At 41.0% G+C, this 144179-nt stretch overlaps 5 protein-coding genes and 2 long non-coding RNA genes across 22 annotated transcripts in view; 5 read left to right on the top strand and 2 right to left on the bottom strand.

The window, feature by feature from the left end:
• The window catches only part of LOC117594399, a 6006-nt gene extending 1728 nt beyond the window's left edge, over nt 1-4278 (bottom strand). Inside the window, exons 1-2 of one of the 3 annotated variants that reach the window (XR_004575696.1) lie at nt 2585-4278; nt 631-767 (exon numbers count right to left, since the gene is read on the bottom strand). This is a non-coding gene — a long non-coding RNA (uncharacterized LOC117594399). Of the gene's footprint in view, nt 1-630; nt 822-2584 lie in introns of those variants that run through there. The other 2 variants (XR_004575697.1, XR_004575695.1) reach the window with 2 other exon arrangements.
• aifm4 (apoptosis inducing factor mitochondria associated 4) overlaps nt 1-17089 on the top strand; it is a 22578-nt gene extending 5489 nt beyond the window's left edge. For 2 of the 4 annotated variants that reach the window (XM_029120581.2, XM_029120583.2), the window contains exons 2-19: nt 7169-7262; nt 7607-7716; nt 8358-8467; nt 8613-8657; nt 8777-8858; nt 9353-9465; nt 10170-10256; nt 11516-11607; nt 12209-12339; nt 12560-12675; nt 12782-12853; nt 13007-13070; nt 13315-13391; nt 15118-15235; nt 15338-15436; nt 15529-15604; nt 15839-15943; nt 16049-17089. In XM_029120581.2, coding sequence (XP_028976414.2) covers nt 7171-7262; nt 7607-7716; nt 8358-8467; nt 8613-8657; nt 8777-8858; nt 9353-9465; nt 10170-10256; nt 11516-11607; nt 12209-12339; nt 12560-12675; nt 12782-12853; nt 13007-13070; nt 13315-13391; nt 15118-15235; nt 15338-15436; nt 15529-15604; nt 15839-15943; nt 16049-16079 — 1620 coding nt within the window. In that variant the 5' untranslated portion in view covers nt 7169-7170 and the 3' untranslated portion in view covers nt 16080-17089. Of the gene's footprint in view, nt 1-4596; nt 4798-6371; nt 6397-7168; nt 7263-7606; nt 7717-8357; nt 8468-8612; nt 8658-8776; nt 8859-9352; nt 9466-10169; nt 10257-11515; nt 11608-12208; nt 12340-12559; nt 12676-12781; nt 12854-13006; nt 13071-13314; nt 13392-15117; nt 15236-15337; nt 15437-15528; nt 15605-15838; nt 15944-16048 lie in introns of those variants that run through there. The other 2 variants (XM_029120577.2, XM_029120578.2) reach the window with 2 other exon arrangements.
• A 7755-nt stretch (nt 17090-24844) lies between these two features.
• vps53 (VPS53 subunit of GARP complex) lies at nt 24845-58169 on the top strand. The gene is made up of 22 exons (XM_010865217.3): nt 24845-24969; nt 26887-26967; nt 27890-27939; nt 28026-28092; nt 37914-38000; nt 38394-38509; nt 39068-39187; nt 41297-41375; nt 44101-44244; nt 44367-44509; nt 45389-45530; nt 45749-45844; nt 45949-46043; nt 47063-47305; nt 50051-50198; nt 52467-52549; nt 52652-52730; nt 52927-53075; nt 53239-53308; nt 53448-53585; nt 56743-56847; nt 56991-58169. Exons 1-22 carry the CDS (start codon nt 24883-24885, stop codon nt 57159-57161), a joined length of 2493 nt encoding a protein of 830 aa, XP_010863519.1. The 5' UTR covers nt 24845-24882; the 3' UTR covers nt 57162-58169.
• A 671-nt stretch (nt 58170-58840) lies between these two features.
• Nucleotides 58841-63641, top strand: rflnb (refilin B). Its single transcript, XM_010865321.3, has 3 exons — nt 58841-59416; nt 59742-59836; nt 60124-63641. Exons 1-3 carry the CDS (start codon nt 59228-59230, stop codon nt 60440-60442), a joined length of 603 nt encoding a protein of 200 aa, XP_010863623.1. The 5' UTR covers nt 58841-59227; the 3' UTR covers nt 60443-63641.
• A 2262-nt stretch (nt 63642-65903) lies between these two features.
• Nucleotides 65904-71393, top strand: exo5 (exonuclease 5). Of its 10 annotated transcripts, none has more exons than XM_034291749.1 (7): nt 66790-67087; nt 67136-67183; nt 67259-67407; nt 68005-68240; nt 68469-68576; nt 70051-70223; nt 70480-71393. In XM_034291749.1, exons 1-7 carry the CDS (start codon nt 66827-66829, stop codon nt 71029-71031), a joined length of 1527 nt encoding a protein of 508 aa, XP_034147640.1. In that variant the 5' UTR covers nt 66790-66826; the 3' UTR covers nt 71032-71393. The 10 variants fall into 10 exon arrangements, with proteins under 10 accessions (XP_028969603.2, XP_028969614.2, XP_034147640.1 ...); XM_034291745.1 differs by having other exon boundaries at nt 67136-67191; nt 67267-67407; XM_029113770.2 differs by adding an exon at nt 65904-66172 and having other exon boundaries at nt 66900-67407.
• Nucleotides 71394-79316: 7923 nt separating this feature from the next.
• LOC109615780 lies at nt 79317-92307 on the bottom strand. Its single transcript, XR_002196770.3, has 3 exons — nt 91905-92307; nt 79637-80162; nt 79317-79391 (listed from the first exon to the last, which is right to left on the bottom strand). It is a non-coding gene; the product is annotated as an uncharacterized LOC109615780 (long non-coding RNA).
• Nucleotides 92308-115059: 22752 nt separating this feature from the next.
• On the top strand, nt 115060-129131 carry abhd15a (abhydrolase domain containing 15a). Of its 2 annotated transcripts, XR_003782690.2 has the most exons (4): nt 115060-115788; nt 125792-126144; nt 127069-127823; nt 127875-129131. XR_003782690.2 is itself a non-coding variant. In XM_013131235.4 (3 exons), the coding sequence occupies exons 1-3, from the start codon at nt 115534-115536 to the stop codon at nt 127670-127672; spliced, it is 1212 nt and encodes a 403-aa protein (XP_012986689.2). In that variant the 5' UTR covers nt 115060-115533; the 3' UTR covers nt 127673-129131. The 2 variants fall into 2 exon arrangements, 1 of the variants encoding a protein (XP_012986689.2); XM_013131235.4 differs by having other exon boundaries at nt 127069-129131.
• The last annotated feature ends 15048 nt before the right edge of the window (nt 129132-144179 follow it).

Raw genomic sequence — 144179 nt, 5'->3', positions numbered from 1 at the left:
CACCAGTTTGTATTAGAACGAGGACAAGGACATAATGACCAGCATATACTGTGAAAAAGGCTGTGTTTCCATATTAATGCCCATGGTTTTGGAACAGGATGTCCAACAAGCTCACATAGGTGTGATGGTCAGGTGTCCACATACTTTTGGCTATATAGTGCATGTGGACTGGATTTTGTGAATTTGGCTAGTTCAGCCACAACCATTGATTACAGGTGAATTTAATTGAGCACACAGCTATGAAATCTCCATTTACAGTTCATCAGTATCCCACCCTGCTAAAGGGTGCTAATACCAATCAACTTTCAGTGCTGTTTTAGTGAAGCTGAAATGTCTAGGAGAAAACACAGCAGAGCCATGTTTTTAATGCCATATTGCCCAGCCCTACCTCACTGTGCCAAAAATAGAGCGTGTTTGACATTTCAGATAACTATTTTGAGATTACCCAAATATAAACTGTTCTTGTTGAAATGTAAATGTCAATAAACAGGTTTTTAGAACACAATTTTATCCCTGCATTTTAATGCAGAATCCTGTGTTACCGAGACCTCTGCCCCCTATACATTTCAGTGTTTTGTTCAGATGTAGTAAGCATGGTCATAAGTCAAAATGAAAGACTGTAAAACTCACCTTTGAAGGGGTTAATGAACTTCTTTAGAAAACCAACTTTGTCCAGTGAATTGGAAATATAATATAGTGCATCTTGTTCAGGATTTCTGCCCCTTCCTCCTCTCCTTTCTTTGAGGCTCATTGTTGTTTATATGTTCCTAATCAATGAAAAGCAAATGCTACCATTAATTATGGATTCAAAAACATATACATTCAAACATATAAACAAGAGAATATTAGAGATATGACCAATCAACATCACATACAATGCTTAGGCTGCCACCGTTTAAACTACATTTACAAAATACCCAACCTCACATGGCTAACAAATAAAAAAAAATAAAAAACACACCATACTAGACAGTCAGCCAGAATTGCTAACGTTACAGCACTCTCCATTCTGACCGGAAGATGTTGCAAACTCGTATGGCTCAAGTAAAAAGATCCTGTCAGAATTCTGTGCCTCAGTGTATGCATGCCTCCTATTCTAATCTTGCAGAATTGATGACGTGCTGCCGCAAAATGCAAGTTGGGTTTATCAGAGTTACTTGAATCGTGAGAGCCCTAATTTCATATTGAATAAACGTATTCATGTTATCAATCAACGGGATTAACCTCCAAAAAGATGAATACGTAGACGCTAAATATTTTAACCATAGTCACTGTATGATGCTGGTTAGCTGCATAATTGCATAATGCAAAGCACCAATCTGCTCGCGTATATGTTATTGTACTTGCTGCGTTATGAGGGGTGGATAATGCATTTAACAGGCCTAGGGAAGCTACTGATATGACTTTCAAAGTCACTTAATGCCTGAACAGTGCCTCAAAATAACACCCATAGGCAAATGATCATTACCACAACAATGCTTTCTGTTGTCGAGCGCTGATATTAAAGACCTATTCACCAATATTGCAGTGTCATGGATAGATCACCTAATGTTTGTCAAGGGTTATGATAATGTAAGTCTTCCTTAAGTTATCCCACATTTAATTTAATAGTTGCTATTACTACAATATATTAATGTACGTATCAAATGTATTATTTTATTTCCTTTTGCTGAAATGCCTGCATAAACACAAATACTTTGGGATTGCAATAGTTAACTTAAGGTCCATAAACTTACACTGCATTAAATATATTAGAACCCCGACATTCAGACTTATAGACGTATTTATAGGCATTCAGACATATTCAACTATGTAAATCTGTCTTAAGTTCACATTCCTAGCAGTATCATACAAGCAAAAAAGGATACAAAATATCCTCTTTAAACAGCAAATCTCATAATAGATTTATAGCTTATTTATATCATGTTAAACTCATGCGCTACACTGTACTGGATGCATAATAGTTTTTAGCCTCAAAATCATAATACCTTTCTTAACAAAACAAAGTAAATTATTTTTACTATATACATAACCATTTGAAAGGGAAATGTGGAGATTAAATGGAAATTACTTAATTCTAGTCTAATTGAAGCATTAAATGTAACATTTTCATCCTTAGTAATGCCAAGATCTGATGTCTCCCATGGTAGGTTCATCTCTTTTTCTCTACTTCTGATCACCAGCTTTCAAATTCAAAACAATTTTAACAATATGTTGACCTGGGACCTCAAACTTACTGCCCAGATAGAAAACATTACTTAGCTAATCATAGTCCAAACTAGTAATCACTAGAAGTGTGAAACTGGTCTAGTATATAAACTAGTCATATTTTAATGCAATGTGTCATGAGACAGGCATCACAAAAATGTTACACCTTTTATTTTTCTAAATTTCAGACAATAGTATAAAACAAAAATTGCAAGATTTAAAGCGAGCAAAAAGATAAACCCTCATGATGTACTGACATTGAGAGCACCCGATGTTCACAAATTCATGAAACTATTAGCATTTCTTTCAAACAAAAACTGCACAAGCTTGTGAAAACACAAAACAAGTGAAAGACCTTATGTATTGCATAACATACCTTAACAAGGGTCTCTAAATCAGCTCCAGAGCAACTGTCCTGGTTGTTGTCATTCCAACCCCATGTATATGCAGCCACATTCAGTTACTAACCGTATAAATATTTCTTCACTTGTGAAATACAAAGTCTAAATATTTCTTCACTTATGAAATACCAAGTCAATCATCTGACCAAATGTGCTGCGTTTACATCACAACCCAACATACAGGGTTATTTGAACCCAACTGTAATAGTGAACTATGAGTGATGAAAGACAGTTCTCCAACTCAATATCAATTGTGGCTTTAGTATGGGGCTACTCAGCCACAACAGGTAGACCTATCAATGTACTTGCCACTCGTTCCCCTTGTTCTTACTATTAGACCGCACAGGACCCCCGCAGTTGAGCAACAACGCCTGAATGCCTTTTTAACATGTGTTAAAAAGGCCTTCACTATTTAACACAGAGTCAAACTTACCCAGCCACTATGCCTAAATAAAATTACAAAATACATCGGCCAAGTGTTTTGACAATACACTATATTCATATTATATTACTATTACTCACCTATTTGGGTGAATGAGGGATACATCAGTCAAATTATCAGATCATGACAAGAGGAACACTTGTCATTCCTCAAACACGGCCAAACACAAAGCCATGTATTGGCTTTTTATACAGTTTCTAAACAACACTAAAAGCGAAATCATTTTGAGAGAAGAAACTGCTGGCACTTCAGAGCCCATTGAATGTCCATCATTACATTCGCTAACGTTAGCTTGAAACAATTACTTAACTTACCGCTAACAAGCAGACGACAACAATTAACTCACGTTTCGGACAGAAATACGATATTAACAAATGTTTTAAGCACATGCAAAAAAAAAAAAAATTAGCCAGACTACAAAAACACTCAGGACTGACTATAAAACTGCGAGACACTCCAACAATAACATCAACGCAAGTTTAATCTCAGTAGTATTAACCCATTAGCCTGCTTGAACAACAGAACAGGAGAAGTACAGTACATAATTACCAAGCTACAAGTACTATAGCAGTCATTACTCTACCCTGTTCACGTTTGTGTTTAAACTGCACATTTTATATATTTTAGCTATAAAATTGTAAACTAAATAATACATTTGATCAATTGTGTGAATAGAAAAATTACTTACCTATTTAGTAGTGAAGATAACCATTAGAAAAGTCCTCTTCGCGTCGCGGTTTCTTTCAGGTGATGTCTTCTGAGGTAAAATAAACTTCAGCATAACTTGGCGGGGTTTCACTAGCTATAGGCTCGCGACATAGAAAGTTGATAGTTTGCCGCCAGAATGCGGTGACTCACAGCCGCAACCGCGAATCAACGATCGTCCCCGTTATTGACAGAAGCAGTAGCCAATCGGTGATCAGACATGCATACAACCCATGAGCCAATGAAAAAAAATCGTATCAAGCTGCACTACCAACAACCAGACATAGGGGGAGTATGGGCTGTGTGTGATACACAACAAAACCAGGTCTTTATGGTATATTAGGACATGAGTTAAAAAAGCAGGACATAGTTAATAACAATGAAATAAGTACTTCTACAGTGCCCGACTTATGGGGACATTGAAAATGTCCTCATAAACCAAAATGTCCTCATAGTGCTGGTGAGATTTCAGGTCAAATGTCCCCCTATACCATATAAACAAGAACACACACACACACACACACACATATATATATATATATATATATATATATATATATATATATATATATATATATATATATATATATAGTACCAGTCAAATGGACACATCCACTCATTCAAGGGTATTTCTTTAGTTTATTACATTTCATACTGTAGAAACTTCAAAGCACCCATCGACACTTATGACAGCTGTACGCACTTTGTATTCTGTCAACCAGCTTCATGATGTAGTCAGCAAAGGATTTCAGTTTGAATCGTCAGGCATGATATGTGTATGGATATTGAGGAGGAGTCAAATTTATGCTGTGTCACTACTGCATTTTTAGTTGTACTTGTAATGTGATCGCAATCAGCCTACACCCGATTGATACCAGATCAGATCTGTTTGGTGCTTCGTTCGATAGCAAAGGCGGTCTCCGGTGGACTGTACCGGTGGTACTGCAGCACTGTCATCTGGACGAGGACGACGTTTTTCTTCAACTGTGACCAGCGGTTTCTTACAGAAAGAAGTTCATTTTTCGCGGACCACACTGTCAGGTGATAAAGTGGTTGATTTAGCAAATGAATAGTCGGTCTAAAACTGAGCTATTGGGCTTACGTTTATTGTAACTATTCATATTCCTGTATGTGTGTTAAACTCTAGAATAGAACATTATGCAAGAACATCCTATTTAATCTTTTTTTTATTTGACCATTTATTTAGGAAGTCCTTTGAGATCTATGGTATCTAAATAACTTTACCAGATGAGCCCTGCATAGCAACAGAGTATAAATATAAGTCAATACAATTTAAACTAAAACAATGCAACACATTAAAGTACTCAAGAAAAAAACAGTTAGCCCTCCTATATTGTTTGGAGAAGGTCAACATCTAAAACCAATGGAGCAGTACTTACCACAAAGGACACCTGTAACAAAAAGGGTTTGGTAACTCGGGGTTCTATACTTCAACAGCGTTATTAGCCTATAGTTAAACCTGCGCTAGGTTACTGAAAATTAGATGTCACATCAGTTTGTGAATATCAATATTCTATGACTATGTAGTTGGTTTACTACTAGCAGCACAACACTGATATACAGTGGATATAAAAATTATACACACCCCTGTCAAAATTCCATGTTTATGTGATGTAAAAGAATGAGACAAAGATAAATCATGTCAGAACTTTTTCCACTTTTAATGTGACCTATAAATTGAACAATTCAAACAAACTGAAATCCTCGAGTTTAACAAACTGAAATCCTTGGAAAAATTACAAATAAAAACCTTACAATAACCTGGTTGCGTAAGTGTGCACACCCTCTTATAACCAGGGATGTAGCTGTGTTCAGAATTAACCGATCACATTCAAACTCATGTTAAATAGAAGCCTGCCATCATTTAAAGTGACTGATTAATACACTTCAGCTGTTCTAGTAGGGTTTTCCTGACATTTTCTTAGTTGCATCTCAGAGCAATAGCCATGGTTCGCAGAGAGCTTCCAAAGCATCAGAGGGATGTCATTTTTATTTTGTACCCTTCAGGAGAATTATGAACAGTTCCAAATACCAGGCAATTTTGGCACAAAACCTTCAGGCGTCCGTTAGAAAGCTAAAGATTAAGTTCACCTTTCAGCACGACAATGACACAAAGCACACATCCAAATTCACAAAAGCATGGCTTCACCAGAAGAAGATTAACGTTTTGGAAAGGCCCAGCCAGAGCCCAGACCTGAATCCAATTGAACATATGTGGGGTGATCTGAAGAGGGCTGTGCACAGGAGATGTCCTCGCAATCTGACAGTTTTGGAGCACTTTTGCAAAGAAGTGTGGGCAAATATTGCCACGTCAAGATGTGCCTTGGTAATAGACTCCTACCCAATAATAAAATCAAAAGGTGCTTCAACAAAGAATTTGTTTAAGGGTGTGCACACTTATGCAACCAGGTTATTGTGAGTTTTTTTATTTTTCCCCCTCGAAGATTTCAGTTTGTTTTTCAATTGAATTGTTCACATTATAGGTCAGAGCTGGCAAATGTGTCTCAAGAAAGGGAAGTTTGGGGTCCCCTGCTGGAGCTGCTGTCCCCGCGACCCGATACCGGATAAGTGGATGAAGATGAGATGAGACATTATAGGTCACACTAAAGGTGGAAAAAGGTCTGACATGATTTATCTTTGTCTCATTCTTTTACATCACAAGAACCTGGCATTTTAACAGGGGTGTGTAGACTTTTTATATCCACTGTAACACCAAGTAGCCTATTCTGAGTATGTAGGATAGAAGGTGATTCTGTAGTAAAAACAGTAACGATTCAATCTAATTCTCTTTAAGGACGTCACCTTTTGATAAGGGTACACGGAGTTTTGAAATTTGTAACTGGCGCTTACTAACAAATCGAAGGGTGGTATGGTATAGCCTCCATACACTACAACTACTACTATTAATAATAGTAGACTAAACAGGGGTAGTTGATCGATGATGTTGCCTGCAATGAAGAGCCAGTATTTACTGAATCAATTGGTTAGCCCAAGTGTGTGGCTGTAACCAACTGGTTGGTGCGGTAAGTTAATATGTTTCAATAGGCCATATGGTTGGGGTGTTGCGTCATTGCACACGCACATTTTACTGTTGCCTTGTTTGGTTGTGTAGCATGTTTTCCTTTTTTTCTCGTCTTCATTATACCAACATGTTTACATGACATCGTCTGACCAGTGGGCTGTTTGAAATTTTGACAGCACACAGTTTGTTATATTGGTTTCAGTTTGAAAGCACCTAGTAAGCTTCTCTGGCTCTGTGAAACATTCACCCTTAAACATGATTTACTTATTTTGTAAATAAAGAGTTCCTCTATCTCATTCTGTTTGCTATAGACACATTGTAGTTTTATGGGGAAAAGTGAGAATATGCTTTTGTGTTCCATTCTTGCAGAAATGAGTCAAGGCCAGAGTCAAGTTCCTACTGGTCAGGACCAGGATGAGGTCACTGGGATGGTGTGCCTGGAGTCTGACCTACAAGATGGACAGTAATATTTCTTTATTACATACCCATCAAACTTATTCATATGGAACTTTTGCTGCCAGTAGAAAATATATTTCACGTAGGCAGTTGTGTCATGTACCCATTATTCTGGCGTGTACCTAGGATATTAAATGGAATATGTCAGATCACTTATCCTCAGGCCCATGCTATTATCATTAGGTGTCAAATTACATTTCAGTTAAACAAAATATGCATCTCTGTATCTCTGCTAAAATGTAAGTTAAAGATTGAAAATGCCCCCCCCCCCCTGTTATTACAGCTTACCAATGTGTTTATGAATAGTTATAGTTAAACACGTGCTTGAAAAGTGACTGTTCCTCTCTATAGGATGAAAGAAGTGGAGGTAGAGGAGCAGAAGATTCTTTTGATCCGTACCCAGGGACAGTACAGTGCAGTGGGGAGCAAATGTTCCCATTATGGTGCTCCTCTCATCAAAGGTTAGACATCCAAACATAAACAAGAGACAACATGCCCATGAGGGTGGGTATATCATGACAAGGTTGGGGCGTGAGCTACTAGTTATTATTTGTTTGACAATGCTTTTTTTGAACACTGCATACACATTTGTATTCAAAACTGTCAGTTAAAATGCCACCTGACAGGCTTGACAGCTCCCTTGATGCAAATCTGTGATAAAGCCATTGTCCTGTTGTCTCATTCACTACGTTCTGTGGTTATTCAACTGATGTTCTTTCCGAATGTCTAATGTCAATCTGAATGGGTGTAAAAACACTGGTTGCTGCTGTCATCAGTCACATTTGAGAGTGAAAGTGGACAGTGCTGTCTGGTAAAATGTCCAATAGTGGGCAGAAAACACAGTTGTTAGTTTTCTTTTCTTGTTACTAAGGGGTTCAGATAATATAAAAAAATTCAAAAACCAAATTATTCCATTAAAAGGTAAAATATCAAACAAACATTATAAATGAGCTAATAAAATAATGTTTATTCACACAAACACACATATACACACACGTTTGCTATTCTATCCTCGTGGGAACCTGAAACCTAATCCATGTTCCCTATCCCCTAATCCTAAACCTAATACCTAACCCAATCTGCTGCTGTGTTGTCTTATAAGGAGCCTTGTTCGGGGACAGAGTGAGGTGTCCCTTTCATGGCGCCTGCTATAACGTCAAGACTGGAGATATTGAGGAGTATCCTGGCCTGGACTGTTTGCCCACTTATAAGGTATCAACCTGCCACCTAGCCTTTAATGTAATTAAAAAAGTAATACACCTACCGTAGTACAGCGCAGTAACTGTGAAACAAGGCATAATGGAGGAATGTGGTTAATCTGAGGATTGGACTAATTTATCTTTATTTATTTTTGAAGGTCAAAGTTGAAGATGGTGAAGTTTATGTGTCAGTTAATAAAAAGGTACGGGAGAATGCATGATTATCATGAAATAGTTTTTGTCCTGTAATGATGATGTAGCTCACTGAGTCAATTTGGTGCATAGATGGACGTTGTGATTTAAGTATCCATTTTCTCCTCAGTCTCTGAATGTGTACAAGCGGGTAAAGGAGATGAGCTGCAGAGTGCCTGGGGTCAACCACATCATCCTGCTGATAGGAGGAGGTAATGACCGGGTCCAAAACATCACAATATGTTGAGGCTTCTTTTGGGAGCAGGTGCCATGTTTTATCTCAGTACTAAAATTGTGTGTGTGTGTCTGATCTTGGATTTACCATAGAAGTGAGGGACAAAATTCTGTACATAGATATTGCAGCCCCGTTTCTAAAAAATGTGGGACGTTGTGTAAAATGCAGATAAAAACATAATGCCATTATGTGCAAATCATTTATTTGTAGGAAGTGAATTATTTTATAATTGAGGAAAAGAATGATTGTTAATAATAATTTTATTATTAACATAATCAGCTTGTGCCATGATTACATGTAGTACTAATGATCTTCATGCCCCAACAAATATGATTTGATTGGTGCATGTTTTTAAATGTAAACATTTTGAAAGTATGTAAAAGGTAGACTGGAGAAATGATCTATTGATATCAGAGGGGATACATTACTGATTTTATTTAACTGAATCTGCCCGTGTTTGTGTATGTACAGGACCTGCCTCTTTGCTGTGTGCTGAAACTCTGCGACAAAACCACTATGAAGGTCGAATCATCATAGTGACCAAGGACACCCTGCCACCTATTGACAAACCCAAGCTAAGCAAGGTGAGGGTCAGTCATAAAGGGTCAACAACCATGTGTAAGCTGAAAGCTAACCACTTCACCATTTTGAAGATGGCCATAGTGGGAGGGAGTGTTTCATTCTGTGGAAGTCAACTTTCTGACTAAAATATTTGTAATCTTCTGATTTTAATTAATAAAGACATTGTGAATAGTGGCTTCAAATGGAGTTGCACTTCTAAAGATGGATAAATTAAACAAACACTTGTCTGTTACATGCAGGCTAGTCTGAGCCAGCCACTCCATAATACAGAAGAGAACATAACCAGCTATTAGCCTGCAACACTAAGTGCAATGTTTATTCTGATAGCAAGCTGCTGTAGGAACATATTTTTCAACAGAAACACGTTTTAAAGTAGCAATATAAATATGCATGTTCTGAAAGGTCATTTGACCAAAAGCTCAACTATTTGATTAAGTTTGCATCGTACTGAAAGTGTGCAGAGACACTTCCAGTCTCCAAAGCAAGAACTGCCTTATCTTTTTATACAGCTCTACAACAATGTTACAACTTAGAGATAAAATAACTTGGCCACACGATGTAGTAGATAGGATACAACAACTTTTGGTGCGCATGTGGAGAATTTGTTGTAGGAGATAATTGGTTGGTAGACAAAGCCGATTTTACCAATTCCTATCATGATGGGAATTTCTGACATCATACTTCTTCTTTGGCTGCTTCTTATCAGGCAATGCATCTGGATAGTGCTAGCCTCCTCCTTCGACCAATGGACTTCTTCCAGCAGCATGACATAGAGCTGTGGACACAAAAGAAGGTGAAACCAAGTGGACAAATAATGTTGATGTAATTAAACCTGTTGACATGACCTATTGGAAGATCCCATTAAGAGTAGTGTTGTGGAAATTTCACAAACTTCTCAGGAGCCCAGTAGAAACACAGATTATCTTTTAGTTCTCAAAACAGTTGCCTTGGAGTACACAGCATTAAGATACAGTACATGTACACTGAATTGTAGATCATTTGCATACAGTTTTATCGGTAAGCTAAGCATAGGTGGCATCTGCCCTTTTAATACCATAATCAACACAATACGTTATGAAATATGAAACAAACGTTTTCAATACATAGTCTTTAGCCTGGAATATGTCAGTGACTTTACACACGTTTGCTGGACATGATCCCATTCTTATACAGAGACTGGAAACAGACTTTAAGCCCAAATAACAGTGCAGTTCACTTAAAAGACAGGATGTTCATATAAAGGAGGAATGTATTGACAGTAGCTCTATGTGATAAAAATTGTGAAATAAAGCCCTGGCATTATTTATGTGTGTGCCTGTGTGTTGTTGTGTCTGTGATCAAGGTTGTGATCTAAGCCCTGGCAGTGTTTGTGTGTGGCTGTGTGTTGGTAGAATCTGTGATCTAAGTTGTGATCTAAGCCCTGGCAGTGTTTGTGTGTGCCTGTGTGTTGGTAGAATCTGTGATCTAAGTTGTGATCTAAGCCCTGGCAGTGTTTGTGTGTGCCTGTGTGTTGGTAGAATCTGTGATCTAAGTTGTGATCTAAGCCCTGGCGGTGTTTGTGTGTGCCTGTGTGTTGGTAGAATCTGTGATCTAAGTTGTGATCTAAGCCCTGGCAGTGTTTGTTGGTAGAATCTGTGATCTAAGTTGTGATCTAAGCCCTGGCAGTGTTTGTGTGTGGCTGTGTGTTGGTAGAATCTGTGATCTAAGTTGTGATCTAAGCCCTGGCGGTGTTTGTGTGTGCCTGTGTGTTGGTAGAATCTGTGATCTAAGTTGTGATCTAAGCCCTGGCAGTGTTTGTTGGTAGAATCTGTGATCTAAGTTGTGATCTAAGCCCTGGCAGTGTTTGTGTGTGGCTGTGTGTTGGTAGAATCTGTGATCTAAGTTGTGATCTAAGCCCTGGCGGTGTTTGTGTGTGCCTGTGTGTTGGTAGAATCTGTGATCTAAGTTATGATCTAAGCCCTGGCAGTGTTTGTGTGTGGCTGTGTGTTGGTAGAATCTGTGATCTAAGTTGTGATCTAAGCCCTGGCGGTGTTTGTGTGTGCCTGTGTGTAGGTTGTATCTGTGAACCCCGTGGAGAAGACAGTGAAAATGAATGACTGCTCAGTGCAGCAATATAACCAGCTGCTCATATCAACAGGCTGCCGGTCAGTGGCTACTTTCTTCATCCAGTGCCGTTTGTGTTTGTTGCCTTGGTAATTGTGGGATGTAGGGGCGCTTGGGGGGGGGGGGGGCTGATGGCTTGGGCTGATGGCGGGCGTCATCCCTCTGCAGGTGGGTTTGACACACATCACTATACGTTGTCTGTCCTTATTCTGTATCGGTACAATACCCCCACACGCTCATCCAGGATTGGCACCCCCTGACCAAAACATTACATGCTTTTTTTTTTTAATCACTTTTAAATGAATGTATACATGTCAATCTCTTTGTCAGAGCTTTTTTTGACTGTTTGTATTTTGCTCCCATACTTTGAAATTACTCCACCCGCATCTGTTCAGTGTGTTTAATATTGTTGTAGCCCAAATAAAATGTGATTTCCAAATGTTGGATGCATGAAAACACATTAAAACAGTACGACATTTGAATTGGTGTTTATTTAAATAAAGTATTTTAAATCTATATGCCTATCTATGGCTCTGGATGATGATAGCATCTTAGCTGTCATTTGATTTTCTTCCAATAACTTAGTTGCAAACACAGTTTCTCTTTCACATTCTCTCTCACACTCTCTCTCTCTCTGTGTAGGGCAAGGCCTTTGAGCTGTCCGGGCTCTGAACTGGAAGGAGTTAGGATCCTGCAGAACTACCAGGATGCCAAACAGATTCACCAATCCTGTGTAGGACAGAAAGCCCTGGTTGTTGGAGCATCCTTCATAGGTAAACTATACAAAGCTCACTTCCTGCTGTTTGCTGAAGAACTCTTATTTTAAATTCATGGATCTGATTAATTAGTTTATGAATGAATGATATGTGACTAATAGTATGGTTAAGGGATGCTAACAGATGCTAACAGGGAGGTTGTTATATTTCATAATACTTTCATTTGATTTTTGGTTGCTCTCAAAACCAAGTTTCCCGTCCTCCATTTATGTCAAAGGTATGGAAGTGGCATCCTACTTGGCAGACAAAGCAGCTAGTGTGATGTTGATTGGCAACAGCTCATATCCTTTCCAGAGGTCCTTGGGTTCTGAAATTGGGAAGATGACAATGCAGGTCTGAGACAAGTTAGAATGTCTAATGTACTCTACCTGATACACCCACCAATAGGCTACAAATATGTTTATCTAACTATATTCTTCATATTTTTCTCCTGTGACAGATGTTGGAAGAAAACAAAGTTACGTTTTACATGAATGATGAAGTAGTTGAGATCCGTGGCCAGAATGGCAAGGTAAATTGAACAAATTCTCACCAAGCAGCAAATGTCATCAACACAACTGCGTTTTTAGGCATTCTTGTATCTCTCTAATACTGTACATGTATTGGACATTTTGAAGACCTATGGAGAGGAGATGATTATGATGAGAAATTTTGATTTCAATAGGTTAAAGAGGTTGTTTTGAAGAGTGGTGCAGTTTTGAAAACAGATGTGGTGATAGCAGGGATTGGTAGGTAATCTGACATTTCTACCTATTGTTAAGCATTCATTTGAATTTCAATCTCCCCTATGGTTTCAGTGGAACTTTTCCTAACTATTATTTTAACCACTACTTGTTTACCAGACCTTTGTTAAAGTATAGTATAATATTTGAACAAAGAGAATCAGCTCAGTTCAAGTAGAGAATCAGCACAGTTCAAATGTAAGTTATTTAGATTAAAATACGTATTTTAACCGTCATGGTTTCTCTTCAGGTGTCATCCCTAACTCAGACTTCTTAAAGGGAAGTTCGGTCGAGGTGGATTCTAGAAAGGCTGTCATCATTGATAAGGTAGCTATGGAGACTGTCATCATTAACCAATGATAGCTATTTTTATTTAATTTATTTTTCAATGTATATTTTCTCACAAAAGTGAGTACAACACTGAAGAAATGACACTTTGCTACAATGTAAAGTAGTGTGTACAGCTTGTATAACTGTGTAATAACTCAACTCAACACACAGCCATTAATGTCTAAACCGCTGGCAACAAAAGTGAGTACACCCCTAAGTGAAAATGTCCAAATTGGGCCCAATTAGTAATTTTCCCTCCCCGGTGACATGTGACTCGTTAGTGATAAAAGGTCTCAGGTGTGAATGGGGAGCAGGTGTGTTAAATCTGGTGTCATCGCTCTCACACTCCCTCATACTGGTCACTGGAAGTTCAACATTGCAAAGAACCCTCTGAGGATCTGAAAAAAAGAATTGTTGTTTTACATAAAGATGGCTTTGGCTATAAGAAGATTGCCAAGACCCTGAAACTGAGCTGCAACACGGTGGTCAAGACCATACAGCAGTTTAACAGGACCGGTTCCACTCAGAACAGGCCTCGCCGTGGTCGACCAAAGAAGTTGAGTGCAGCGTCATATCCAGAGGTTGTCTTTGGGAAATAGACGTATGAGTGCTGCCAGCATTGCAGCAGGGGTTGAAGGGGTGGGGGTTCAGCCTGTCAGTGCATCAAATTGGTCTGCATGGCTGTCATCTCAGAAGGAAGCCTCTTCTACAGATGATGCACAAGAAAGGCCACAAACAGTCTAAGGACATGGATGTTGTCTCTCTGTTGTGCACTTGTGCAATTGGGCTGTACTCTGCTGGCTGGTTGCGGTCGCGGTTGCTGGGTGTCCCTTTGGTTGATGCTTGGCAATGTGGGTGGATTGATTTCCTGCCTGTTGGGCCCTGGTCTGGGGCTGCATGAGTGCTGCCGGCACTGGGGAGCTACAGTTCGTTGAGGGAACCATGAATGCCAATGTACTGTGACATACTGAAGCAGAGCATGATCCCATCCCTTCGGAGACTGGGCTGCAGGGCAGTATTCCAACATGATAACAACCCCAAACACAGCTCTAAGACCAACACTGCCTTGCTAAAGAAGCTGAAGGTAAAGGTGATGGACTGGCCAAGCATGTTTCCAGACCTAAACCCTATTGAGCATCTGTGGGGCATCCTCAAACAGAAGGTGGAGGAGTGCAAGGTCTCTAACATCCACCAGCTCCTTGATGTCGTCATGGAGGAGTGGAAGAGGACTCCAGTGGTAACCTGTGAAACTCTGGTGAACTCCATGCCCAAGAGGGTTAAGGCAGTGCTGGAAAATAATGGTGGCCACATAAAATATTGACACTTTGGGCATTTTCCCTTAGGGGTGTACTTTTGTTGCTAGCGGTTTTGACATTAATGGCTGTGTGTTGTGTCATTTTGAGTTATATAAGCTGTACACTCACTGCTTTACATTGTAGCAAAGTGTCGTTTCTTCAGTGTTGTTACATGAAAAGATATACTGAAATATTTACTAAACTGTGAGGGGTGTACTCCCTGCTGTGAGATACTGTATACTTTTAGTGATAGAGATGATGGGGAAACATGGGTGAGAGTTGTTGAGAGTTTTTGGGGCAGAGTCAGACTCATGCAGCTCCAGAGGCAGTCACTTCGACCGCTGGACACCCTAGGCCACAAGTAACCGCTGCATTGTTTCAAGCTGTGATACTAATGGTTTTCCCCCAACATTGCTGGTTCTCCGAAGTTCATGAGGACCAACATTCCAGATGTGTTTGGAGCAGGAGACGTGACATCCTTCCCCCTCGCCCTGCGGAAAGACCAGCGGGTCAACATTGGTCACTGGCAGCTGGCATCTGCCCACGGTACACCGGTCAACTTCCATGGCTGGGATTTTCATTCCTTGTCCTTAAGTGTAGTGAATGGCATTTTAAAGGTGTTTGTTGTTGTTTCTGTTTACTTTTCAGGAAGAGTTGCAGCCCTAAATATGTTGCAGAAGCAGACAGAAATAGTTTCTGTGCCTTTCTTCTGGACAGTGCTTTTAGGAAAGAGTATCCGCTACACAGGTGATGATCTGATTTGAGATGAGTGATACCCTTTGAGGAAAACAAGTAACTGTTCTATTCATTTATGTTGTCATTTTTCTTCTGTTTCCAAGGGTATGCCGAAGGATACACAGAGATTATATACAAAGGCAAAGTTGAGGAGAGGAAGTTCCTAGCATTTTATATAAAGTAATTGGGAATTAATTGCTTTAAATTATATGTTTTGGTTGCTTTTGTAACTGCAGTTTATGCCAAAGCTATTGTGTGTAGTTGGGCATAACAGAGCAAAACGTTTTGCAGTGGAAAATTTAAAGGAGTCATTTCTGCCAGACAGCACTAGTTGTGTTTCCTGAAGCAGTCTTCCTAAATGCAACGCTGACAGCATACATATCTGACGGCAAACATTGTTTTTGTGATAACCAGAGATGATCAGGTGGTGGCAGCAGCCAGCTTGATGTTCGATCCTGCTGTCGCCCGAGTGGCAGAGATTATGTCCAATGGACAGGTCATAACCAAGGCACAGGCACAGTGAGTTTTCCAACGTCTTCTACCGGAGTGTCTTCAAGCCATATGTTGGAGTTTAATGAAAAGTTTGTATTTCCCACATAACCTTGGTTTACGTCTCTTTTGTAGATCTGATGACCTTAGTTGGTTGCAAATGTAAACCTTCCTGTGAGACTTGACCGTCAACGCCTGGTGTAACGGGGCGCACTTTAACCCCCAGATTAAGAGTCATTTGTGTGTTTTCTGTATTGTTACTAAAATGATTATTGCCTTTATCTGCACACTCCTAGAATCTCAAATATTCTTACTGTTCTTAATACTAGCCTTTTTCTGTGGGATTTTATTGAATCAAAAGATTTATTTGTTTTATTTAAATCAAACCTGATGTCTTGAGCTCTGATGTTTCTCAGGTAGTCCTGATATATTTGGTGTTATTGTTTTTTAGACAAATGCTAGGACTGTTTCAAAACTTTTGATCTCTAGCATACTCTTTGTTGAATGAAATCGTTAGGGTTTTCATTACATCTCTCTGCATCTGTTTTTCTGTTTTCATATCTAAAACAAGAAAGTTAGTTATAACATTTTTTTATTACCTATTCATGTTTGCACTGGCATAGAATCGATTATCATGCGTTTTCTATCAAGAGTTTGAGGGAAGTCTGAAAATATATTTGCTGAAATATATCCTGAAAGAAAATATTTGTTGACTTGGGCTTACTTGACTACCATTGTGTTCTGTGTTATCATACAACAGTAGAAAGCAGCAAATCAACTGATTATTACCCAGAAGTTAAAATGTTTGTGTGTATCTTGGAGTGTTAAGTTCAGGTAACATGTAGCAAGAATAACATGCATAGGTAAAATTCAAGGAAGTTCATATGTATCCTAGAGGAAATCATGAATGAAAGCTATTCAATAGATTTTGGTTGTTCCTTCTTTCTCCAACCAATATTTTATCACTGAATTCGCCACTGTACATTGGTAGGCTGATTCAGAATTAGTACTAATTTCATGGATCCAAGATCCAAAGGCAAAACTGATGGAAGTTGATTATATTGGGTCTTTACTTTTTTCAGTTTTTTTTGTTTTTTTGTTATTTTATTTTTTATTTATGGAAATAATACAGAGAAAACACTACGTGATCATAGTAAAAGTTACTGTGTGATTGATTTGGCCTTTGTTCAATAAAATATATTTGAAACATACTTCACATCTCTGTAGTATTGGCTAATTCTCATAATAAGCAATATAATCAACATGCTGATCAAGTTGATCAGTATGGTCAGTGACAAACAGAAGGAACAGAAGGGTTAAAATTAAGAGACTACTGCAAATTTAACCCTTCTGTTCCTCACTCAAAACATTTCTTTTCAACTTTTTTGGAAAGGAAAGAATAAGGTCCAGTCATCTCTTAATTATTTCCGGGGCTGTAAATACCCGCAAAATAAATAGAATTTCCATCCTCTGCTGAAGTACACAATCCAGAAGAAGGACCAGCATGTTGGAGCTTAGGAAAGTTAACCAAGGTTTTATCATAATTTTTTTTTTATGAAATAGGACAAACTATAATTAGATAATTGCATTAATGATAAATTTAACAGGTGTTCCTACTAATCCTTTAGGTGAGTGTATATATAAAGATCCCTGAGATATTCCATTGAAACATACACTCACCTAAAGGATTATTAGGAACACCTGTTAAATTTCTCATTAATGCAATTATCTAATCAACCAATCACATGGCAGTTGCTTCAATGCATTTAGGGGTGTGGTCCTGGTCAAGACAATCTCCTGAACTCCAAACTGAATGTCAGAATGGGAAAGAAAGGTGATTTAAGCAATTTTGAGCTTGGCATGGTTGTTGGTGCCAGACGGGCCGGTCTGAGTATTTCACAATCTGCTCAGTTACTGGGATTTTCACGCACAACCATTTCTAGGGTTTACAAATAATGGTGTGAAAAGGGAAAAACATCCAGTATGCGGCAGTCCTGTGGGCGAAAATGCCTTGTTGATGCTAAAGGTCAGAGGAGAATGGGCCGACTGATTCAAGCTGATAGAAAAGCAACTTTGACTGAAATAACCACTGGTTACAACCGAGGTATGCAGCAAAGCATTTGTGAAGCCACAACACCCACAACCTTGAGGCGGATGGGCTACAACAGCAGAAGACCCCAACGGGTACCACTCATCTCCACTACAAATAGGAAAAAGAGGCTACAATTTGCACGAGCTCACCAAAATTGGACAGTTTAAGACTGGAAGAATGTTGCCTGGTCTGATGAGTCTCGATTTCTGTTGAGACATTCAGATGGTGGAGTCAGAATTTGGCGTAAACAGAATCAGAACATGGATCCATCATGCCTTGTTACCACTGTGCAGGCTAGTGGTGGTGTAATGGTGTGGGGGATGTTTTCTTGGCACACTTTAGGCCCCTTAGTGCCAATTGGGCATCATTTAAATGCCACGGCCTACCTGAGCATTGTTTCTGACCATGTCCATCCCTTTATGACCACCATGTACCCATCCTCTGATGGCTACTTCCAGCAGGATAATGCACCATGTCACAAAGCTCGAATCATTTCAAATTGGTTTCTTGAACATGACAATGAGTTCACTGTACTGAAATGGCCCCCACTGTCACCAGATCTCAACCCAATAGAGCATCTTTGGGATGTGGTGGAACGGGAGCTTCATGCCCTGGATGTGCATCCCACAAATCTCCATCAACTGCAAGATGCTATCCTATCAATATGGGCCAACATTTCTAAAGAATGCTTTCAGCACCTTGTTGAATCAATGCCACATAGAATTAAGGCAGTTCTGAAGGCGAAAGGGGGTCAAACACAGTATTAGTATGGTGTTCCTAATAATCCTTTAGGTGAGTGTATATTGTTTTCTATTCAATGAATGTCAGGGATTAGGGCTTTACATGAATGGAATACTTGTTTTACACATAGTAACAATGATACTTTAATAGTCCATAACATTTGATTTTTCTTATAACTGATCATACTTTGTTACAGTGCCAAACTGACAACATTTCATATAACTGATGACATTGATGAACCGACAATATTTCATATAACTGACAACAGAGCGATGAACAGACAACATTTCATATGACAGACGACAGTGATGAACAGACCACTTTTCATATGAGTGATGACATTGATGAACAGACATTTCATATGAGTGACAACAGTGATGAAGAGACAACATTTCATATGCAGATACAGTATCTCACAAAAGTGAGTATAACCCTCACATTTCTGTAAATATTTTATTATATATTTTCATGCGGCAACATTGAAGAAATGACACTTGGCTAAATTTGCTGTCCCCTCAAAATAGCACAACACACAGCCATTAATGACTGAAAACAAAAGTAAGTACACCCCTAAGTGAAAATATCCAAATTGGGCCCAAAGTGTCAATATTTTGTGTGGCCACCATCATTTTCCAGCACTGCCTTAACCCTCTTGGGCAAAGAGTTCACCAGAGCTTCACAGGTTGCCACTGGAGTTCTCTTCCACTCCTCCATGACGACATCACGGAGCTGGTGGATGTTAGAGAGCTTGCGCTCCTCTGAGGATGCCCCACAGATGCTCAATAGGGTCTGGGGACATGCTTGGCCAGTCCATCACCTTTACCTTCAGCTTCTTTAGCAAGGCAGTGGGCGTCTTGGAAGTGTGTTTGGGGTCGTTATCATGTTGGAATACTGTTCTGCTCTGCTTCAGTATGTCACAGTACATGTTGGCATTCATGGTTCCCTCACTGAACTGTAGCTCCTCAGTGCCAGCAGCACTCATGCAGACCCAGAGCATGACACTCCCACCACCATGCTTGACTGTATGCAAAACACATTTGTCTTTGTACTCCTCACCTGGTTGCCGCCACACTCGCTTGACACCATCTGAATCAAATAAGTTTATCTTGGTCTCATCAGACCACAGGACATGGTTCGAGTAATCCATGTCCTTAGTCTGTTTGTCTTTAGCAAACTGTTTGCGGGCTTTTTTGTGCATCATCTCTAGAAGAGGTTTCCTTCTGGGACGACAGCCATGCAGACCAATTTGATGCAGTATGAGGCATATGGTCTGAGCACTGACAGGCTGACCCCCCACCCCTTCAACCTCTGCAGCAATGCTGGCAGCACTCATACGTCTATTTCCCAAAGACAACCTCTGGATATGATGCTGAGCATGTGCACTCAACATCTTCGATCGACAATGGCGAGGCTTGTTCTGAATGGAACCTGTCCTGTTAAACTGCTGTATGGTCTTGGCCACCTTGCTGCAGATCAGTTTCAGGGTCTTGGCAAACTTCTTATAGTTTAGGCCATCTTTATGTAGAGCAACAATTATTCCCTCAGTGGCCTCAGGCTTTTAGTGGATATTGGTCCTGAAGAGGTCTGCAATGTCCTTTAGGTGGAGTAACCTAAACAAATGAAGTTCACGCGTCTTCACACAGTGGAAACAGTAAACAAAGCAAGTATATATATGTACGCGTGTGAATATATATATATATATATATTCTACAGAGATATATTCTATATATGTACGCGTGTGTGTGTGTGTATATATATATACACACACACACACACACACACAGCTCCGGAAAAAATGAAGAGACCACTACACCTTTTTCTTTATTTTTCCAAAAAAGTTGAAAAGTTTAGTTTTGAGTGAGGAACAGAAGCGTTCAATTTGCAGTGGTTCAATTTTAACCCTTCTGTCCCCCACTCAATACTTTTTTTTGGAAAGGAAAGAAAAATGTGCAGTGGCCTCCTAATTTTTTCCGGAGCTGTGTATATATATATATATATATATTACATGCAAGTCATGTACAATCAGAGCATGCCTGACATAACATTTTGGAGGATTACACACCCAGTTTGGAAATAGTTTAATTTCTCCAACAAATATGTGTGTGTTGTTACAGGAGTTGTAACTGTTTAACCAGGGACCTACAGACCATGCACAAAGCCCTTCAAAACATCAATACATGTGGCTTATTTTAAGTCTCATACCTTTGTCAGTGAACAAAATACAAAAGCTGGCAAAAATTGATGTTTTCTGTTTTGATTGGATGACAGAGCTTACATTGATTTCTTACTGACTATTGTTAAATGTACTGATGTAGATGTTTCTTTAAATTTGTTCCATGTAAAGCCTACAATTTCCACTAGTGTGTAATAATGTCACAAAACACACTGACATTAGAATTGTACCTTTTAACATCCAAGACCAGGCTTAATCCGTGTCCAGGGGCCTGTTGCACAAAACCAGGATAAGGGATTAAGTTGGGATATCCAAGTTATCCTGGATTAATTTAGCTTTGACTTGGTTGCACAAAAGCAGGCTGAATTAAACCCAGCCAAGTAACCATGGAGATTTATTCTTTGCAGCTAGCCTGCTCCAGAGCAGGCTAACAGCCAGGCTAAGATTAATCCTGGAGTCTTGTGTTAAATCAGCTGCCGCTCTGATCCGAAATAAACGTCTTTAACAGTCGTTCCGTTGTCTTCTGAATGTGTTCTGCTTTATTGTTATTAACACGCATTACTTGTCACTATTGCTGTGACGAGTTTGATTTAAATCCTACTATTGCTGTTAATATGGTTTGAAATGGTTGATGAATTTGCAACAGGGATTTCAATGAAGTCAGTGATGAGGGCAATATATGAAGTCCCATTCACCTGTGTTTCTCCCTGCACCATGGCATGCCCATTTCTGAATGACATTTTGGATGAAGAAGCGCTGATATTCAGACGTGCTTTCAAACGTGAGAGGGTGTTTCGGGACAGATCAGACCCTTTAGCTTTTCCCGACGAGTACCTGCATGAGAGGTATCGATTTACTGGAGATGGAATCCGTTATTGTGTGGCACTGCAATTTTTTAGAAGCGGCATGTTTTTATATGCCGTGGGACATGCCGAAATTCTAAATAAAGGCACTATTTGCCGTTGTGTCAGAAGTGTGTTTGGCACTGAAATCCTTGGCACACATCTTTATTACCTTCGCTGGCCACAGAAGAATGTGCTTCATCAAAGAGATTTCTACAAGATTGCAGGTAACATGAATTACAGATTACAAAAATGTGTTACATTACAACAGTCACAGGATATACTCAGACTATTTTGTGTTACAGCTTTCCCTAATGTCATTGGTGCGCTGGACTGCACACAGATCCACATTAAACGCCCCTAAGGGGCCCACGAGGGAGATTGTGTCAACAGAAAATCCTTCCACAGTATCAATATTTCATGTAAAAATTTGCCCAAATGTATTCTGTGCATGACATGTATACTGAATAGGAAACATTGCATTGTTTCAGATGATCTGTGATGCTGCCTGCATCTTTACCAATGTGGAGGCAAAGTGGCCTGGGTCCGTCCATGACTCCCGGGTTTTAAGGTCCAGTACCATTTCCCAGCGACTATCACAAGGTAGGCCACACACATTTCACTGATAAACACAATTGCGTCAAAGGTTTTACTTGTGTAGTTGTAATGATTACATTTTGTATTCTCAGGTGAATTATCTGGCGTTCTGCTGGGAGACAAGGGTTATGCCTGTGAGACATAACTTCTCACTCCCCTTGCAGACCCTCAGACAGCAGCACAGCAAGGATACAATCTTGCCCATGCAAGAACAAGGGCCTGAATTGAGATGGCATTTGGCCTTCTCAAGCCACGATTTCAGTGTCTCCACCACCTGAAGGTCACCCCAGACAGGGCCTGTGACATTACTGTAGTCTGCACGGTCCAACACAATATTGCCTGTCTGAGAAAGGAAAGGGGTCCAGCAGTGGAACCGGAGATTGAGTGGGACAATGCAGCTATATTCCCAGATGACATTAATGGCAGGCTGGTCAGAGACAAATACATTATTTCAGATGAGTGATTTCATTGTCTTGTCCTTCTCCAATAAAGGATTGTTTGTGTTACTCCTTCATTAGGCCTAATGTTTTGTTCGATATTATAGTAGCTTACTTTGGTTTCATAACCTCAATTTTTATCTCACCTCACTGAACTAATAACTTTGCATAGTGTAGTGTACATTCATCACACAGGGAACACCACAACGCTTCTCAAGCTTTTTATTTTAGTGCTGTCACTTGCCAGTTTGGAGCTTGGGAGAGAGAAAGAAAAACATGATTAATACATTGTTTTACAGATGAGCTAACAGTGTGGATTGAAGTCACTTATTTTTCTAGTTTCTGGATTTTCCTCAGTGTTCTATTCTTGATTTCTATACCAAGGTCCAGATCCTGGAGAGTCCTTAAACTTACAGCAATCTGTGCATCTGCCAGCTCTATTTGCTTGTTCAGATGTCATGTATACAGACATCTTACAGTTTGTGAATTCTGTAAACCACCCATTGATTAGCACAGCAGGAATTGTGCATAATTCAGATTTCCATTAGCCCATACTTACTATGTTGCCAGGCTGGCTGTCATACTGTACTGCGTCTGGATCCTGTTACATACAGATCCTTCCATCACAGGCCTTCCTTGGTTCAAATCAAGGAAGCCCCCCCCCCCCTACTCAAAGACACCGACAGTACAACCAGCACATTTAGCACACAGCGAGATACAGCACTGAAACCGACACATAAAACAAGCATATTAAAAGCAATTAAAACAGTGTACAACTTTTCTAGAAAGTAGATATTTTTAAATACTTACGCATTCAGTCGGTCCGCTATTGTCTGCCAGGCTTTTTCTCTCAGTTTAATAACAGCCGCCGTATTTCCTTTTCTGCACATTATATGCTTTACATAATTAGTTGCTGCTGCTCCTCGGGTGAAAAATATGCCGCACGCGTCTTCTCCATCTCTGAATCAGTGAATCTGTGATCGATACCGTGGTCTATTTAAGAACGCCGTGGACGTGCACTTATCCCGACTATCTACACCTGGCTTGACATAGCTTCACCTTCTCATCCTGGCTCGGCAAACGTGCAACCGATTAAGCCGCGATGAGCGGATCACGCTAAGTCAAGCTGCGCTTTTTCAGTTATCCTGGATTTCTTCATTCTACTTTTGTGCAACAGGCCCCAGGAAACGGACACTTTGTTTGCATAGTGTTTACCCAGTGATCTGCTCTTGCTACCTGGCTATCATACAATGAGGAATTAGAATCCTAGAATGAGCACGTTTGTACCATACAGTAAGGGACCACACGCACATTTTGTTCAGTAATTTGTGTAGAGGTCAATATGTTTCCAATATTTTTGAGACCTAGATGAAACAGACCTTTACTTCAAAATAAGTACTCCAGAAAAGGATCTTTGTCAACAGCAGTTTTGTGGGCGAAATAAAATAAAAACTTCCGGGTCATGAAAATTAAGAACATTTCGAAAATAAAGGAGGCCAACGAATTACTTCAAAACTGATCTAAATTTAATTTATTCATTATTTATGAAAATGGACCGCTCAAAACATTGACAAAAAATTATATTTCAGCATATTTAAGAATAATTTCAATACAAACTGGGTATTAAAACACATTCATAGGTCAAAATTCAGACACTGCGAATGACTGAATATGGAACACATATTGCCTCATAGCTCATAAACTATTGAATGTTTTACTCTACACACTCTCCTGAACATTTCCTACATTGCTTTCTCTGTAGAATATTGAATAGTTTATGAGCTATCAGGCAATATGTATTCCATATTCAGTCATAAGCATTGTCTGAATTTTGCCAGTGGAACGTGTTTTAATACCCACTTTTTATTGAAATTACTCTTAAATATGTTCATATTTAAATATGTTCATATGTTCAATTCATATTCATGAATTGTTGTCAATGAATAAACTAAATTTTGTCAGTTTTGAAGTAATACGTTGGTCTCTTTTATTTTGAAGATTTCCTCATTTTCGTGACCCGGAAGTGTTCCTTTAATGTTGCTAACCAGACGCTGATGTAGTTTAGCTAGCTAGTTTTTGTGGACATAATGATGGAAGAGGAAGAATTGGAATTTGCTGAAGATTTGGAAGCTATTTTGCACCTTTCTCCGGAGGTGCAATTGGCCATTGAGCAGGTAATCTAGGAAATAAATATTATTATCTAACTACAGGAAACCTTTTAACTATTGTGTATTGATTTGCAAGCAGGCTAAACTGATATTTATTATTATTTGCGTGCTAGATTAACGAACGTCAGCTTTGTTGTTGTCTTCTAACATTACCCAGCTATCAGGTTAAATAGGATTTTCCGTGGTTTATAACATTTTGAGTAGATGCCATGTCGTCTACAATATTCATTGTGAACTGTTTAGTTGACTAGCTAGACCAGGGGTTCCCAAACATGTTTGACCGACGACCCCATTTAGATATCTAAAAATTGTCGCGACCCCTAGTTTGGTAACCTCTGAGCTAGACCGCAACCTCGCGTCCTCCAACATTGCTTATACATCCACTAAACGTCAACGTATTGTAAATAGCTAATATTTTGTTCTGAAAAAGTTGCAGTACTACATCGATTCGTGCACTCAGACTAGTTCATGAAATACACAGTTATGATGTTGATTCCTACCAAATTTGCTAGTTAATAGCTAGCTAGCCCGCGACTGTATTAAGGAGGATACCTGTTGTTCTTCTACGTGCACATCACCACTAGGTACCTGACCTGGTCCGTAATCCTAACCCATCGAGGGGATGAAGATATTATTTTGTCATGTCCGCTAGCAAAGACCCTCACAAAATTATACAGATACCCCTCAGAGATTATAGTCAGACTGCTCACCCACCAAAGACATACAGTTGTGCTCATAAGTTTGCATACCCTGGCAGAAGTTGTGACATTTTTGCAATGATTTTGAAAATATGACTGATCATGCAAAAAAACGGACTTTTATTTAAGGTAAAACCCACAGGTAACCTCAGGAGAAATACAGGCTGCTCTGGAAAAATACTTTTGTTGTTTAAAGGTGCACAGTACGACTATACTTGAACAATAATGTGCTGCATGGTCGCGTTGCCAGAAGGAAGCCTTGACTGCGCCAATGCCACAAAAAGCCACAAATGTGTGGTTTGTGCAAGACGACCAAAGACTTTGCATGAAACACAGTTTCAACACATACAAATCCACAGTCAGTGAACACAAACTCACACGTTTGTGTTATTTAATATTGTCTTGGAGCCTGAAACAAGCACTTCATACATGTAACATCCGTAATGGACAGTAAATGTGACCAAAAAATATTATTTGATATTGTAACATTATAATTTGGTTTGATATTGAGCTAGTAGTGAGCTCAGTCAAACATGAAAAATGCTACAAATCTCCCCAACATATTTTGGGTTTTGGTTGAACAGCCACTGTCAAAACAGATGAAAACAGGCAGTAAAATAAAAGTGTAATATGGAAAAAGCTATATTTTAACACTGCAGGACATCAAAACATTGTATTTAGTTTTTCTTCAATTACTTTTAATCCGCATTTCAAACATGAAATGCGTATTTTGTCTATCAGGGAGAGTATTCCTATCCAGAAAGGATTCTTCTTATTTTCAAGAATGCAAGGGTGCCAGGGCCTTTCACCACAGCTTTGAGTTTTTATGGTTGTGATTTGAAATTAGCTTACTTGAATACATACTTACTAATGAAAGAACATATCAGACCATTGGTCATGTTTCCCTATATGTCACGAGGGCATGAAGATAATCATATTTTTATAGATTTTTAATTTTATTTTAAATTGAGATCCTTTTGTGAAGGACTAGTGTATTTTGAGGCAAACTTGGCTGAAATTCATATGTAATGTTTAATGTCTATCTTATAATCTTCTCCCAAGGAAATTAAAACTGAAGAAATTAATTATTTCCAACTGTAGAGCATTCATGTCTGACAAGTATTGTGCCCATCTTTTAAGAGTCCTTGAGCAACTGTAAATGATAGACTTGCTGTTAAATAACGAAGACGCAATGGCCTCAGTTGAGTTGTTTTATACTCCCTAGGTTTTTCCCAGTCAAGACCTACTGGACAGAGCTGATTTCAATGCTGTTGAATACATCAATACATTGTTCCCCACTGAGCAGGTAAGGCTAGAATGCTTACAATTGCTTAGAATTACACTACCATATGTTTCAAGTATGGATGCAGTTTCTCTGTTTGTTTTTTGAGGGTATTTGTGTGCATACTGGTTTTGCAATATTAAAATGCTAACACTTATGCATAGCCCCCTATATTTTAGGGCACTGAAGGGATTGAGACATTTGGCTTTCGGTGTTTCTGGTTAGTCAGTTGTGTTCAGTCGCATCATTTGTTCTGGCAAAAGAAGAGTTGTCAAAGTTATTCCTGATTCTTGTCTTCCTCAATGACTGGTTCGTCTCTGATTGTGTCATTAATATGCAGTGATAATGGTTCAAATGTTATTTTGTTTTACTGTACTGTAAGGCTTTATAGGTAGCCTGCTGTCCACTTTATTACCGTAACGGTTAAACAAATCAAGTGCACAATGTGAATTCGTGTAAATATACTACATGATACAAAGGTAGTATGATTTGACCACATTGACATTTTTATTACATTGTGTTCCTGAAATCAAGTCTGAATCCACTGTTTTGCTGGGATCAGGATAATCCAGGTTTTTTTAGATCTGAGGGATCCCAATCCTACTGTTGTGAACAGCACAGAGACCTACTGATGGTTGGATCCATGTCAAAACCAAGATTTTATTATGTGATCTAATCTGATTTCAGTATCCTTTTTTTCTTCTGAACGACCCCTTTTCAAGATTCGATCCAATCCGATACCTGAAATCCTTCTGAACAACTGGACCCTGGAGTATAAAAATAAGATAAAAGCTTACGGTCTCAATAATAATGGGCACTAGATGGCGCTGTCTGCTTACCTTTGTAGCAGCTGAAAACAAGCTTCCTTTTCCAAATTAGTTCTTAATACTTGCCTGTGTTAGGGTTTTGGTCAATTCATAGTCATGATACATGTTTTTCCCCCCAGTCACTGGCTAATATTGACGATGTCGTCAACAAGATCCGTCTGAAAATCCGGTGAGTGGACAAGTTTATTAGACGAAGATGAGTCTGAAGATGGAATCAGGTTATTGCGTTCCGACCATCTGCCCTTTGTGTTTCAGGCGTCTGGACGACAACATTAGGACGGTGGTGAGAGGCCAGACCAACGTGGGCCAAGATGGCAGACAGGTGAGGGAGCAGACAACTGGGGTGTGCATCTGGCTTCAGCTAACATGTCCCGGGACACTTTCCGTGCAATACCTCCCGACTGTGTAAACAGGTTGTTTGTGTCGCATTAAGGGCTGCGGTTGTTATTCATGAGCTGCTTGCGGAATTTTGGATGAATTTGTGTACATGTGTAGAGCACGTGTTAGAATGGTTCAAAGAGGTAGGGTATATGGGTGCGCTTGTGATCCTCGTTTTACCCCACAGGGCTTTTGTTTTTGCCAGTCCACACAAGGAGAAGGCTATTTCCGGCAAGGGGGAGGAAACTATTGTGGTTAGTTTTAGGCATTAGGGGTTAGGGTTAAGAGTTAGGTTTAGGTTTAGGCATAAAGGTTAGCTTACTGAGGTTGAGTTTAGGGTAAGGGGATAAAGTAAATAGTGAATATTTGGAAAAACAAGTGTGTTTGTGGCATAAGGGGCAAGCAGGGAATTGTTTTTTAATAAATTAATGGCAAAAGTGGCTTACTGTAAGACCCACCAAAGGCCTTTTCAGGAATAGGCTGACCAACAGCTTTTTAATCAGACAGCAAATTAAGGCCTTGTCACACCAGTAGACAAGACTTTTCACAAGATATGATTCAACAGTGTATTTTGTTAACTCTGTAGACATGTTATTGCGACTCAGATACCATGTATACGCCATTACTAACCAAAGTTAATTACCAAGATGGGTGAGCTGACTACTTCTTTGCACACAAACAGCATGTTTATTTTTTGGTGATGTTCTACACTGGTTAGCTGCATCCGGAACCTCCTTTTCTTCCACTTTATTGGCCGATTTCAACTGTGTTATGTCAAACTTAGGAAATCCTTCCCATTGGTCCTCAAAAAATGTATTTAGATGTAAAATAATACAATATGCTAAACAAAGCATGCTTGCTTCTTTTTTTATATATCGAGACAAAGGAGATTGCTGTGAAAATTCGGCTGTGTTTGGAGATCATATTTTGGCTACATGTTTAAGGTTATTTAAATGGAAATGTCGTCCTGAAGTGAATATGCTCTTAGTTACTCTGTCTAGACTGGCTGGGACCCACAGAGGGGTTGGCTAGGGGAAGGCCTGGGGTTTCCCTAGCAACATGAGATGTTGGTGAATGACTGTAGCATGTTACTTGTGCCTAACTTGACTTCCACACATCCGTACTGTTCACAACTGCTTTTCCCAACTTGCCACCAGGTTGTGTGGCTTACAGATATACTCTTGTACTTATGTGCACACACACACACACAGTTGATGTTATGCTACCTTCTCCAGTATTACTCCTCCTGATATGGACATTGACGTTTGTGCTTTCTCGGTCCTCACTTACGCCATGAAACGGATTGAATGAGTCAGAACCATCCCATTTCCTACTGTCAGATCTACTGAGCTGTTCTAGGAAAAGAGAGGGAAAGATTCCCCTCCAATTATTTTGGGATTCCATTTGGCTCTTTTGGTTAGGTGGCCCACCTGTTCTAGTCAGAGAACCTCTTAACACGCTCTTTGTCCGCTAATAATGTTTGATAGAGGAGTGAGAGATCTTATTGGGATGTGAGTGTTGGTGGGTGGGTGGGTGCGTGTGTGTGCGCGGTGGTCCTGTCTTGCTCTGTTACCACTGGGTTATCAGAGGTGTTCTGGACAGAATCCAGTAACCCATGAAGTCTGCCGGCATGGCGTTGGATTGTATTACAGCGCAGGGTTTCTTTTCCTGTCTCATTGCCGTTCCACTGGACCATCCACGTTTCCCACAGAGATGAAGGAAAATTCACTCTGCACATGGAAAGATGGCGAGGCGTTCATTATAGCAGGAGAGAGAGAGAGGGGGGGGGGGACAAAGGGGAGAGGAAAAAGGTTGGATGGAAGGAAAAAGAAGAGGTGGAGGAAGACTGTCCATGGTATTTAGTCTGAGGCAGCAGTCTGGCAGTTATCAGCAGTGCAGAGGAGGGTGGGGATGGAGATGTCTGCTTCAGATACCCAGACCAACTCCCCAAGGCTGGGATGGATGTCTGCTTCAGATACCCAGACCAACTCCCCAAGGCTGGGATGGATGTCTGCTTCAGATACCCAGACCCACTCCACAAGGCTGGGATGGATGTCTGCTTCAGATACCCAGACCCACTCCACAAGGCTGGGATGGATGTCTGCTTCAGATACCCAGACCCACTCCACAAGGCTGGGATGGATGTCTGCTTCAGATACCCAGACCCACTCCACAAGGCTGGGATGGATGTCTGCTTCAGATACCCAGACCCACTCCACAAGGCTGGTATAGATGTCTGGAGGGTTGGAGCAGATGGGGTGTGGACACTTATCAGGGTCTTAGAGCAAGTAATATGAGGCAGCTCATATGATGATGATGTTGTTGTTATTATAGAGGTCACAACACCCCCAGCTAACTCAGTCTCAGGTGAGGACAACCCCCAGTTCAAACTGGGTGAGGGGCCCGACCTGGCAGTGGTGACGTTTTCCATTTTATAGTGCCACCATCTGGCCACTTAGAGGAGGTGCATTTGTCCCTAAACCCAGTGGACAGGGTTCCATAGTCCCCTCTCCAATTTAATTGTGGCAGACAAATAAAAAGAGATTCCAAGAGAGGCTATTGTTCTTCTGATTTTGAAACTTTGCAGACATGGTAAAAGCTATTCCTGCCCTGTGGAAATTGATTCATTGCTCTCAACAAGCGTAGCGTGGGTGTAGAGTCTATCGGAGAGAGCTGCGGGGGCTGGGCATTGGTGGATAGGGGAAGTTATGGGAGTGGGGGAGAGTCTCATTAACAACTGAAACATTTGTTGTCAATTACACACAGCCTATCCATTCAGGCCAGTTAATTTTAACAGCATTGCGCTTGCATAGCTCAGCCCCCATTATCCAGCTATGCAGTGTAGTTCCCATATGCAGCTGGATGTCCCCACCTGGCCATGCTGGGTCCTTTCATGGTCAGGTCAGCTGTGGGGCTTTGTGGTTTCGGGAAGTTTTGTGTGTGTGTGTGTGTGTTGCGGATGTCTTACTGTAGCTTCTGGCATCTGGATGTATTTATTAGGAACACTAAGATGGAATGAGAATCTCCTCGAGACGCAAACATTACATAAATATTGATTCTTAACTCAGGAATGGAAGTACTGCCTTTTTTTTTTGTTCTTAGCTTGTTCTGCTGCTGCTTATCCATTCCTGTCTTTTCTTTGTCTCTCTGTCATTTGTTCACTCTTTCACTCTCTTTTTCTTGTTCTTTCAGTTCAGTTAATCATCTCTTGTCTTTTCCTTGTGGTGATGGTAACATTGAAATATGAATGGTTACCATGTAAGCTGAAACTCAAGTGACACACAAAACCACAGAAATAGAATGACTAGAATACATCCTCATATAAATCAATGTGTATTCTATTCCTGTGTATCCAGTTGCTGCTTTTAGTTTGCTACATTTCTATGGCTTTGACCTCTCTTGTTCTATACCCGAAACTTTGTCCTGGTTATCATGGAGTAGCCTACTGCAGAGATCAGGCTACCTATTGTGAAGTTGCCTCTTTTCTTCAAATGTTGATGATTGTTCAGTCTAATGAAAGCTTGGTGAAGATAAGAGAAGGTCTAGAGTATAGGTCTTTAATCACCGTGTACAACTTAGCCCATAAATGATAACCTTTGTGGACAAAAGCATTGTGCGACCATGTCATTATGAGGGGCATCCCCATCTCCTCATAACTGTCAGTTGAAGAGACACCCCTCTTACTGCCCCATGCCTTCCCCTCCTCCAAACATCCCCAAATAGAGTCCACATGTGTGACAGGCGGTGCTCTATATCTGCAGGTTTGAAAATGTGGCCTCTCCCTGTCTGGGACTGGGTTGGAACAGGGGATTGATGGGGCCGTTGTAGAGAGGGCTATCTCAGCCTCTATGAGCGTCCTGGGCTATGCTCTCTCCACTCCCTCCACAATGCCCAAACACTGGAAAGGGACAAACATTACAAAGACAAAAGCACTCACTGAGCTGCATCCTAGTCTGTTTTTTTCATTCGGGTTGGACTTGATGTCACAACACTATGGGTTTGATAAAACAGGTTTTTCCGGTATAGGTATTAAGCAGTCAATGTTAAGCTCAAGGAAAAGCTGGGCAGAGGCATTTTTTGGGGAGTTTGAAGTGTCTTGACGGTCCTGGCAATTGGCTGCCGTAAACTGGTCAAGATCCACAAAGGCTGTCTTTTTCCTGTCCCTGGCAGCTGTTCTCTTGCTCCCTCAGTGTCTCAGGTTTTCAGAGAAAATGTTACCCTGTAAATCGACTTCCTCTTTTGGATGTTAACATGATGACCCTCATTCTTAATTTCTCCTACATTTCCTAGATTGTTTGAGTAGTGCAAAAAAATAACCTTGCCTGTCTTGTCAGCAGCACCCAAAAGAAAAATGCCCGGGATGCATTTATTTTTCGCCTGCCTTGTTAAGTTAATTCCCTGGACTAACTCTGTGACCCTGCAGCCTATCAGAACCTTCCCTGCATGCTGGCTGGTTGAACTGAGGGGTCTACCGGTATGAATGTGTCCACACCCACCGAGCCTACCCATGACCTACCCATGACCTACCCATGACCTACCCATGACCTACCCATGACCTACCCATGACCTACCCATGAACTTGTCTTCCTCTGTGACTGCAAATAAAATGTTTTACTTCATCACAGTCAGCAAGGCAGGTTTTGTCTGTTTGCCCCTTCCATTCACTTGTTTTTTTGAAGACCCTAGTAAAAGTGTTAAATACATTCCTTGAGCAGCTGGTGCCGACCGTTAGGATTCCATCTTTGTGTGAAGTAGAATGAGTGGAGAGCCAAAAGAGACACACACACACACACACACACACACACACACACACACACACACACTGCAAGTGTTCAGGCCAGCTACCCCCAATTACCCTGGCAGCAGTGCCAAAGCCCAGCTCAGACCATCAAAGCCCAGCTGCATGCCCTGACAGGGAAACATTAGATGGCAATGTAAGTTGACTTCTTTGTGAAAATAGAGAAGAATAAAACGTATTTTGACTCAAGTTGCATTTCATTAGACGTTCCTTACTCTGAGTGATCTCATTCATGCTGTCATTTGGGGAGGTCTCCGGCTGGTCGGGCCAGCCAGTCAGTCGGTCAGTCTGTCAGCCGGTCAGTCTGTAACATGGATTGTTTTGATTCGGATGCGTGTTTGGAAATGGTTGGAGGATCTCTCCCTGCAGCGGCTGGCAGGAGGGAGAGGCGGCTCTTCTTCCTGACGGGAATGTGGGAGAGGTTTCTCATCCCCACAATGTTCCTTTGGTTTCTCATCATGCCATTCCATTTGGTTTTCCATTCCCTCGCTGAGGCGAGAGAGGGACAGCACAACTCCACATTGTTCCTGGTTCTTCATATTATACTGGAAATAGCAATGGCTTGGGATAGCATGTATGTTGATACCCAAAGCTACATTTGAGCACTAACCTTCGGCCTTTGGTTAGAGGAGACCAAATAACCTGGTCCCATTCCCATGTCTGTTTTTGCTCTTTTGCTAACTCGTATGGCCATTCTGCTAACCGCTGGCTTCAAGAAAAAGTTAAAGCAAGAAGTACATGTGTTAAAACTGTACAGTACAGGTCAATGGGATTCCATACCAATGATAAGTGAACTGGGAAATATTCCCCTGGAAGGCATCTCTTAAAATTTGTGACATAATACAGGATCTGTTACATGATTAACAAGACATGAACTAAGGATCTTGTCCCTAAAGTGGGTACAACATCTGTAGTAAATATAAGATGTCCAAATCTGAAACCGTGGATTAATGGTCTTCCTGAAAAACTAAAATAATTTCTCATGGGATATAACAATGACAGCTGTGGCCAAAAGTATTGCCACCGTTGCACTTTCTTCAAATAACTGGCATTGGTCAATTTCGGCTTATTTTTAGAGAGAAAGTATTTGGTCTCCATAATTGGCGTTGACAAAATCGACACCCTAGCCTGAATATTTTGTAGCCCAGCCTTAAGCCAAAATAACAGCAACCAAATTTCTCACAGCTATGGATGAGCTTCCTGCAACCCTGTATTGGCAGTTTGGACCACTGTTCTGGTACAAACAGCTTCAGTTCTGCCAGATTTGAAGGGTGCCTCCACACTGCTGCTTTTCCGACCTCTCCCCCAGTTTTCAGTGGGATTTAGGCCAAGGCTCATTGCTGGTTACAGTCCAATGTTTTGTTTTTAACAATTCCAGGGTGCATTTTGAAGTCTGTTTGGGGTCATTGTCCTGTTGGAAGACCTTTGACGAAGACACTTCTATATTAGTGTCCAAAAGGCTTTGGTATCATCCTGATTTCATGTTGCTATGCACGTTCAAGGCACCCAGTGCAACAGGCAGCAAAGCAACATCAAAACATCAATGAATCTCCTCTATGTTTAACTGTGGGGAAAGTGGTATTTCCTTTGATTACTTTAGTTTGTTTTCTCTAAACATACTTAAGCAGAGACCCGAGTCTGCATCACTCGCCTTAATTGGCAGATCATTCCACAGTAGTGGGCTCTATGGGAGAAAGCCCTGCCTCCAGCTGTTTGTTTAGAAATTCTAGGTTTAGTCTGCTGAACAATATATACAGGTTTTTCCCTTTAAGTGTACTCCTAATCTCAGCTTGTTACCTGTATAAAAGACACCTGGGAGCCAGAAATCTTTCTGATTGAGAGGGGGTTGAATACTTATTTCACTCATTCAAATCAATCAAATTTATAACATTTTTGAAATTCTTTTTTTGTTATTCTGTCTCTCACTGGTCAAGTAAACATACCATCAAAATTATAGACTGATCATTTCTTTGTCAGTGGGCAAATGTACAAAATCAGCGGATGAAATACTTTTTTCCCCTCACAGTATGCTGTTGTTCAGACATCTTTTTCAGGGAAGGCCTTGCTTATTTCAGCAGGACAGTGCCAAACACCATTCCACACGTATCACAACAGCATGGATCCATAGTAAGAGTCCAGGTGCTAAACTGGCCTGCCTGCAGTCCAGACCTGTCCCATATTGCAATCATTTGGCGCATTATGAAACAAAAAAAACAGCAGAGGAGACCCCGAACTGGTGAGCAGCTGTACTCCTATATCAAGCAAGAATGAGACAACATTCTTCTTTCAAACTACAGCAGTTGGTCTTCTCAGTTCCCAAATGCATACAGAGTATTGTTAAAAGAGGTGATGCCACACAGTGAACATGCTCGTCCCAACTTTTTTGTGTTGCTGGCATCAATTTCAAAATGTATTTTTTCCAAAAACAATAAAAATTCTCAGTTTCAACACTTGATATGTTGTCTATGTACTATTTTAGATTAAATATAGGGATAAATTATTTGCACATTGTTGTATTCTGTTTTTATTTGCATTTTACGCAGCATCCCAACTTTTTTGGAAACAGGGTTGTATTTTATGTTCTTGAAGAGAAATCAGGGTTTTTGGGGATATGGTTGTACAATCATCACGGTTTACTGTGAGATCTGAAAACAAATCTCTTTGTTTCTTGAGTCCTAAAAACTATCATTTCAGTTTTTTGAAATCCTTTATTTCATCCACTTTTCAAACGCTTCCAGGTAGGTCTTTTTGGGGCTTCTCCATGTTTCGTCTGCATAGCAGTGAAAATGTATGTTGTGATTTTGGATGACATCACCAAGAAGCAGCATGTATAATGAAAACTATAGTGGCCCCAAAACCGAGACTTGAGGAACACCATGTACATTTCATTTGGTAGAGGACATGCAATCTTTATTTGCGGACTGATATCTTTCTGATGGCTAGGATCTAAACCTGGCACAAATGTGTCTGTGCAGCGCAACATGTATTTCCATGGAAGCACTAAGGTCAAGATGTAATAGTTACTGATCCTGAACCTTTGTTTAATGCCATTTAAATGATAATATACCACTTTTACCAGTTCAGTCTCAGTGTTATGATGGGGTGTAAAAAACCTGACTGGAGCATTTCGTCTTCAGGAGAACATTGATTTACTGGGAATCAGCTTTTTCCAACATATTAAGAACTGGATGTAAGATTTGGGCCAATTAAGTGTTTATTTTATCCAGATTTTTTGGATAGACAGTCCAGGTATTGCACTGGACTGTATTTTCCATACATTTTTCAAGAAAGCTACATGGGTCCTACAACTCCATATCAAAATGGTCTATGCACATGTTTTTGCAAATCATAAAGCAATTGCATGTTAACTTTGCACTCACGGAATGTAGTGCGTTAGACCGGCACCAGGGAGGTTGGCCTTAAATATCTTGATAACGTTATGTATGGCGGAGAAAGAAGCATCAAGGTCTCTGGAGATGGATGAGCATCACCATGGAGATGGAGCCTTCAGATTCTCTATGCTTGGCTAGATGGTTGAGTTGGTCCTTTCTGTAGTTTTTCTTCATCCTCATTGCTGTACACATAAAGACACCAAACAGGAGAATCAATCCATTTCTCCATTCAAACTGGTTGGATGAGTGATAATCATATTGCTGGTACCTTTAACTCGTTTGACATCTAATAATATCAAACAATGTCTAGAGAAAATGTTGCATTATTTGAATAAAGTGTAAAGGTGCCAATACTTTTTTCCATAAGGTGACCAAAGACATGACTGAGTACTAACTGGTCAACAACACCTTTAGCAAAGAAATCAATGCGTTGAAAGGTTGATATAAGGACCTGGGTCCGACATGACTAGAATGTGGAAGGGACTTCAGACAATAGCAAATTATAAAGGGAAAACCAGATGTGACTCGTACACCGATGCCTCCTAGACCCACCCCAAACACCATCCCATATTTAGAGGGAGACCGCGCTGATCCTCTGACGAGCCCCTGCAGCTAATGTAGACAGTTGGCTTATGTGAATCGAACAAGCATGTTAACCATTCCATGGCTGCTGTCCCAGGTGGCATCCTTTGTCCCGTACTTAAAGTGTGTACAGATCAACTGGCGCGAGTCTTTTGATTGAAGAGAACTGATCTGCATACTCCTTGATGGTTTGGCTGTAAGTCAAGTCAAGCTCCTCGACATGCGCATTACAAAAGACCACTGGAAATGCACCAACCACGGAATGAACACAGAAATCCTCATAGAGCTCAGCCTTCCAAGCCATGGTCCGTTTGCACTGCTGTCATCTTAATTGTTCATGGCTAGGGGCCCCTTGAGTGATCTGAAGGGTCATTTGGGGCCGTCTCGTAATCAGATAAAAGTAAAGAAAGGATTTTTACTATGACTTCGGCTCTACCAGGCTTTTGGGACCTCGGAAAGACATTTTTAAATGCCTACCTATTGTCCCTTTTCAAGTAAATATTCTGCTGTAAGAATGTTGCCGTACTCCTTCTGCCTTACTCAACAAGAAGCTGTTTTTATCCACCGGAATGTCGAAGACTGGATGTTATTCGTTTTTTGTACTTTTATCTGTAAATCCAGTTATGTGAAGCCCTTGAGGATGTCTGTTCCTCTGTTATTAATCCAGCATGTCTGGTGCCAATTATCTTACCGCTCTCCAATTTGCTTGTGTCTCCCATTTTGCCCATTGTGATGTTCAGTCAAACATCTATTAAATGCCTCTCTGCTTGCTTTGTTTAGCTATCCATGACCATGTGACTCAACGTCTTTAGGAATCATCTTTTTTCATGAACCAAGTGGTAAATCACATTTTTCTGATTATCTGGGGTCAGAAAACAATGAGGAGACGAAGACTATTCAGGAGCGTAGAATCACATCGCATCATAATTCACTGAATGTCCATCAACATAATGTAGGTGAGGAAGAATTTAATGCATTTTCTTTTCCTTCCAGGCACTGGAAGAGGCCCAGGTAGCCATCGGCCAGCTGTTTGGCAAAATCAAAGACATCAAAGATAAGGCTGAGAAATCCGAGCAAATGGTGAGTTAACCAACAAGGTGACTTTACCCTGCCGAACCTCTGATTTGTAGAGATACTGTACCCTGTGGGACCTCTGACCTGTGGAGATACTGTACCCTGTGGGACCTCTGACCTGTAGAGATAATGTACCCTGTGGGACCTCTGACCTGTAGAGATACTGTATCCTGGAGGAGGTCATGTACCTCCCTTGAAAATCTGTGTATGTTTGTCACAGGGAGGCCACTATGATGAAACGGTGAAAAGGAGAACTGTAGGCAAGAACCCTTCCCTCAACGCCAATTATGTCTCCCCTCAAAAGTGCTTTCCAATCCTTTCTCCACCTAGCTTTTTTTGCTACTGGCCTTGTCTCTCTCTTCACCCAACAGTTTTTTCCCCTCTCACCCCCTCCCCCAGGTTAAGGAGATAACTCGGGACATCAAACAGCTGGATCATGCCAAGCGTCACCTGACCACCTCAATCACCACCCTAAACCATCTACATATGCTGGCTGGGGGCGTGGACTCTCTAGAGTGGGTACTCATATTGCCCCCTGTGGAGCGGAGGGCTAAGTGCAGGAAATGAGGAGTTCAAACAGAATACTCTACAAATGAAATGGAGCTGAACCTACAATTGATATTTTGTCAAATTAACATATTATTGAAATATTAACTGGTTTGTGCAAACAAGCCCTGTGTTTTTAAGCCGTTCTAAAACAGCGTCAGTTTACAGCAGGTATGATGCAGAACGAGGCCGCTTGCTTTTTGAATGAACAACCTGCCAGTTGTCAGACTGTATACTTGTGGATGGATAGAATAGGATGAGAATAGGATGACATTTAAAGAAATGATTTTGATGAAAGTGGCGCTCATACTTCTAATAATGTGTAACTTGTTGTAAATAGTAACTGTACACTCCAGGTTGTGGTAAACGACTTTCAGCTTGGCCGTGATGCTGTTGTTGGTAGGAAATCTAAGTAAGGTCAGCACAGCAAAAAGAAAGTTGTTTACCAGACCCTCTCATGTACAGTTGTTTTAATATCAAGTGCAGTGCCCACACAGTCGTCAGTGATGTGTATTTGTTCTTGTCAGGGCAATGACGAGGAAGAGGCAATATGGAGAGGTGGCGAACCTGCTACAGGGGGTGGTCAATGTGCTGGAACACTTCCACAAATACATGGGCATCCCCCAGATCAGGCAGCTCTCTGAACGGTAACTATTAACACACACACGCACCATTTCCATGCTCAAGCATGTAAAATGCACGCCCTAACGTAAATAAGGGCTCTGACTCACAAACAAACCAGGAGTGTATGCCTAATATCTGACTAGTGTTAAAATTTTATTTTTGTATTCTTTACTCGATTGTTGTTTGCCTGGAGTATATTTTGTTGGTGTGCTCCCAACATGTAGAGGATGTAGCCAGGTCTGTAGAGATCTGAGATAATCTGTTGTGTACATCAGTATCAGATCCTGTTTATATTTAACAAGGATGGAACAGGCTGCTGAAACACACACAGGAAGGAAATGCACTGAATCGAGCCTCTCCATGAAAGCATTTTTCCCATAGAGCACTGGGGCTGTGTTTTTCTCTGTGTGTGGGGGTGTGTGTGTGTGTGTGTGGGGGTGTGTGTGTGTGTGGGGGGGGGTGTGTTTGTGTGTGCGCAGGTTTGCTTGTTCACATGTTTGTGCGTTTGGAAAAGTAGGCCTTTGTCCACTCCTATCATTTCCGTCCTCTGGAATAGTTGTGTGGGTGTGTTCAGAAGTAGTCAGACCCGACAATACAGAGTTCCTCTTACCAGGGGAGCAAGCTATGATATCTTCTTTGTTTGGCTTCAAAACAACAGGTGTTTATGGGTGTCCGAGCCTTTTCCGGGCCAGAATTTCTGTCCTGACATAACATGCTGAAATGTTAGGACTTTTTGTCCTGATAGTTCAAGATGCTTTGGTAGGCTTATGGATTAGGTTTGGAGCTAGGTTTAGGTTGAGGCATAACAATTAGGTACAATTTGGGTTTAGCGGTTCAGGAGAAAAAGATTTTGAATGAAATTGAAAATGTTAGTCATGGAAACATGATGTATTTTAATGTGTTTTGTTTTTGTTCTAAACGCATTCATGTCTATCCAGACGTTTGTTAGTGTGTCTGTGTCCATCTTGCCAACCACACACACACGGACCACCAGTGTTTTGTTGTTCTGAAATAGGTAAATGCGGACAAACAGAACTGAAGTTTCAGATGAAATGGATATACACAGACACACACACACGTATATACAGTGTCTTGCAAAACTATTTAAAACACTGACACTCAATTAATGATTGTGTGGTGACATTGGTTTTATGTTGGTAAATATTTTGGGGGAAAAACTGAATTGTTTCTTGCATTTCTACCCTGAGCCGTGGAAGAATCCAGTTTACACAGATGAAAGAAATTGCCCAAACTTGGACAATTACCTTACCATTGGCCTCCATGTGTGAACCATTTATGCTGCTGACACCATGTTTCTGGATCAAAACCCCACTGTTTAAGGACCAATGGTCAGGCTGTGAATGAAAGAACTTCTGAGAAAAGCCACAGGGAGGCCAACAATCACTTTTAAGGAGCTGTAGAGTTCTGTGGCTGCTAGTGGAGTAATGATGAACTGATCAGCTGTATCAAGAGAATTGAATAGAACTGGCCTCTATTGGAGGGTGGCAAGAAAAAAGATGTTACTTAAAAAGTACCATCTGAAAGCAAAGTGACCCAGCTGAGATGTGGGGAAAAAGGTTTTGTAGTCCGATGAGACCAAGATAGAGCTTTTTGGACAAAAGTTAAAGCATGATGTATGGCATAAAGACAAAACTAAAACTGCCCATGCCTTAAGATACACCATGCCTATAAGGAGGTATTGTGGTGGCATGATGTTGTATGGATGCTTGTCATCTATTCTGAAAGAAGAACGGATGACACAAAATGCATGGAAGGGAAACTGCTTCAGTCCCCCAAAAAACAAAAACGTGGGAAGAAATGTCCCTTTTAGCTGGACAATGATGCCGAAGCAACATTGCAATGTCTCAAGGCCAAAAAGGTGAATATCCAATAAGTGGCCCAGTCAACGTCCTGTTATCAATCCAATCGAAAATCTGTGACACTTTTTGAAAATGCGTAAGGGTTTTCTTGAACCACCTAGAGCAAATCTACCAAGCCAACAGAATCGCTGTCTGTTACTGCAGCACAAAATGGCCCTTGTATACTATAAAACAGAAATGATCTACGCTGGCAGTATTGGCCACATCTCTCATGATGGCACGTTTCTTGATGTTGCTGTTTGTCGTCCACAGGGTGAAAGCTGCTCAAAGCGAACTAGGGACTCAGATCCTGGCAGACTTTGAAGAGACCTTCCCTGCTCAGGGATCAAAGGTGGAACTGTTTTGCACTATAATTGCCTTGTGTTATGAAATTGACTTTATTGAACATTTGTTTTACATTTTAATATTTTAGCAGACTAATCTAGCCCCACCCTCATGGAATGCCTTCCACAGTAACCTCAGTATGACAGCTGAGGGACTTTATTTATATTCCAGCAGCATACCACCCTGATTCCCACTTGTAGTTGGCTTTGAAGCTAAGTAGGTTTGGTTGGACCAGATGCTGCTGGAGGTTGAGTAGCCACTATACTATACTGTACTATAGGTACTAAAAATCACGTAGGAGCGTCTGCTTTATTCCTTAGTTGTCAGTGTATGTGAGAGGGCCTACAACGAAGCCGTGGTGGACAACCGTACTGAGGACATCTAGTGTGTTCTGGTCCTCCTGCTGTGGTGTTGACCATGTCCCATCAAAAATGGCAGAGGAAAGGAGAAGGAGCACTCTGAATTTCACCGTTATGTATTAAATCAAACATGAGGAATGAACCAACGACCATCTAAGGCAGGGGTGGGCCAACGAAGGCCAAGGCCTAATCCGGGCCACTAGGCCTAATCCGGAACAAAATAGTTTTGAGGGGAAGTAAAACAAAACTCGCCAGTCCATTCTTATACATCTGAGTCTGAATTTAAATTATTTGGACATTATAATGGACCTACTGTATAATAAAAGTTTGCCCTCCCCTAGTCTAGGAGACACCACTATCAAATAAGCTTGTAACACCTTCTGCCTTCACACAAATATATTTTTTAACTTTGATCACAACAAACCAAATACAAATCCCATTTCGGACATGATTACCTTAAACACATAGTTACACTACTGCACTGCTTTCTCCCATATAAAATGTAGCTGTATACTTAATGCAGAAACCAAAATGTTTATACATATGTTTACCTTTTTTAATACCACATTCCTGTGCCACGAGCATAACCATGGCTCTACAATGGCATCAGGCTTCTATAAATTGGAAATAAAAGTGCTGAGATTTATCTACCTTCGCTACCCAAATAGTGTAACTTGAACAGCAGGTTGGGATGCACTGAGCCAGTTGTCTATCCCAGAAGTTGCTTGTGATTGCCATTTTCTCGTCAGAACATCATATTTGTCTGAAACCCACACAAATATATTGAAACTCCGCCTCTGGATTCCTATGGCCACAGCAAATAAAGGGGAGGTGGCCTCTCTTCAGTTCAGAATGACATTGAAGTGTCAAATGTATGAACTTTGTAATTTTGAAAGAACCTAGACTCTCTGGAAAAGAGGGGTTTATCAAAATCAGCTCCACCCATTAATGTCTCTGACAGATAACAAATGGAGGAATCATACTCCCTAACCCTCAATTTGCCTTCTGCAAATTTCTGCAAAGCGTACACCAGGGAAATGTATTTACTATATCTGATAACTAATCAGGTTCCTCTACTCTGGGCACCTTTACAAATGACAGCATTTGGCACCACCCTCCCACCAGACAGATCATTAGCTTAAATGAACAGAACTCTCTCCACTGGTAGGCCAGGCCTGACGCCAGTGACCACAGGAGCCTAACCAGATCAGGCTCATTCCAGATTATACAAAAGAACTACTTCCATGTAACCGATCTCCATGCCGTGAATGAACACTGTAACGAGTTGCTGGAGTTTCAGACTAAGATCCACTGTCTTGCGGTATCTACTTAGCATTTTTTTTATCAGCATGACCACAGATACACAAACCCCTCAAACAATGAAAGAGAAATGTTAATACAAATTAGATTTAAATCCGAGATAAAGCAGCCTAAACCAGAGACTTAATTGGCTGGATGGCTACCACAGATTTATTTTCCTAATGTTTCTGCTTTAACTGATGACATTGAGAAACCATGTGGCCTTTTTCACTGCAGTAATGACAAACTGAATACGTTAAAGCAGCTTTCTGTCTGTCTTAGTTTTTGGGTCATGGGTAAAGAGACTTAAACCTTATCGTGGGAGATGACAATGCAGTTTTTGTAACTGCTCAAGTAATATTGGTGTTGTTAAGCCCTTATGGTCCTCTATGTCTTGAACACCACACCACCAGATAAAATGATACCCTCGCTCCCTGCAAATTCAACATGACTTTGCTACTCTGCCTTTTCCCAATTTACTTAACCTTTGCCTGTTTGCTCTGTTAGCTCTGCATTTTCAGTTGTAAGCCTGGGTGTTTATACAACTTTACAAAGATGTACCTGATCTTATGGAACCTATGTTGGTTATCAGTGATATAATCTCTACTAATCTCTATGTTGGTTATGAGCACAGAAACCTATGTTGGTTATGGGCCCATTAATGATTTAGCTTAATGAAAAACCAATATACATAACATTGTTCCAGATACTAACATAGTGTTCAGTGGTTTCTTTTTTGTTACAACAACATTTCTGCAATAATTATGAAAAATTGCAAATTTTCAAAGGACTTATGCATTTGTAACTGATCAGATGCATGTCATAATGTTTTTAACATATCTATTATAAAGAATATTTTAAAATCATCTCAAGTCAAAATTGACTGGATGTAAATATTTCAAAAGGGCAGCAGTTATGACAAAGTTTGTCAATTCCATATCATGTACAAATAGCATGATCGATTTAATAATTCATCCACATGGTTTAATAACATTGTAGTCAATGTTTTAATTGTATGTCAGGTGTTTTTCTATTGTATATCTGTTAACCTGTGTTTGTAATCTGCATCCCCAGAGAACAGGGGGACCAAGTAACGTTCTGAGGGATGCCTGTCTTGTAGCCAACATCTTGGACCCACGCATCAAGCAGGAGATCATTAAGAAATTCATCAGACAGCACCTATCTGAGTACATGGTGCTCTTCCAGGAGAACCAGGATGTGAGTTTCAGTTTATTGTACTTAACTGCTAAGGATTAAAGTAAGGTGGAAATGATTCCAGTACATATGATGGCTGAACCAAGTGTTTTCTTTCTGAAAGTATGTTTCTCCACTTACCTCAGGTGGCCTGGCTGGATAAAATTGACAGGCGCTATGCCTGGATCAAACGGCAGCTTGTGGACTATGAGGAAAAGTACGGTCGCATGTTCCCTGAAGAGTGGTGCATGACTGAACGCATTGCTGTCGAATTCTGTCACATTACCAGGTACTGACACACTCACAACCCACTGTATCCAGCTAGAAACTGTGCCATTTTTAACCCATTCTATCAGTCGTGTATTCTGTGTGTCATCCCAACACTGTTCATTCTATCAGTCGTGTGTATTCTGTGTGTCATCCCAACACTGTTCAGTAAACTGCTATTTTGACTGTGTTAGCCTACACGATCACTGACCTGCTATCAAACAATAATTAATGTTCAAAAGTAATGTGTTGATGACCGAAGTGTCTGTTTCTGTGAGTGAGTAATTGATGTTATATTTTTGTAAATTTACTGCCCATTTCTACGCTCTCATTTAACCACATTAATTCATCATGTGATCCATTTTGGAAAGCAAAAAATTGTTTAACATGTGTCCGATCATTAAAACCTACATTGTAGTAAAGTGTCTAATTCAGCAGAAAGATAATTTAATCATCCACACGAGTTGACAAACCTGTCATCTGTCATGACCCGGAGATAATTACCAGTGTCATACAGGACAAAACCCAAACCAACAGTTCATGTTAAAGATTCAGCTGAATATGCAAATGTTTCTGCCTCAGGACAACCCTCGACAGAAGAGATAAAAGCCAAGTGGTGTGCAGCCTTGGGCTCGTGGTGGCCCTCTTGGCTCTAAATACATTTGGCACCCTGCCGAACACACAAAAAAGCAGTGGGAGGAATTTCTTACCCATGTTTCTACAGTACATGTGCAGCGAAGGCAGCGACTTAGATGCTGGGGTCACGCCATTTCAGATTTGATATACAAAATCTGTCGTATGTGATACATGTACGTGAAATGTCAGCCTATTTTGTCCCAGTCTTGAAAGCCTCGTCAGTCACCAGTGTGTTGAATCAGCCTATGAATGTGTGTCTGTCCAGGACAGAGCTGGCCAAAGTGATGCGGACGCGGGCCAAAGAGATTGAGGTCAAGTTGCTTCTGTTTGCCATTCAGAGGACCACCAACTTTGAGGGGCTGCTTGCCAAGCGCTTCTCTGGGTGCACCCTCACAGACGGGCCTGGGGTGAGACGCTGCCAGCCCCTCCCTCATTCACTCACACACACACACACACACACAACACTACAGGTAGTCCATCATCTGAGGATGTCAGCTTTGCATACTTGGCTGGGTTTTCCAGGTCACATTGTACTCTCCTGTTCATCACATGACTGTAGACTTTAAGAAGTGAACATTTCAAGTGTATTAGATCTAGGGCCATCATTGCTGACTTTTGTCTCCAGTTGAAAAAGTCAGTGTCATCACTGGACTCCACCAATCCTTTCTTGGAGGACGAGGCTGGAGAAGATGGGTCAGAGAAGGAGGATGATCTGGATAGGGTAAGACGTGTTTGAGATGATTGTGGTAAAAATACTCTGCATACGGCAAACCATTGAAGTAACTACATTTGTTGTCGACTGATGGGCCCTTTCACTTTCCCCAGGCCAAAAAACCCAAGGCTCCTGACAACCCCTTCCATGGAATTGTTTCCAAGTGCTTCGAGCCTCACCTTTATGTTTACATAGAGTCTCAGGACAAGTGAGTAGTTGGTGTGTGTGTGTGTTTCATCATACCCTACACTGTCCTGGAGATCGGGCGCAGATCTATTTTATATGCCCTGTTTGTCCCTCAACAGCCACCCAGCTCTCTCTCTGTTGTGTTCTCTCCTGTTACTCCACTCCTGTTGTTTCCCTGTCTGTGTCTCTCCTCTGAGGCAGAAATGGTTCCTATTAGATGCATAACCACAGAAGCTGAGAAGGAGGGTTTGAAAAGTGCTGCTGCAGCAGATTCCTCTTCTCTTCCTCCCTCTTTCTTTCTTCGTTCTTTTCTAACTCCCTTTCTGTTTCCTTTATCTTGTTTCTCTCTCTACCCGTTTTTTTTCTCACTCTGTCTTGCCTTTGTCTTTCTACTTCACTAACCTTTCCTCTTCCTCCTTTACTCAGACATAGAATCCAGAAACAAGGCACAGTGTTCAGGCTAGTCTGTGTTTTCCCTGGGATGTTTTCTTATTGTCATTCCTACTGGGACTTACATGATCTGGCTGTCTACCTTTCACAGCAGACCTGACCAGACCATTGTATATCAGGCTTTTCTAAAGCAGCTTGTCCTCTGTTTAATAGGACAGCAAATAGAGACTTGATTGTTCATACAGAGCGGAGTTGTTCATCCTCATATAACAGTAAAGATGCAGGGGTAAAAATGTAAAGGTACCTAAAGATACAACATTGAATTGTTTTCTTCGTTATTTATTATGTATTGCCATTCTTTCAATACTGCAATTTTGTGATTCACAGTGACAAACAAGTTGCTCGTCATATGTGCTGCAGTAAAAGAGAGGCATAAGACACCAGTAATGGAAAGATGTGCTGAAAATACGCTCTGAATGTGCCATATTGTGAGAGAATATTGCAATATATTTTTCTCACGTGCCTAAGCTGCCATGTGGAGATTGAAATCAAAAGACAGTAAAGGCAGCCACAGTAGAAGGATCTCCTAGTCTTTGGGTTTGTCTTTCTTACATTTTATCTTCACTGAACTGTGTGTGTTTTGATTCCCAGGAACCTGGGGGAGATGATTGACCGTTTTGTGTCAGATTTCCGGGCACAAGGCCCCCCAAAAGCAGGCACTGAGGATGGAGGAGCGGTGTTGCCTAGCTGTGCAGACCTGTTTGTCTACTATAAGAAATGCATGGTGCAATGCTCTCAGCTCAGCACAGGGGAACCCATGATCGCTCTGACCACCATCTTCCAGAAGTACCTTAGGGAGTATGCCTGGAAGATCCTATCTGGAAACCTGCCCAAGTAAGTGACTACAGCCCACCCTAATGAGTGAACACAGTGACTACAGCCCACCCTAATGAGTGAACACAGTGACTACAGCCCACCCTAATGAGTGAACACAGTGACTACAGCCCACCCTAATGAGTGAACACAGTGACTACAGCCCACCCTAATGAGTGAACACAGTGACTACAGCCCACCCTAATGAGTGAACACAGTGACTACAGCCCACCCTAATGAGTGAACACAGTGACTACAGCCCACCCTAATGAGTGAACACAGTGACTACAGCCCACCCTAATGAGTGAACACAGTGACTACAGCCCACCCTAATGAGTGAACACAGTGACTACAGCCCACCCTAATGAGTGAACACAGTGACTACAGCCCACCCTAATGAGTGAACACAGCACTGCAATGGAGAGTAGCCATCTTATGGTGCTGATATTGTGTGTTAATGCTTTTTGTACCAGATATCTATGCAATAGTTTCTATTGACCAAAAAACTGCCTGTGGAGATCCAAAGTGTTTACACACCTCTATTTGCATGGCACTTTCTACTCTGATGGCTCAGGACGTTTTGCTTACTTCCGGACGGGCACTTATCCCTCGGCAGCAAAGAGGAAACAGCGGTACAAGTGAGGCGGTATCTTGACACAAAGAAGTGCCCCTTTTGTAACTAGATGAGCTATGTCAAAGACACTCCTGCCCACTACTTAGCAAGGCCATCAGGGTTTTCCTCTGCTCCACGACTGGGCGGCTGGCAAAGAGAAGGGGTTTTCATCTTTGTTCAACCACAACTGCTGGGTGATCTTTAATTTGAAGGAAATGTGTCAGATTTTTCCTTGGCTAAGTTAGAATAACATATAGTAAGTTACAGACATTTACCGAGGCGTATTTGTCGCCTATATCCCACCACAAACCAACGCTGGCTGGCATGAAGGCCAGAGGGGCATTCGTTGTTGCCAGAGACTTTAATTCAGGAAAACAGAAGTCAGTTTCAGAGTTGTTTCCAAAATGTCCACAGCGTAGCTATAAGCGACAACTCCAGATTACATACACCACCCCATTTCCATAGAAGTTGGAACGCTGCGTAAAATGTAAATAAAAACAGAATGCAATGATTTTTAAATAATTTAAACCCTGTATTCAATAGAAAATAGTACTAAGACAACACATCAAATGTTGAAACTGAGACATTTTATTGTTTCGATGAAAAATATATGCCCACTATGGATTTGTTGCTAGAAACAAGTTTCAAAAAAGTTGGGATAGGGGCAGCAAAAGATTGGAAGCGTTGTGTAATGCTAAAAAACTAAACCTGATGGAATATCACACAACTAATTAGGTCAATTGGCAACAGATCAGTAACATGATTGGGTATTAAAATATCATTCCGGTCAGAAGTGAGGATGGGGAGGGGTTCACCACTCTGTGAAAGACTGCAGGCAAATAGTGCAACAATTTAAGAGTAATGTTTCCCAAGAATAATGAAATTGCTGTGAGTTTGGGGATCTTATCTGCGGTACATAATATCATTATAACATTCAGATAATCCAGAGAAATCTCTGTGTGAGGGACCAAGCCAAAAACCAGTGTTGGATGGTCGTGATCTTCAGGCCCTAAGGCGGCACTGCATTCAAAACAGACATGATTCTGTAGTGGAAATCACTGCATGGGCTCAGGAACACTTCCCAAAACCATTGTCTGTGAACACAGTATGTGGCTGCATCCACAAACGCAAGTTAACACTCTACCATGCAAAGAAGAAACCATATATAAACAGGATCCAGAAACGTCGCCCCCTTCTCTGGGCCCGAGCTCATTTAAGATGGACTGAGGCAGAGTGGAAAACTGTCCAGTGGTCTGGCGAATGAAAATGTGAAATTATTTTTGGGAATCATGGACGCCGCGTCCTCCGGACTAAAGAGTAGAGGGACCATTTATCTTATCAGCGTACAGTTTGAAAGCCGGCATCTGTGATGGTATGGGGGTGCCTTTGTGACCATGGCATGGATGACTTGCACATCTGTGAAGGCACCATTAATGTGGAACAGGTTTTGGAGCAACATATGCCACCATCTAGGCGAAGTCTTTTTCAGGGAAGGCCTTGCTTATTTCAGCAAGACAATTCCAAACTGGATGATGTATGCTGTCATCTGTTTAAAGTCCCTTTTGATGAATGTACCGAAGTTATATTACTTTACTCAGAAGAGTGGTCTGTCATTCTCTGAGGTTTGTTTGATAATCGATATTTAGACATCAGTGTTTTAGATTGTCTGGGTTTGCATGACATGCTATGAGGCCTAATGCTCTCTGAGCAAAAACATATTTGTCTCGCTGGCCACATTATGACCCTTTTAATACACTGTGGTTGGTAGGCGCACACACACACACACACACACGTGTGTCCTTAGACACATGAGCTCTGTTTCTGAATTTAAAACAGAGGCCCTCTTGAGGATTGAAGCCATGTTGTGGTTTTAACAGAAGTCTCGGCTGTGGCGTTTTAGTAATTGGTGGGGAGGTTTGGCCATGTTGCCATGGATACTTTTCCCCTCTGGCTCTGTGTGTGAGCGTGTATGTCCCTGGCTGTGTCTTAATGAGTTACGTGGCTTCTAACCTGTTTCTCCCTTCAGTTCACACTGGCTTCCTGAGTTCTCCCTTTGGGGCTCTTGTAAGGTCTTTGTTCATGGAGCTGAGAAAATGTATCTAGTTGAGACTATTAAGATCTCGCTCTCTGACCCCCCCCCCCCCCTCTCTCAGGACTAGTAGTAACAGTGGAGGCTTGACCATCAAGAGTCTACTGCAGGAGAAGGAGGGGTTTGAAGCTGCCAAGTTCACGGTAGAGGAGCTGTGTCTCATTTGTAGCATCCTCAGCACTGCAGAGTACTGTCTGGCCACCACACAGCAGGTGAGAACATACACACTGGATACTTTAAGGAATCACATTTACAATTCAGAAAGGGTGTCAAATATGTTGTATGTACAGTTGTGCTCAAAGGTTTGCATACCCTTGGAGAATTGGTAATGTATGTACCATTTGTAAAGAAAACATGAGTGAGCAGGCCAAACACATATTTTTTTATGGGATTCACATTGAACTGTAGGTCATAACAGAATGGCACAATCATAAAACAAAACATGGCAACAAAGAATAAAATGAACTGAGCGCTGTTCCAAGAGTCTGCATAACCTTAGTTCTTATTACTGTGTATTGTCCCCATTAGCATCAATGACAGCGTGCAGTCTTTTGTAACTGTTGTCTATGAGGCCCCGAATATTCTTGCAGCTGGTATAGCTGCCCAATCGTCTTGGCAAAATGCCTCCAGGTCATGCAAAGTCTTTGGTCGTCTTGCATGAACCGCACATTTGAGATCTCCCCAGAGTGGCTTGATGATATCAAGGTCAGGAGACTGTGAAGACCATTCCAGAACCTTCACCTTTTTCTGCTGTAACCACTTGAGGGTCAACTTGGCCTTAGGGTCATTGCTTAGGATCATTGGCGTGCTGGAAAGTCCAAGAGTGTCCCATGCGCAGCTTTCATGCAGAAGAATGCAAATTGTCTGCCAGTATTTTCTGATAACATGCTGCATTCATTTTGCTGTTAGTTTTCACAAGATTCCCCGTGTGTTTAGAGCCTACACACCCCTAAATTATCAGTGAGCCACCACCATGCTTCACAGTGGGGATGGTATTCTGTTCACTATAGGCCTTGTTGACCCCTCTCCAAACATAGCGCTTATGGTTGAGACCATAAAGCTCTATTTTGGTCTCGTCACTCCTTTTTTGTGGCATTGGCACAGTAAAGGCCTCTTTCTGGCAGTTCGACCATGCAGCTCATTTTTGTTCCAGTATTACCTGTGGGTTACCTGTGGGTTTTTCTTTGTAGTGGTCTAACAGAGACACCCAGGGTTACAGACCTCTCCTGGTCCAGGCTGCCCATGACCACTAACAGGGACACCCAGGGTTACAGACCTCTCCTGGTCCAGGCTGCCCATGACCACTAACAGGGACACCCAGGGTTACAGACCTCTCCTGGTCCAGGCTGCCCATGACCACTAACAGAGACACCCAGGGTTACAGACCTCTCCTGGTCCAGGCTGCCCATGACCACTAACAGGGACACCCAGGGTTACAGACCTGTCCTGGTCCAGGCTGCCCATGACCACTAACAGGGACACCCAGGGTTACAGACCTGTCCTGGTCCAGGCTGCCCATGACCACTAACAGGGACACCCAGGGTTACAGACCTGTCCTGGTCCAGGCTGCCCATGACCACTAACAGGGACACCCAGGGTTACAGACCTCTCCTGTTCCAGGCTGCCCATGACCACTAACAGGGACACCCAGGGTTACAGACCTCTCCTGGTCCAGGCTGCCCATGACTACTAACAGAGACACCCAGGGTTACAGACCTCTCCTGGTCCAGGCTGCCCATGACCACTAACAGGGACACCCAGGGTTACAGACCTCTCCTGGTCCAGGCTGCCCATGACCACTAACAGGGACACCCAGGGTTACAGACCTCTCCTGGTCCAGGCTGCCCATGACTACTAACAGAGACACCCAGGGTTACAGACCTCTCCTGGTCCAGGCTGCCCATGACCACTAACAGGGACACCCAGGGTTACAGACCTCTCCTGGTCCAGGCTGCCCATGACCACTAACAGGGACACCCAGGGTTACAGACCTCTCCTGGTCCAGGCTGCCCATGACCACTAACAGAGACACCCAGGGTTACAGACCTCTCCTGGTCCAGGCTGCCCATGACCACTAACAGGGACACCCAGGGTTACAGACCTGTCCTGGTCCAGGCTGCCCATGACCACTAACAGGGACACCCAGGGTTACAGACCTGTCCTGGTCCAGGCTGCCCATGACCACTAACAGGGACACCCAGGGTTACAGACCTCTCCTGTTCCAGGCTGCCCATGACCACTAACAGGGACACCCAGGGTTACAGACCTCTCCTGGTCCAGGCTGCCCATGACTACTAACAGAGACACCCAGGGTTACAGACCTCTCCTGGTCCAGGCTGCCCATGACCACTAACAGGGACACCCAGGGTTACAGACCTCTCCTGGTCCAGGCTGCCCATGACCACTAACAGGGACACCCAGGGATACAGACCTCTCCTGGACCTAGGGTTTACATTAAACTATGTGTGTGTGTGTTTCAGTTGGAGGAGAAGCTGAAGGAGAAGGTAGATAAGATCCTGGTCGAGAGAATAAATCTAACTGGGGAGATGGACACCTTCAGCACGTAAGCACCAAATCCCAACCTTCATTAGGGACAGGTCAGAATGTACAGTATTTGATTGGAAGTGAAGCTTACGACTGTAAACTGTTTCTGTGTGTTTGTCAGTGTCATCTCCAACAGTATCCAGTTGCTGGTTCAGGACCTGGATGCTGCCTGCGACCCAGCTCTCACTGCCATGAGCAAGGTAGGACCCTGCCTTCCTCCCTACACTGTCATACTGTAACTTCACTGTCTGCCTTGGTCTCGCTGTCTGCCTTGGTCTCACTCTGCCTTGGTCTCGCTGTCGCTGTCTGCCTTGGTCTCGCTGTCGCTGTCTGCCTTGGTCTCGCTGTCATGGTCTGCCTTGGTTTTACGGTCTGCCTTGGTTTCGCTGGCTCCAGATGCCGTGGCAGAGTGTGGAGCATGTAGGTGACCAGAGTCCTTACGTGACCTCTGTCATCATGCACATCAAGCAGAATGTGCCCATCATCAGAGACAACCTGGCCTCCACACGCAAATACTTCACCCAGTTTTGTATCAAGTACACCAAGTGAGTAACTTCCCATTTTACTGTTCACCAATGTTGTTGAGTGTTACTGCTATTTACACAATTATACAGAAGATGTTGGTTTTATTGTTCGATTACATTTTCAGTTCAGAAATGCTAAATATTGTTTGCAGTGAATTGATATTTATTTGTTTTTTCCTTTCAGCTCTTTTATCCCTAAATTCATCAACCACCTGTTCAGGTGCAAGCCTATTAGCATGGTCGGAGCTGAACAGGTAACTTTATTGTGACTAGCCTCTACCTGAATAGAATGACATACCTGTCGCAATATGACACTTTTAAAATGGATTGTCTGCTGGCCGTCGCTGCCGGTTTAACTGGTTGTACTGGTAACATTTGTCTTCGTTTTTTCAGCTCCTCCTGGACACCCACTCCCTGAAGACGGTTTTATTGGACCTTCCCTCTATTGGGTCTCAGGTGGTCCGTAAGGCCCCAGCCAGCTACACCAAGATAGTTGTCAAGGGGATGACCCGCGCTGAGATGATCCTCAAGGTGAGCGCTGCATTTTAAAAGGTTTCGGGACCAACAGGCGGCAATGTTGCTCTACAGTCACACAACACTGTTTTATAACGGCAATTCAAACCCAATCCTGACACTGACCATTAACCTTAACCCACTCCTCAAGGTTTATCCCAGCCCTGAACTGGGTTGATCCCAGCGTAAGATCCAAATGACTGTCTCTTTGAAATACCCTTAAATAATTCAGTCCTGTATTGTGGGATCAACAACAGGAACAAATACAGCCATACTGTTGTCTACGTGTTTGTGGTTTGACCACAGACCCAAGTATGGTTATTGTTTGACTTGAGCAGATTATCACTTTAAACTGTATTTTAGCTGATAAACTGCTGGTTTACAGACTAAGGCTGTCTCTGTAACCCACTAAGGAACAGGTTTTATGACCCGTTCCCCATTAGAAAGGCCAACTTTACAATCTGTGGCTGAGGTATGGGAAGTGAACCATGCTCCTGGGTGTTAATGAGAGAGACAGGAGAGGAAGGCCAGGTTTTACACCCCCCCCTCCCCCTCCCCCCAAACACAGGCACACACACTGGGGAATGCCCACATGCTCATACACATGTATCCTCTGCTTGTCTTTTCTATAGAGGGAAAAATAGGCCGAGATTGGTTAGCTTCACCCGAGGGTTAGCCAATTGAATGCAGCAGAAAGACAATGACATGCATCTGTCCTTTCAGACAAGCCCCCCCCCCCCCACAAACACACACACACACAGCCTTTGTAGGGGTTTTTCTGCCCTGGAACCTCATCCCTACCCTAGTCCAGTTACACTGTCCCCAGAGGACACACCCTGTCCATGGCCAGTGGTACGGTTGTCTCTCAGGGGTGTGCTGTGTGTGGGTGGGGGCGCTTCCTGTTGGTGGTGACTGCCTGCATGGAAGGAATGCAGCCTTGATATCTGATGTCCTTAATGGACAGCGTTGGACCCTCTCTAGTCATGCTACATTAGTCACAGTCATTGAAGTCTTTCGGAATGCAGATATTCTGACCGGGTACAAAAAAAGGATGAAAATGTACATGCTGTAAATGTCTCTGCACAGGAGTGTCTGCTGACTGACTTGCAGTATGTCCGTGTAATATATCAGATGTCTAACTCTGTGACTTCTAGTCCAGGTCTGTATCAGATAGTCAGGAAAATGTGGCGCTTCTGCTTGTCTGAGAAACATTTCAAAACACAACAAATGTGCCCTGGGGTAATAGAATCACAGTGTTTGACATCCGTGTTTTGGGAGCCTTGAGCATACTTTCCAGGCATGTGAAGTTGGTCTGTTCGGTCTGCTGAATGTATCGGCCCTGGATTGCGTGGTACTGGTTAACGTTTAGGTAAAGGTTAGTATGTCGGGCAAGGGAGGGAGGATGGACTCTGAAGGACCAGAGAAAACCCTTGGCTGCACATTACTTGTGGTCCCTACTTGTGGTCCCTACTTGTGGTCCCTACTTGTGGTCAGTGCCTTGTGGACCTCTGTCAGTAACACATGCCTCAGATGCACAGGGTTGCTCTGCTCTGTTACAGCCTGACAGCCACGGGCCAGAAATAGCAGAGACGTTTAGCACTGTGCATTAACACTCCTCTTAGTTGTGGATATCTACCTACTTTGCTGTTTATTCTGGCATCTATGTTGTTGATTGGTTTCTTTCAGCTAATGATTTGTCAACAGGATTAGTAGTATAGTCCTTGAATGCAGCCTCCCCAATCCAACCTGATATGTAAGAACATATTATCCTTTAAGTATCCTTTTCTTTGCAGCCTCTGGGTTAGGTTAATGGCCAGGTAATCTTCATCACAAGGTCAAGCAATTTTAGAGTGATGACCATTCTTTTCACCAGTAGGGTAAGCAGTTGGCCTATTCCATAATAGACTGGCTGTTCCTGGTCAAATGTTTTATATGTCCACAGATGATAAAAGGTAAGGTTGTGCTGATGAGTACGTCACAAAGTAGGTTAGGTTGTCTGAGTATGATCCCATTTCTAAGACCGGTTCTACTGAGTCTGCCTCTGAATATTGTTATAGTCTCAAGCTGCCCTCGTTGGCCTGTGAGACGTGGCTGTTTTCCACGCTCTCCAGCCCTCTCAACACCCACCTCGGCCCTGTCCCCCACCACCAGACCTGTCTTCTGGAGAGGGAGTGGAAACCACCCCTCACCCAGCACCTCCTTTCAGCCTGGATGTCTTTTTCCTATTTCTTTCTCCCATTCCCATTTGTTGGTTCGTTCGGATTCTCTCTCCACTCTCTTTCCTTCGCTCCCCCATCTCTCCCCTCTCTCTCTCTTCTGTATCACTCTCCCCCTCCCCATCTCTCTCCCTTCCTCCCTTTTCCTCTCCTTTTTTTCTTCTTTTTACGAGCTAACTACAACACAGTCCCTCCAGGCTTTCCCTTGGCGCCGCTCCAGGACAGTTGCTAAGTAAATCAATCAGTCCAGAGGGGAAGGAACCTCAAGAATTCCAGACAATCCAGAGTTCTATGTCCTGTCTCTCTCTCACACTCTTTCTCTCTTGGGTTTGGCCCACCCCCCCCTGAGCACAGACAGGGTTAGGGGGAGAAATGGTTTTGGGGAGGAGGGTTGAAAGGGGTGCAATCACAGAAAAGTGTATCCCAATAAAATCTGTTGACCTTGTGTTTTTCGGCCCACTTTGTAGCCAGCAGTTGTTATGCTCTCTAATCTGGCTTTTCCTCCCCCTCTCTCTCTCATTAAAGTAAAACATTATTCTAACCTAGCCTTCTCCTCAGCCAGACTGTATTTCATCTTTGTTCTTACTCTTTGGGAATGCCCATTGCAATTTGCCCAGAATGTCTCTCCCTAAATACCCCCCAAAATAATGACTAGTGAGGTTTATTCCCATCCAGTCATGTGTGGAGTAAATGGGGTGTAAAAGAGGGTCTTCTAAAAATAGGCCTGGAGTGAAATGACCCTGCACTGCAGACAGTGTGTGCTTCTGAAATGGGCCCCTGTTCCCTACATCGGAAATGGGCCCCTGTTCCCTACATCTGAAATGGGCCCCTGTTCCCTACATCGGAAATGGGCCCCTGTTCCCTACATCGGAAATGGGCCCCTGTTCCCTACATCGGAAATGGGCCCCTGTTCCCACCCTATTTACACCATTAACCTTTTCCAATCCCCCTGTTCACAGGTGGTCATGGCCCCCCATGAACCCTCCGTGGTGTTTGTGGATAACTACATCAAGCTCCTTGCTGACGGAAACCCAGAGACTTTCCAGAAAACTCTGGATATGAAAGTAAGGACCCCTTTGGTTGTTCACTTGTTCTGACTCTTTCAGTGATGCCACCTGTTTTCACCAGTTATCTCCTATTTTCTCTGGCTCTGATGTTGCATTGTGTTCTGTCTTGTTGGTTCAATAACTTGTCTTGTGTTCTTTAGGGTCTGAAGCGCAGTGAGCAGAGTAGCATGTTAGAACTCTTCAGGCAAAGGTTACCCACTCCACCGTCAGGTGCTGATGGAGGCCCATCTCTCTCCTTCAGCACCCCCACCCCTGAGCAGGAGAACTCACGCATCCGCAAACTGGAGAAGCTAATCAAGAAGAGACTCTGAGCGCACACACAAACCCACACACATAGTTCCAGTAATACATCACAAATACTTCCTCCTGTTCTATTTGATCATAATGGAGGACTGCCAGTGGAGTAAAGACATGATTGTGTAATTTCAGTTACATGAATTATGAACCTCATGATTTCAATGTAATTATGAGGACATTTCCTTAAGGGCAATAGCTGTTGCATATATTTCTCCTTTACTTCTGTATTTCTTTTCTGCTTTTTTTCCTGGGTTTTGTAAATGTATATCATACACACAGTATATTTTAGCAGTAGTGGTGGACAGTACTGTTGAGCTACTACACAGGGATGCAAAATCCACAGAGAAGCAAAATTAGTGGAAACTATTAAAGTACTCCGGCATTCATCATATTTATGTGCTACCTGCATTCTGAGATATCAGTGCGGTATCATGCCTTTCAAAGCTATGGAGACAGTGCTGTACCTTGTTTTCTTGATTTATTATATAGGCTATGAATCAAGTAACCTGTTTTCTCTGGACCAGGGGTGTCCAAACAGTTCCACAGAGGGCTGAGTGTCTGCAGGTGTTCACTCTCACCATGTGCTTGATTGACTAATTAGGTTACTAATTGGTTAGTTTCTACCCTCACCTGCATCAGCATGCATTGCTGTCTCCACCTTCCATGGTTAAGCCACTAGGTCTGAGACAAAGAGGATCTTGGGATTTCCTGTGTTTGCAGTTAGACACAAACCAGTTTCTCTGCCTTCTTGACAGACCCCCAAGGTTGGCCTGGAAATTAGAACCAGCCCAATGTGAGGGTGTTTGTCCATATTTATTTAATCTCTATTTTGCATTGTAATTCCCTGCTGTACAGCCCTCTGAGTGTTCCATAAATGTCAATCTGAACAATGTAATAGTCTGAATGGATTGTAGATTTGATTACATGGAAAAGTAGTAAATATGTCAATTGCTTGTTTGTATAGCATATGTTCACTGTTGTACAAGGATATATTGTAAAATTATATATTGTTTGTTGATTAAGATTTGTCTTTTCTGTTATTACGTGCACTTGGTTTTGACACCAACTGGCCTAGATTACGAATCGATTATAATAAAAATAGTTATTCTGAAACGTGCACCTGGGCAGTCCCTCTTCACACTTTCATTGCGCTATTCCTATTGCTAACTGTTTCAGATAGTTACTGAATGTATCACGAAGTACTCCGCTAGAGCATTTAAAATGGTTCACTGTCTGAAAATCTATTCTTAGTTGTTCTAGAACAATCATCAGGATGGTCTTAAATTTGTGTGTGGTAAAATACTTATTAGAAATAATTAAATTTTGAACATTGGATGTCTGAAAATGTATAAGAATCCAAAAATGCATTGAATGTACACTTCAAAATACATTTCGTACTGCTAGAATAATAGGATCCTCTAGTGGCAACTGGTTAAAATACTTAAGTTACTCATCATGTTTTGTGTCAGCAGGTTGTAACACACAGTAAACCTTTTTGTCAAAACAATTTCTATTTGACAGGCAGGTAAGTCCCTCCTGGCTTCATCAAACCAATTCAACATTTGCGTCAAGCGTGTTTTTCTGGAAGGGGCACATGCTCTGCCAGTGCTTTCCTATCTCCAATCAGCATTGAGAATCCGTTTTAAAAGGCGTTTCCTTGTAGTTCACTGTAAAACAAAAACCTTTTGATGGGCGAACATTTTGAAGACAAGCTGGCATGCGGTGACTTTTCCGGTATCATAACTGGATTTCACAATTTTCAGAACGATTTGGAATGAATCCCTTAGCCAACAAAATGTCTATCCTAAAATAGTTTTTTTCTTCTTTATTTAATTGCGGACAGTTACAATAGCATGCATAAACTTAGTCTATGCTATTGTGCAGAAACACAGTTGCTACCCAGGCCAGTAAAGCGAATTGCCAAGCAACGGAAGTTGATGCGAACCGATGCAAACCAATCACAAAACTGATGCGGAGGTCGAGGATCAATTTGTTCAAGGAAAGGCGCCACTACGAGTTGAAAATAAAATTGCCATTCAGTTCAGCAAACTCCCAGGGATAAGGTCTTTTGTGGATAGCAATGGTGGGCAGATTAAACTTGTCGAATGGTTGTGACGACAATCCACTGGACATGAGCTGCAAATCCGAGCGTGGGCTTGACAGTCCAGATTCCGGACTACCCCCCAGCCCGAGTCCGAGCCACTGGCTGGTGAGTGGTTGCGGGGATAGAGGTGCAGTATGTCCTGAAGACGACGGCAGAGGGACATCGGTACGTAGGCTGTAACTCTGTTGTAGTTTCTTAGTGGGAAGTTAATGATTGAAAAGTTACCATCTTATCCGTAGTAGTAACGGCTCTCTTTTTGGGTGTGTTCGATGTATATGTTGAGTCACCAGTTCAAGCCAGTGAATAAACTACAAAATATCTATCATGGAGGATAATGGCTTAATTCGGGAATTTCTGAATGTCATGGGTTTCCCTATACGAGTAAATCTGGGTCATATCCGTAATAAATAGGGTCACCCTATAAAGCCAAAAAAGTTCACCACGACCCATTATTTTCTATGCGTGTTCACTGTCGACTGACTGCTTCCAGCTTCCCATTTTATCGATTGGATCTGCTCCTCAACTGCACACGTTGTCCTATGGGGAAGGCATAGAACTTGATCCACTACCGCCCAAGGAAATACGGTATGCTGTTTTGAATTACTGCATGTGGCTGTGAATGTTGTAACAGTATCTGTTTCGAAATTGGTATAGCACTGTAGACTTCACTGTGGCTTATGCTACAGTTGTTTTGTATAAATAAGCTACCATTAAATATTAACCTTTGTTGGGCCACAGACCGTATTTGCCTTTTGAAGTTCTGTATGTATGTCTTTAATGTATTGCTTGGTTGTTTGCAGTGATCAGATTACCACATTCCAGTTCTGAAACTGAGCAATGAAATAATACTGACTAAATGTTGTAATTCCTAGATACACGTCGTCTGTCCACTATGACTCAGAGCGCCACTTTATCCACAACGTGGCTATGCAGCCAATAGGCCTGGGTCTGGAGAAGTGCAGCCAGACGGTCCTTACTGTACCACACAGTACCTGGAGACACTACAAGACCCAGCTGGACCTCCAGCCTCGCCAAAGGGCCAGGCACTTCCAGAGTACCACCATCATCTACCCCAAGCACGCACGCACCATTTATGCAACAGAGCTGAGCTATGACAGTTGCCGTCTAGCCAAGAGATTTCTGTCGAGCATAGAGCTGGAAGCTGTTGACCGCAGTAAGTTACCCCAGTGAGGTAAACTTCCTGGGGGAGAGGTCCCTGGCATCCACCAGGTTGACTGACAAACGGTTGTCTGTTGGTTTGGAAACCATTCTTGCCCAAGTTTGAGTGCCAGTCTCAAGAGGAAGGAGTAAGATCGAAGCCATAACTGCCCTGGACTCCAATCGCAATGTAGACAGCTCTTAAACCCTACACCCACAGTCTTTGAAAGAGGTTTGTCACATCCGAAAGTACTAGCAAGTGCACTTGCCCAAGCAAGGAAGAGTGGTGATCGGCTTTAGCAAACTTTCTACGGAGTTCACGAACTAGCTACACACCTCATGAGGAGTCTGATGGATGAGGTTTGAGTCTGACACAAAATATATTGAATAGATAACATTTGACACTGCTAACAATGGTGTTAGGCAAATCTAAAGTTTGCATTGAATTTTGGGTTATATCAACCCTGGAAGTGAGCTAAGTGGTTCACTCATCCCCTCCAGCTAAATCAAGGGCAGTGGGGGCAACTTTTGTAAATTAAACCGGCACTTAAGATGACAATCAAAATTGCATCCGTATTTGATTGGGATTTCCCTGAGGGAAAGGGGCTAGCGCATGTGGTTAGGGGATGTCTACTTTGTGAATGGAGTCGATCCCTGGAGTACCGAACTAACAGCAGGGACATGTGCGAGGCTGGCATCTATGATGTGTTTGATTTATCACCATTATCGGCTGAGTTCCTGGGAAATGTCCACAAAATGTCCCAAGAATCCTGTTTTAAAACAAAACTCTTCCCTCAAAGTAGTTTTTACTTTTAATTCTTGTTTAATATGCTGGAATGCGTAAGCTTTTTTAAAATAAATATTTTGAGTTCTATGAGAGGCCTTTTCCACTTTAAGCACTGGTTCTTAAAAGAGTAATTTTAAAATATGACTCTTATATCCACATAGTTTTTGCGCAAGAGCTTGCTGTGGGAAAGTTGACAGGCGATTGTGTCGGACAGCTAATCATTTTAGGTGTTACCTAAGGAAGTACTGGTTAGATTATTGATTAAATGATTGCCAATGGGAAATTGCTAATATTTCAAATAATTAAATTAGCACAAAACATTTTTTTAAATGTTGGCATGTGTATTTTCAGTCTAAATGTAATATTTCCTTTTGATTTTGTCATTATGCAATTTGTATATGTGTTTTAATACAGTCAATATTTTATTATTTAAACAATTTTGTTACTTGCCCTTTTTTGTTACATATCAGTACTGATTTTTCATACATTTTGTTGGCCATTGCTATTTAAAGTCAGTTTCCCTCAATTATTGACATTTTCCATGTCTGTCATCTGTTTATACCAGTGGTTGGATCACAACTGAGAAAGATGTGGTCAGTATTGACTTGTACTGGGTCTGAGTATGGAGGATTTATACTTTAGAGTAAGAATGGATTGATCTTAAAAAAATCCAAACATTCTTTCAATAATTTGAAATTAATTGCAAATCTATGTTACAGGAAACATGTACTTGCTGCATTTTTCTATTTTCCATCACATGAGTGTGTAAGATACTACTAATAACATATCAACGCCATAATTATCATATGCATAGGCAGTAACCTGATGATTAAATTATCAGTATGAAATCTGATATTGTGTTAGGACATCAGCTGATAAGTATCTGACCAATGATCACTCCGGTTTCTTGTCTGAACTGGCTATGCTAATTATACATCCTTATTTGATTTCTTCACATTGTGTTAATATGTATAAGTGTCTTCTTTTTTTACACTGGTCAGTAATAACAGTTGAATCATTTTTGGGGTAATCGTTAAGTTTGGATTGAGCAGTATTTACCCTTTTTATTTTGTCTTAAATGACTCAACCTAAATGGAAGCTTTCAAGGTTTGGTGTTGTGTTTTAGGTTATTGATCTGATGCACTTGTCTTTGTATTCAGGACAAAAAGTTAATTATGAAATCTGATCTGATTACAAAGCGCAAATTTCAAAATTGATTATGTTTAATCTCTTTTTTTTTTGGTTGCTGATAATGGGCCTTTGTACACCTGTGTAGATATTCCATAAATAATTGCCATTTCCAACAGTAATTTCCAACATTAACAATGTCTACACTGTATTTCTGATCAATTTGATGTTATTTTAATGGACAATTTTCTTTCAAAAAGAAGGACATTTCTAAGTGACCTGAACATTTGAAGGGTGGTGTATATATTCAATATAACCATTTGATCTCAATTTTAATTCATGGCACAGGTATAATGATTTTGATCTTCTTGGGTTATGGGTTGTTTTGAATGATGTATAAGTAATTGAGTTTAAAGCAGATTATGTTAATGAACTGTAGCAAAGTCTACCTGTGTTCTACACATGGGCAGCAGGAATCTCTGGATGTTTTTAATCTGGTGGACTAAAGATCCTCCTATCTGTCCTTAAGATCGGACATGACTAAAGAAGCTTCATGCGTAACTTTATTTTGACCCATAAGAAAAGGAGTGAAATGTCTCAGCCCTTAAGTGTTCTACTCAACTAATTGTGGATACAGCTGAAAGAGACTCTTAGAGAAATGTAGTCTGGACCATCTATGTCAGAACATTGTCTTTAGTCTTAACCACTACAGTGAGTAGTTAATGAACAAATATTTATTTACTGTTTATATTTACAAAGTAGCTGGGATGACTTAGGAGGAGACAGTGATATGGGTTGACCAGAATTGGAGCCCGGTCTCCAGGGTTGGTGCGTGTGCATAGACCCCCCTACCACAGGACCTGCAGTAATGACCCAGGATTCTACATTGTACCATGTTCTGCATTAGAGTTTTGAGGTGGGTTTGTGAGCATTCATTAAAATAATCATGGAATTTTACAAGTTAAATTCTGATTGAGCCATAAAAAATAGCCAATGAATCACAGGTGTAGTTTTACGGTGTAGTTTTTCACAAAATGGCAAACGCAGAATATTACAGTAATTAATTATTGTTTTTCTAACACCATGGTGTGGAATGTCCTTGAACCATTTAACTATTCATTGTCTTCCCATTTGTTCTTCTGGTTTCTTCCAGAGGTTTTCTTTTGTCTTTTTGCTGATATCTTCTCTCAAGGTCCTACACACATCTATGGAACTTAATCTGTGCGAAACTCAAAGTGCCGATTTAAATACAATTGTATTTCTTTTGCTTTTAAGCTATGTTCATTTTTCATTGAAATAAAGTCACATTTACTTTGAGTCCTTTACTTGCCACTTAATGAGTTAGAGCTAGAACCACAAATACATTGGTCCATCTCAGATTGGGACTGCTATTCACGGCTATCTGCAAGATTGAGACAGCACTGCACATAGCTGCAAATACAATTAGAATTGTTAGAAGGGACAACAGTTCCACCTAGAGGTGTTTATGTGTTACTTCCTCACTGTGTCCCTTAAGCTGGCTCAAACAGCCCATAATCCCTTTCAGTGAGGCCAGGTAGGAGCCTGGTCACACTCACGGCTTTAGTCTTTTTGCTTTCAGAGCCTTTGTTTTTGTCTTGAGTGTCTCTGTGTTTATCTGTCAGTTTATCTGCTGCAAGTGTAAGCAGGCAAAGTGGGGTTAAGTTGCAGGTTAGTCTTCTTTGATGTGTTTTGATTTTACAGCCCTTTCATTGAAGAGCCTCTGAAAGATAGGCTCTCTTTCACTGTAGTCCACTTGTAGTGAAAAGTGAAAGTCTGTGTCATAGTAGTGGTGGGAAGATCATGTTTCTTTTAACCACCAAGGACTCTAGGCCAGAGGTGTCAAACCGATTCCACAGAGGGCCGAGTGTCTGCAGGTTTTCACTCTCACCTTGTTCTTGATTAATTAGGTCAGTAATTGGTTAGTTTCTACTCTCACCTGGATGTTTAGGTCTGAACTGGGAACCAATTTAAAGGAAAATCCAAAAACCTGCAGACACTCGGCCCTCCATGGAACTGGTTTGACACCCCTGCTCCAGGCCATTCTTGAATGTTTACAAAATAGATGTATGTAACGATGATAATGGACCTACACATGTTTTAATAACTAATTTTCTTGACCTGCAAATGGATTTTGAACAACAGTGGACAATAAAAATGTATGTGACATAAAATTCCGAACTGGCTCTCTGGCCAAGAAGTTTGCCTACCCCTGAGCAATAGACTAAGAAAATATATGGAAAAAAACAAACAGTTTTGAACACCCAACAGGTGGTCCATTTTGGTGTTGTAGGTAACTAGATGTATTGGCTAAGAATTGAACCCACTATTGCACACATTATCATAGAAGAATGCATGAATGTTGATATCGGATGTACTATTTCTTAACACAGATATTACTTAACGCGAGAAGTTGGCTATTAATTGTAGGCCTATCTTTTGTCTATGACTTCCAGGCTCCTGTCCCCTAGGCAACAATTGCATTTGATACGTTTTATAAGAACACATTTTGAGGACATCATCTTCATCTCATCTTCATCCGCTTATCCGGTATCGGGTCAATTTTGAGGAATTTTTTTTGGCTGAACAAGTTTCTGTATTGTATTAAGGAATAATATGCAGATTCCTGTTTCGTTATAATCTTTTGGGAGGCATTTCAGCAGATATCTGATTGTATGTCCAGGACAAGGGGCCACAGTGTGCCTGATTTGATCAAACTGCATCCGCTACCCATTCTGTAAAACTGAAAGGTGTGGAAAGAATTATGTTGCCTTACAAAAATACTATTTCCCCTTCACACCTCAAATCAACATGGCACTGCTCAAAATAATTAAGGGTCTCGATGAATGAAATATATTAAAGATCAAAATCTTTACTGTACATTGTGTAATTCACTGAGAACAAAATTATGTAACAATGGTCAGTGGAAACCAAAATCACATTGAAAATCCAAGTAAGCAATTTAAGTCACCGGCTGTTCCAACTTGTATGAATTTCATCGCGGCAACTCAATATGACTCATTGAGTTGTATGTAACTCAGTGTTAATGGCCCCCACTTGTCTCTATGCACTCCCGACAACGTTTGGGCATGCTCCTGATGAGACGGCAGATGGTGTCCTGGGGGATCTCCTCCCAGACCTGGGTCAGGGCATCAGTAAACATCTGGACAGTCTGTGGCGCTACTTGGCAGCGGCGGATGCACCAATACATAACGTCCCAGAGAGTTCTAAACATGTATGTACTGAATAAAATTACATTAAATGGAAACAATCAATTTTGAATTAGAATCTGAAAGGAGGGTTCCAAATCATGATAGAATATTTATTTAAGTTTCGTATTTCTTTTGCCAAACTTTTTTCCATTCAATTTCAGTGAGAATTTCTGAAGAATTTCCATTTCGGAGACGTTTTTTGACCGAAAAGGAGCATATTATCGCATTTATTTTCCAGCAAGGGTCAAAATAGGCTAATTTTGGCGAGATACCGGAGTCACGCTGGAGCTGAATGCCTCTCGTTCATCCATAGACTCTAACAATGCTGACGTCAATAAGAGGTGTGACTACTCGAACATGTCTGGGCAAAATATCCGCAATACGAGATAATACCCTAATGTTTATTAATAGGGGAAAGGGACCTGACCGGAGTGCATTGATGAGAAACACGAACTCTCTGATCTTTAGCTTACCTAGAGTATTTATGAGCAAAAATATTCAGTCGTAATATAGTAAAGCACTTTTAAAAATGTTTGTAGTGATTTCAAACACAACTCTATTAGAAGACTGGGGTGATATAAGCGACGCGGAACTAGTCAGTACAAAGTCAACTATTAAGTGAGTATAACTGCTTATTAATAAATAACTATCACACAAGATATGCTAGCTGTTGTGACCGGATGGACAGATACATTTTCAGCCGGTTTAACAATACAATTTCGTCAAAACGATTATCTGGCTAATATTAAAGGGCCTCACTGAATATAATGGGCCTTGCCTTTTGGAGTCTCATGAGACAAAAATGGGCCAATTATAAATGTTGTTCCAATTTCTTGGACCTTTTTGCTGCCACACTGGCTAAACCTTAGAATAACTGACTGGTATGCAATGACACAAGATAATTTAAAGGAGTTTTTGAGTTAGTTAAAAATTGGGATATTAGGAACACACGACTGTGGATATTGACCAGTGGCAATATTCTGTTGAAAATACTGTACATTTAAAGTTTACCCTGTTGTGACTCTTGGAGAGAGTATGGCCTCAGGTATCTGTAGCCTGTTAGATTCATGTTATAAATCTATATGGAATGGGATGCATCGTCAGCTGTTATAGCATGCTGTCATCACAAAGTTGCAGCGTGTTTGCCTGCAAAGGTATGCCAAACAAGTCTATGTGAGCATTTTGAATATTACTGTATTCAGGTTTTGCCACATTTGCCATTGGTAAATATTTATGGACGGTATTGTATAAATAATAAAGTGTGTGGTCAAAATGTATTTAAATTTAACAAAACAACTTTTTCTTAACTATCTTTCTCATATTTTCTTTATCTTAACTACTCTAGCCGCTCCTGAACAAGTCAATTTGACTCTAATTCCTGGTCATGGTACCATTGTGACTCCTGGTGACATGACCAGTTTGATTCCTGATGAAGGTGCCATTGTGACTCCTGGTGACATGACCAGTTTGATTCCTGATGAAGGTGCCATTGTGACTTCTGGTGACATGACCAGTTTGATTCCTGAAGGTGACATGACCAGTTTGATTCCTGATGAAGGTGCCGTTGTGACTCCTGGTGACATGACCAGTTTGATTCCTGATGAAGGTGCCGTTGTGACTCCTGGTGACATGACCAGTTTGATTCCTGAAGGTGACATGACCAGTTTGATTCCTGATGAAGGTGCCGTTGTGACTCCTGGTGACATGACTAGTTTGATTCCCAATGAAGGCACCAATGAGACTCCCAGTTTAGTTCCCAGTAACAGTTTGAGCACAGCGACTGTGTGTGTGGGGGATGATGGCCAGACCCTAGCCAAGACAGAGGAGATGATCAATGGTCTCATTAAGAAACGGTAAACCCACCCAAACATACTGTTTAACCCTTGATCTGCAGTTGTCCTAAGTGCCATAAAAGTGTACACACCCTGTCTTTACATTTAGTTGGTTTGCATTTCAATCAAAAAAATATTAACCTGTTTACATTATTACATTTTTTTTATATCCCTCAAATCTAGCATCAAATCTTGTTCATCTAAATATTACTGTTGAAGTGTAAAAACACTCTTAGTTTGCAATCAAGTGTTTTTATACATTTCTATAGTGTAAAAGTGTGAAAATGTAAATTATCGCAGGTCAATAATTTATACTTATGCACATACACATTGTCACTGGCAAAAACTAGAGACTTGGTCCACATATGAAGATATATGGAGCTCAATAAAACACTTACAGATGAATAATAACTTAAATACAACACTTTTGATACACTGGTCATTTTCGTGTTTCATAAAAAAAAATATATATTTAAGCATTTGATCATAGTTCTATATTTGCATGTTCCTTTAACCACGGTTCCCCCCAAAAAGTGTGTGTGATGGCGTAAAACAAACAGCTTCTGTTCATCGGTGTGTGTGTGTGTGTCTTTGTTTGTTTGTTTGTGTGTGCATCAGGCCACACTTGTCCCGTTTCGAGAGGCTGAGCAAAAACCGTAGCGCTGCTTGCCTGACTGTCCCCGACCAGACTCCAATGGAGAGGTTCAACAAGCGTCACCTCAGTGTTACTCAGCTGTGTGAGCAGTCCTGGTGTGAGATTAAGGTCATCTATGGGTTCCTCCAGCCCCACGTGAAGAGGAGAGAAATGAAAAAGAGTGCAGTGATTACAGGGAGCAGTATTCATCTGGCTAGAGGCAAGCATCACATTGTACCCTAGCAAAAAAGCATGATAATGTTTTGAATGGGAGAATGCCGTTGGTTTATAAGCTTCTTTCATTTAACAGAAGTCATTTGGTAACGTTGACTTTCCCAACACCATAAATACAACTACAACATCACTCCCTGGAAGTTCTGTTGATTTTCCTCTGGAATATGTGGAGGTAGCTAGTGACTGTGATCCATTTCCTTGTATTTGTTTTCAGAACTGGAGGCCAACCCGGATGCTGTGACTTTTGTTGTTCAAACCAGAGAGGACAGGGAAGCTTTAAAACTAATGAAGCTGACACAGATGGTCTCAGGTCTGAAGGCAGGTATGGTACACTATACATCAGTGATCTTTTTATTGAGTGTGGTTGAGGTTGGGTTAATATGGAGGCCAGATCATCTGATGTGGGACCATCACTGCCCTTCTTGGTCAAATAGCCCTTACACATTCCGGAGGTGTGTTTTGTATCATTGTCCTGTTGAAAAACAAATGATAGTCCCACTAAGCGCAAACCAGACGAGATGGCATATTGCTGCAGAAAGATGTGGTAGCCATGACAGTGTCATCACCCCCTGTCCCTCACACCTCCTCAATGCTTCACAGTTGGAACCACACATACGGAGATCATCTATTCACCCACTCTACATTTTACAAAGGCACAGCGATTGGAACCAAGAATCTAAAATTTGCACTCATCAGACCAAAGGACAGATTTCCGCCAGTCTCTTGTCAATTTATTTTATTATAGGCCTTATTGGTGTCCTTTATTAGTGGCTCCTTTGAAGCAATTTGACGATGAAGGCCTGATTCTCTCAGTCTCCTCTGAATAGTTGATGTTGAGATGAGTCTGTTACTTGTACTCTGTGAAGCATTTATTTGGGCTGTAATGTCAGGTGCAGTTAATTGACAATTTCACTATAATGAACATATACAGCAGAGGTAAATCTGGGTCTTCCTTTCCTGTGGCTGTCCCAGTTTCAACATTGCACTTGATGGTTTTTGCGACTCTATTGGAGGAAACTTTCAAAGTCGTTGACATTTTCTGTATTGACTGACATGTCTTATAGTGATAAAGGACTGTTGCTTCTCTTTGCATTTTTTTAGCTTTTCATGCCATAATATAGACTACTACAGCACAGTCTTCTGTATATCAACCCTACCTTGGCTCAAACACATTAAGAAGGAAAGAAATTCCACAAGTTGACTTTCAGCAAAGCACACCTGTTAATTAAAATGCATTCCAGGTGACTACATCATGAAAATGGTTGAGAGAATGCAAAGAGTGTGCAAAGCTCTTAGCAAGGCAGATATAGATAACCATGTCAAGAACAGGACATGAAGTCAGAATGACGGACAAAAAAATACACAGGTCTTCTAAACAAATAATATCAAAACAATATATCAGGCTACATTTTAACACTCACAGAGATGAAAAGTTGAAGATAAATGTACCTCCTCTACACTATGATCAAAGAAAATATGTCTAATCCTATATAATTTACCCATGGAACCACAAAGTGTAGGCCTTTTACAGTTTACTGAAGTAAAGACTTCTTTAATCCAAACAACATGAGAAGCAGGGGAGAGGGATTTTCCCAGTAATAGAATCAACCGTCTTGCCAACATTGTCAAAAAGGCCACAAAATCAGATTTATACTTTGGCAATAGATGTACATCATTGATATGGTATCAAGGATGGCCTATACATTATTATTTTCCAGTGATGATAAAACATGTATAACTGTTCCAAATAGCCATTCCAGAATGTGTGTGTTTCTGTGTGTGCTCGTGTTTCCCAGGCCAGCTTGTGCGGGAGTTTCCAGTGTTTGGTGTGTTGGAGGGGGTCTTTTTCCTGGGTGTGGTTGATGAGCTGTATCATAATGAGTCTGGGGAACTGGTTTTAAAGGAACTGAAGACCCGCAGTCACAACTCCCTGCCTCACCCTGCCCAGTCCAAGGGCCACTTTCTACAGGTAGGCTGCAAGGGGCTCCCAACCCTGAATGTTTTGCCCCCTCAGCCACATCTCAGAAAAGGCCCTGGCTACACTTCAAGTCAGCTGCAAACACACACTCTCTGACCTCTGCTGTCTCTCTGACCTTTTCTTGTCTTTGCACTCTTCTCCTATCTCCATTTCCTCAATTTAAATATAACTATATTCTCTCTTTAAAATCAAATTGAACTCAATTTCATTATGTCTCTGTGTTCTTCATCTGTTTGGTGTCTGGCAGGTGGGTTTGTATAAGCTGCTGTTTGACTCCATGGTCCAGGGTTCTATGACAAGGCTCAACCTGCTCCAGTATCTCAAGCTCCAGCCCCACCAAGCCTTTGGATCAGAGCTCCAGATCTATGCTCAGAAATTGGGCCTCCCGGCAGTCACTTTTGGAGAGCTAGTGGACCACTTTCTGAACGTCCTTAACTTCTGCAACCTGCAGGCCGTCAACAAGCTGACCCTAGAGTACATCCACCAGAGGTCTGGAAGCCTTGTAGGAAGCATAGAGGTAGAATTCAACGAGGCCCAGCTAAGGGCTGAGCTCAGGGGCTACCTGGCCTTCTGGAGGGGGCAAAGGGAACCCCAGGGTGTGGATGTGGAGAATATAGAAGAGGCATGGAAGTGTAGTATGTGCCCCTATGAGGAGAGTTGTGACTGGAGGACTAGTAAACTGCAAGAGGTCATTGTTGATGGCAATAAGAAAACCAGATTTGATGGTTTTAAGTCGGGGAGTTCCAATTCAAAATGTTATCAGTTGGAGGTTCCCCAATTGGAGGTAGGTCAGGACTAAGAATAAGACATAGGATAGCCCGACAGTGAATGTTCATGTCTTCCTTCATTGTTCTGTGGGAGTAGCGTGAAGTGTTGTTCAGGAAGATCATTGCCAAAAGGTGTTAACACCTAGTAAGCAATCCTATGTGCAATAACCCTTTTAGATATGTAATATAGACTAATATCCATATATTGTACATGTTTATCATATCAGGCATGTATTTTATTCTGTTTGTTAATATATGTCTTTATATTTTTAACCCATTGCTACTTTTATAAATTACATTCATAAATATATTGTGATTACATTTATACTGTAAGAAAATATTTAACAATATGAATTACTTATTCACATATTTTATTATGTGAATGAAAAACCTAATTATGAAAAAGAAAAAATAAATTAAATTGATTTTATAAATATGATACCAATGGATCATTTCTACACCTCCATTTTCATTCATTTAAAAGTTCTTCATCTACAAACTATATTGCACAATTTTTTTGTGAAATTAGATGATTAATTATTAATTAAAAAGGTTTTTAAATCCTTATTACCTAAGTATGAACCAATCACCTTCAATATCACACACCTGGTTAACTTGTTTCATCTGTATTAAATTGTGATTTACACAATCTGAAGATAATTTCATCAGTTTATGCTGGTGCCGTAGTGAATTTCAAAGCAAACACCTAATCACCAGCACCAAGGTGCTTTAAAAAATAAGGGATATATTTGTGGAATGACACAGATCAGTAAATGCATATAAAAACATTAGAATTGCCTTGAATATCCCTTGGGGCACAGTCCAGATGATTATCAACTAGTGGAAGGTGAAAGCCTCCACCATGTCTCGGTGACGTCTGGCTTGACAAGCATAAGAGACTCATTAAAGGTGTGGCCAGTTGCTACTGACTGAGCAAAAGGCATTTCTGAAGAAAACCGAACAAAGTGGGCATATGACCACAATATCCCAAAACGCTCCATAAATCTGCCCGGCTTGGTGGGTTGGCAGTAAGGAAGCGTTTACTTAGTGAAGCCCACCTTAAAGTGTACCAAAATCTGAGAAACTTCAGGAGGTATGTAAGACACTCCATATGTACTGCTATATTATATGAGGAAGATTGTCTCTAAATGAAGCATCAACAAATCCCTCTTAATTCTGCCACCAGGTGGAGCTAATGTGTAACGGAAAATATGTTTTAAACTGTGCTCTTCATTATAATTAATTCGTTTTTTACATCCTCTCTCACAAGACAGCGAGGGAAGAATCTTCTTGAGCGAATCCATCCTTGTACAGGCCCTGCATCAATTTGGTCCCAGGCCTCCACGGCTTGAATGAGGGCTAACCTGACATAGGGCTGGATTTAACCTTTAACCATTAACCTTTCACCGCCGTGCCAAAAATCCCTCCTCAATGGGGTTAAGGAATGGAAGAGTATGGTGGGAGGTATTGGAGTGAAAATGATGGATGCTGATGAAACCAGTTTTAGACCAGAGCAGATTGGTGGAAAGGTACATTGTCCCAGATGACAATTTATCTTATCTGCTCTGCATTCATTTGGTCTTCTGCTGTGAAAATGTTGTGTAGTTTGTCTGAGAATTTCTTTGAAATGGCACTCGGTTGTTTCATCTGTATGTGTTGTTTTTTAGGCACTCACCCCAGTGTTGTCAGGTAGACCTGATGGACATTATTGAAAACTGTTGCAATAGTTTATCTGCTGAGGTTGGGCTGAACTCTCTTTCCAGCCTCTCTGAATGTCATCTCATGGTTTACAACATGGTCTACGTCCTCCTCCGGGTCTACCTCTTCCTCTCTATACCCCTCTTCCTCCATGGGCTCCCTCTATCTCTTCCTGTAACATTGCCTTCCAATTTTGTTGAAGACAGATAAACTCAACTGTTGCCTTTTTATAGTGTTTAAGCTTGATGGGTGAGTTTAAAATTAAGCACCCACAGTTAGTGTCTGTACACCTGACTGCCGTGCTTGATCAATTGGTTCATAGGTGTGGTATTTTGAAAGGCAGTGCTTGGAAGTGGCAAAGTGACATCATGTTAGATTTCTGTGTCTAAGGTAGAGAACTGTGTTTAGTGTTTTGCAAAACACTGTCATGTATTGCCAAAAGTGTGAGGCTGAAAATATGCTCATAGTCGTGAAGATCTGGTCTGAGGTTTTGCTTCTTGAGTGTCAGTTTTCAACTGTTTGTTATTTAAAATTTTAGTGTGTAAGCAATCGTATAAAACTGAAAATGTCTGCAATATTTTCATTGTCAGTTTTTGTTGTTCATAATCTGGAAGGCACCTATGATTTGGCTGCCATATTGCTTGGCTTTGTTCTAGGCAATTAGCTTCTCTGTAAAATAAATTTCTCTAAATTAATCTGCAAGTTAATTTGACAATTTTCAGAAAACAAATTATACTTACAAATTAGAAATATTCTCTTTCATTTTCATGTGTCTCATGGTTATGATCCATTCTTTTCTCTTACAGTGATGCTCCAGAGCGTTGTTCTGCCAGCAGTTAGTGATGAAGGGATGCCCCTTCATAAAGGGATACGAGCTTTGTCTTTAGCATCCTCAGTTTTTGATATGTGATGTTCTGCATCCTTTTGTTTATATTTATTTTATATGTTATGAATGCCGTTTGTACAGTATGTTTTACAATATGCTTAAGATCCTGAACTGCATTTTCAACATTGACTCTGGACTAGTAATGCAAGTCATCAGATCTGGGCTAACTAAGATTAAGGGCCTGTGAGTATTTTTATTTTTTTAGTTTGTATTTCTTTTTCTTGTGATATTCTGTTTGTGATTAAGGCTCGGTTCATCACAGCAATTCCCTGCAGACTTGGGACATTCAGTCCAGCCTTATACCTAGTTTGAGCTCTCTGGCCTAAGTCGCCAGGAGTCACTAGGGTGATGAGGCAGCCATATATAATTACTAGACCTCAGAACCCAGTTGATGTTAGCTAAAGGAATTGCCCTCCAAGGAAACTTGGGCTAATCTATGAGCAGGATTCAAACCTCGGTAATGATGCAGCTGACTGCAAGGCGGTGAATTGACTGCACTGCCATAGGGACCCCATCTGGGATTTCAGATTTATTTTTTATTTGGATGTCAAAAACACAATTGGGACGCAAAAGGCACCCTAGACCCAATTTAGTAACTGCTTTTGACTAGACCGCTATGTGCCCATCGCAAACAGTACATTAGAGGGAATATTTGGCCATTTGGGACACAGCCAAGAGCATGGGGTGGGCTGCATCGTCCTTATCCACTATGACACATCAGCAGGCTGACACATCACAAGTCTGGCATTTTAAACAGCAACAACAGGAACTCCGCTGAATGGATCCTCTGAGCCTGAGGCCCTAGAAGTAACAGTGAAACTCAGACTCCAATACCTTTCGATTACACAATACCAGGCAGTAAACGTACATCAGCTTCTGCACGTTTTCTGAGCTGTTAATCGCATCTCAGGCTCAGAGGATCCATTCAGTGGAGTTCCTGTTGTTGCTGTTTAAAATGCCAGACATGTGATGCGTCAGCCGGCTGATGTGTCTTAGTGGATAAGGACGATGTAGCCCAACACATGCCCTTGGCTGTGTCCCAAATGGCCAACTATTCCCTCCATATATAACATATATACAGTGGGGAGAACAAATATTTGATACACTGCTGATTTTGCAGCTTTTCTCACTTACAAAGCATGTAGAAGTCTGTAATTTTTATCATAGGTACACTTCAACTGTGAGTGACGGAATCTAAAATAAAAATCCAGAAAATCACATTGTCTGATTTTTAAGTAATTAATTTGCATTTTATTGCATGACATAAGTATTTGATCACCTACCAACCAGCAAGAATTCCGGCTCTCACAGACCTGTTAGTTTTTCTTTAAGAAGCCCTCCTGTTCTCCACTCATTACCTGTATTAACTGCACCTGTTTGAACTCGTTACCTGTACAAAAGACACCTGTCCACACACTCAATCAAACAGACTCCAACCTCTCCACAATGGCCAAGACCAGAGAGCTGTGTAAGGACATCAGGGGGCTAGCTTAGCATGGGACAATGACGATTCATGTCCACTACACTTTGTTGTAATCGTCTCAAAATATAAATGCAAATGCAATGCCTTAAAAGGGATCAAAGGCTGCATGATCTTGCATGAACAGTGGGCATTTGAGGGGAACTCTTGGGCAGGGACACAACATTTAAAGGGATGCAACAGCTGGGTGGAGAGTGTCTGTGAAAACTACAGGCAGATGAGCTAACAAGGATAGAAAACACAAACATAGTGGATTAAGCTACAAAGCACTGAATGGGATCTGAATATTTAAGGCAAGATACTGATTAAGAGACCAGTGCTCCTTTTTCTGTTCCTTTTCTTTCAAAAGTTGAAAAGGAAGGTTTTGAGTGAGGAACAGAAGGGTTAAAATTAAGAGACCACTGCAAATTGAATGCTTCTGTTTCTCACTCAAAACGTTCCTTTTCAACTTTTGAAAGAAAAGGAACAGAAAAAGGAGCAGTGGTCTCTTAATTTCTTTCAGAGCTGTGTATAGAAGCATTGAAGATGAAAGGAAAAACTCAATATGCTTTCTCACTTCTGTAAACATAAATAATCAATGTTCTGTGACATCTTTTGTGGCCTAGAGCTGTACCTGCACACAGAAGAGGATGTAGGCAGTATGAGCTCTGTTTCTCAGCACAGTGGCCACATCTGTCCTCCGGACACGTGCATCATCCAGACAGAGCCACTCACTGCCATGGCTGTCCAAGAGATCAGAGATATAGTGGCCTGGAGAATAGGGGACATGAAAACATTTCATATTAGAGACATTACACTCTTAAATGTTTGTGAGCAAGATGTGCTTGTTTTACCATTGAATACAGATCTTCACAGCTGATATTCACAACCTGAATAAACATGTCTACTTAATATCAAACTTTTGACTACTTGATTCAGGTGAGCTAGATCAAGGCCACAATAAAACTGTGTGCTTCTAGTGGTCCAGCAGAAGATCAGAAACCACTGCTCTGGGTGACTTCAGTATGTGAAATTTGGGACTATATTACCATATGAAATGTTGTCTCTTCATCACCTTGTTGTCACACATATGAAATGTTGTCTGTTCATCACTTTGTTGTAAATAATATAAGATATTGTACCCCTCTGAGCCTGGTTCCTCTATAGGTTTTTTCCAAAATGTTCGGCCTAAGAGAGTTATCCCTAGCCACTGAAATTCAACACTGTTGTTGTTTGCTCCACGGGGTTTCAGGCTGGGGGTTTTTGTAAAAAGGGTTTTATAAATAGATTTGATTGATTGATTGATATTGTCTGTTCATCACTGTCACATGAAATGTGGTCAGTCATGAGTCTTATGAAATGTTTTCAGTTTTAAAAAAGTTTAATATTATAGACTGTTATAGTATCATATGTATCAGTATTCCAATCATATATACAGTGGGGAGAACAAGTATTTGATACACTGACGATTTTGCAGGTTTTCCCACTTACAAAGCATGTAGTGGTCTGTAATTTTATCATAGGTACACTTAAACTGTGAGAGACAAAAATACTTAAAATCACATTGTATGATTTTTAAATAATTAATTTGCTTTTTATTGCATGACATAAGTATTTGATCACCTACCAGCCAGTAAGAATTCCGGCTCTCACAGACCTGTTAGTTTTTCTTTAAGAAGCCCTCCTGTTCTCCACTCATTACCTGTATTAACTGCACTTGTTTGAACTCGTTACCTGTATAAAAGACACCTGTCCACACACTCAATCAAACAGACTCCAACCTCTCCACAATGGCCAAGACCAGAGAGCTGTGTAAGGACATCAGGGATAAAATTGTAGACCTGCACAAGGCTGGGATGGGCTACAGGACAATAGACAAACAGCTTGGTGAGAAGGCAACAACTGTTGGCGTAATTATTAGAAAATGGAAGAAGTTCAAGATGACGGTCAATCTCCCTCGGTCTGGGACTCCATGCAAGATCTCACCTCGTGGGGCATCAATGATCATGAGGAAGGTGAGGGATCAGCCCAGAACTACACGACAGGACCTGATCAATGACCTGAAGAGAGCTGGGACCACAGTCTCAAAGAAAACCATTAGTAACACACTATGCCGTCATGGATTGAAATCCTGCAGCGCACGCAAGGTCCCCCTGCTCAAGCCAGCGCATGTCCAGGCCCATTTGAAGTTTGCCAATGACCATCTGGATGATCCAGAGGAGGAATGGGAGAAGGTCATGTGGTCTGATGAGACAAAAATAGAGCTTTTTGGTCTAAACTCCACTCGTCGTTTTTGGAGGAAGAAGAAGGATGAGTACATCCCCAAGAACACCATCCCAACCATGAAGCATGGAGGTGGAAACATAATTCTTTGGGGATGCTTTTCTGCAGAGGGGACAGGACGACTGCACCATATTGAGGGGAGGACGGATGGGGCCATGTATCGCGAGATCTTGGCCAACAACCTCCTTCCCTCAGTAAGAACATTGAAGATGGGTGGTGGATGGGTCTTCCAGCACGACAACGACCCGAAACACACAGCCTGGGCAACTAAGGAGTGGCTCCGTAAGAAGCATCTCAAGGTCCTGGAGTGGCCTAGCCAGTCTCCAGACCTGAACCCAATAGAAAATCTTTGGAGGGAGCTGAAAGTCCGTATTGTCCAGCGACAGCCCTGAAACCTGAAGGATCTGGAGAAGGTCTGTATGGATGAGTGGGCCAAAATCCCTGCTGCAGTGTGTGCAAACCTGGTCAAGAACTACAGGAAACGTAGGATCTCTGTAATTGCAAACAAAGGTTTCTGTACCAAATTTCTGCTTTTCTGATGTATCAAATACTTATGTCATGCAATAAAATGCAAATTAATGATTTAAAATCCATACAATGTGAATTAGATTCTGTCTCTAACAGTTGAAGTGTACCTATGATAAAAATTACAGACCTTTACATGCTTTGTAAGTGGGACAACCTGCAAAATCGGCAGAATATCAAATACTTGTTCTCCCCACTGTACGTCTAAATCAAGCGTATTATATTTTGTCCAGCAGATGTCCGTGCTGTGCATTGTGTTATAAAGCTTCGAGCAATGAAGCGTTTTTTCAAGCAATCCTCAATGGTTCAGAAAGCCTTGGTTTCCCATCCTTAGTACACAGGAGGTCTGCGGAAAGAGAGGCTAGGGATAAGGCACGAGAAACAAAGGACCGCAGGGACGACTCAAGGAAACCACAAGATGAACTGGCAACTGGAACAAACAGAGAAGACAGGTTAAGTAGGATGGAATAACGGGGGATGAGAGACACCTGGTGGGGGTGAGACAAGATAACTGAGTGCAATCAAAGGGTGGAAGCCTGTTAGGGCCAGACACTATCAGGAAAACATGAATATGTTGGACTCTATACAGATGACTAAACAAAATGTCTGTGTGGTCCCTTACTGTTTGGTACAAACATGCTCATTCTAATGTAATACGTAGCACAGTATGCATCTGGAAGCAATGGATGCATACTTTGACCTTAGACCATTGTAATTCCTGCTTCTGATAACGAAGAGTCCCTCATTTGCTCCTTCTAACCAAGATGTTTTCTTTGTAGTGTTTGTATTTTAAAAAAACAACTTTTTATTAAATTTCTGTCTTTTCAGACAGAAATTGAATAATCCTGTCAACATTTATATATGTAAAAGGAAACGTGATTCATCAGACCAGGCCACCTTCTTTCAATGCTCTGGGGTCCAGTTCTGATGTTCACGTGCCCATTGTAGGCGCTTTCAGCAGTGGACAGGGGTCTGCATGGGCACCCTGACTGGTCTACGGCTACGTAGCCCCAAATGTAACAAACAGCTCATCTGTGTTGTTGGGTCTGGTGTATATAATTTTCCTCTTGACAATACCCCATTCTCTATGGGGTTCAGGTTAGGGGAGTTTGCTGGCCAATCAAGCACAGTAATACCATTGGCAGCAAACCAGTTACCAGTTGTTTTGGCACTGTAGGCAGGTGCCAAGTCCTGCTGGAAAAGGAAATCAGCATCTCCATAAATCTTGTCAGCAGATGGAAGCTCTAAAATCTCCTGGTAGACGGTTGCATTGACTCTGGACTTGATAAAACACAGTGGACCAACACCAGCAGATGGCATGGCACCCCAAGTCATCACTGACTGGACTTCAAACAACTTGGATTCTGTGCCTCTGCACTCTTTCTCTAGACTCTGGGACCTTGATTTCAAAATGAAATGCAAACAGCCAGCCCTTTCAGAAATGACCTTTTGTGGCTTACCTTCCTCGTGGAGGGTGTCAGTGAGTGACTTCTGGACAGCTGTCAAGTCAGCAGTCTTCCCCATGATTATGGCTGTGTGTACTGAACCAGAGTGAGAGATTGAAAGCTCAGGGAGTTAATTAGCTGATTAGATTTTACAAAACATTTCTGTATTGTAAATTGTTTATTCTAATATTTTGACATACTGGACTTTTGATTTCCATGAGCTTGAAACAAAAAAGGCTTGAAATGTTTCACTTTGTGTAATGAATCTAGAATATATGAAGGTTTCACTTTTTGATTTGATTTACAGAAAAAAACTTTTCAATATTTATTTTTTTATTCACCTGTGAATGACACGCATGTCAGTCTCTTCTGGCTCAGCATGTTGTCTCTTCTGGCTCAGCATGTTGTCTCTTCTGGCTCAGCATGTTGTCTCTTCTGGCTCAGCATGTTGTCTCTTCTGGCTCAGCATGTTGTCTCTTCTGGCTCAGCATGTTGTCTCTTCTGGCTCAGCATGTTGTCTCTTCTGGCTCAGCATGTTGTCTCTTCTGGCTCAGCATGTTGTCTCTTCTGGCTCAGCATGTTGTCTCTTCTGGCTCAGCATGTTGTCTCTTCTGGCTCAGCATGTTGTCTCTTCTGGCTCAGCATGTTGTCTCTTCTGGCTCAGCATGTTGTCTCTTCTGGCTCAGATTGCTGTCTCTTCTGGCTCAGCATGTTGTCTCTTCTGGCTCAGCATGTTGTCTCTTCTGGCTCAGCATGTTGTCTCTTCTGGCTCAGATTGCTGTCTTTTCTGGCTCAGTGTTCTCTTCTGGCTCAATGTAATTCAAAGACGTTGACTACATCTGCAGTCGGCACCCAAATTGAGTACACCTCAGGACCACACAAGTCATACAATTAGAGGTCTCTTCATATTCAAGTCGAGAACAGATGACGGGAGACACATTACTCAGTAGAACCATGACCACTTGGACCCCAGGTAAAATATTCAAAAACAGAAATAAAAGAACACCTTAGGATGTTGGGGTCTATTAAGAGACACAGACAGTATTTTGTATAATGTATTTCAAGATGGGGTATTATGTCAGCATATTAGACTTTATATTGTATTGTTATGAATATTATCTTAGATTTTTATTTGGAGCTCAGGAAGAGTAATCGCAGTCATGGCTTGCAAATAAAGTTCACTAGCAGTGCTTGATGTATGAAAAGGTTATTCCCCTGACGGATTTTCAGATCTGTTTATTTTTATACTATATTCAGGGAGGAGGGGCGTTCTGATATGAAGGCTTTTTTTTGCTTATTTTTGCCTTTTAGTGAAGCATTGTTCCAATGTCATTGTCATGCCTTTCAGTAAAGTATTTCAACGATGTTATTGTCGGTTTCTTGTTTCAGCTAACCTTTTGTTGGTAAAGCATTGTAACAGGTTCTCATCAGTTTATTTTTTGATTCTTTTCATACTAAATCTTCATGCTGCCAATTTCAGCATACGGTGAATTATATTCTGCCATTTATTTATTCTCAAGTGCCTATACTTTTTTTTTTGCCAGAAGATCCACTGATGATTACAGTAATGTTCTGGCTCTGGCTTCGGAAATATTGAACCAAAGGGCTTTGGCGCTGTGGCGCTCCTGTATGCCCCAATGTGATTTTACATTGATGAGGAAAGCGGAAAATCAGGTGTTGTTAGCTGAATGGACAGGCTGTTCGCTGGAAGAACTCATTGTTCCTCCAAAAAGCACAATTCAACTAAACACCAAACTGCGTTGTTATACATGCTTACTCCATGCAACTCTCAGAATTACAAACAACTGCAATGCCTATGTAAAATGTGCATGTTGGCAACATTGGAGTATCCATAAAAGCTGACCATATATAAATCCCTGAATTATTTTCAAAACAAAATTTTGCAACAATTCCACAATACCTATCTGAACGGTCTCTATGTTTTTCTAATGGAATGGGTAATGCATCCTTCCCGCGGTAAGGCAGTCTTCAAGCAAAGGTCTGGTCTACTCCACAGGCCTAAATAACCACAACAGGTGTAAGGAAGTCCACAATGGCAAATACTGTGAAGTATTTGCTCTATTTTGCACTAAATGGGTAGACCGTATCTCCCCGCCAGTCCCTTCCTCTCTCCTACATTACGCCATTGTTCTTATGGTTATACCTCTTCTCCATCCGCACCTGCTGTCCAGGGGACACTAATGAAGTTATTCTGGCCCTAACGACACTCATTGATGCCCTTAAAAGCCCTGCTGCAGCCTAAGATGATCATGCTAGCTACTGCAATATGTTCCCTGTCGCCCTCCCTTCATTCTCATTCACCTAAGTAAACAACCCTTGGCCTGGAATTAGACTGCACTCACCACTAATGTGCCAATTCAAGCCTCAGGGCTGCGGCTTCTGGTTGCTCTCTCCTTTTCTCTCTCAGCTTCCCCCATCTCATTATCTTTCTCATTATCTCTCATTATCTTTCACCTTTCTCACCATGTCTTCCAGCCTGTTTCTGTCTTCAGATATTGTTGTTTCTTTCTGTCTCCCTGTAATCCTGTCCCTCTGTCTTTCAATTGTCCACCTGTGTCAGGAGACACCACAGCTCAGTTCCAAGTGAGTATGATTATTAACCGGTTGAAAAGACACAGTGGGACAGTTGCTGCCAAAGAAATGTAACAGGCCATATGCAAGATGTTTACTATGATACTTGCATGAATGTAATCATAAATCACCAGAAGGAATCTGTAGTAATTTTTTTAAGCTAAAGGTTTCTACACCAAGTCAGGGCAATGGCGAGCTGAAAGCGGTCCGAGGTGTGGTTACACTTTTCAAAACTTGACGCAGACAACGATCGCTGCAATATTAGTGATGCGAAATGCAAAGCTGGTCAAGGTAACACATCTAACCTGAGGAAACACCTGGTCAAACACAACATATTTCTAAAAACTGAAGCGTGTTCCGTATTTGATAGCATGAAAGCCAAGTCGCCCGCAGTAGCCGCAGCTTAAGTTAGCGCTACAAATTACAAAAGAAAGGTACTGTTGGGTACTGGTATCGGTTCAAATGCGAACGGTACCCAAACCTAATCCCAATGACTCCACACTTGCCTGAAATTCACCCCTGTGTACAGTACACTTTTAAAAATGTCCTTCTCCCTGTCCCTTGACCTGTAACTACATTTAACAAGGAGAAGCTGCTTGACGAGCAACCGCGAGGAGTAAGGCCTTCTAACGAAACTAACAATGTAGGCTTTGTGTTAGTATAAGGAAGTGATGACTAGTTGGAATTTACAGCTACCAGCTGTAACATGTCATTTACTGGTCCCAGGGCTCTTGTCAAGCGTTGTGCATTGGACATTGGTTGGGCTTTGGTTTTCATTTGGGGAGCTGAAGGAAATATACATGAAAAACTAAACAGAATTTATATTTGCTGTCTTTCCTCAGTATGCATGGTTTTGCTTTCCCCTCAGGAGTAAGGCATCAGTCCGAATCCTGGAAACGTTGATTTAAAATGTGTACAGTATAACAGGATGCTGTGCAATAATGCCCAGACATAATTTCAGTATTTGTGAGGTAATTGCTAATTTCATGGGCTGCAGTGTCTACAATGTGAAAGATTGTTTTTGTTACTGGTTTTTGTTACACTGGTGCGAGGTGCTACAATATTCTCTCTGTGATTGGCAAGTCGAGAAAATATGTGGGTTACTGATTTGTTTTTATTCCTAAGGACATACTGTAAAATTCACAACTGTTCAGTCTCACCTGTTACCTCGGTGACTACAGTACAGTGTAATCCTGTTACAAACGTATCACTGTGACACTTTTTTATATTAAACATGATTAAATGATGGCCGCTCACTCGTATTATCATGATCTATATGCCTTAAACTGCAGCAATAGCACCTGCAGCATGTCAACCCCTACAGTTCACAAGGCTGGGCCCACTGAGATAATAAGCTTACTTGTGTAACCTTGGTTCTGTTTGTAGTGACGTAGATTTTTTTTTAAGGATTTAAGGAGAAAAAAGAAAATAAAAACAAAAAAATATGGAAGACTATTACAGAGACTAGCTATTGGGAATAGAGCTATCTCAATGAGGAAGATAATGATGTCACTACAAGTTAGCTAAATGTAATTTATCTTTCTAATATTATATAATAATCTATTAATATTGCCCTAATTTAACTCATGATTCAGAAAACTACAAGTATTTGTATATTGACTTGAAGTTGGGGTTAAAGTGCAGACTGAATTATTTATTTGAGGCTCTTCCCATATTGGATGAACCATTTAGAAATGAAAGCATGTTTTATATATATTGCCCCATTTTGTGGTACCACATGGTCAGTGAATATTGGCCCATCACTGTTCGGGTTGGGGGAGGGATGTTTGGCGAGACTTTCCTTGTACCATCACTCTCTAGTCACTCCTTTGGGTTGCTGCTATGAGACAAGTTTGTTATTATGAATTGCAATTCATGAACTTAGGGTGAATTCAATAGAAAATAGTACAAAGACAGCATATCAAATGTTGAAAGTGAAATGTTTTATTTTTCCTTGAAAAAGATATGCCCAATTTGAATTTGATGCTTGCAACATGTTTCAAAAAAGCTGGGACAGGGGCAACAAAAGACTGGAAAGGTTATGTAATATGATTTCTGGACTGCTACAGGGCTACACTGCCCTTTTGGTTTCTTTATTTGTGATGGAGCAATTTGCAATCTGCAAACATATGAATAGGAACAAGCAGATGTTCTTTCGTGCACCAATCTTAATAGCTTTTCTCTTTCAATCCAGACTTGACTGAGCATTTAAGAAAGGTAAAGGGTTTACAGAAATATATCAATTAGAAAGACACAATAAAATTACTGTACCTGCAATCATATAAAGAACAAGCAGATGTTCTTCAATGCACCGATCTTAATAGCTTTTCGATAAAAGATGCATACAGAAATGTCAAATACTTGTCTTCCAAATAAAATGCAGTGTAGGACATTAAGTGAACAAATAATAGCTCTACATGACAGTTGGATACAGGATATAAACCACACCACCCATGATACCGTACTGTATGCCAAAGGTTTTTGCACGAATGCGGCAACTTTGATCTTTTTCACGCATTCATGAAATCTAGCCTATACAACTGTGACTAAAGACATGGGCCATCCTACTTCACACTTGAATGAAAGCGAAATTGCAGCACCAATGTGATGTTTCTTTCCGATATACCCAATAAATTACTATTTGCAGAACTAGCTAACATCGTGGGTTGGCGACATGCCAACTTTGTTTGGCGGGCTGAGAATGCTAACAACTAAATCAACGTATTTTATCGCAAAGCAACCATTTATAGAAAACCATTGAAATGCATATTTCAATATAGCTGTACACACTACTAATAATGCTTATTTGCAGAACATTTTCTAACTAAACTAAATGCTTATTCTTTGAAACTTCTAACCAGTGCAGTCTCCTAACGTACCTCTTTCACTCAATCTAGATTTGACATAGAGAACCTGGGCAACAGGTCACGGGACAAGTTTGTCCATATTAACAAACTTTAAATAACATAAATTAATGCAAACAAATGTATTGTAATAAAAAAAATAAAAAAATAAAACCATTACAAATACAAAAAAGAACCGTGGCGGAACATCTCATAACTAATTAGGTTAATTGGCAATAGGTCAGCAACATGATTGGGTATAAAAAGAACATCCCTGAGAAGATGACTCTATCAGAAGTAAGGATGGGGGTGGGAGGGGGTCACCACTCTGTGAAAAACGAATAATGTTTCTCAATGTGAAATTGCTAAGAGTTTGGGAATCCCATTATGTAAAGTACATAATATCATTAAAAGATTCAGCGAATGCGGAGAAATCTCTGTATGCAAGGGACAAGGCCGTAAACCAATATTGGTTCTCTCGTGGCACTGCATTAAAAACAGAGTGGCTGTAGTGGAAATAACGGCATGGGCTTAGGAACACAGTACACAGTACATCACTGCATCAACAAATGCAAATGAGATATCTACCATGCAAAGAAGAAACCGTGCATAAACAAGATCCAGAAATGCCAACGCCTTCTCTGGGTCCTGTGGTCTGCCAAATCAAAATGTGATATTATTTTTGGGAATCATGGATGCTGCGTCTAAAGAGAGGATCCTTCTCGCTTGTTATCAATGGACTGTGCAAAAGCCAGCATCTGTGATGGTATGGGGATGCATTAGTGCACATGGCATGGGTGACATGCACTTCTGTGAAGGCACCATAAATGCTGAAGAATATACAGTGGGGAGAACGAGTATTTGAAACACTGCCGATTTTGTTTTCCCACTTACAATGCATGTAGAAGTCTATCATTTTTATCACAGGTACTCTTCAACTGTGAGTGACGGTATCTAAAACAAAAATCCAGAAAATTATTATTGCATGCCATAAGTATTTGATACATCAGAAAAGCAGAACTTAATATTTGGTACAGAAACCTTTGCTTTCAATTACAGAGATAATAGGTTTCCTGTAGTTCTTGACCAGGTTTGCACACACTGCAGCAGGGATTTTGGCCTATTCGCTGGGCAATACGAACTTTCAGCTCCCTCCAAAGATTTTCTATTGGGTTCAGGTCTGGAGACTGGCTAGACCACTCCAGGACTTTGAGATGCTTCTTACGGAGACACTCCTTAGTAGCTCTGGCTGTGTGTTTCGGGTCGTTGTCATGCTGGAAGACCCAGCCACCACCCATCTTCAATGCTCTTACTGAGAGAAGGAGGTTGTTGGCCAAGATCCCGCGATACACAGCCCCATCCATCATCCCCTCAATACGGTGCAGTCGTCCTGTCCCCTTTGCAGAAAAGCATCCCCAAAGAATGACGTTTCCACCTCCATGCTTCACGATTAGGATGGTGTTCTTGGGGTTGAACTCATCCTTCTTCTTCCTCCAAACACGATGAGTGGAGTTTAGACCAAAAAGCTCTATAAACTAACAGGTCTGTGAGAGCCGGAATTCTTACTGGTTGGTAGGTGATCAAATACTTATGTCATGCAATAAAATGCAAATTAATTATAAAAAAATCATACAATGTGATTTTCTGGATTTTTGTTTTAGATTCCGTCTCTCACAGTTGAAGGGTACCTATGATAAAAAATTACAGACCTCTACATGCTTTGTAAGTAGGAAAACCTGCAAAATCGGCAGTGTATCAAATACTTGTTCTCCCCACTGTATAAAGGTTTTGGAGCAACATATGCTGCCATCCAGACGACTTATTTTTCAGGCAAGGCCTTGATTATTTCAGCAAGAACCACATTCTTAGATTCCAAACACAGATTGTATTGTTTAAAGAAGAGGTGATGCAACACAATGGTAAACATGCTCCTGTCCCAACTTTTTTGAAACGTGTTGCTGGCATCACATTCAAAATGGGCATATTATTTCCAAAAACAACAGAATTTCTCTGTTTCAACATTTGATATGTTGTCTTTTAAATACAGGGATTACATGATTTGCACATCATTGCATTCTGTTTTAATTTACATTTTACACAGCATCCCAGCTTTTTTAAAAAACAGGGTTTTAGAATAAAAAAAATTATGATACAGGTTGCTTGCAAGTCTTCTGTGAATGTGTGTATATACCAATTATTCCCATCCTTTCCTCTTTTTTATGTGGCACACCTCGATGGGATTACAAATCTTTTTCTGTGACAAATGCAAAACGTTTAAATAGAATATGGTTATTTTTTTCATCTTTTCCTAGTTAGCATAATTAGTTTGTCTACCCCTTTAAGAGTCTTGCAAATCTGCAAAAAAAACATTTAGTTTTAAATAGGTGTTTAGTTTTAAGTGGTTTGAACTAGAGACGAGAGGTTTTATGCAATGCAAAAGGCGGAAACTTTAAGCCATTAATCCATTCTCTGTTTCTATTGTTCCAGTATAGTGAAGCTTAATTCAATTTGTCTGATTTTCAGACTCACAAACAAAGCAAAATGTATGAATACATTTGCTCATAATGCACAATAGCAGTCTGAGCTGAGAACTCTGGACTGGAAACTAAAATATCAGGATTCCCTCAAACAGGAAATGTGACAGCAACATTTAAATGTGTGGCAAATGAGACTGACACATACAGCTCCGGAAACAATTAAGAGAGCACTGCACCTTTTTCTTTCCTTTCCAAAAAGTCGAAAAGGAAGGTTTTAAGTGATTCCTGGCCATGGCCCTGCTCTGAAGTCAGAATTCCATGTGTTGAATTCCACGTTTATCTGAAAGTCCCAATCAGTATTTAAGAAAGGTTCGGTGGCATACCTGAGAGTTCCTCAAAGCACACCCATATACCGCAGTAACCAGTTGAAAACCCTTGCAATACTTCCATGAGTTGACTATTGGTAAATAATATATCACCTTGACAGGAAAATATAGTACTGTAAAGATTCCAGCCTAACGGGATCGTTCCGGTCCCTGTTATAGTTTGGTTTGCTTGCCTGTTAGTGTCATATCCTTATTTGGAGTTTCCTGTTCTGTTTAGTGGATTAGATTCAGTCCCTTTACCTGTGGTTCTACACACCTGTTTTGTGTTAGCCCACCAGTATGTGTATTCAGTTCAGTGTTTTCCTCCAAGTCCCTGTCGGTTATTGTTCGTTGTTTGACTGTACACATGGGTGTGCTGTTTCATTTCATTATGATTAAATTTAGCTGTTTAGTTGAACTCCTGTCCTGCCTGCGCCTACTTCCTTATTACCCTCAAAAAGTACCTTAAATCGTCTTTACAGCCCTGGCTGAATTATAAGCTTTACAATCAGCCACATTGGTTGAATTAAGATATAACTTTTTACTGATGTGGGTTATCCCTCAAAGCTATGATTTCGAGGTGGTCTATGTCTTTAAGTGGATCTTGGCAAAGTGGGCAAAGTAATTTCCTGCCTGCTAGGCCCTGTCCGGGGTTATGGGGTGGGGCCGCAGTTGTTGACGCTGCTTTAGTTCATGTGACAGGGGGGACTAGGACCAGTCTGAAAAGCATGTTGAGGTGTTGTTTTGAATCCAAGGAAGGTGTCCTGTTGAAACTCTGGAGGACCTGAGCCCTTGGACCACACGTCAGGACTACCTGGCAGGAAGACTAACAGCTGTCTCTGTCTAAAGTCCTCCTGGTTGAGTTGCAGATCTAGTTGCTACCTGATATTTCCTGATGTCACTGCCCACAGCCCAGCGGTTCATCCTTGTCCACCTGGCTGTGCTGCCGATGACCACCTTTGTTTGTTGACCTGGTGGTCATCTGATTGTGCAATAAACATTCATATGACCCCAAAAAACTCATGTATTAATCTTCACAATTAGTGACAGCCAGAAGAGGACCAGCTGCCCCTCAGAGTCCAAATGTTTAGGTTTCGTTTTAGGTACTGCTGATGTAAAAAGGGCTTTAAAAAATGTATGTGATTTCATTGAATTTGAAGTGTCATGCTTAAAACAACATTGGTGTAATATGTTAATCTTGCTAATGAGGATGTCCTTATTATGTTTCTCTGGGAACATAGTCAGGATGTCTGGGCTATTGCCTTTTACAATAGCCCATTAGCCAGACACACAATCTGCTAGAGTTCACTTACTGTACTCACTAATGTGAAAGGACTTTAGAGGGCTTCTCTTTAGTGCTCATTAATATGCTGTAGTTGTAGATTTACTGTAAAATTAGAGATTTAGGACAATATTGCACTTTAAGATTTCAATAGGATGGTGTAAACTTCTTGGAAACGAGAATCGGATCCCAACTAAAATCGCATCATTAATTCCTGTACTTTATTCTTGCCTGAGTTACAGGTATATCTGACATATCTGACTTCCTAACATTAGATTAGAGAAACACAACCAGAACCATGCTTAGTGTTGTGAAAGGCACATGATCTATTGTTTTTGCATGATGTATCACATTTATATTATGGACATACTGTGGAACTTACTAAGAAATAGATAGAAAAAAATTGTAGGAAGGGGTTTTTAAGGAGAGCATCAATCATTTATGAAATAAGGGGATGTGGACTGTCCACATTTACATGTATTTTAGTCTATTGTGTGCATTTCTGTATGCCAAAAAGTGAGTACAGTTAATTGATCTCCAATATGTGGACTAATTCAAAATAATTTGTCGTCAGCTGTATGTTTGCATGTGTTCTTGTGGCACTCACCACAATCTACCCGTGATCCGCTATCAGTTTTGTAAGACTTAAATCATGTATATAGCTTTGCTTGGAGTAATAATACCAGCCGAAGCAGTTTCTACCCTGTTTGGACAGGGAGTTTCCACATGCACAACTGTGTAAAAATTACAAACAATATTTCCATCAGTAACCAGAGAACAGGTTGTGGTATCATCAGCTATCGTCATGGTTACGTTGGTATACAATCCACTCATAAAAAAAGTAAGTGGACCATTTCTTCTTACCTATGTGGACACATGGATATCTGAGCTAAATTACAACCATATTCATTAATAAAAGTAACCCATTTTAACAAATCTCCCCAAAACATGAACATTGAAACCATTTATGCAATTAAAATGAACATAAATGCAATTTCCTTGTTCCGAAAAAGATTGTACATCCTTTCCTTTACCAGCACATGAAATAATATGGGTTATTGGTGTGTAGTAAAACATCATGCCAAGACCAAAAGACCTATCAGAGGCCCTCAGAAGAAAGGTTACTTATGACCATAAGTGTGGGAGGGTGGAATTTGGTCATGTCATTGTGTTGCCTAATTCCATTATGTTTGTGCTAGCCACATCATTTGTCTTTTATTGTGTTCAACAGAATCTTGGGAACCAGACGACATAAGCCATTACGGTAAATGCATTACCAGATTGCATTATTTCACTAAGACGTCTGTAAATAATAATTTGTGATGCAAATGCATATTATACATCAATCAAAAAGGGAGAGCCAGGGGAACATTTTTTGAAAACACAAAATGTTCTATGCAAAATTCATCTTAAAAGAATTTCATATCTTAACTTTTCAGTCACAGGATTTAATACCTTGGACCTGTATGTATAGTCAAACTAGATTACATGTATTCATCAATAGTGCTGAAGTGAAGATTACATATCCATAGGTCCAAATATGTAAAGACAATCTTGAGTACACTGTACTTAAATTTTTTCAGATGACTTAAGCTTTTTCTTTTTGCAAATCAACAATGGCTATGTGGTACCTGGGGCCTGCAGGCCAGATCATTTCAAGGATTTCAACTAATCCTGAACATACATCTGTGACATAATCTTAATCAGGAAGCAGCCTCACACTCATCACTTCAGGCAAGACACATCTCAGCACTATGGGGACAGAGGTTTCTGCTTTCTTGTTCTTTGCCTATGGAAAGCTCTCTAACCACTCCATCAGTACACACTTCTAAAATGGATCATAAAATCCCACTGTTTCAGTTTTCTCAAGTGTTACACCTAGCCTGCTCTGTTATCTTGCCTATTATTATTATTTTTACAGTTTTTACAGTTGAAAAATGGGCCAGCCCCTGAAATAAATAATAATCAATATAATCCACAAAAAAAGTAACATTCTTATTGCTGTTGGATAATTTCCCCTACAAACTGTTTCAAACAAACAAAGGTTATAATTATCTATTATGAGCGTATTCTCTAGCAATAATTGATAACAGGTTTAATAGCAACACACACACACACACACACACACACACACACACACACAGCCTCTATGTACAGTACAATTTTACTTTCCCCCCCAGAGGCTAGAGGGCTGAATTAGTTAGCTATTTTTGGAACTTTGAGCTTGCCAGCTAATCATCTCTCAAAGAAATTAAAGAGGTCATCATCAAACCATTTTTGAATCACTTGTGTGTTATTGGTGAAGGATAACCCTGGATACAGGACACAGAGCCTTCTGTAACAGAGAGAATTCAGTGAATATGGTTAACCTGGCATTAAAATACCACAATATTGGTATCATAGCGATAAAGTAGACAAACTTTATCGCTATATCATCAATTCTTTGGAGAGATAGTAATGACTAACATTAACAGCTTTTAATCTGGTCAAAACTTAACTAGCTTGCTAAAATTACCCAGGAATTATACTCAGAGGATTTTCATAATTGTGGTTTGGGAAATAAAATTGACTGTTTATACCAATTGCTGGTTACGGGTTAAAATATTTATTTGGCTCAAAATGTTTCAGACATCTAATTAAAAAAAATATATATATATTTAAAGCATAGCATCATACCACCAAATAAGTAAACATTTTACTTGTTGTTATATGTATGTGCTGTTTTGTGACTGGTTATGACCCCTACATAGACTCAATGCTCACAAACCAACTATACAAGGCAAGCAATCCCATTACAGACTGCCAGGATCCTAGATCCTCTGTTATAATTGTGCAGACATCAGACAGGTGCCCACCCGGACACTCAGTTGCTGAACACTGGGAACGAAAGCAGATGCCGATGTCGAGAACAAGATTTGACATTTTATTAAGATCACCTTTAGCCATAGCAGAAGCAACAACAACCCTTACTGGGGTCCAAACATGAATCAAAACATGACAAAAGTAGTAAAAGCACGGATTGAAATAAATAATAAAAACAAAATACTTACAATTCCATTTAATATTGGTATTGTATCCCACTGTGGACTTGCCTCTGGTGCTAGGTGGTGTCGGTCCAGGATGATCCCTGGACGGGAGATGCCACTGGAAGTGTTGTTAGATGGCCAATAGAGGGCACCCTTCCCTCTGGACTTAGTATCAAATTCCAGTGCCCAAAGTCAGTGAAGGGGATATTGCCCTGCGTAGGGTGCAGGATTGGGTTTTACACAGTGTCCTGACCCACAGTGTCCTGAAAAACGTAAAGGTTTGGTGTGTAGAATGTATTCTCCGTGTGCAAAGTAGTGGCATTTAAGTGGCTTTAAGTTAACATTCACAACTACTCTAAATCACGCAAGGGAAAGTTAGTTTTATAATGGACATTCGGTGGATATTCAGTTTCTCTATATAAGGAAATGTAACAAAATGACAGATTAGTTTAAAGAAATCTTGGAACCAATGCCTAAAGGTCTGTATACCTAAGGAAACATGTAAGATATTACACCCGTGGCTGCTGTTTGCCTGGATCTCGCTATTATAACAGTTGTCAAATTTCAATGACTGGCCGTGTTGCTTATCAACAGGAGGACATTTTTGGGTGGATATCCTGACCTGAACCATGGGGTCCTGTCCAAATAAGGCAGTATATACTCCATCTAGCCTTCCTCTTTCTTTCTCTGTGTACTATTATCCTCTGACTGTTTATTTCTCTTTATCTTCCACTTGTCTCTCTCTTACTCTGAATGTCTCCCTTTCCCCTTTCTCTATCAAATGAACAATGAGATCAGCTCTTATGGGTCAATTGAGGTCTGTGGGGCAAGCACCCATATTAATAATATATTCAAATAAATATGTAATATACTACGTAGGCCAAAACGTACTATACTACTATACTATATTATACTATACTACTAGATATAAAATTGCATAAAACCTGTTTGAACATTGTCTACATCTTCAATCTGTCACAGAAAAAGGAAAAACCTTATTTAAACTTAAAATTGTTTCTCTATGCTCATGACAACATTTCTGTATGTGTTTGTTGCTGTGTCTGAGTAAATCATTGGTTTAATTAGCTGGTTTCTCTTCTTTAAATATTAGACATAGATTAAACCATATGTATTCTATATATAAAAGGTACTCATCTCAGAGATAGCACAGAAAGCAAGACAGTCGACAGAGAGACAATATGAACGTCATAAACACTGAAAATCAACAGGCCAGTGTGACAGTGCCCTGAAGCACAGCGCCCTTGGATGCTCTGTGCCTGATGTTGCACTCAATCCCAACTGCTGCCAAGATAGAACATCCAATCATGTCCTGTCTTCCTTTCACATCATCACAGTCACTGTAACGAGAACAAACAAACTGAGCAGCTTTCTGGTGTCCTCATCACAATCATTCTTCACGATGCCACAGTCTGGATGGCTCACGCTATTCTCATTGTCCCCAATGTTCTTTCCTTTAATTAACAAATAAACTGTAACATCTTCAATTAGGGACAAGATGCCCTGGTTGGTGTGAGCCTGTTGTAGTCAAGTGAAAGCAGTGTTTGGGGGGGGGGTACTGGCTATTACAAGTTGACAATGGAGAGGGTTGCAAATGACAAGTGGCAGATCAGTCAGTAGAGGTGTGATGTAACATATCAGGAGTCTTCACATGTTAACATGTGACTGACTGTTCAGAATATTGAAAGGAGAATGGAGTTGAGAACTGTATACATCCAACCTGTCTGCTTGTCTGTCTGTGTCTACCTGTCTGTCTGCTTGTCTGTCTGGGTCTACCTGTCTGTCTGCTTGTCTGTCTGCGTCACTGTGTCAAATAACCATATACGCAGTATTCAGTGGGCTATATCAGTAAGGAAAAGTGATGGAGTGAGTAATGGTGTCAAGGTTGATGGGTGTCCACACACACACAAACAAAACACACACACACAAACACACACACACACAAAACACACACACAAAACACAAACACACACACAAAACACACACAACACACACACACACACACAGGCACACATCCCTAGGGGGCGCCGCTGCAGAGCTATATTTATAGACGTCCTTTTGATAGTCTGTCCTCAAGATGACATTAGCGCTGTAGCAGAAAGGCTAAGCTAGATCAGAATGGGCACCCAACTGGAAGACCTTTGAAAGAGCAAGACTTTGAGAATGTTTTAACTTACACTGAAGGATGTGTGTGTGTGTGTGGGTGGGTGTGTGTGTGCAATGAGATATCACAAACTATAGAATCAGACATTAAAACATCAGAATTCAACGTTTACAGGGGGATACATGTATTTGTGGATGTATTACCAAGACTCTGTGGAAATGAAACGTAAAATAAAAGCTGAACATAGACTCTAGTCAAGTCAAACTGCCGTCAATGGTGTCATAAACTAAATATCAGGAATGTTTTTCCAAAACCAAGGTCACCTTTGCCAGGATATATTGCCTGCAAGTGTCATCATAATTAGTACAATATATTCAACATGTTGGAAAATTACAGTATAGCACATTCCCCATGTTTTTAATTTCTTTTTTGCTGATCACGAGTTACATACATTTTGGGTATGTGTAAATGTACTTAGCAAATAAAGGCTATTCAGATTCCGGTCACATATTTCTTTCAGGCAGCAGCTACCTTCGCCAAGTACTAAAAGCTGAGACTACAGTCACCTTTCACTAATTGACTGTCTATTCAGTAACATATCTTCAAGCAGAAATGGAAATATGGATGTTTAACTATAGATCCCTTCCCCACTAAAGATGTCTTTCTATTTGTGGCGCATAGTAGGGTGTATGGAATGACAGATGAGTGCATTTAGAATGACAAACTACATAGTCTGTTGATTTATTTCTTTTTGATAATTTATTATTCTTTTTGTAATTATTGACAGAAAGAAATGAATTCCCAATAAAATATTTTTCCGTAAACAGTGGCCATAGACTTTGTTTTTCCATGTCATCATGTTGACTGTTGGATGGTCTTGTGTGGACGTGTTCTTTTTTAGAAAGAGACACTTTAGAGCACCAAGTATGCCCTTTTTTCGAACTTCCTTCCTGTCTTTCACTGTTGTGATACACACTATTTTGAGAACTCACAAAAGCTCTTTAGGGTGGATTTGCCATCATTGTTTAGCTATCAAGACAAGCACAATGAAAGTTCTAGATGCAAGGTTCATACACTGTAGTTAAAGTGCTCTCAGGATGACCTTGCATTTGAGAACCTTCCAGAGTTGTCTGCAAATTTTTAACATGCTTTGTATGTACAGTGGATATAAAAAGTCTACACACCTCTGTTAAAATGCCAGGTTTTTGGTGATGTAAAAGAATGAGACAAAGATAAATCATGTCAGAACTTTTTTCCCTTTTAATGTGACCTATAATGTGAACAATTCAAATGAAAAACAAACTGAAATCTTCAAGGGGGAAACATTTTACAATATCTTACAATAACCTGGTTGCATAAGTGTGCACACCCTCTTATAAATGGGGATGTGGCTGTGTTCAGAATTAACCAATCATATTCAAACTGGAAGTCATTACACACCTGCCATCATTTAAAGTGACTCTAATTAATCACAAATAAAGTTCAGCTGTTATAGTAGGATTTTGCTGACATTTTCTTAGTTGCATCTCAGAGCAAAAGCCATGGTACGCAGAGAGCTTATAAAGCATCAGAGGGATCTCATTGTTGAAAGATATCAGTCAGGAGAAGGGTAAAAATTAATTTCCAAAGCATTAGATACACCATGGAACACAGTGAAGACAGTCATCATCAAGTGGAGTAAATATGGCACAACAGAGACATTACCAAGAACTGGATGTCCCTCCAAAATTGATGAAAAGACAAGAAGAAAACTGACCAGGGAGGGTTCCAAGAGGCCTACAGCAACATTAAAGGATCTTCAGGAATTTCTACATGTGACAACAATCTCCCGTATTCTTCTTATGAATGGGCTATGGGGTAGGGTGGCAAGACGGAAGCCTTTTCTTACAAAGAAAAACATCCAAGCCCGGCTGAAGTTTGCAAAAACAAACATCAAGTCTCCCAAAAGCACGTGGGAAAATGTGCTATGGTCTGATGAAACCAAGGTTGAACCTTTGGCCATAATTCCAAAAGGTATATTTGGCACAAAAACAACATTGCACATCACCCAAAGAACACAATACCCACAGTGAAGCATGGTGGTGGCAGCATCATTCTTTGGGGCTGTTTTTCTTAAGCTGGAACCAGGGCCTTAGTTAGGGTGGAGGGAATTATGAACAGTTCCAAATACCAGGCAATTTTGGTCCAAAACCTTCAGGCGTCCATTAGACAGATGAGGAGGAAATTCACCTTTCAGTACAACAATGACCCAAAGCACACAACCAAATCCACAAAAGCACCAGAAGAAGATTAACGTTTTGGAATGGCCCAACCAGAGCCTAGACCTGAATCCAGTTGACCATCTATTGGGTGATTCAAAGAGGGCAGTGCACAGGAGATGTCCTCGCAATCTGACAGATTTGGAGCGCTTTTGCAAAGAAGAGCAGGCAAAATATTGCCATGGTCATAGACTCCTACACAAAAAGACTGAGTGCTGTAATAAAATCAAAAAGTGTTTCAACAAAGTATTAGTTTAAGGGTGTGCACACTTATGCAGCCAGGTTATTGTCTGTTTTTCTTTCTTTTCTTTTTTTTTCTCAAAGATTCCAGTTTGTTTTTCAATTGAATTGTTCACTTTATAGGTCACATTAAAGGTGGAAAACGTTCTTACATGATTCATCTTTGTCTCATTCTTTAGCATCACAAGAACCTGGCATTTTAACATTGGTGTGTAGACTTTATATCCACTGTAAATATCCGCACATACAAAACACACATAAATACTATACATACAATATGTTAACATGTCAGTATTAACAGGGCAGTAACACAGGATCATCTACTTACCCAGCTTCCATGAAGTAACACTAAAAACAGGGAACCTAGGCTATGAAGTCATATCACAACATAGTTTGTAGTGAACATATGAAAACAAGGGATTGTTTTGAGATGCTACCTTGATCTGTAAACATACCATTTCTATAATGTGGGTTGTTTGTAGATTACTCCATTCTTCGCACTCTGCTGTAAAGTTGCAGGGACGCGAGAGGACGAGAGGAGTGGTGGGAGCAAACTGGAAGACAACACATCAGGAACGGAGGTGAACAACGGTGTCTGTGTGGGCTGAGGGTGAGTAGAGTTGAAACATTTTGCAGGGCAATAATAATACTACGATGCTGTGTCACTGTGTGAGGATTGAGGTGGAGGGGAGTGCACCACAACTGAGTGTAATGTCTCTATTTCACATGCCTCCGTTTCAAACCAGACTATTCCTCTAAAATACTGAAGAAAATAGTGGAGCTATTATTTTGAGCACACGGTGTATTCAACAGAATGGCCAGGCTTGAGTCCAGACGAGCTGGCCAATAAACAGTCAGGGAATGACAAATATTGGTCATTGTTAAAAAATATCACAATTCAGACAAGTGCACTTTATTTTGACACCAGCAGTTAGTACCAAGTGCATACAGATACCAAGACTAAAGCCCCAGAGAGCACGCAGCGCAGTAATGTTAAAAAAAACACACAAAAAATGCCCAAGGAACCAGATATTATTCAAATAACTGAAAGAAGCTGATGGGGGTATTTCTGTCGGGACATGTTTCTGTCTTTAGGGTTATTTCCTTTTGCTTAAGATTTAAGCTTTACAGGATATTCAATCTCTTCGTTATATTTGTTTAATCTCGTTAGCATTTTAGATTTTCATAATGGAGTGTTACATACAATGGCAGTGAATTTTACTGGTTTACTTCAGTCCTCTATAAAACAAAGTTGTTCCTCAAAACGAAATCTCTTCATCGAAAAGTATCCTTTTCCTGCAAACTATTCATGGTAAAGTGATGTGAAATGAAAGGGAAAAGAGACTGGATGCTTGAGCTCCATGACGTGTCTAGAGCTTTAGCCTAGTTAGTCTACTTTTCATCTTTTGAACTTAAGCTTGATCTCAAATCAACATATGGGTCCACGTAAATACTGACAGACTACATCTGTGAGTTCCTCTCCTACTCTCGATTGGTAAGCATACAAAGAATGTATCTTCTACTTGTGTTACTAACAGTTACTATCTTTACAGAGTACAGTTTAAACTGTGTGTGTATGAGTGTGTGTGCGTGCGTGCGTGTACGTGTGCACATCTGTTAAATGGAGCTTGTGAGAACACTGAGGTTAGGTCACTGGCAGGTCTAGAACTTTCCATCTCCCTTGGCAACATTTCTCTTGGGTCCTCAGTACTGAGAGACCTGCTTCCCAGGGATCGTTAAAGGGGGAAAATGTAAATTAACTGGAGCCAACATCAACAAAAACAGACAACTTTTTTTTATTGACTTGACTTTGGATAATCCACGTTCAGCTAAACAGTGCTTCATGGCGTATTTTTCTGAAAGCTCTTGTTTTATTGTCCTTGCAGCGATGTTTGTCCCCAAAAAGTGAAATAACTCCTGTACACACAGACACACATACACAATCACTCACGCCTTGCCTGTGTGGCGCAGTCACTGTCACCTCTCAGCATCAGCGCTGAGCCCGCGTGTCCCCAGTTAGTCAGGCCTGTCTCTGAGGAGTGTGGGGAGCTAAGGTCAAGCTTTGTTCAGAGCTTTCAACACAATAACAAAGCATGCCGACAGGGATAGAACACAAACATACAGAACACTGTGCCCTCAATGGCGGCTCGCTTAGCAAGATGGTCTATGAATGAGAGGTCAACCGTGAGGAAGATTAACAAAGATGGTCAGTGTTCGTATTTGTGAGAGAGAGTGCGTGTGTGAGTGTCTTTATAGATACTGTATAGTGGGTCAGTTAGCTTCATGTATCCCCTCGGAATTGGGTGGTGTCTAGCATCTAAACACGTGGGATGGCACTCTTTTTATTTAACATGTGGACTGCAGATTGTCCTCGGGACAACAACTGTCAATGGTTAAGCTGCCATTATGATGACGGTCGTAACTGTTGTAATCCATGTTGTGTTATCGTGAAAACCGACGCTGTCACAGAGCACAGCTATAAAGGTTGGTACGATGGTATTGTTTAATACTCAGGCACAATACTCCTGGGGGTAGGAGTTTACTGCTTGGTTTTGCTTTACCAAGTACAAAAATCATATTTCAGTATCTATTTTTCCACAGCGACAGTTTAAATTTAAGTAGACAATATGACATGTTTTGGCAAACCCGGTTGTCATGGAAACCTGGCACTTAGCTCAGTCAAGTTCTACACTCTGATAATGTCTTAATCTCTTTCTAATCTACTTCTAATGCCCTTTATAATTACTGTGCTGTGTAATGAACTGATATAGTACCAGCAGGCAGATTGCGTGCCGGAATCGTAGCCAGAATGAATCAATTGGTAATGCTGATCCGGAGAAAAACCCTTTGAGACTTATTTGAAATTTGACCGTAATATGATGTGAATAGACATAAAACAAAGCAAAGTTTGTTGAATTATAGGAAATGTGTTTTATAACGACTAAAATGTATATTGTGTCTTTGTCAAAGTATGAAGAATTGCAGGAAATTAGCATTTAAATTACAACGTTTGCTATTTGTCAACAAAAACGTGAATAATTTGCAGGCATTGCAAGGAGTTTCTTTATTTATCTACAATACCAAGCTTAAACAAAATCCATATACAGTTGTGCTCAAACATTTGCATACCGTTGGAGATTTGGAAATATATTTGTAAAGAAATATTCACATTGAACTGTACATCATCACAGAATGGCACAATAATAAAACAAAACATGGCAACAAAGAAAAATATGACCCTGTTCAAAAGTCTGCATACCCTTAGTTCTTATTACTGTGTATTCCCCCTTTAGCATCAATGACAGTGTGCAGTCTTTTGTAATAGTTGTCTATGAGGCCCCGAATTCTTGCAGTTGGTATTGCTGCCCATTCATCTTGGCAAAATGCCTCCAGGTCATGCAAAGTCTTTGGTCGTCCTGCATGAACCGCACATTTGAGATCTCCCCAGAGTGGCTCAATGATATTATGGTCAGGAGACTGTGATGGCCACTCCAGAACCTTCACCTTTTTCTGCTGAAACAACTGGAGGGTCAACTTGGCCTTGTGCTTAGGGTCACTGTCGTGCTGGAAAGTCCAAGTGCATCCCATGCGCAGCTTTCGTGCAGAAGAATGCACATTGTCTGCCAGTATTTTCTGATAACATGCTGCATTCATCTTGCCATCAATTTTCACAAGATTACCCTTGCATTTAGAGCTCACACCCCCCCAAAACATCAGTGAGCCACCACCATGCTTCACAGTGGGGATGGTATTCTGTTCACTATAGGCCTTGTTGACCCCTCTCCAAACATAGCGCTTATGGTTGTGACCAGGCTTGGAATTTCGTCATTTTAGGGGCAAGACCATTTGGCCTTCGGTTTCACAAAAATTTTTAGGGCACAAAGGCCTCTGAGTGAAATGAGAGGATTTGGAGCTTACAAATAAACAACTTGAATTGCTGATAAGAAAAAAAACATTATTCATTTTTTAATATCATATTTTGAATAATAACTTATTATAACTGAAAAAAAGTCAATTGTTTTAATCCTTGAAATTACATATACTTCTCCCTCAACATTTTTGTAGATTCAGGAATCTGTTTCATTTAAGAAGTTTTAGTTGGGAGCGTTCACTTGATGACAACAAACAGGCAACGGTATTGACAGTTAAGTAACGTTAAGGCTAGCTAGCTGGAAGGATAACATTACCTCACTTACCCAAAAGTAAACCGCAAAGTATCCTTTAACATGACAATCACCTGCGCTAACGAGTACGACCTAAATAAACAAATATACACTTTTTTTGGTGCACAGAGCAGGTATTTCTTGTTTTCTAATCTTTCACCACAAACACTGCCATGTCAAGTGATGTCAAATCCAATGTTACTTCTCTGAGCTTTCAAAAAGCATTCAGGTGTATTCTCCCAGAGCCAAAGGCAATGACGTCGTTGCTGCAGTGAAATTCCTACGCTGGTTGCTCGTCACTCCAAATTACAGTGTGCCAGAAGCTGTAAAGTGTGTCAAGGTGTTTGACTGGCGTATTGTAACCAGGCTTTTTTGTGGCATTGGCGCAGTAAAGGCTTCTTTCTGGAAACTTGACCATGCAGCTCATTACTGTTCAAGTATCATTGTATTGTGCTCCTTGAAACAACTACACCGTCTTTTTCCAGAGCAGCTTGTATTCCTCCTGAGGTTACCTGTGTGTTTTTCTTTGTATCCTGAACAATTCTTCTGGCAGTTTCTTGGTCTACCTGACCTTGGCTTGGTATCAAGAGATCTCCAAATTATCCACTTCTTAATAAATGATTGAACAATACTGACTAGCATTTGCAAGGCTTTGGATATCTTTTTATATAATTTTCCATCTTTATAAAATTCCATCACCTTGTTACGCAGGTCTTTTGACAGTTATTTTCTGCTCCCCATGGCTCAGTATCTAGCCTGCTCAGTGCAACCATGTGAGAGCTAATAAACTCATTTACTATTTATACACAGACACTAATTGCAATTTAAAAAGTCACAGATTTTCACCTTTAATTGCAATTTTCACCTGTGTGTGTCACCTTGTGCGTCTGTAGCAAGGCCAAAAATTCAAGGGTATGTAAACTTTTGATCAGGGCCATTTGGGTGATTTTTGTTATCATTATGATTTAAAAAGGAGTCAAAAAACGATCCTTAATTAAAATATTGTTTTTTGCATGATCAGTCAAATTTTCAAAATCCATACCATAATTTCACAATTTCTGCCAGGGTATGCAAACTTATGAGCACAACTGTAACTCTGCTTCTCTTTTGTCCTTAAACATCCACTAATTTGTATACCATCTCTGTGAGTTAGATATTACAGCCCCTGCTGTCTTTTAATACTTGTTTGATGCTGATGTCCAGTTTATCGGGTCTGTATAATTTATAGAAATGTGCATTGACTTAAAGATGCAGTCCATGACTTCTGGCCACTGACAACCATGGTATGGTAATGATTCAACTGCTAGATTATGCACATATATACAACATGTTCCTAATCCTAAATCACAGACTACATCTTTACAGTGTGCTTTGATGTAATGTAATATATTCCTGTCCCTTTCTCTCTCACCCCATCTTCCTGTTCTCTTCCTGTCCCGCTGTTCTTCCTTCCCTTCCTCCCTCCCTCTATATTTCTCCTTCTCATCCTACCTCCCCTCTCTATCATCTCTTCCTCTAATACCCAAACTGAATCTATTCCTCTCCTTCACTCCATTCTGTCATGCAATGCCCTCATTCAGTCTCTCCACTCCTTGATGTTGAACCCTGTCTTTCTCAGAGGAGAGGATATAGAGAGTCTGAACTCTCAGATTAGCATCTGCTCTCCTGGCTACATTGACCCTTTTAGGACAGGCAGGGCTACAGTCTGTGTCATAGTGCAGCCACAGTATTAGGTATCTATACCATACTATGGTTAGTTACGCATTGGGTTAAGAGATAGCCATTGTTTTTCAACTATGTGTATCAAGTTACATATAATGGCATTAACATCCCAGCTGTTTATTCTTTGTACTGTATGCTTCTAAATTAGTGTGTTTCTTTAATGAAACACTGACTGAGTGAGAGATTGAAGGTGCTTGTAATGAGCAGCCAAAGTTGCAACATGGTCTCAGCGGGATACGTACTATATGATACATAAATCTGTGATACCTGATTTTGTATGATATGTTACATTAGATTATATTACAATGTGCTACCAAAACCTATGATACAGTGAACGCTACTAAGATGTATCATATATTGCGAATGCCAAAGCAGTGTATTTTAACATTCTAGATGAGGTCAGTGCCATCAAGTACATTGCTTTCAAGCCTGTCAGAGTGAAGCGTGTTTAAGGGTTTGACAGATATTTATTCATAGTTTATTGGTGAATTGAATATCAGGTAACCTGTCTGTTAGATTAAGCTGAAGTGGACATGGGTTGAGCAGCATGGCAGAGATTCAAAGTATAGCTGCAGTGGAGCAATGAACCGGTTTCCTACATGTACAGCCCCACCCAGACATAGCCAATCAACTGCAAAATCCTACTCACCCTACTTCACACTTGCTCTAGAATATTTCAAAGACAAATGAAACCCCTGGGTCAATCGGATAAACGAATCACAAGTAAATACATTCCATTAGCATTAGCCGACGTGCTACACTGTATGATAAGGACTTGCTGTCATGTCCCCATATTTTAAAATATCATCACAAAATTCAACACATTCATTTGTATTAGTGTTTTAGACAAATCCATCATGCCATACTTTATATGATCTTTATCTGAGTAAATTTTTTTATCATGACGAGAGACCAACACCCAAATTTCAAGGCCTGTAAATACCCAGCACATGCCTGTACACTTGTTACCTCTCTATGTAAACTTCAAGTAAACTCAATGCATCTCCCGTTAAAACTCCTGTTAAAGGATCTGTACTTCCTAAGACAACCAGACCAACCTTGTACCTGCAATGCTTCTATAACATCCTGAACTCCTCTCCATCCATTGTTTGGTGTGGCCCAGTAAGGAATAAGGACTGTCTAATTCATCCGGTTAATATATTGCACCTGCTAAGCGGTAAACCTGAAGCCTTATGCTTATGTCATGATCATGAGTGGTGCATTCCATTTAATGCATTAGAACCTATTTAAACTAGAACAAGTATTGTGACAAGGAAGGTGCATGAGCTCAATGACTATGTTCTTTACCTGGTAACTAACATTGCGCTCTCAAAATAACAAATGCTTTAGTTCTTTTTAGCAGAATTTTTAAGGTGCCAGTCTCAGATGTTTTTAGTTTCCCAAAAGCAAGATATTTTTTTTCTGATACTTTTATACATGAAGCCAGAAGAACTTCAAAACCAGACTTCTTACTTCACTGCTCATTCCACTCCAATACACATTTAGTGAAACATCGTCTTTAGACCTCAGTAACCGGAGGGAGTATCTGCTGATGATTGTTTCCCATAACAGAATTGAAAAAAGTAATATAACAACAAAAACAACAACAGTAAAGGAACTCTTTTTTATAGTGATGTGGTATACAGTCTGAAAAGACATGAGAGAAATTGTTTGATATTGTGAAAGTAACCACTATACATATTAAAGGCTATATTTCTACAATGTAATTAGCTAAGATAGCCTACTGTTGATTCTTTCTTATGTCTGTGTTATGTCTGGTTGGGGATTGTTTTTAGCGTTGCTCTTCAAACAGGAGCTGTTTAACAGGGACAGGAAGTGAATCACAAAGGATGTGGTTGTCCACATTTGATGCATCACTTAAGACACCATTGTGCACTGAACCAAGCAGGCAAACCACCCCTGTTCACTGAACACAGACCTTACTGCATACTGAACAACTGACCAACATTTGTGTCCTTGACATCTCAGAGTGCCTGTGCAGATCTGGCTCCACATACAGCACAGTGTGCCTGTGTTGCTGCGTCCATGATTGTACAGTGTATTATTTTTTTCACATTAATCTACACACAATACCCCATAATGTCCAAGCAAAAAACAGTTTTTAGACATTTTTGCAAATTGAAAAAGAAAAAACAGAAATATCACATTTACATAAGTATTCAAACCCTTTGCTATGACACTCAAAATTGAGCTCAGATGCATCCTGCTTCAGTTTGTCGTCCTCAAAATGTTTATACAACTTGATTGGAGTCCTCCTGTAATACATTACATGTATTGAACATGACTTGAACAGACACACACCCATGTATATTAGGTCCCACAGCTGACAATCTAGGTCAAAGTAAAAACCAAAGCTTGAGCTGTCTTTATCCCGTATTGTGTGTAGATTATTGAAGAAGAAAAAATCAAATTCATCAGTAAGACTGTTAAATAATAAAAGGCGGGAAGCACAAAGGGATCTGAATCTTTCTGAAATGTACTGAGAGACAGGGACAAGAAAAGAGAGCTTGTTGCCACCAGCCTTGGACCAGATGCAGAATATATTCATGACATAAAAACAAACATTATCAAATGAGAAGAGTCTTTGGATTCAATTTCAGTCCTTTCTGCCTTTTTCCTCTGCACTCCATTTTGTGGAATCTAATATTCACCATAGTAGATGCATTTATCTGTCCCAAATGTCAGTCCGCCAACATCTGACTTACCTTAACTTACGTCACCCTCGTTGAGGCAATTTGTTAAGGCAACAACAGAGAAAGCAGGTCTCTTAGAATCTCAGGGGTCTGCGGAGAGTTCCCCAGACCTCATGGCTTGGTTTCTGCTCTGACATACTGGGCTTAGCCCGGGCCACTCGACGACATTCACAGATTTCTCCTTTAGATGTTCTATGTGCTTCAAGGCGTTGTCATGTTGAAAGCTCCAATTGAAAGCTTAAGTCTGAGGTCTTGTGCTCCAGATCAGGTTTTCTTAAAAATGTTCTTCAAATTTTCTTCAGATTTTGCATGCGCTTAACTTTTTAAGCTGTCATGGGTTGCTCAGAAAATACTGCTATGCCAGCTGCTCTTTTTTTCTCTTTTCTGTGTTTTCCCAAAGTCTGAGTGTGCCTGGTCGTTGTTTTGGTGGCAGAGTGTTTCTAATAACTCTTACCTGTCTGTCCCCCTTTACATTTCATGTTGTTCATGTCAGTTGTCCATTTCCACTAAACATTGCTGTGATATGTTGTCCTCCAGGTGCCCTTGGAGACTACTGAAATGAACCTTCATCAGCTACTTTCCTGTCTGTTGTTACTTCAGAATTCCATTCCATTTTCTTTCTACGTCCTTCTGTCCATTCCTTTCCTGTTTTGACCTCAACCTTTCCCAGTCCTCTCCAACTCACATTGCAGGCAGTGTTCTTAATTCTGTCATGATTAGATGACATACGCTGTTTGTTGACTAATCTAATTGAAACCCCAGTCCATATCTCTTTTTCTTGTTTACCCATTGAAACCCTAGTCATCATAATCTTTGCCCTATTACACGTAACCCTCCTCTCTTATTTTCGGTCTAATTTGAAAGCTCCTTTCTACCACTACAAATCTCAAGCTTCGTCTTCTAACCTTAGGAAACTCTTAGCCAGAATGGCTGAGATTGATCAGTGTGAAGTACGATCATCTCAGACCTCAGTTGGAAGGCAAACACTAACTTAAGCCAGCATGTCTCCCAGTCTGTTACTCTCAAAGAGAGGGTATGACTTCATCCACTCCGGTGTCTACCCATCCCCGAAGTCGACATTGAATAAGACTGGAGTGAATTTCAATTCCATTAGGAAATTGACTTGCAATGGAATTCATCCCAACTCCTTTGTCTTACTTCAGCAAATGGTGTTGGCACCAAAGAACCTGCATCATATAGCAGTAACATAATTAGTTTAAAGATAATAACCCCAAAGTCTGCCTGGCGGTATTCACTTTTATACCTGAATATGTCTTGATCTTGTCCTGATCTTGCTTGTTTAAACTAATAAGATCTAATCCTAATCAGATTACCATGTGTCAGTTTCCTTCACCTGTAGAAATAATTATGTTATAATGTTATAAATATGTCTCTTCACACAGCAGTGCTCATTGAGAGACTCATTGAAGGTAGTAAGTTTCTCAGGTTTATATTACAAAATAATCAGCATCTTCAACACATATTCAGCAGTGTATTCTAGTGTAAACCCTCTCTGAATAACCTTGGGGTTGGCAGAGCTGAGTCAAAGCCACACCCATTATTATCATATTACTCAGCATGCTCATCTTGCAGGTTTCTTTAAATGGCTAGGTTTTTGCATACTTTGTTACTCACCTATAAATAACTTGAGTTTCCACCCTGTATAACAGTTAGTTCTGCAGGGGACATATCCTAAATGTTATCCTTTCCCGAGTGTTGTGCACTACTGTTGACATGAAAACAGCATTTGGGATGAATCCCACATGTTATTTCCAGCCAGTGTTTTTACATTTAGTCAGCACTCCTGGGGATGGAGTCTAGATATAGCATCACGTCCCTGGATCAGTATTTAATAATGGATGAGGAAGGGTGTGCGTGTGAGCGTGTTGGGTGTTTGGATGTGTGTGATGCAGGGTGTGTGAGTGAGATTGTGCATAATGACGTGTTGTGAGAGTACACCATAGCCTGGCACATCATTGGAAGGTTCCATGGCTTGGCAGCCATGACAGGTCCAGTCTCCAGGGCAGACGTTGAGTGTTCTTTTATCATGTTCATATCCAAACGTGTTCAGTCCTGGTTGTAATAAAGAACATCCCTTGTACGTCTACTCTTTTTCTATAGTATGCGACCACAACAAGAGACTCCTGCCTAGTATTAGAAGACCAAAGGACAAGCAACACAACTCTTCAATCCATGAGTCTTGAAAAACACAAAACACTGTGTCTTCTTACATGAAAACCCAAGGCCACAGTTTACTAGGCAAGTCCAACACTGTGTCTGAATCATTATGCTTATAAAGACACACAAACCAACAAAAAATGTCACAGACAATTGTATGAACTGTGTCTGATGATTCTACACATGTCCTTACATTCCAGGACCAGTCGTTGGTACACAAACAACTGACAACTGTGGCATCTGTCTGAAGCTCTTTTTCTCCCAAATAACCCAGAGGCCACCAGACAACTGTCAGCCACTATCAGTGAAGGCCAGCCACACACACTAAAGTAAATCAACCTAACATGACTATAGCAGTCTGAATGACTGGTACTAAGCAACCAACACACGTGTTTGATTGTCACTAGTGTTAGATATCATGTGCTTTGTGCATTCAGTCTATTCATGGATGATGTCATAGGAAGTTTCTAACTTGTTCATTTTGCACTGTAAAAATTGGTAAGGTAGATAGATGCCCATTGACAATAGTTTCCTCTCTGCAGAGAGTGGGTGTAACGATTCCAGAAACCATTTCAATAAGGTATCAAGGGCTTAAATTCCCTGATTGCTTTGATATGATCTGATAGAACACAGTACAAAGACAATACATGGGGTTTAGTGTCTGGTTATTCAATGGTGCTCTGTAGGAAAATAGCTCTGTTGTTAAGTTTGAATTATGAGAAATAACAAGAAAGCAACCTTCATGGGATCTGAGGGATCAGAATGTACAGTGGGGAGAACAAGTATTTGATACACTGCCGATTAATCAGGTTTTCCTACTTACAAAGCATGTAGAGGTCTGTAATTTTTATCATAGGTACACTTCAACTGTGAGAGACGGAATCTAAAACAAAAATCCTGAAAATTACATTGCATGATTTTTAAATAATTAATTTGCATTTTATTGCATGACATAAGTATTTGATCACCTACCAACCAGTAAGAATTCCGGCTCTCACAGACCTTCATGAGGAAGGTGAGGGATCAGCCCAGAACTACACGGCAGGACCTGGTCAATGACCTGAAGAGAGCTGGGACCACAGTCTCAAAGAAAACCATTAGTAACACACTACGCCGTCATGGATTAAAATCCTGCAATGCACGCAAAGTCCCCCTGCTCAAGCCAGCGCATGTCCAGGCCCATCTGAAGTTTGCAAATTACCATCTGGATGATCCAGAGGAGGAATGGGAGAAGGTCATGTGGTCTGATGAGACAAAAATAGAGCTTTTTGGTCTAAACTCCACTCGCCGTGTTTGGAGGAAGAAGGATGAGTACAACCCCAAGAACACCATCTCAACCGTGAAGCATAGAGGTGGAAACATCATTCTTTGGGGATGCTTTTCTGCAAAGGGGTCAGGACCACTGCACCGTATTGAGGGGAGGATGGATGGGGCCATGTATCGCGGGATCTTGGCCAACAACCTCCTTCCCTCAGTAAGAGCATTGAAGATGGGTCGTGGCTGAGTCTTCCAGCATAACAACGACCCAAAACACACAGCCAGGGCAACTAAGGAGTGTCTCCGTAAGAAGCATCTCAAGGTCCTGGAGTGGTCTAGTATTGCTGAAAGTCTGTATTGCCCAGCGACAGACCCAAAACCTGAAGGATCTGGAGAAGGTCTGTATGGAGGAGTGGGCCAAAATCCCTGCTGCAGTGTGTGCACACCTGGTCAAGAACTACAGGAAACGTAGGATCTCTGTAATTGCAAACAAAGGTTTCTGTACCAAATATTAAGTTCTGCTTTTCTGATGTATCAAATACTTATTTCATGCAATAAAATGCAAATTAATTACTTAAAAATCATACAATGTGATTTTCTGGATTTTTGTTTTAGATACCGTCACTCACAGTTGAAGAGTACCTATGATACAAATGACAGACTTCTATATGCTTTGTAAGTGGCAAAACCTGCAAAATCGGCAGTGTATCAAATACTTGTTCTCCCCACTGTATGTGAACATCTTGGCATTATCCAGAGATAGACAGGCCTCTCCATAAGTACTGGAAGCCTTTATTTATGTTTGCTCTATACTCTAAAATTGTGTATTTGAAAGAAAAATGTGACTTTGAGGTTATAGTACTGGTCCTTACGTACTATTTGAGGGTATACCCTCAAATATTTGTGTACATAGTTTCAACATTTTAAAATGCCAACACTTTGTATGCGTATATCTTTATTCACATTGAATAAATATGGTGTTGGGACAAGGTTCTACACCCCAGTAGGGGAGAGGAGATCTTAGGTCCACTAGTTCCAGCATTTCCTGTCACTGTGTTATTATCAGCTGGTCGCCAATTGTGATCTCCTCCCAGCAACACCAAGCATTGCCTCTTGGGCATGCAACTTTAGAGAAGGTTAACATGGTATGGTTGTACCGTCTTCTGGCATCCTGCCACCACACTTCGTAGTTTATCAGACATTGTCAACGATTAAATGCGACCCTTTCCAGGTGATGTCCAGGATGGCTCTGGTAGGTCTCAGTTCCTTCCCTCCTGTTCCATAACTTTAACTGTTCCATAGTATTTATCCCCGTGGATTCCAGGACCCATGGCTAGTAGAAGTGCAACAGCATCCAGTCCTTTGTCTTCTGTAACCCTAGCTGTTATGTAAGACTGGGGACATACTGTGCCCTCCAGAATTACTGGCGCTCCAAGGTATTATGAACAAAAAAAGTTGACATTCAAAAATCATGCACCCTTTGCCAAGATAACAGCTCTGCATTGTCTCTTTTAATGTTTGATGAGGTAGGAAAATACTTAGGAAGGGATTTGAGACCATTCCTAAATTAAAAAAAAATCTCCAGATCCTTCTGAGTCATTGGTCCTTGTTTGTGGACAAAACCAAACCCTCTTCAGCTAACACAGGTTTTCAATGGGATTTTGTTCAGGGGACTGTGAAGGTCATTGCAAAAAGCTATTGTTTAGTTATTTAGTAGTATCCTGACAAGGTTCTCAGGGCCTTTGGAAGTAAAACAATCAAACAACCTCTGGAGTTTGTTTCCAAAAAGCAACATTTTATTCTCATCAGACCACAGGACCCGGTTCCAATCAAAGTTCCAATGACAATTAGTGCACTCCAGGTGCTTAAGTTTGTGATTTGGTGTCAGCAGAGGCTTTCGTCTGGAAACCCGTCCGAATATCTTTTTAGGCAGGTGGTGCCTAATCTTGGTTTCGGAGACTTGGTGACCCCAAAATTCTACCAACTTCTGCTGTCTTACTCACCCCACCAAAAAAACTAATGAAATATGACAGAAACTATAACAGATTTAATTAATTTGGTAATAGCTGTTGTTTTCATATGTGGTCCTTGTGACACACTACTCGAGTCTTTCAGTGATTCTGGGTTATACCAAAATTAACCCCAGTGGATACCAGAGAGTTTCCTGAAGAGTGGATAATCATGACCAGCTGAGGCAAAGACAGGACGGGGACATGTCTCACTTAAAGTTGTCAGTATACTTTAATTGGGATGGTGGGTGCTGGTGTCTCATTATGGGCCCAACAGGGGGTCACTGAGCAACAATGCTTCCCCAGAACTGAGCCAGTGAAAGTTGCTCTGGGCATAAAGTAGATTCAATCTCTAGTGGGGCAGTTAGGGTTAGGGTTAGTCGCAGGCCACGTCTCCCATCTCTCAGTCTGGGTCTTTTTCAAACCTACATTGAGGTGGCTTCACCTCTGGACATTGTGTTGGCCTCTCGGGTGGCTCTCTGTTTGTTTCCTTGCCTTTCTCTCTGTCCTGAGAGTCTTACCAGATTTCAACAAGTCCACTGTTGTCTGGTGGCTCTTCTTGGAGGACTTTCTCCATCCCTTTCTGAGAATTCAACGGCTAAACAGAATACTGGTATGTTTAAACAAAACAACCAGTAAAGCAAATACAGCTTGTCCTAACTCAGGGTGGGTCCACTGGCAGCTAGAGTCCAGTCAGGTAACCCTCTCAGTGCTGGATATATCTTGATTCATAGGAAACAAAGGAACACAAGACACAATACATAAGGCAAGGTCAGGTTAAACAGCCGCACCCAAGCCTCAGACGTAATTGTGGTGAACCAACACCCTTCCTGGACACTGCCATCTTCTAGGCTGCAGATGTAGCGATCGACACACTGACTCGCGCAGCTTGATGGCCATCAAGGGACATCAAACACATACACACTCAGGAACAAGTGACAAATGGTCCTAGACAGAGGTTGTTGAGTCCTTGAGTTGCAGAAAAACAATCTGTTAAAGACCTCAGTGTAGGACTCGATTCGGACCTCTACCTCAAACCAATATAAAGAACATTATCAAATACTTTTTTAATATCGGGACCATAGCTTGAATCAACTTTTTTACCAACTCAGAAAAATGAATCCAGCAACTTCTTTTCATTCCATTTAGGAGGTTGAAATGGGGTGGATATTTACCAAGAAATGTAAGCACCTTTTTCCCGGTTAAGAAAGAATGCCCATATTTTCCAGTGGACACATGTGTCATGGCTAAGAAACTCTGGAGGTTTTGATCCTACATATAACACAATATAACTTTCAAATACTGTAACTATTATAACGGTGAGGGACTGAGAGTGCAACCTTGAAAAAGGCGCTATGATGGTGAAGTGTTGTTTTTAAATCAGTAAATCACTGGGAGCATACATAGTCAAACATTAATAAACATAGAGGGTGTCAGTCTCATTATTTTTATAACATACAGTTTACTCTTCATTAGTATGCATTTCATAACTCATTCTTATTTTTTGCCAGCGTTAGCCAGCTCATTATTTTTACTTGATAGTATATTATTTAAAAAATCTATGGTTTAAAAAAAAATCTATTTTCTTGCATAATACAGGAACCAATTATTTTATGGGCTGCCTGTAAGCATGCGTTCAGAGGCCATTCAAATAAATGTTTCTCTGCTAAAAGTCTTCTAACAGAAATAGTAACTAACATTACTTATCAATGGAATTGATAAATGAAGTAATACATATTTTTTTTATTATGCTTATTTTACCAGGTAAGTAGATATTTTTTAATGTGCTATCCAATTTGGAATTACAAATGGGAAACTCTGAAATAATTCTGTTTCTCAGTTTTCTAAGATGCAATGTTTCCCCCCTGACCTTTCACCTTTTCAAACAAAAGATGCAGACAATACATTTTTGACAATTACAACAGTATCAATATGGAAATTGTAGATAGTCTTACCACTACCAATGTGAAGCAAGTAACTTTAGTATTAACTACCTTAGTAAACTTACCAAACTAGCTGAAGTCATTTTGGTTAGAGAATTGTTCTCCTGGAAGAGGATGAAAGAGCATTTGCAAGCTGGGGATGATTATGTGGCCATGATGTTTCAGGGCCAATATCTAAATGTTGCTAATACTGCTACCTACTCTACTTCTACTTTCAGATTCTAATGAAGAACTAATATAATACTGTATAGACAAAACAGATCTAGAAACGTATTAAGGAGGTTATAATTGAGGAACTTACAATGATCAAAAAATTTATCCTGGTTTTCTTGAATGTTCAGCATGTAAATTTCACTAAAAATATTTGTAATATTTTTTTATATTCCATTACAATTTTACAAATGTTTTTCCCACATTTGTAGTATCTAACTGTAGATTTATGCCCATGTCTCATTGCAGCATATCAGTCTCCGGACAGAAGATTGCAGTTTGCTTCCATTCAATATGTGTGAGGTCGCACTCAATCAACAAATGACTACAGCTTGCAGGCCCTGAAGTCATCAGAGGACATTTCGATAGTTTGATAAATCAACGATGTAAAGAAATCCTTCCCCATACGATGGTGGCAAATTTGCACTGCCGCATTAAAATCCTGGAGGTTATTCCTAATTGCTCCCGGGGAGCTGATCATGGCAGACCCTCGCACCTCTCCAATTCAGAGAGGTTGGGTAAATGAAAGATTTTGGTTAGACCTTGTGTGCAAAATGAAAATTAGGCTCTTTCTCTTCTACCTGTGTATATGTGTGTGTGTATGTGTGTGTGCTTGTATTCAAACAAGTGGATAAACAAAATGTCCAGCTGTATTGCATTTACTACACTGACTCATCTAGACCCCCACTGGTAATCTTCATCACCCCCTTTTCCCCCCCATACTACAGCTTTCACAACCCCCCATCAGACTATAGCCCTTACAACTCCCCCATACTACAGCTCTTACAACCCCCCCCCTCCTTCAGACTACAGCTCTTACAACCCCCCCGCCAGACTACAGCTCTTACAACCCCCCCTCCGTCAGACTACAGCTCTTACAACCCCCCCGCCAGACTACAGCTCTTACAGCCCCCCCATACTACAGCTCTTACAACCCCCCCCTCCGTCAGACTACAGCTCTTACAACCCCCCCGCCAGACTACAGCTCTTACAACCCCCCCCCCCCCCCTCAGACTACAGCTCTTACAACCCCCTCCCCGTCAGACGAAAGCTCTTACAACCCCCACCGTCAGACTACAGCTCTTACAACCCCCCCCATCAGACTACAGCTCTTACAACCCCCCCATCAGACTACAGTTCTTACAACCCCCCCTGTCAGACTACAGCTCTTACAACCCCCCCTTCATCAGACTACAGCTCTTACAACCACCCCCCGTCAGACTACAGCTCTTACAACCCCCCATCAGACTACAGCTCTTACAACCCCCCCTTCATCAGACTACAGCTCTTACAACCACCCCCCCCTCCGTCAGACTACAGCTCTTACAACCCCCCCATACTACAGCTCTTACAACCCCCCCCCCTCCGTCAGACTACATCTCTTACAACCCCCACATCAGACTACAGCTCTTACAACCCCCCCCCATCAGACTAGAGCTCTTACAACCCCCCCCCCAATCAGACTACAGCTCTTACACCCCCCCCCCCACCCCCCCAAATCAGACTACAGTCAAAAATAACAAGTGGAAAATAACAACCCTAAAAGCACTGTATTTGTTGCATCCAGGTGCTTATAGTGCCACTGCCTGTGGCATACGGAAGATAGTTAATGCATCGCTATGGTCAAAATGCATGTTTTAATTTGCTTAATAAGAGTTCCCATTTGAGGGCCTTTTACTACATGTGTACACCCACTTAAATAGACATCACCATAGAACTATGGCTAATGCACACACTGATGTCGCGGTCAGCAGGCTTTTAGTGGTACATTCAGTATACAGTAGATGCTAGAGCTATCCCTTATACCTTTTTGGAAGGCATTTGTATTGTGGGAGGAGTATAATTTTAGGAGATGTTTTCGCTTCTGATAGTTTGACATTGGTGTTTGTATGTACCTGACTGCCTCCACGGAAATTGAAATATGAACAGTCCATGCATTCAAAAGCTCAATTCGCATACAAAGCTGCAAAGGTTGGAAACAGAGCAGAGCTGACAATTCAAAAATGCTAGGTGGCAATACCATGTCCCCCAATTTGGAACAAATTATGACGATTTGGTAGGCTATACATAGAATCTCATGGACTATAGGAACAACCAGACTAGATAATGTACTTTATATAACACGTAAAGACTATAGAGGACATTTGCTTAGTGATTTATTTAGAAACAAACAGGTATTTTCCAGTGTTACAAGTTACAAGCAAGCAGCCAACGAAATTTCGAATTTAAGATATGTTTTCAAAGAAGATATCGCTTCTGAAAACCGGATGAACAACGGCCGGAAAATAGGCTTATGTCAGCAATCTTCCAAAGTTCTAAATAAATAAAAAAGTCCGGTGCGCATTCTCGTTTCTCTCAGTGAAAGCAAGCACAGGCTGAGGTTACGCGCACGCTGTAATGTGTTTTGTGAGAGAGGACTTCAACCAGTCGAAAATGATACGGCTTATTGCATGTACTTTAATGTTATGTTTGGTTTGGTTTATTTAAAAAAGGGAACAGTAGGTCAATACAACATTCGTGAAATTGACAGTTTGCTTTCAAACCGTTTAAATGCTGGAATGGCTCTTGGCTTTGTCCATTGTGATCTTGGGGGCCGTTATTTGGACAGCGTCGAAATATTTTGGTACCCAGCGCGAGCCAGACGCAATCCTCCAGGGGCTCGGAATTTCAGAGCAAAAGTATGTATCAGACCGGGGGGTCCCGCTGGACGTTGTCGATGCCCAGACACCGGACCGGGCAAGTGAGAAGAAAGTCCCCGCTGTTGCGCTGATATGCAAACCCTCGGCGCTGGCCAACTATCTCCTCAAACACTGTAGGTCTTTCAGCAATTATACCGCATGCACGGGGTGGACTTGGCGACGAGTGCTATTCTTCAGACCGTCTACGGCGCGTGCTGGCCGTACGAGAGCCGTGTGCATTTCGTTCGCGACCACCTGCAGTTGAGCGACGACGGTCTAGTGGCGCTGGATTGGGCAGTGTCGGTGGCCGGTGCGTCGTACCAGAAACGGAGGAGAACCTCGAGTAATTCCACGAGCCCCATCCTCCTCATCATACCCAACTCTTTTGGGAAAATCACTAGAAATGTTCTGAAGGTAATAAATTAACTAGAACAGACATGGAAGTAAATTTGGTGTGCTTGCCAAATTAAAAAGTGTACGAGTTGGGATAGCCAAGTCATGTGAAACAATATTGGTTTGGTCACTCTGGCGTGGAGGTTCAAGGGATAATATTTTACTGTCATTAACGCTAATTATGCAAATTAGTCATTAGTTTAGTCATAGTCAATATGGTTTAAGAAATGTTGGTTAGGACAGCCTAAACACAAGAAATCATGTTGCTTTGGACTCTAGATTTGGATGAGATAACGTTTTAGGGTTAAATAATGGTAATTATGCATATTAGAGTAATTAAAATTGTCATATTTATTCTTTTTTTATTAATTAATCAGAAAAAAACATTGAGATCAGATCTCATTTACAAGTGTGCACTTAGAATTTAAAAAGTGAAAATGACTAAGAATAATTATTAACATCAAAATATGGAACCCATAAAAATATTTCATTGTATTAAAATATAATTTACACATAAGTTATTTAGCCCCATAGGATGACAGCAACAGATCGAAAGCTAATCCATTTACTGTATCAACAACATAAACTATCAGCAATCTTTTGAACCCTGCATGATTAATGTGCTTGAGCTACTTGGAGGTCATTCCACATATAATAACTAAAAGCAGTTTTACCTGGTTTACAATGATGTTCACAAGTAAATGTTTATCGACCAAATGTTTAGTCGATAAACATTTACACATTTTGAGCTGGGATACCCTTAACATGTGAAACATAATTGTTTTGGACCCTCTAGACGGAACAGTTCAAGATATACGGTTTTAGAATGAAGTAATGCTATCTAAGCAAATTACGCTAATTAGTCTTAAACAATAAATGTTCAATATTTTTAATTTGGGAAAGCCAAAACGTGTAACAAAGGTGGTTGGATCTTTTTAGTGTAAAGTTTAGTTTCAGAGTTAATAAACATTATGCAAATTATTACAATTAAATTAAGTCTATTGTTTATAAACATAGCTTGATTGGTGAGGAGGTTTTTAATAGGAGCCTCTGTATGTGGCTCTCATTTAAACGCATTAACTTATGCACAGTTTACATTCTGAACATATCAACATTGGTTTGCTTGAACAATGTAGGAGGAGATAAGTGCCACATTTCTGTTTTGTCTGCTTTCAAGTCTATGGTGCCCTTTTCCCTATTAAAATGCATTAGGAACTCACTTAAAAACTGTTTTATATATATATATATATATTACTGTTTTTATTGACGGTTGCTGTCTTCTCCAGCCACCAAATAAAAAATCTAATAATAATAAGGCAAAGAAAGAAATCTAGAGTCTTACATTGCCTTTGGAGCATCGATACTGTATGTGCTGTATGTTCTTCACCTACACCTGTTGTTGGGTTTATGTTGCTGCATGACTTTTGTGGTCTTCTGGGGGATAATATTATTCTAATTGTTTTTATCATCTTGTAAATGTCTACCTCTGCCGCCTACAGTTAACAATGTTACACAGTGCTGTTGGGGTCTGCTTTAGATTTACATGAGCTCTAAACATCACGATCACTTCTTATTATTACGCTTTGCTGGTAACCATAAATAATGCATAGGGCATGAAATCTTATTACAGCAAATACATTTCTCATACTCCGGTAATGCACTGCTATGCCATCACTATTGAAGGTTCAATATGAAGTTGTTTGTTGTCAATTTATATGAATAGTTACATTAGGATAAATTCACGATGGCAGTGATGTGTTAAAAGGAGATTTGAGGAGATATCACAAACTAAGTCCATCAGTGTCAATGAGGATGTCTATTGCTATTAAGCTTTGGGTCTCTTGGTTCAAGCCATTAGACGACTTGCACATCAGTCTTGGCAAGAACGCCTAACAACAAGAGCACAGTGCCAAGTGTTATAACCAGCATTTCAATTCAATGTTTGTACAAGGCTCTATTCTGCTAAGGTAGGCTGTGAGTGAAAGAATCACATGCAGCTGTGCATGTTCTCCAAATAGCTGGGTCCTAGATCTGTTTGTGCTGTCTTGCCAACTCCTGTCTATGGCTATTATCAGCAAGACAGCAAAAACAGATCTGGGACCAGGCTACACTCCAATGCCAAAATTGTTAGAATTGGATCCTGTGCCCTGGCCTGAGGTGAAATATGTTTTGCCAGATTCTATTGAATATTTTCATAACAATCAGATTCTGTAACCTGCCTAATACACAAAAATGTGGTCCAATTGTATATGAAACCACCATTCTGGCTACCTTGGTTCAATGATTGATTTATTTAATACTGTATGTTACTGTTGTGAGCATAAATCATTCACAACCTGGTCTGACAGCACCCAGCCAAGTCTGTCAACAATGGGAGCTTTCAGGCTCTGATTGACTATCAAGAGCCTGTCAGCAGACTGTAGAAAAAAGGAATCGACTAAACAATAAGTTAATGTTTTTTGACGGCAAGCCCATTCATAACAGAAACCTGGGTAGCAGTGATGCAGCTGCACTGCAACGCAGTGCCCAAGACAGCTGCACCCATTGAGAGGCCATAGTAAAAGTTTAAGCTTTTTATCTTTGTAGGACAGGGAGATGGAGGAAGGCAGATTCAAGAAAAAGCTAATTCTGTCAAACCTTCTTATTTCCTGGGAGATAAACTGGCCATCTTAGCAGAAATGAGTGCGAAGGAAAAGAGATAGAGACCTCTGTCAGATGTATCATTTCCTTTAGTCTTTCTGGGTAAGCTCCCAGTGTGTGTGTGTGTGTTTGGGGGGGTTGGCATGACTGTGGTAATGACACAGTTTGTGGGTTGTGCAAACTATAAGGCACTGCCAGATGTCACGGCAATTAAGACTGCTCATGTCTGAGAAAAGACCCAGTGCTTGCTCCTTTGTGTGGGTGGAGCTGGAACAACATGGAGACAGCCGAGGAGATAAGTAACATGGAGAGGACAGAAGATAAGGAGTGTCCATTGACATCTCTTTAGCAAGATAAATCAGTGGCATCATCCTCTGTCATTTTTCTTCTTAATGAGATGGCCTTTATTTACACAGCGCCAACTAAGAAAGAAAAAATGTCTGGACATGACACAGCTTTGAGGGAGATTTTCTTATTTTATATGTTACGTAAGATATACTGGTATACGGTCATTAAGTGATTTGCATTGTCTGACAGACTCATGTAATCCGCCTGCTCGCTCATCTAGGCATAATTCCGACCGAAGCACAATGTACTGTACAAGCACGTTAGGTTACACCTTATAGAGAGACATTACATCACACAAACTCACAATGTAAACTTACAAATGCATATTACCGGTGTTACAGCAAGCATTGCAAATGCCACCCTATTCCATGTAGTGTACCAGGTGACAGTGGAAGAAAAGGGTTATGGGAAAAGGGATAGATGCTCCTCACAGGTATGGCACAAAAATCACTTGGGTCCACTTTCAGGCACAGCTTCAGCTGATTTAATAATTTTAATTACTGCCCTAATAGCGGAGATGGGTATTTTAAGGCATGAAGCTATTTATAGCAATTGCCTAATTTATATACAGGTAGGTCTGGAAATATTTGGACAATGACACAATTTTCATAATTTTGGCTCTGTACGCCACCACAATGGATTTGAAATGAAACAACGGAGATGCAATTGAAGTGCTGACATTCAGCGTTAATTTCAAGGGGTTGAATAAAAATATCATATGAAACGTTTAGGATTTGCAACCATTTTCATACACAGTCCCTTTATCACTGGAGCTGAAATATAATTGGACAAATGAACACAATCATAAATAAAATGTTCACTTTAATATTTTGCCAAGAATCCTTTGCAGGCAATGACTGCTTGAAGTCTGGAACGCATGGACATCTTCAAACGCTGGGTTTCTTCCTTTGTGATGCTTTGCCAGGCCTTTGCTGCAGCCGTCTTCAGTTGTTGTTTGTTCGTGGGTCTTTCTGCCTTAATTTACTTCTTCAGCAAGTGAAATGCATGCTCGATCAGGTTGAGATGTGGTGATTGACTCGGCCATTGCAGAATATTCCACTTCTATGCCATAAAAGCTCCTGGGTTTCTTTCAAAGTATGTTTTGGGTCATTGTCCATCTGTGAAGTGAAGCACCGTCCAATCAGCTTCACTGAATTTATCTGAATCTGAGCAGACAATATATCCCTATACACGTCAGAATTCATCAGACTGCTTCTGTCTTCTGTCACATCATCAATCAACACTAGTGACCCAGTGCCACTGGAAGCAATGCATGCCCATGACATCACACTGCCTCCACCGTGTTTTACAGTTGATGTGGTATGCTTTGGATCATGAGCTGTTCCAAGCCTTTTCTCAGAATGTACCAAACTGTTGATTTGGCCACTCCTAATGTTCCTGCTATATCACTGATGGATTTTCTTGCAGGCTAAGGATGGCCTGTTTCACTTGCATTGAGAGCTTCAGAGCAACAGCTTCCAAATGTGAATGCCACACCTGGAATCAACTCCAGACCTTGTACCTGGTTAATTGATGTAGAAATGACGAAGGAATAGCCCACACCCAGGGCTGGGTAGGTTACTTTTTAAATTTAACCCGTTACAGTTACAAGTTACCTGTCCACATTTGTAATCAGTAACGTATCTTTTTAATTACTCAAACTCAGTAACATAATCCGATTACTTTGAATTACTTTTAGATTACTTTAATATTAAGAGGCATTAGAAAACAAATAGGAATAGCCTATAACCAATTAAACACATTTTGCGGGATCAATCAATCGGAATTTGCATACACTTGTGTGCACTAAATCTGCAGTAGTCTGATGTTTTGCTCCACAACCACAAACGTTGTCAAAACGTAGCTAAAGTCTCAGCCACGCGAATGCACGTTGGCCATCGTGAACACCCGTACACAAATACATTTTACCCGCGTGAAACCTGTGAATTAGGGCCAGCGATGGATTTTCAAAACGCAATGAAAGAAATAAACTGTGATTAAAATGAAAGAAATAAACTTTGATTATGCACCTCCACTCTTAGCTTATTCAGTGCGATCAGCAGCCAATAACCACAATTTTCTGAGATGCAAAAGCAGGATCACATGGACTACCTGAATGGATGGAATTGAGGAGGCTGCCTCATACAAATCATCATCTTTTGGTAAAGTGTTCCCAACACACTTTCTCCTCAAATGTCGTGATAAATTCCTTATAATGTTTTATCTTAAAGGTAGCGCCATGTTACAGCTATCAAACAGTTTCCTAATATTCGAAACTCTCCACACCAGGTAGGCCTATCGCCTATCATTGTTCTGAGAAAGATGCGTCGATTGGATAACTAAATCATATTTTATATAAGTAGGCTTATATTATCGTAGATACACTCTGTTTTTACCAATAAAACTAGCGCATCGGTCACTAATCTGGTTATGCGCGCCCACCTTTGCGCGCATGATGATCACACCCAACAACTGAGGCACGTAGCCTAATTGTTATTTTGGTTCAAATAACGATGTTTTAAAAACATTATATAAGAACATCCAAAATGCAACGTGTCATAATTATTTCACACAACTATTCTTAGAGTTACTGTTTTTACATGTAATCCGTTACTTCCCAGCTCTGCCCACACCTGTCCATGAAACAACTTTTGAGTCCATTATTCAATTACTTTTGGTCCCTTGAAAAACAGGAGGCTACATATTAAACACCTGTAATTCTTAAACCCTTCCTCCAATTTTGATGTGAATACCCTCAAATTAAAGCGGAGAGACAGCACTTTAAGTCCTTATTCGTTATCTAACTGTAACTTGAATATATTTTGGTAAACAGACAAAATAACAAAACCTTCTATACCCAACTATTTCAAAGCACGATCTCCATTGAAGTGAGGTCCGGGCTTGACTGGGACACTCCACAACATTTAACTTTTAGTTTTTAAGCCACTCCAGTGTGGCTTTGGCTATATATGTTTTGAGTCCCACGTCTTTTGGAGACTTCAGCACATTGCTGCAGTTACGTTCTTCATTTGTTTCTCAATGTCTTACTGTGTTTTGTCACTGGTTTATGTAATTTCTTGCCAGAAGAAACCTATTGGTCAAATAAAAATTCACTACGGCTCAAAATCTGGTATGGGTATGAATATTTTTGGGCTTAACTGCATATATCAAAGGGTCCTTCTATTTGATTTGGTTCTTAAAAATAACTAGCAGGACAAAATATATATTTCTTGATATGAAGTAATATGGGGTTCTGTAATATTTGGAGTATAAAATCAAGCTGATAAAAAAGGAAATCTTTTCATAGCCTTTTTGCTTATTTTTAAGACAATGTATTGTTAGAACGCAGGACTATATTCAGAATGTCCTCTCCTTTCTTTACAGCTCTGACTTGTCATTAGCTAGTCTCCATCTGACCAGAACTATTTCCATTCTAGCACAAAAAAAAATCCCTTCCCATTTTCACTCATTAACTCCCCTACACTGACTGTTGTTTTGGGATTAGCATTTAGTTGCTGCTAGGTTCTGTCATGTTTTCTTTGCCTATCCAGATGCCAGATCTGTGAAGGGGTTTAGGGAGTGAAAGTGGGTATGGGAAACATAGTCGAGTGAAATGGGTCACATTATTCCTGTATGCCCTCTTTGAGGTGAGACTCAGAGCCAATGGTGAGCTCACAACGGACAGCCTTGTGTCCACTACGTGTCCTCTACACATTTACCATGTCAGTGGCTTCGGATAAGAGCGTCTGCTAAACTACTAAAAGGAAAATGTAATACTTATATAATGTAAAGGAGCATTTTTCAGTGACTACCATGGAATGATGATATTTAAGACACATGCCTTGTTCATATAACACAAATTCTGCACATTATTCCAAATGAAAACCCAGAGTCTTTCAACATGGCAGAGGTTCTATTTTAGTTATTGTTCCGTGGATGAGTAGGTTGTTAAGCATTTAATTAAAATGACAATGCTAATGACTGTGATAATGGTACCTCTACAGTAAGATGACTTTGCCTATAAGAATATAACAGTTGGGTTTTGAGAGTAATTCATTTTAATGGTCGAGTCAGAGGCATGCCTTATTTACCGAACTGTTCATGCTGAAAGTTGGGCCGTATTTGCTGAACTGTTCATATTGAAAGGTGGGCCTTATTTACCCAACTGTTCATGCTGAATGGTGGGCCTTATTTACCCAACTGTTCATGCTGAAAGTTGGGCCGTATTTACTGAACTGTTCATATTGAAAGGTGGGCCTTATTTACCCAACTGTTCATGCTGAATGGTGGGCCTTATTTACCAAACTGTTCATGCTGAATGGTGTGCATTATTTACCAAACTGTTCATGCTGAATGGTGGGCCTTATTCACCAAACTATTCATGCTGAAATGTGGACCTTATTCACCAAACTTTTCATGCTGAAAGGTGGGCCATAATAGCCAAACTATTCATGCTGAAAGGCAGGCCTTATTTGTAGAACTGTTCATGCTGAAAGCTGGGCCTAGTTTACAAAACTGTTCATGCTGAAAGCTGGGCCTAGTTTACAGAACTGTTCATGCTGAAAGGGGGGCCTTGTTCACAGAGATGTTAATGCTGAAAGGTAGACCTTGTTTATAGAGATGTTAATGCTGAAAGGTAGACCTTGTTCCTAGAGATGTTAATACTGAAAGGTAGAACTTGTTCATAGAGCTGTTAATACTGAAAGGTAGAACTTGTTCATAGAGCTGTTAATGCTGAAAGGTAGACCTTGTTCATAGAGCTGTTAATGCTGAAAGGTGGGCCTTGTTTACAGAGATGTTACAGGCTAAATGGTGGACTTTGTATGTTAGTGAAGGTTTAGTGGAAGGTTTTGAGAATTTGACATTGTTGTGTAGATGTTGGTGCCGAAGCATGGGCAAGTGTACGTGCAGGTGTGTGTGTGGCAGGATGTACTGTGTGTACTGGCCTCGGCATCCTTCAGAGTGACAGCGTGTTTAGTGTGTGTTTGCGACTATACTGCCATTAGTTAGTGTGCGTGGTTCCTTGTTTCTCTAGTCTCTGTGATAGAAATTCCTCTTGGGCTTGACACAAGCAGCATGGTTTAGAGGGATAACAAATGTGGGACTGAATCACCACTAACCAGCTTTATTCCTGCATCCTTGTATTGGAAAGCAGCTCTACTTCAACTAAATAGAGAAGACCCTTCAGTGATATTTCAGTATAGTTGCATGACATTCAGAGAGATTGAACAGGGGCAGAAATGACAAAAGTGCCCAAAAATGTGCCTTGGAGGTACTGCTGCCTCACAGGCTGATGTTTAAACAACTCACCCTTTCTTCCAAATCAGTTAATCATAGTCAATTATCAAATATAATTGACTATGAGCTTCATTACTAGTTTGTTATTATGAGTCAGCAGTTAAGCCTAGTGATTATGGCATTTATCTAGTAACCAAACTTGCTTGATAAAATTCCAAGCTGGCAAGGGGGAACAGTTTTATTTTGTCCCTGAACATAGCAGTTCTAGAACATGTGTAAGACTCCATGGATGAGATGGTCTGCTAAATGCCTAAATTGTACTTTATGCAATTGTACATATTATCTGTTAAAGCAAACCCAACTTTGCACTAAAAAGAGACTGACAGAGACCGAGGTAAACACAGAGGAGGCAGGTTTGTTTACATGACGCTACATTACAGGTATCGATAGCTTGAGATGCCACCTTGAGATGCCACCCTTGAGATGCTACCTTGAGATGCCACCTTGAGATGCCACCTTGAGATGCCACCTTGAGATGCCACCTTGAGATACCACCTTCCCTCGTTAGTGTGTGCCTTTGATAGAGCCCCCAAAAGTGTGAAGACAATTCTGTCGGAATGGTATCAGGTTTTTGCATTGCGCTCGTATATCCCTCGATTTCCCCACGATTGAGGGTCACAATCCTTGTGTGGTACATCTCGAACATGTTGGTTTGAATTCAAATGCTACGGAAATGATTATTAACATCAAGATAAGTCTATCTAGCGTATTTGTCACCTGTTGCCATGAGTCAAGGCCACCCAGTGGAGCACAAACAACATTGTGGACCTAACCCGTTGTCATGTCTCTGTTTTCCTGTGTCATTCTCACTCGTTACTATTTGCATTGAGACAGAAAGAGGGTAGATAGAGACAGAGAAAAACAGATATGGAGAGGAGCAGTATACAGAGGTGATAACACCAGGGTATAAATGGTCTTGCAAGCTTCTGAGTTCTATAAATATTTCAATACAGTGATCTGTTTCATCTCCTATATTTCTCTACCCAGCAAACTGGTGGCATTCCCAAAACGTTAGCCTTTATTCAATAGTTAGGGTTTCATTTAACATTAGGACAGCAAACCTTTTTTTCTATCAGAAAATTATTTTACATTACATATCCTTGGAATGTTTACCTAACATTTACTAAAATGTTGCCCAAAACACCCTGTAACAACTGCCACAGAACATTCCCACAACACTCTAATTACATTTCCAGGTAAAAAAAACACACAGCATTTGATGTGGATAGGTTCTTGCAACGTCCGTTGAACGTTTGAAAAAAGCAACCACATTATTTCTGGGTAGTCTCTTCAGACACAGCCGCCCAGCCTTTAAACCTCTAAGCCGCCCTGTATATTCCTGCCCTTTGAGTTTGTTGAAAATTGCAACGTTCTCCCTATAAAGTGCCCTACTTGATCAGAGCACTAAGGCAGGAAAGAAAGCCAGCCCGCTGGTCAGTATAGTGACCTAAGGAAGGGCCAGCGGTCTGGACCGCTTCCTCTGGTGCAGGTGTACTGTAGTGCACAATGTAAATACACTTGGTGAATTTTGGATGACACAGGGAACCCTGGAATTCATCTGGAAAACCTGGTGAGGACGTCACAGTTCACAGTGAATTCGAACATATATTTATGTGCATAGCGGTTCCAAATGCCTCGTAGTTCATACTTTACAAGTTCGTAACTTCATCCTGACTCTGTTCAATTGAAAGCGCTTTATTAGCCCAAATGACAAATGTTCTCTCTCTCTGTCCCCCAGCTCTGCGAGGCAGCACTGATCCACGGCTACCTCCCTGTGGTGTTTAACCGCCGCAGCCACAACGCCACGCCCCTCAGCACCGTCAAGTTGCAGCAGTTCGGCGACCCAGGGGACCTACGCGAGGCTGTGCGTTATGTGCGATACCGGCAGCCTGTTAGCCGGCTGTACGCAGTGAGCGAGAGCACAGGGTCTGGTCTGCTCCTTTCCTACCTGGGAGAGTGTGGCTCATCCAGCTATGTGACAGCTGCCGCCTGCCTCTCGCCTGTGTTCCGCTGCCAGAGCTGGTTCGAGAACGGGCCCATCTGGCCTCTGCAGTGGGCTCTGGTGATCTACCAGAAGATATGTCTCAGCAGGTGAGGGATGGAGAGAGGAGGAGGAAAGGGAATGGGTGGAGAGGGGAGGAGAGGGGAGGAGGAAAGGGGATGGGTGGAGAGGGGAGGAGAGAGGAGGAGGAAAGGGGATGGGTGGAGAGGAGGAGGAAAGGGGATGGGTGGAGAGGGGAGGAGAGAGGAGGAGGAAAGGGGATGGGTGGAGAGGGGAGGAGAGGGGAGGAGGAAAGGGGATGGGTGGAGAGGGGAGGAGAGAGGAGGAGGAAAGGATATGGGTGGAGAGGGGAGGAGAGAGGAGGAGGAAAGGGGATGGGTGGAGAGGGGAGGAGGAAAGGGGATGGGTGGAGAGGGGAGGAGAGGGGAGGAGGGAGGGTGGCTGAGGGATAGAAGTAAGTACCTCTACAAAATAGTCCCACTGCCACCACTTGTCTGTTGTCTTTGGTTAACTTTTTATGTTCTCTTTTAATTTGTATGGTCTTCTCTCCAGCACTGACCTTTGCCGACAACTAATTCATGGAGTAGAATGCACTTACTACCAAATTGTGTGGTTGTTTTACCTTGATCTTATAAAAAGTGTGAATTGACACAAGTCGCTCTGGATAGAACATCTGCTAAATGCCTAACATTGAAAATGTAAGGGCAGGAGAGGATGAGAAGGGAACGTGTAGTAGGGCACACAGGCAGGGAGAAGAAGGGAAGTGGAGAGAAACCATTCATTGAGGCAAAGGCAATGGTCTACCATCAAGGATGTCACGTTCCCTGATATTATAGGACCTGATTAAAATACAATACTGTAACCACAGCAACCTGTCTACCATGCTATTGATCTAGCTAGCCACCATGACCCAACTTGTGGTTTCCCAATCATTGCTAACAAGGGTGTTATGGAGCCATGCAGCTTTTCTAGATTGATTTATTGATTGTAGTTGTTTGTGTGCGTATTCTTAGGTACAGGACAGTGCTCGGGGAGACAGTGCACACAGACACCCTTTTCTCTAGTTGTTCCCTGCGTGGCCTGGAGGAGGCGCTGTTTTGCCACCCTCAATCCCCTAAAGTAGCCCAATCAGGGGCGACCAGTGGCAGCAGCGGAGGAGCCTGGGAGGCCTACTGGGAACGCAACGATCCCCTCCGGGATGTAGATGAAGTCGCCATTCCCGTCCTGAGTGTCTGCGCTCAAGACGACCCTATCAGAGGAGACCCCCAGTCCACCTTACCGCTGGAACTCTTCGAGAGCAACCCCCACTTCTTCCTACTGCTGACCACCAGGGGTGGACACTGTGGCTTTAACACCCCAGAAGGGAGCGCTTTCTCTGGCGGAGGGACACCTGGGACGGGCTGGAGTCACCGGGCCCTGCTGGAATTCTTTAGGGCCACCACAGACTTCATTGCGGCGGAGGAGAGGGTTAAGCAGGCTGCCAGACGCAGAGGTCTTGGGGGCAGCAGCCAGGGTAAATCCTTCAGACACCGTAGTGTTAGTACCTGTAAGAGGCTGCCCGCATGCTCACACAGTATTCACACTATCTATAACTGGCAGAGATCCTACACACGTTGAGCTTGGGCGACGATTGATGGATTGAAATAAAATGAAATGCAAATTGACTTAATACACAAACCGAACACGTGGACATTTCTAGTGAAATGCTTACTTTCCAACAATACAATAAAATAGTGATTTATATTAACACTAAGTGTGACTACATTAGGTAGTTTCAGGTAGATATGTACAGGTGATTGGGCTGAAGTGACTACAGTAGGTAGTTTCAGGTAGATATGTACAGGTGATTGGGCTGAAGTGACTACAGTAGGTAGTTTCAGGTAGATATGTACAGGTGATTGGGCTGAAGTGACTACAGTAGGTAGTTTCAGGTAGATATGTACAGGTGATTGGGCTGAAGTGACTACAGTAGGTAGTTTCAGGTAGATATGTACAGGTGATTGGGCTGAAGTGACTACAGTAGGTAGTTTCAGGTAGATATGTACAGGTGATTGGGCTGAAGTGACTGCAGTAAGTAGTCTGAGGTAGATATGTACAGGTGATTGGGTATGTGAAGGTGGTGCTTGATAGTCTGGGTACTATCAAAAAAATTCAGTAGCCGCTTCGTGGTAGAAACTGTTCAGGCTCCTGCAGCTTCCCCACTTGATGCGCCTGTATCATTTCCCAGGCGGTAGCAGGGAGAAAGTCTATGGTTAGGGTCTTCTCCTACTGTAGATCTTTTGTTTTGCTAAGGTTGAGAAAAGACGTTGTTGTCTTAGCACCTCCCTTGCCAGTCACTGACCTGGCTAACGTGTTTTTAACAGTTCAACTTTTTTCCTGTAAATACATTAAAGACATTTTCTGAAAAAGGACTGGTTATCTTCACTGTCCACCAATGTAACAGTTCAATTGAGAAAGCATTGGAATTTTTGGAAAAGAAATTGAGCGGGTGATATGGATGACAGTGAATTGTAACTACTACAGTTGCTCAAGGATTTTTGCTACGGAAGAGCTGAACAGCCAACCTAATTAATAGATGAAAGCTTGTTTTATGGACAGAGAAACAGAATAGGGTTTTACCAGAAAGCCTGTGCATTTTGTCTTTGACTCCGCCCAATGAATATTCAATTCCAAGACCCCTCTGGACTTCCAGGATTTTTCTGATGAGCAAATTAGGTTTAAGGAGAAACTATGTAATGATGTTGGGATGTTTTGCTTATCTGGGTGGAACCAGCCAGGTTTGAGGGTTTGTGACCGGGCTTTACGATATCTGTAATTTGCAACATTGACTTGGCACCGTTTGTGATCATTTTCCCTTTTTTCTAAACATGCTGAACTTTAGTTGAATGTCTTACATTACTGTATGTTATTGGTAAATGAACATGATAATAAAGATGTAGTTACTTTACTTTATTTTTGTCACATATACAATAATAATACTTTTCTTCATAATATCATAGGACAGGTTCAGCCACAGGTTATTGTAGCACTGTGGAATATTATGTGGTGAATTATAATAAATAGCGTTATTATCCTATATATGTTGTGGTTATGTACTGCACAGCAGAAACAGCTCTTTGTACAGGGCGATGCCACTGTAATTCTATAAATGTGTGTACATACATTTTTCATGCACATGGGTATGCGTGCGAGTGCAGGGATTTGTTAATTTGATGAGACAGTTTTTCCCTACTGGTCCTCATTCTTTTAGACAGCTACTGTCAGTGGCAGTAGAACAGAAGTATTTTCATACCAGGAACTTACTGTCTCTAGTTATATTGTCACCTCACCGCATGTACAACCAAACCTCTATATCAAAGTATATGTACCACCATATGGAAGTTAGCTGAATTACAGAAACGGCTAATTCACGCTAACTCTCTCCTCCCCTTGGCATGTTTTACTTTAACTTTTGGTCGACCTTTTATGTTGGTCAACAAAAGCCAGTGTGACTTCTGTTGACCAATATAAATGCAGCATTTTAGGATGCGCTACTGTAAGCACCCAAAATCGTTTCGGTTGAGTAAATGTTGTGAAACACAATGACTGCAGTATTAGAGACATCTTCATTTCTTACACTACAATGCGAAACTCTACACACTGCCCCATTACGGTAACATTGTTAAAAAACAAAAAAACAAATTTGGAATCAATAAACACATATTTTTCTCAAAACCTTCTCATTGGCACCCTTGTATTTAGTAAATTTGTCTGGATCTTAAGGAATGCTTTATATCAGGGGTGGGTAAACGGCCCGTGGACATTATAATGGACTGCCGTGGGCAGTTCCATCTGGCCCACAGTAAGTAATAAACTAGTTGAGCGGAAGTAAAACATATCTCACCAGCCAATTCTTATACATCTGAATCAGAATGTTTATTATATAGACATTATAATGGACCTATTGTATACATGTTTTAATTAATGCCCTTTTCTGGCCTGCAAATCATTTATCATTTACCCCTGATGTGGCCCACCCAAGCCAAAAAGTGTGCCCTCCCCTGCTTTAGATCATAAGCACAGATACAAAGTCAGATGTTCGAATGTTGTTATTTACAGGAACAACCTGGAAGCCATTAGAGTTAAAATTAATTAACAATTGTTGCTTTATCTTTGGGGTTTCTGGCTGGGTATCTGTAAAATCACTGTGTCACCGGCTGATATAATCTTTTTTTAATTGATTTTACTGTCTTGCTCAAGGCCAGAACGACAGGGTTTCACAACTTGTCAGCTCAGGGATTATAACCAGTGACCATTGATTAACTGACCAACACTCCTGCCCCCTAGACTACCATGTTTCCCACAATAAAATCAGATTGAAATACAGAAAGAGCTAAATGTCAATTCTGGCTACTTTGAAAAAAGGTGAACATGGAGAACGAAATAAGATAAAATCCAGTTTTAAACAATGACTCCCTTGGTTAAATGGTTCCAAACTGCTGCTCAACAGTTCGGGGTCTCCTTTGTCATATTTTCCCCAGCTTTTTTGACATGTGTTGCTGGCATCAAATTCAGAGTGGGCCTATATTTTTCAAGGGACAATTAAAAAAAATCAGTTTCAACATTTGGTATGTTTTCTTTGTACTATTTTCTATTGGGTTTACAGTTTTTCCCAGTATATTTGGTACTATTATCAATAGTATGGTGCAGTGTTTCACAACTCCTAGTAAAGGACTCAGATCAGATCAAACAGATCATACTCATAAGTCATTGACCTTGCATTCAAAACAAACTGATTTTGCTTTCATTTGGTTTGTAAACATCTTTCACCACAAGATCAATGATTCAACCACTAAGCTTTTGGTGAAATACATCAAGTACATTCATTAAGTCATAAAAACATAATGTAGTACAAATCATTCAGTTAAGTCATTGTAACAATCAGTTAGTCCAAGACCAAACAACAGTGTGCAGCCACAACATTGTAAGACCGTAAAAGTGTCTTATGTCCTACCACTCCATCTTCAGATATGGCTGCACACAGGATTATGTTTCCCCCATATTGTCCAGGCACATGGACAGTTGTTCATTGGCCAATGATATTGTGCCGACACTGTCAAGTTCTCGGTAGAAGCCTGCTTTATCAACAAAGATATACTTGTGATGGTTCACAGCAGTTCAGTTTGTTGTTTTGACCCTGTTCAGGGGCTCTGATTTGTTTCTCAGCCTTGTTGTCTATTCTGCTCCATGTTGAAAGAGATTGCCACATGGTTACATAGTTACCAGTGTTGGTACTATTGTGGATGGCAATCAAGTCTGGTTTATGCACCACAGAGCACTTTTCTGGCTCACACTACCAACACCAAGACTGTGGGTTGGAATCCCACAGAGGTCACATACAAATCTATGGCCTTTGGGTGGCTCTGTACTTTTCTATCTGAAAGTAGGCAAAACAATGTAAAACAAAAACAATGTAAAATCAAACCTAATGTAAAATATTTACAGTATATGTGCCACATGTTTGAGGGATGATCAATTAAGGACAATGAGCATAATAATAGTAAAAGGTATTTATACAATAGAGAAGAAAATATTTTCAAAAGTTATGCTTGTACTTTGTATGAACATAATGTATTTCAATGTGAAACATGTCTTTCTAGATGTTTCTTTTAAGTCAGTCCACTGAACTTCAGGTTGGGGGAGTAACAGCACCTCAGGATGAGTCTGAGACATGATGAAAGTAATTAGTCTGAAGCCGTTGCTGTATTTTCTATTTTCTAGTTGAGCAATTGTTATTAGGTTGGAAGGTCAGATGTATATTTTCAAGTACATGGGAAGGGAAACCTGTTTCATGGGGTGGCAGCCCCCCTCCCCAGTAAATGTTGACCTGCCCCTTAAATGTATGCTAAACAACACACTCGGATTTAATAGACATAAGGTAAGATTTGGATCTACACACTATTGTAAATCCTGACTTTGTAATGACACTGACTGTCATGTTAGCGATCAGGACGCCCACGCTATTTCTCCACATAACGGGGACACAGCATTGGTTACAACAGTCTTTCTTGTTACACAAATGAAAATAAGCCTAAGCATCCTGCTTTGAATGCTCATTAAGTGGACTGACAACCAGAGCAGACTGCTCCGTGGCAACAAACATAGGAAGCATCAGCGCCTGTCAGCCCTCGCGGCCCAATTACAGTAAGTTGTTAACATTGGATTGGCCTTTAATGCTTAGCTTATTTAATTCCTGACCCACTGCCTGCTGCTGTCCAATTTCATTTGCATTGATTGATATTTCATCAGCTAATGCCGCTCCTACTAGCCTTTTTGTTGATATGATCATACATCCTTAGATCGGTGAGAAAACTTAAATGAGCAAATTAGAGGAGGCTGTAATATGACGATTATTGTAAATACAGTTGATACATTGCTGTTTTGCTGTGAAGATTTAGTAAGGTAAGTAGCGCTGCCTGGTGGCGGTTGGTGATAGCGACGTTTCACAAGGTTTAGGAAAAGCTTCTGGCCATCTATGCATAGCATCAGTCTTCTTACAGTTGCCAATACAAGATTGACTATATTATGATTAATGGATATTGATCCTAAGACTACCATCACTTGAATTTACCAAATTAATCTAACTAGATTTTCACATTTGATGATTTTAGGAAAAGTTGCAAAATGCTGATAGTGACTTTATATAATGCACTGAATAATAAAAATACATGATTTTAATAATATAGGGACAGACTGATATAGATGCTCACCCCAATGGTTTATATAACAAGCAGGAAACAACTCGAAAGAACTAGAACATTAACGTAGCATAGGCTGCATTTCCATTGGACATTAGCAGATGACAACACATGATATTATTTGAAGTGCCCAAATGCCAAAGAACACTGAAGAAACATGCATCGACTATATGGCTTTGGTAATAAATGTACATGACCTATATTTCTTCTGATGCTCCTACGTTAGTCTTTTCTTCTGATCTGATCTATTTACCTATCACAACGATCCACTCACGTCATTTGATGTTGTCATGGAGACCGACGTCCGACAAAACGTCTGGTGTCCAGAAGGTGGCAGCACTTCAAATTGGGTCTCTTTCACTCCCCAGAAGAAAGACCCTCATTTAGAAGTGGGACTTATCTGTATACATCACTCTCTCTCTCTCGCTCTCTGACCAACAGACACAATGACGCAGCTATATTTATGCTGCTTTTGGCTCTGAAACTGCACTTATATTTAGCTGCTTGTTTAAACTTGGAGCACAGCACATGGTAGCCTGATATAGCCTTGGGTTAAATAGATATCTGCACAGTCACAGAAAAATACAATTGGTGAAGTGATACATGTGTTTAAGTCAATAATGCATGTATTGCCACTAAATCCAATCAGAACAGTCCTAAATCCATGTTGAGGACTTGCACTATGAGTCACTATGAGTACATATACAGTATGTATGCAAAGTGGACATTACGGACATTGTTGATTCAATCATTTCACATGATCAGTGAATTGGACAACCATCCCTTTAGAGTCACTCTCAGATTTGCAGTGATTAAGTAAAACCATGAAGCTTGTACTATTTGTTGTTTTTAGGCCCAGCTCTGATTCCAACTGTTTTCTGTAATCCAGTGTGTTGCTTTTACTTAGCAATACAACCAACAGAAATGTTTAAGAATCCATCCATTTTTCAATAAAAACAAAATGATAACACAAATGTCAATTCGTTGGTAAAGTGTTTCTCTTCCCCTCTCCTCTCCCCTTCCTCCAGGACCCCTCCCCCACCTCTTATCCCCCTCTCGCGCCCCTTCTCCGCTTCTCGCCCTGTCAGTGAGGTTGATGATGTGTGTGTCTCCATCTCAAGTTGAATATTTGTGGTAGCCTTCAGCACATTCTTCGGCAGACACATGACATAGGCATATTGGGTGTGAGCATATCTGCAAGGAGAGGACTCACAGCAAGCTAAAGTAGCTATTGCATTCAACCTTGTGTTGTTCTCTGTTAGGTTTGGGTCTGGTGATAGTCTTTTCACTGTAGCTAGAATATCAAATCAACACTATATATTCTGCAATGTGGGTCATTTTGAGGGTGCTAGCGCATCATCATGTGTGTGTATATATATATATATATATATATATATATTTACTGTATATACACACAACAATAAGCCATAACATTATGACCACCTGCCTAATATTGTGTAGGTCTCCCTTTTGCCGCCAAAACAGCCCTGACCTGTCGAGGTATGGACTTTACTAGACCTCTGAAGGTGTGCTGTGGTATCTGGCACCAAGATGTTAGCAGCAGGCCATTTAAGTCCTGTAAGTTGCGAGGTGGGGCCTCCATGGATTGGAATTGTTTCTCCAGCACATCCCACATATGCTCAATTGGATTGAGATCTGGGAATTTGGAGGCCAAGTCAACACCTTGAACTCATTGTTGTGTTCCTCAAACTATTCCTGAACCATTCTTGCTTTGTGGCAGGGTGCTGAAAGAGGGCAATGCCATCAGGGAATACCGTTGCCATGAAAGGGTGCACATGGTCTGCAACAATGCTCAGGTAGGTAGTATGTGACAAAGTAACATCCACATGAATGGCTGGACCCACGGTTTCCCAGCAGAACATTGGCCTAAGCATCACACTGCCTCCACCGGCTTGCCTTCCTCCCATAGTGCATCCTGGTGCCATGGGTTCTCCAGGTAGGCGACACACGGCCATCCGTGTGATGTAAAAGGAAACGTGATTCATCAGACCAGGCCACCTTCTTCCATTGTTCTGGGGTCCAGTTCTGATGCTCACCTGACCATTGTAGGCGCTTTTGGCAGTGGACATGGGTCAGCATGGGCACCCTGACAGGTCTGAGGCTATGCAGCCCCATTCGCAACAAACTGTGATGCATTGTGTGTTCTGACACCTTTCTATCAGTACCAACATTAATCTTTTCAGCAATTTGAGCTACAGTAGCTCGTCTGTTGGAGCGGACCACACGGGCCAGCCTTGCCCATTTTTCCTGCTTCTAACACATCACCTGTCAGTGGCCATAATGTTAGGGCTGATCAGTGTACACATATATGTATCCTATGGGTTCATAATGGGTGTGGTGAGATCATCTTCTAGGAATGGCCCTTATATTCTCTACAGCCAGCCATCATATTATATAGTTTGCATTGAAAACCGAAAGTTGCATTGAAAACTGAAACACAAAGAAGTTTTGTCATTCTTTGTGTTTTGCAGCTTACGAACTCCATTGACAGTGAGCATGGAGGGGGCGGAAGGCTGTGTGTTATTCTGATTCTGAACTGTTAGATAGCGAGGCTACAATGAAAATTTGCTGACATGTAACATATCGTAGGTGTCTCTTTTCTGATTGTTAAAAACATTTTATTCATACCATGTCTTGTTTTAAGGTGTTTTGATGCAGGTCACGTCAATGCTAATAGCTAACTTTCACAAGTTTGCTCACAAACAAATAGAACAATATATCTGAGAGACAACTAGAGGTACCTGTGCAAATGTAAAAAAAAAATCCTAAATTGTCTAAGCCCTCAACACTTGATTTCAGCCAGCACATTAAGTCCTGTTCTTGTCCTCTTGGCGCATTGGTTGCCCTGGCAGCTTTCTGGTGTGTCCCTGTGCTAACGTTGAGTTTTGTGTGTTAACGCCTGTGCCTGAAGCTAAGGTAGGGTAAATATACACTACAGGAGACAGCTAATGCCTTGTGACAGGTAGGTATCTTTGTGTTTGTCACTGTCTGTTTTATATAAGAGTTGAACTAGACTCGGCACCCCAAGAGTCAAGAAAAACAAATGGGTCCCTCTAGATTCCAGTATAGCCTTCTTTATCAAATACAAATTATTATTCCATCTTCCAAACAGCTAAATTATTATAATTGGAAAAAATAGGTAATTACATTTCTCTGATGGGAAAGAAGGGTTTGGCGAGAACACTTACAAAATGTTGCTTTCCAGTCCACGCCAGCTGTCCCTTCAGTGTTTGGTGTGGCGGGGTTAGGGCGGTGTGAGGTTAGGGTATTTCATGGGAAACTGTCATTATTTCTTTTTCATTCCCTACACTAATCTGCCTTCTCTCACTAACTCTCCCTCCCACACTACCTCCCTCTCTCTGTCTCCCTCTCTCTCCACACTTATCTTCTGTCTTGGTACCCCCTGCCCCATTGTGAAAGTCGCCTGGCTTGTGTAACCTCTGCAGCATGATCTGACAGCACTTGGGTGCTGACTGCGGAGACCAGAAGGTCAGAGGTCTGGAACACAGGGTCAGGGTCAACAGTTTCCATCAAACATTCATGTGTGTGTGTGTTTCCACCAAGCTGGAGCAGTCCGATCCGGTTTGCACCTTCTCTCCAAGAATGATGAATGTTTTTGTGTCAAGCACACACACACACACACACACACACACACACATACACACACAAACAGGCAGGCAGGCTGGCTGGCAGGCAGGCTCGAACAAGCAAACACACACGCACATAACACACAACAACCGTACACATGCCCTGGCCTCTAAGACGTCATAAGGATGGTGCCTGTACTGCTCAGGCTGTGCCTTGTCCCAACCAGCCTGTTTGTTTAGGCGTTTCACAGTGTTGCGTAAGAGAAAAGCAACACATGACTAGTTTGTCTCTAAATTGATTCCACACACAGACACCACCATTCTCTTACACCCCTACCCAAAAACACACACCCGGGGGTGGGTACATTACTTTAATGCACTGCTGTGTTTGCCCGGGTCCCCGGGAACGTCCCAATATGCCTTCAATACCTGCCAATAGGGACAGCGGTTTGTACTATTACCATCAAGTAAGCAGCCTTCCGAGGATAGGGATGGCAGATGGGCGGACCCCGCAAGCTATGGATCAGACGATGAGAGCTTCAAACCCAGCGGCTGAGTAATCACTTCATGTTGGGTTTAACCATGTCCGATACCTTAACTTAACCAGTCGGAATGAACGCTTGAACCTAAACGTCAAAACTCGACTTTCTACTCATGTCACACAAACACACTCCAAATGGCCCCAAGCTCTGACAGTTTTGCCTAGTCAGCCTGTCACATCAGCGGTATCCTCAGGGTCCTCCAGGACAGGGCTACGGTGTCCTTGGCGCCTAGTTGCCCTGCCGCCTCGCCTGTCTTCCTGCCTGCTTCGCCCAGCTTCCCAGTCTCCCCGCCTGTCTCCCTGCCTGCCTCCTTGCCTGCCTCCATACCCGTCTGAACTGTCCCGAGTCAGGGTTAAGTCATATTTGAAAGCTGGGGGAAGGGAATACAGAGGGAGTAGGATAGGCCGAGCAAGAGAGAGAGAAGAGAGAAGGAGAGATGAAGAGACAGTGGGATGGAATACAGAAACACAGAGAGAGAGAAGAGAGAAGGATAGATGGAGAGACAGTGGGATGGAATACAGAAACACAGAGAGAGAGAAGAGAGAAGGATAGATGGAGAGACAGTGGGATGGAATACAGAAACACAGAGAGGATGATTGAGGGGATGATAGAGGGGATGATGGACATAATAAATCCTTTTTTATCTGCACTGTTGTATAATATTTGTGTAGACCAATCACATGTTTCTCTAGTTATATTTGAATAATCTCAAGAATCCTTGTAAAAAACAATGTGTAGAAGTGACAGTTGGAACTTGCAGCATGTCAAGCCTCTCAAACAGAAGCATGTTATATTTTAGCGCCTCTTGCAATGCACAGGCAGCTGGAATGAAAAACCTTCCTTAATCTGCCATTTCTATTAAGCTAACATGGAATTGTTTGAAGACAGTTATGCCATGGAACCCTTTCATAAGGACTTTGAGGACTTACCGTATTAAGGCATACAAAAAACATTACAAAAACTGCAATATGTTTATTGGGCAACAGAAACTCTCTTCCATTTGCTTCACTAATGAACATGAATAACTGCCTTCCTGTGGAATCAATCTGCACATTTCTGGTTGCTAAAATCCACACAGTTCACTACATTTCGATTAATGTGAGAAACAAGTACTGGATACTGTAGGGAATTATTGTGCAATCTAAGTGGTTGGTATGTGAATTGTTGTTGCAGCAATTTACTTAGCTTGCACATGACAATTACTATCGACACATTCCTCTTTTAAGCCGAACAATAAATGTTTACCATTATTTGATTTTGCTTTTCGGAGGAAGTGTCACTCTGTTGTCTCTCTGTTGCGCACTTGTGCAATTGAGCTGTACTCTGCTGGCAATACTCGGCCCTCATTCAGGGTGGTTGCGGTTGGTGGGTGTCCCTTTGGTTGATGCCTGGCAAAGTGGGTGGATTGATTTCCTGCCTGTTGGTCCCTGTCCGGGGCCTCCCCCGGGTAGGGCCACAGTGTCGCCGGACCCCCTCGTCTCAGTTCCAAGGTCTGATGCTGCTATACTATTGTGCTGGGGGATTGGGTGAGTTCTCCTTCCCCATTAAGTTCTCCTTCTCCACTATAAATCGTTGTTGATATGAGGAATGCATTTTCTGAATTTTCCCAGTCTCCTCCCGTTTTAAACTTTAGGAGGACATGAGGTCCTGGTCCACACCTGCGGAGTACCTGGTTTGGGGGGCCCGTTGCTGTCCCAGTCCTTCTTACCTGGTCTAAATTTAAATAGACTCTGGATTTCACATACATTTATTAATTATTCCAATTGGACTCTTAATATCTCACCCGGCACAGCCAGAAGAGGACTGGTCACCCCTCTGAGCCTGGGTCCTCTCTAGGTTTCTTCCTAAATTTCGGCCTTCTTAGGGAGTTTTTCCTAGCCACTGAAATTCAACACTACTGTTGTTTGCTCCTTGGGGTTTAAGGCCGGGTGTTTCTGTAAAATCACTTTGTGACAACTGCTGTTGTAAGAAGGGCTTTATAAATAAAACATTTTTAAAAATTCTGGCAGGACGTATTGCATCTTACAAATTTTATGAATTTGTGTAATTATGCATGCTATGCTCTTAGCCGTGATATATTGGTCATATACCACAACGCCTGATACCTAATTTCTTTGTTATAGCACAATAACGGGACTTACCAAAACGTTAAATTGGCATAGTGGTGTAGATGGACTAGAGAGTCTTAGAGCGTGCTGAGATCCCAGTAAGGCCTAGCATGAGGGGTTCCTATCCTAAGTATGTTCTAGGAAGGAATGTTGGTCTATTTTTAGCAGCAGGAAACATAAGATCCTGATGAGTCATGCATTTCCGCTTTGCTATAGAAGCCAGTGGGAGGCTAACCGTTGTAACATGCAAGCAAAGCCCCAGTCTGAATGGTCATGTTCTTCTACATGCAACAAACACTGACCTATGGAGTCAGATTTCTGGTTTTAAATGTTTTGAATACATAGGTAATGAGTCCCAAAGAACATATGTCTTTTGTGAGGTTCTGTTCTGTTTGGTTTAGCTTTTGAACGTAGCCTGCTATGCTAGGTTCTTGTCTTTTGTTCTTATACGCAGCCTGTCCTTGTCCTTATTGTTTACACTTGTGTCTTGCTTTTCCAAAGAGTCTGTGTATTAAAAACGCTTTTCTTGAATCCTCTGTGCCTGTGTCCTACTACCCATGCCAAACCGGGACATCTTTAGTGACATTAAAAGATGTCCAGAGTCTAAAAAATATATGCAGGCTTGTGAGAAATGGTTTCTGTCATCAGACTTGCAGAGAATTGTACTAGGCAAGTTGCCCAGGTCCTACTAGAATTCACAGCTCCTTTAAGGTTGACATAGGCCACTTGGTAGTCTCCCTGATGAGGTTTCTCTTTGCCCTGTCATTCATTTGAAAGGACATCCTGATCTTAGCAACGTCCCGGTGGTGCTGTCTTGTCTCCACTTCTGAATGATGGTTTTCACAGTGTTCCGTGATAAATGTAATTCCTTCAACCCCTCGCCGGATCTAGACCTTTCAACAATAACAGGCTATAATAAATGTCTCTGTTTTTGAAAGTAAAGCACAATTTTTGTATAATATCAAATTGATCAGAAATACAGTGTAGATGTTAATGTTGTAAATTAGTATTGTATTGTAGCTGGACATTTTCAGTGGAATATCTATACAGGGGTACAGACGCCCATTATCAGCAACCATCACTCTTGTGTTCCAGTGGAACATTGTTTGCTAATCTGAGTTAATTTTAAAAGGTTAACTGATCATTCGAAAATGACCTTTTGCGATTGTTAGCACCACTGAAAACTGAGTGTTTTGCAATTACAATTTGAAGATTTGATGAAGCTGCCAGTTGAGGAACTGTGAGTTGCCTGTTTCTCAAACTGAACACACAAATGTATCTGTCCTCTTGCTCAATTGTGCACTGGGGCATCACACAGCTATTTCTTTTCTGGTTAGAGAGTCTGTTCTCTGAAGGGAGTAGTACCAAATGTTGTATGAGATCTTCAGTTTCTTGGCAGTTTCTCGCATAGAATAGCCTTCATTTCTCAGAACAAGTAGAGATTGACTGGTTTCAGTGGAAAGTTATTTGTTTCTGTTGTTAGAAATCAGCTTTTTTGAATAGTGGTTGAAATAATGATTGCGTATCCGATCGTCAAGGGAGAGAGTAATTCAATTATTTATTGCAGCATTTGATAGTCTGTTGTTCATGAGGTTACAGACTCTGTCTTCATACTCGATGTCATCTCAACACAATCTCAAAGAAACCTCCGGTTGTCCTCTACTTATAGACATCTCAACCTGGAATACACATCCCAGTACTGTAAGCCCATTGTCTAATTACTGTCGCGCTTTGAATGATAGTGACTTCCTGTGTACAGATAAACAGATGGTCTGTTGTTAACTACATATATTCATACACTTCAACACTGTTCATTTTGAGCCTGTAATCGAACGCACAAACACTGATGCTGAAGATACTGAACTAGTCTAAAGAAAGTCAGTATTATTGCTTCTTCAATCAGCACAACAGTTTTCAGCGGTGCTAACATAGTCGCAAAAGAGTTTTCTAATCAAATAGCCTTTTAAAAAATTTGCATTTCTAAGTGACCCCAAACCTTTGAACAGTGGTGTATATATATAGGATGTTTTGATCCCTGGTTCAGTCATTCCAACAAAATACAAAATTTGACCAGATGCTTCTTTGTTTGGCACTTGGCGTTAAGATGGATTAGGGGTAATGTCTTACGACAGACCAGCCTCCTGTCCAGGATGAGTACTTGTATAGTACATCAAGGTGCCTGACACTAGAATAATCAGAAGATGAGCATCTGCTTCTACAGGCCATTTTGGCTCAGACAAGCCAGTCCAAAGCTGACTTATCTACTTATACCTGGGCAGACTGATTCCTCTCTACTCAGTATAGCCAACAATACAAAATGTAACCTATTTAATGTTACTATGCCAGTATATCAGCTTATACAAATATCTAACCTCAGAAATTGTAATGTAAAAATTTAAACACACTAATATAAATGGCCTGTACCAGGGGTGCCAAACTCATTACATTTAGGGCCTGGTGTCTTCTGGATTTATATTTCTCCTTTCAATTTGATTAAGACATTTGCAACTAGGTAAGAAGAGTGTTTAATTATTCATAGCCCTTAATTGAAAAATAAATGAATAGCAGACACTGTCTTCTGTGGAATGGGTTTGACACATGTGGCCTACATACCATCTTCTAAAAGCAAAATTGAGGCATTGCATTATTGTTGGATTCTTCATGTCCAAGCAACACATGCAAGCATCTCACATTATACATAATACATTTATTTTTTATAGACACATTTTAGTTTCTGGAAAATGTGTATACAAAAGCTTACAGCAGGGCTAGTCAACCCCTATGCTAGCAGTCACTGGTTGGTTCAGACCTTAGTTTTTCATATGCCCTGAAATATTTTCTTAAAACTTCAGGTTTTAATCAGATTTGGAGTTTAAATCGATTACGGAATTCTGAGTGTCAAAACAACTAGCTACAAGTGACAAATCTGATTTGTGTTCAGAGTGCAGTCGTTAGCTGATATGGCTACGCTAGTTGTCATGGTAACAGTGTGTGTGTGCAGTGGTGTGTAGGTTGACTGGTGGTAGCGCACCTCTCATGTAGAAGTAATGTAGTAAGCTACATTGACAACAATGCCTGCCGTAAACATTTCCTGGTTGACTTGATTAAAGGAGAGGAAGATCCAACGTATCCTCAACATTACACAAGCTAGCTAGTGCTTTAGCTTGTTTGATAGTGTCCACAGTGTATACGTAGCTAGCCACAATACATATTGATTTTAGTTGGTAAATGAATAGGATTTGAGTCACTTCAAGCTGCCAGCGTAAACAAGGTTTAACCTGATCCTACTAATCAGGAAGTTCAAAATCTCTACTGAATTCAGCCAAGAGTACTGGTGACCCCTCAGTGCCAGGTTCCTTTCTAGAGTTCTGCCTTCTAGGGAGATTTTCGTAGATACTGTACTTCTAACTCTGCCTTTCTGACTGTGGAGTTTAAGGCTGGGTTTTTCCATTAACCACATTGTGACAACAGCTGATGTAAATGCTTAAATTAAAATAAATAAGATTTAAAGTCCTGAGTGGGTTGAAGAGAATGATGGCTCTCTGGCGGCCCAGCTATTTGTCACCTATCTGTGTGTCATTCATCTTGGACAATGGCTCAGTCTGGAGATATCTAGTCAGAGTGACACAAAAAATCCCATTTGCAGTCGTCAATGTACAGCAGGCTACATATATATTTTACTCATTTAGTTAACACTCTTACTGTATAAAAAATGACTTTGAACAATGAGTGCACATATTTTCAAACATTTTAGTACTGGCCCCACGAGAGCAATCCAACCCAAAACCAAGCACTGTAAGCACTATGCAGTACCAGCTGAGCTACAGGACATGGGACTCCAATAGTGTTTACCCAATCTTCTAGAGCAGGGGTACTCAACTCTTACCCTAACCCTATGATGTCCATAGTCTACCGGTTTTCTGTTCTACCTCATTAATAATTGCACTCACCTGGTATTCCAGGTCTAAATAAGTCTCTAATTAGAGGGTTGCAATGCAAAAACAAAGTGGCACTGGCTTCACGGACCAGAGTTGTGTTTGAGGGTTGTAGTGAGTCAGCATGAGGTTCAGTGTCAGAAGAGGCTGGGGTGAGATAGGATTAGATATAAGTGATTATGTTTACATGCCCGCAATACCTGCCCATTGATTAACTGAATCACTATAAGGAGTTTATATGACTAATGCTGTAACCGGCCTATACCCATAATCAGTTTAATATCAAATGATTATATTGTGCTTGTAAACATGCTAATTATAAACCAAAATAAACATGGTAATGCTGTTATTAACACACTTTATGAGAAGATTTGTGTTACAAACAATGTGTTCAATGCCACTATAGAATGCAATTCTTAAATGGTAATATAGTTTTACAGACGTTTGTCATGATCCAAAATCAAACAAGGCAGCCATAATCATGTTGTCCCCCATGAATTATGCACTGCCCCATGCAATGTCCCCATTGGTAACGTCTAGATCTCTGTGTCAACAAAAATCATTCACCAAGTTATTAAGTAAAAAACATGCTGTGGTGTCTAAGATTATGCATCTGCATGTGAAACTCATATAAGTGCCAAATGTCATCAAGCAGATTGAGATATACAGTACAAATAAACAAATGATTCAGTAAACAGAGGTCAGGATTCCACTCAAGTTGGGTCATAATGCTTACCCAGTGACTACCTGTTGTCTGAGCGGGTTACATTGTAACAGCCAGTCATGGCAATTTTTTGTTTCTAGTCATTCTATTTCTATGTCAGTGTTTTATTCCTTGAGTTCATTGATTTCACATGCGTCTACACCTGTTTTCTCACGTGTGTCTCATTTTCCCCTTATTACCTCCCTATTTGGTCTCCCTAGTTCCCTGTCAGTTGGTCATAGTTGCATGTTATGTTTAATTTCCTTGCGAGTCCTGTTAAGTGTTATTGTGTTATAGTAAGTCTTTGATTAAAACCTGTGTTTATTGTTTCTCTGTGATTGTGTCCTGCTTCTATAAATTGTGACATACATTCTATGTTCACTATGATCCAGTCTGTGAAAAGTCCAGAGTGTTTCTGTAAGCCTTTTAATGGCATAGTGCTACTAAAAGTGTACTAGTGGCTCTAACAGGACACATGCTGGTCCAAATCA

This window comes from Esox lucius, chromosome 1 (assembly GCF_011004845.1).
Source record: "Esox lucius isolate fEsoLuc1 chromosome 1, fEsoLuc1.pri, whole genome shotgun sequence".
Lineage (NCBI taxonomy): Eukaryota > Metazoa > Chordata > Actinopteri > Esociformes > Esocidae > Esox > Esox lucius.
This window is presented reverse-complemented; position numbering and strand designations above follow the sequence as displayed.

Coding starts and splice junctions, on each gene's coding strand:
- rflnb (XM_010865321.3), top strand. CDS start 59,228: ATGGTGGGCAGATTAAACTTGTCGAATGGTTGTGACGACAATCCACTG. Junction 59,417..59,741: donor ACGACGGCAGAGGGACATCG/GTACGTAGGCTG, acceptor GACTGCTTCCAG/CTTCCCATTTTATCGATTGG. Junction 59,837..60,123: donor CTACCGCCCAAGGAAATACG/GTATGCTGTTTT, acceptor TGTAATTCCTAG/ATACACGTCGTCTGTCCACT.
- exo5 (XM_029113686.2), top strand. CDS start 66,827: ATGTATTTAAATTTAACAAAACAACTTTTTCTTAACTATCTTTCTCAT. Junction 67,408..68,004: donor AATGGTCTCATTAAGAAACG/GTAAACCCACCC, acceptor TGTGTGCATCAG/GCCACACTTGTCCCGTTTCG. Junction 68,577..70,050: donor GGTCTCAGGTCTGAAGGCAG/GTATGGTACACT, acceptor CGTGTTTCCCAG/GCCAGCTTGTGCGGGAGTTT.
- abhd15a (XM_013131235.4), top strand. CDS start 115,534: ATGCACGGGGTGGACTTGGCGACGAGTGCTATTCTTCAGACCGTCTAC. Junction 115,789..125,791: donor TCACTAGAAATGTTCTGAAG/GTAATAAATTAA, acceptor TCTGTCCCCCAG/CTCTGCGAGGCAGCACTGAT. Junction 126,145..127,068: donor CAGAAGATATGTCTCAGCAG/GTGAGGGATGGA, acceptor GCGTATTCTTAG/GTACAGGACAGTGCTCGGGG.
- vps53 (XM_010865217.3), top strand. CDS start 24,883: ATGATGGAAGAGGAAGAATTGGAATTTGCTGAAGATTTGGAAGCTATT. Junction 38,510..39,067: donor GGGGGCGTGGACTCTCTAGA/GTGGGTACTCAT, acceptor TGTTCTTGTCAG/GGCAATGACGAGGAAGAGGC. Junction 53,586..56,742: donor GCGCTGAGATGATCCTCAAG/GTGAGCGCTGCA, acceptor CCCTGTTCACAG/GTGGTCATGGCCCCCCATGA.